Source organism: Centruroides vittatus, unplaced genomic scaffold (genome assembly GCF_030686945.1).
Source record: "Centruroides vittatus isolate TY-2023 unplaced genomic scaffold, ASM3068694v2 contig_885, whole genome shotgun sequence".
Classification (NCBI taxonomy): domain Eukaryota; kingdom Metazoa; phylum Arthropoda; class Arachnida; order Scorpiones; family Buthidae; genus Centruroides; species Centruroides vittatus.
Window position 1 is genome coordinate 87,418 of NW_027122577.1, and position 115,512 is coordinate 202,929.

General features: G+C 31.9%; 6 protein-coding genes across 9 annotated transcripts; 3 read left to right on the plus strand and 3 right to left on the minus strand.

Annotated features, from left to right (window-relative positions):
* The first annotated feature begins 2,552 nt into the window (after positions 1 to 2,552).
* LOC136983728 (transmembrane protein 11-A, mitochondrial-like) lies at positions 2,553 to 27,988 on the plus strand. Its single transcript, XM_067280552.1, has 5 exons — positions 2,553 to 2,693; positions 10,014 to 10,142; positions 13,388 to 13,488; positions 27,313 to 27,368; positions 27,438 to 27,988. Exons 1-5 carry the CDS (start codon positions 2,639 to 2,641, stop codon positions 27,952 to 27,954), a joined length of 858 nt encoding a protein of 285 aa, XP_067136653.1. The 5' UTR covers positions 2,553 to 2,638; the 3' UTR covers positions 27,955 to 27,988.
* Positions 27,989 to 40,534: 12,546 nt separating this feature from the next.
* Positions 40,535 to 42,557, minus strand: LOC136983777 (uncharacterized). The gene is made up of 3 exons (XM_067280624.1): positions 42,317 to 42,557; positions 41,528 to 41,728; positions 40,535 to 41,457 (listed from the first exon to the last, which is right to left on the minus strand). Exons 1-3 carry the CDS (start codon positions 42,555 to 42,557, stop codon positions 40,535 to 40,537), a joined length of 1,365 nt encoding a protein of 454 aa, XP_067136725.1.
* Positions 42,558 to 42,991: 434 nt separating this feature from the next.
* On the minus strand, positions 42,992 to 44,789 carry LOC136983731 (jerky protein homolog-like). The gene has a single exon (XM_067280554.1). It carries the CDS (start codon positions 44,679 to 44,681, stop codon positions 43,062 to 43,064), a length of 1,620 nt encoding a protein of 539 aa, XP_067136655.1. The 5' UTR covers positions 44,682 to 44,789; the 3' UTR covers positions 42,992 to 43,061.
* Positions 44,790 to 45,021: 232 nt separating this feature from the next.
* LOC136983732 (dehydrogenase/reductase SDR family protein 7-like) lies at positions 45,022 to 70,176 on the plus strand. 4 transcript variants are annotated; one of them, XM_067280556.1, is made up of 7 exons: positions 45,022 to 45,091; positions 49,057 to 49,243; positions 58,297 to 58,400; positions 67,333 to 67,549; positions 67,619 to 67,711; positions 69,471 to 69,623; positions 69,731 to 70,176. In XM_067280556.1, the coding sequence occupies exons 1-7, from the start codon at positions 45,074 to 45,076 to the stop codon at positions 69,937 to 69,939; spliced, it is 981 nt and encodes a 326-aa protein (XP_067136657.1). In that variant the 5' UTR covers positions 45,022 to 45,073; the 3' UTR covers positions 69,940 to 70,176. The 4 variants fall into 4 exon arrangements, with proteins under 4 accessions (XP_067136657.1, XP_067136659.1, XP_067136658.1 ...); XM_067280558.1 differs by lacking the exon at positions 45,022 to 45,091 and adding an exon at positions 45,110 to 45,161; XM_067280557.1 differs by lacking the exon at positions 45,022 to 45,091 and adding an exon at positions 45,474 to 45,510.
* Positions 70,177 to 74,031: 3,855 nt separating this feature from the next.
* LOC136983733 (uncharacterized) lies at positions 74,032 to 85,282 on the plus strand. The gene is made up of 4 exons (XM_067280559.1): positions 74,032 to 74,734; positions 84,062 to 84,197; positions 84,276 to 84,405; positions 84,479 to 85,282. Exons 1-4 carry the CDS (start codon positions 74,112 to 74,114, stop codon positions 84,562 to 84,564), a joined length of 975 nt encoding a protein of 324 aa, XP_067136660.1. The 5' UTR covers positions 74,032 to 74,111; the 3' UTR covers positions 84,565 to 85,282.
* Positions 85,273 to 111,973, minus strand: Srp68 (signal recognition particle 68). Its single transcript, XM_067280553.1, has 11 exons — positions 111,861 to 111,973; positions 97,401 to 97,467; positions 97,013 to 97,322; positions 94,148 to 94,230; positions 93,867 to 94,062; positions 93,556 to 93,795; positions 92,441 to 92,659; positions 86,457 to 86,551; positions 86,272 to 86,389; positions 86,068 to 86,196; positions 85,273 to 85,990 (listed from the first exon to the last, which is right to left on the minus strand). The coding sequence occupies exons 1-11, from the start codon at positions 111,946 to 111,948 to the stop codon at positions 85,763 to 85,765; spliced, it is 1,773 nt and encodes a 590-aa protein (XP_067136654.1). The 5' UTR covers positions 111,949 to 111,973; the 3' UTR covers positions 85,273 to 85,762.
* Positions 111,974 to 115,512: the final 3,539 nt, after the last annotated feature.

A 115,512-nucleotide genomic window follows, 5' to 3' on the forward strand; every position in this document is an offset into this window, starting at 1 on the left:
TTTCAATTCTTTGTAATTTTCGAAAACGATAAGAGAAATAAATGTAATAATTAACTTTTTATTTATTTATTTCATATTTGCAGACTAAAAAAATTACGAGTCACAAGAAGGCGTCAATTAACTACTACGGCGCGGAAAAAAACGTAAAATTTATTCTGGCCCATGTTATAAAAAGGGTTGCCCACCCTAGACTAGATTTATAACAACCCAACCGATAGGAGTTTACTGGCACGTTTTTATGATAGTTCTGTATAGTTGACAGGAGTTTAAAAAAACTCCATTAAAATATTTGATATATTTATTCTGCGTTTATTCCGCTCTCCCATCTTATATTACTTACGGATTTCGATGTTAAACCGGTGATATTACGATTTAGTATGTCCCATCTGTAAGGGGATGCAGAAAAAACGTGTACAATTCTAGTACAGTGTTAAAAATTAACTGTTACTTTGGCAGCATCATTTACAACCAAATTTAATGAATGAGACATACAATGGTACAAAAAAAAGCTCTAGAATTTATTTTCCTTAAATTTACGATTTATATATCCGTTGTCATAAAAATTTGTCTTTCCACTGTTTTCCCAAGACTACAGATATTCAGGTACAAAGTAACTGGTTTCGACTTATTTCTACTTAAGAAGTGACTAAATAATTAAGAGATTAGGGAATGGGGACATAAATAAAACCCTGTTGAAAGAGCCAGAATTTTACTTCAACAAAAGCTTAACAGAACCAATCACTCGCTCAGTACAGTGGGAAACTGATTTCCGTGTACACCTGGTATTAAAACGAATTAGTTAGAAAACGAATGACTATTAAGTTTAACATAGTTAGATTTTTACAGCTACGGTGAGAAACGTTTAAAATTTACAACAGCCCTGTGGCGTCCTTTGAGATATACTAGTGATGCGACAAAAGAGACATTTGACATTGACCGGTATCGGCACCCTCGGGATTTGGCACGCACACACTCACTACACACCTATCTGGACCGTCACTAGTTCCATCCATTAGCTACTCGTATCAAGATATTTGACTAAGTGGATTGTTTTAAGATTTAAAAAGTAAAGAATATTTTATGTTATTTTTATGTACGTTTCTTTACAAAGCTATATTTTAATTATAATTTTCTTTAAAAGTATATTAATACAATCGAACAATACATTGTACCAGGTATGTATATCCATCGCACATTTTATTTCACCGAGTAAGTTTTTATAATTTATTTTTAATTTTAGCCCTTATATTGTGGCTAGCGATTCAGAATGTAATTGTGATATTAAAAATACATTTAGAGAAGTCTACAGTTTTTACTGGCTTATCGAACAAATGAATACGAATGGACCCTAGACCAGTGATTCGTAACAGGGGGCCGCGGTCCCTGGGGGTCCATAAGAAGTTTGCCGGGGCCGCCAAATTATGCAAAATTTCCTTCAGAATATAATAAAAAGAAAATTGATGTATAATCCGAATATCGTATTGAAAAGTGAAATAAGAAAGATAAAGTTTTCCTATTTAGTTTTTATTTATTTATTTTGTATTTCTTCCTACATACAACTTTGTTAGTACAGAAGAAATAAATGTAAATATGTTACTTACACCGCAGTATTTACTTCTTTTATTCCAAAGCAATTTTAAGAAACTATTAATGCTTGGAATTTTAAAAATAATTAGGAAAAATAGTAGGCTTTGAAAATTTAAATATTTTTGCAAAAGTTATGCAAAATCCTTACGACAAGTGGGCGTTTTATTTTTAGTTTAGTTTTAGCATCGACATTGGATCGATTTATCGACATGTTTCTTATTTTATTTTCTGTTAAAAATTAATGAGTTTTCATGTTTAATTGTGAAGTTTGAATGTTATTTAAATAGATAATGAAATAATAAAGTTATGATTTACATTTATTATATAAAAAATAAAGCAATAATAAAAAATCAATTTATTATAGATAAATTATCAAATTATCAAATATAAATTATTATTAAAAAATGGGGGTCACAAAAAATTATGAAATATTTAGTGGACCGCGAGTATAAAAAGGTTAAGAACCACTGCCCTAGACCATCACTGACGAGCAATTAACTGATTGCCCCTGGAAGTCGGCTTCTTACAGGAACACAGCTTCCCTGTCATCAAATGTCACGGCACGCCACTGATCTGTATCATAAAATTTTAATGAAGCCGGATGACCGAAGCAGTTAAGACGATAGCTTGCCACTTTGGGGATTCCAGGATCAAATCTGGAGAAGCGGGAATTTTTCAGCTTCAGTCTGTTGAGCTCCGTCCCTCATCACCCGCCGCCCCATTTTTGGACTTTATTTTTACGTAATATATGCAAAATTCGTAACAAATGATTTTTTAAAATATTTGTTACAAATTATAGATCTTTCTTTTGAGCACAACGAGATTCTACCATCTAGTTTTCTTGAGAAATTGTTAAAAATGTATTATAATAATTACGATAAAATGTTTCGTGCATATTTTAATACTATATAAATAATATAGTATATTTTTATTGCTAATGACATATTATATAATAAAATAAAGTATAAATAAGATTTTTACATAAAATCAATTGATATTAAATCTTATTGAAGAACTTCTAATAACTAGAGGGCGTAAGTGGCGTTAAAATATGTCGTCTTCGTTAGTGAAGAGGTCTTTAGATTTATTTCGAGATCCGAAAAGTGGTAATTATCTTTGATATTCATTTAGTGTGGTATATATATTATTAAAATTTTAACTCTGACGAATGGGTATGACGAATGTCGATAGTTGTTAGCCTGTTGAGGATATTGAGTTTGATTTTTCTTTTTTTCTTTTGTGTGCTGGTTCATATGGAGACTAGCCTGTTGGCTTTTTCTCCGATGCGCTCCGCCTAGTGGTTATATTGAGTGTGATTGTACACTGAAGATATAAAAAGCATGGATGTGACACGTGTTTCTGAGATTGAACTTTTAAATCTACTAAAAATAACTGGGGGGACCGTTAAGGGTACCTCTCTATAGTCGAAGTCGGCTAGATCGGTCAATCCGATCGCATCCACGAACAGGGTCGTCGTGGCGTTGAGTGGTGTATTCTCGAATTGAAGAAAAAGTGTAAATGCTGTTATCACGTGTTTATTTACAGCTAAGTACAACTATATATACAGAAGGTATAACAGTGTCGATCGTGGAGACAAGAGTCAGAGCACACGAGGCGGACGTCCGAACCGAAGCATGTCGAGCCGAAAAGTGGTTAGCCTCAACCCTGACGTCATACTGGTTAGGGATGGTGGTCAATTGCAGTGTTGCCGATCGCCGCAGTACCCCTTCCTAGTGTAACGATCATGTGGCTAACGAAAACGTGCCGGAAATCGGACGAGTCTTTCGGAGCGCATCGTAGTTTTGGTTTCGGCTTCTTGCTTCGAATGCGTGGTGCTTGATGATTTAGGCTCTTGTACTTCTGTTGAACTGGGAACTTGTTCCGTGTCTGTCTCTTGCTTGTCGTCTGTTGGTGGTCTCTCGCTTGGTGAAAGGTGTTCTGCCAGACAGTAAGCTGGCTTAAGTCTGTCTATAGAGATAACTGTCTCTTTTTGCCGTACGCAGACTTTGAAGAATTTATCTGCACGCTGCAGTAGTGGAAATGGTCTGTCGTACGGCGGCTGCAGAGGTGGCCATACGGCGTCGTGCCATACGAAAACGTGGGTGCAGCACTGTAGGTCCTGAGGGACGAATATCTTCTTGGTTCCGTGACATCTTGTTGGAGTTGGTGTCAGTTGGTGCATTTGCTCCTTGAGCTGTTGTACGAAAACTGCTGCATTTGAGTCTGATAGTGTAGGGGCAAGAAACTCGCCGGGTAGACATAAGGTCGTCCCGTAGACGAGTTCGGCGGTTGTTGCCTTGATGTCTTCTTTAAAGGCAGCTCGCATCCCTAGCAGCACTGATGGTAAGACCTCTGTCCAGCGGTCGGTCAAGCAAGCCTTGAGAGCCGATTTAAGTCTGCGGTGGCTGTTCTCCACCAGGCCATTTGCCATTGGGTGAAAGGCTGCTACCCAACAATTTAGTCAGAGCTCAGAACAGGTGCGATTCGAATTTCCTACCCTGGTCGGTAGTGACCGTCTTCGGTACACTGTAACGCGCGACCCACTGACCATAGAAAACCTTTGCCACCGTCTCTGCCGTACAATCGGCGATTGGGAAAGCCTCCACCCAACAGGTGAACCTGTCGATGAGCGTGAGACAATACATGTTACCTTGCGAAGGCAGAAGGGGACCTACAATATCCATATGCACGTGTTCAAAACAGGCGTTAGGGACCTGAAGATTTTGGACAGGGCTCCACGTGTGTCTATGAATTTTCACTCGTTGGCATGGAATGCAGGTTTTGGCCCACATACGGGAGTCCTTTCTAATGGAAGGCCAAACAAAACGACTAGTTATTAATTTGGCAGTAGCTCTTATCCCAGGATGAGCCAGATTGTGTACGGCATCGAAGACTTGCCTGCGGAAATTAACTGGGATATATGGACGAATTTTGTTTGTAGATATATCACAGAATAATTTGGGGCCTGCATTCGTTAAGGGCATTTTCTTCAGCTGCAAGGCTGTACTTGAAGACAGTAATTGTTGTAATTCGGGGTCGCTGATCTGGGCTTGCATGATGCTCGTGTAGTCTATTGCGTTTGGCACTTCGATAGTTTCGATCCGTGACAATACGTCCGCCGGTGTGTTGTCGCTGCCTTTGATGTAGCGGATGTCTGTGCTGAATTGTCCTATAAGGTCAAGATGCCTTAATTGCCTAGGGGTGCACTTCTCTGGCTTCTGACTAAAAGCATAAGTCAGTGGGCGATGGTTTGTGAAAACCGTAAACTCCCTGCCTTCGAGCATGTGCTTGAAGTGCCTTATTGATGCGTATATGGCATAAAGCTCTCTATCGAAAACTGACCATTTTCGTTGTGGCTCTGTTAATTTGGCAGAGAAGAAAGCTAGTGGCTGCATCTTCGGCCGCTGTTGGAGGAGTCAACTTGATTTAGTGAGCCGCCAAAAGCTATGTCGCTTGCGTCGGTAAAAAGTACCAGTTGCGCATTTGGATTCAGGTGTGTCAATAGTGTCGCGTTGGCTAATTCCTCCTTGCAATGGTGGAAGGTGTTGGTTGTCTTCTCGGTCCACTGGATTTTGCTGTTGGGTTTAAGGTTTGGTCCTTTTAGTAACTCGTTTAGTGGGGCTTGTGCATGGGCTGTGTTTGGGACATTCCTACGATAGTAATTAAGTAGCCCCAGAAAACGCCTGAGCTCGCAAACCATTGTTGGAATTTTATACGCCAGTATGGGGTTTATGCATTCGGGTAGAGGTTTAATGCCTTCCTTGCTGACTAAGTACCCCAAAAATGGTAGCTCTGGTGCCCCCAATATACATTTGCTCAGATTTACCTTGACGCTGTACTCGGAGAGGTGAGGGAAAACCGCCTCTAGGTGAATCTCATGCTGCTCCCTCGATTCACTAGCAATTAAAATGTCATCAAGGTATGCGAAGGTAAAGTTGAGCGCTTGGAGTACCTTATTTATGAACTGTTGGAAGGTCTGCCGGGCATTGGACAACCTGAAAGGCATGAACCTGAATTCGAAGAGGCCAAAAGGGGTTGTGATTGCCGTCTTTGGAATGTCGTCGGGATGTACAGGAACCTGATTATACGTGCGGACTAAATTGACCTTGGAGAATATAATTTTGCCAAATAGGGAAGAGGAGAAATCTTGCAGATGTGGTAACGGGTAGCGGTCAGGAATCGTAAGTTGATTCAATGCTCGATAATTGCCCGTTGGTCTGAAATCGCCGTTTGACTTGGGCACCATGTGCAAGGGGCTGGTCCAGTTGGAGGTGCTGGGTCTGCAAATTCCTTGCTCCATCATATATTGGAACTCTTTCCGAGCTGCCGCGAGTTTGGCTGGGTGCAGTCGGCGGGGTTTTGCGAATACCGACTGTCCCTTTGTTATAATGCGATGCACAGTGTGGTGTTTGGGTGCCCTGGCCGTCCCTGCGGGTAAGGATGGAAAATGTCGGGATACTTCTCCAGAATACTGTGGTATGTCGACGAGCTGGCTATCAGCGTTACTTGAGTAATATCTGTTTCGATCTTTTTACCTGTGGTGGCTAGATTGGTAATTGAGTCTGAGATGAGCGCCCTTTAGGTCGATTAACAATCCGTATTGCCGCAGAAAGTCGGCACCTATGATTGGCTTACTGATGTCGGCTAGTACAAATGGCCACTGAAAACGGCGGTGGAGGTTGAGTCCAAGCGTAACTAACTTGGTGCCGTACGTTCGTATCGGTGTACCATTTGCCACGTAGAGCTTTACAGCGTGGGGGTCACCCCGTGAGCCGTTTCCTGAGAAGGGTAAAACACACACGTCGCTTCCGCTATTCACCAGGTACTAGCGGTTAGAAATGGGGTCAAAAATGAATAAATGGCTCTTGTTATTGGGTCTGAAATCGCAGCGGGCCGTTTCGTGTGATTTCCTTAAGAGTTTCCCGACTGGTGGAAAGAGCATGGGGAGCGGCAGCGTTTTGCCTCGCTCCTGTATTTCTGGTGATACCAGCAAGGGTGGCTAGGCAAGGAAGATCACAAGGGTGCTAGCATCCCCCAAGGGCGATGCTAGCCACCCTTGTGATCTTCCTTGCCTAGACCTGTCTCGGGGTCGAGCTAATCGTTCGATTCTCTGACTCAGGGATTCTTTTTGCATCTGGAGCTCGCTTAGCTGAATTTGAGTGTTATCGGGGACTTTTTGGACTTCGTTTACATTTGCGTGCGTTACTTCGCCTATTTTGTCGGCCATGGTGGCCAAGTTTTCTAATTTGTCATCGGAGGCTGCCAGGATCGCCTGGGTCTGTTGCGGCAGTCATTGTGACCACAAGGTTTTAAGAAAATCTTCCCCTAATTTATTGTTAGTTAACTGCTTCATTTTACTTAGTAAATGTGAAGGCTTTTCATCTCCCAACGCAATATCAGAGAGTAGCGCTTTGATTCGCCTTTGTTCCGAGTCTGAAAAATTGGCGAGCAGTCTGGCCTTAAGAGTATTATAACGGTTTTCAGCTGGTGGGTTGAGGACGATGTCGCTTACATAGTTGAAAATGTCAGAGTTGAGAGCGGAAACGACAGAGTAGTACTTGGTTCTGTCTTTTGTGATGCCTGAAATGGCAAACTGGGCCTCTATATTGGCGAACCACAACTCTGGAGTCTTGTCCCAAAATGGAGGTAGTTTGAGAGCCACTCTGTTCACTTCTGTGGTGGGTTCAGGCTTCGTCATCTTTGTTCGGCTGCTTGACCAGCGTGGAAGGGAAAAAAAGAGGCCTACCTGAATTTCCGTAAATGGCGTCCGGGCTTTGGGCTTGGGAATGTTTGGTGTTGCTCCCACGTTGTTGGATCACGTTCAGGTCACCAGTGGGGGGACCGTTAAGAGTACCTCTTTATAGTTTTTTGAAGTACGTCAGATGTTAAATTTTTGTTTAATAAATTAAGACATGGTCGCTCTGGAAACATTTTTTACTTCCCTAGACGATCTCCATTTTTTTCCCTTTTTGTTCTAGAACAATTTTTCTTTTAGATGACCGGACCTTTCTTTAGAGGCTACTCAGCCATCCAATATTAAAAAAACAGGGTTAATCCAATTAAAATTATAAAAAATTTCTTAAAAATTGGAAAATGGGATCTTACGACGTCTTTTCTTACATCCATGTCCATTCGGGAGTTCGGGCCTTTATCCACTCAAAAAAATGCACTGGAAAATGTAGATTTTGTTGACTCGGTCCCTCTGGCGACGATTTTTCATTTAAAGTTTTTTGAAGTACGTCGGATGTTAAATTTTTGTTTAATAAATTAAGACATAGTCGCTCTGGAAACATTTTTTCCTCTTTATAGTCAAAGTCGGCAAGATCGGTCAATCCGATCGCATCCACGAACAGGGTCGTCGTGGCGTTGAGTGGTGTATTCTCGAATTGAAGAAAAAGTCTAAATGCTGTTATCACGTGTTTATTTACAGCTAAGTACAACTATATGTACAGAAGGTATAACAATGTTGATCGTGGAGACAAGGGTTGGAGCGCACGAGGCGGACATCCGAACTGAAGCACGTCGAGCCGAAAAGTGGTTAGCCTCGACCCTGACATCACGCCGGTTGGGGACAGTGGTCAGTCGCAGTGTTGCCGACCACCGCATAACAATAGGATATAAATTACATGGAACAAATATTTGTTTTGTAAGATTTCAGATGTGAATGACGCTGTTGGGACCTTAACATAGCTGTAGAGCATGCCTATAGGAACAAAACAGTCAAAGAAACCATACCTTTAAATGAGACCCTTTGCCAGATATAGCCCTCCAAAGTCAGCCTAAAGCCTACTTCCAGGCACTGTATGGAGTCACATTGCATGCTCTGTTAAGCCTATCATGTGTTTAAGGGTCGAATTATAAACTCCATAACACAACCGTATCCGTATTTGTAAATGTTTGCTACACTGGATATCTATAGCAATAGTTATAAACTACCGTAAGTCCTTTTCCGTATCCGTAAAGGGACAAACTTTCTTACGGTTTAGAAACTAGTCCATCGTGAGCATGCGCAAAATCATCGGTAGTTACTGCCAGATCTAACACTATAATAATTTATTCATTTTATTATTATTCTATTTTTTTTTTTTTTTATGACTAAATTAATTCGTATCTTAAAATTTTATATTATTCAGAAACAGCATTGTCGGGCAAAAGTTACGTTTTAACCAATTTGTGAAAGTTTCGTCTGTTGCTTCTGGCACAACTTCTGATTGTATATCGACTGACGGTGACCTAGCGCATGCACAGTTGGTCAGTTCTCCGTATCCCTACTGTAAAAGTTTGATCGATCCAAACTTTTCTTATGGAATGTGGTACGGCCATACGGATAAGATACAGAGTTTATACCCACGCTATACGGATACGCTTACAGCTACGGATATGGTTACGTTACGGAGTTTATAACTCGACCCTAACAGTCAGTACAGCATGGTGATCAGACATTTTAATGATATGTATTGACAAAGAATAAGGAAAAGTCTGACATTGACCTTTTGCAAGATAATAGGTTGGAGAAAACGTTGAGTATATCATCCCGGTGTATTAGAAGTGGAGAATATCCTTTGCAAGATGTTTACCTCCAAATGTGGAACCCGACAGCAGGCGATTGGAATCGCCGCGATTCCGATTGCCATCTTGCTTGCAGATGTTACAGCTTGCAAGCAAGTTATGTTATAGGCATTGAGATCAGTGTCTATAACAAATAATAAATGCGTTAACTTCTAATGACCGAAAACAATTTTTACCTTGAAGCAGTACTGCTGCCTATTCTCCGTGCTCTGTGTCGTCAAGCTTTGCTGTTGCTCGTCTTGTTGACACGCTGCATGAAATCATGTGCTTTGGTGCTCATTATCGCTTGCACCTCTGTGCCAGGTGGGGCAAGACCCCACATCCTCTAAAAGTACATAACATCAAATACTCCATGAACAGTCGAGTGGGCTACTCGAAGCTGGCATAGTCGCATGAGCTAAAATGTTAAACACTATAGTCTTAGTGGAGCATATGGCATGACTCAGAATTGTGTGCAACTGATTTCGAGGGCTATATCTTGCAAAAGGTTATATAAACATGAAAATTTAATGATTTTGAAATTCATTGGATGAGATTTTTGATTCTTGGAGATGTTTAATTAAAGTTTTATCATATTCCTCAACAGATTACTATGGGTGATTCATAGTTTGTAGACTGAGTTAGGATTGGCTGATTCATTTTGGAGAACTAATGTTACTGGTCTATCTGATACATTTATATTTTTATTTTTTGTTTGTGTTTGAGAGATTATTTTATTCTCAGAGTCACATACTTAGTTTTCAATTTTTTTTAGAAACAAAAACAGTTGTAGAAAGTATTATAAAATTCTTTGTGCCTAATAAAATGAAAAAATGCTTGTTGACATTATGTTAACATTAGTATTTTAATTTTTTCAGACACTGTCAAAGAGAATACGATTACCAGTACAAAAAAATACGGTTTGAAAAAGGAACGTAGAAAACATCAAAAGAAAAAAATCTGTAATAAATTAAATTTAAAAGATAAGAAAATTCATTCAGTTGTTGGTAAGTCATATGATTATTTCATAATTTGTTTTTTAAATATGACACTTTTCTCTTTATTGAAATTGTATCTTTAAGGCATGAAAATTTGAAAGATTAACTTGACCTTAAGATCATCTAAGTTCCAGTGATAAAATTTCTAATTAAACAGCATTCAGATTGATATAATGATTGATTAAGTTCTTATTGTTATAGATAATGATGTTCAAGTTTTTTTGTTGTTTAGAATGTCTGTTATTTATTGTAAGATAATTACTAATATGTCACTTAGTAAGTTTGCACCTTTTTTTTTTTAACTAAGTACCTATTAAATTCTAAATTATTTTTTGAACCTGATATTGAAAATAAATTATCCATGCTGTAATTATTTCTTTAGGAAAGGAACATCAATCTACACCAGTGCTTGCCAGGCCATCTTTATTTCATCAATGTCTTATTTGCACTTCCTGGGATACATTATTTTTCTGCTTTTTTTAATACAGATTTTTATTTGTATAATGAAGTTGTCTTTTTACTTATATTTGTCTTTATTTTTTTGTTTACAAGACATCTCTGTAGTAAGTTTGTGTGAAACAGTAGTAAATTTAAATTCTTATTTCAAGAATCTAATAATGCTGTTTTTTCCCAAACTTATTACAGAAGTCATTGTGATAAGCTTGCGTAAAAAACATCACTATTAGGTTGCTGAAATAATAATTTAATACAAATTCAAATAAGAAGCTAAATGAGTAGTAGTAAATTTGTTAAAAATTTGTGTATTCTTTCTTCTGGATTATTAAATTAAAGGAATTACTTATTTGAAAATATTGTTTCAGAATCATTGAGTGACTAAATTTCCCACTTTACTCACATCCTGCCAAACTTGTGTTACTTATTTTTTCCCTTCCTTCTCTTGGTGAATGCAGAGATGTCTTGTTTACAAAATTTCTTTTCAGCTATTGTTTATTTCTATGCTGTTATTATTATTTAAGTTATTAGGGTAGATGTACCAGTTTTGGCCAGTGTACCAGTTCTGGCCAGAAAACAAATTTAACTTAAAAATATAATCACCATATATTCAAATCTGTCTAATGAAACAAACTTTTATTGTTAACTGTTCACACAGTTAACAATGAAAGTTTGTTTCATTTGTGATTATATTTTCAAGTTAAATTTATTTTCTGGCCAGAACTGGTACATCTACCCTACTAGTTTTTGATATGCATACACTTTTTAAAATTTTCTAATGTATATGTCTTCTTCGTGATCAAGGATTTTTACGTTATTTTTATCTATTTTACAGTTATTGACATTAGTGTTCATAAAATATGGAATTTTTGTTTGTTTGTATTTTAATTCAGCCTCATGTTCTTTAAATTACATTAGTAATTTTCTTTTTATTTCATCTGTATATGGACCAAATACAATATACAGTATCTGTTACATGTGCAACAGATACCATATACTATATTTGGTCTTTCTCAAAATGTATTAAAAAAAATAGATAAATAATATATCCCAGGAAGTGCCATACTGAAGAAGAGAAGAAAGTTCCTAAAATATGTATATGGCATTGACAAAATAAAGATGGTTTGACAAGGTAAAGCATTGGTGTGAATTAATGTTTCTTCCCTAAGAAATAATTTACAGCATCTGTAATAAAACAATTAGGGTGGCTGGCAACTTTTCAACTTTTATTGGTAACTTGCATATTCATTAACAGAATCGTAAGCAGTTATTAATTCTGGTGTGAATTTTTTAATAACTAATGTGTTTTGACCTTATTTAAAAGCCTTCATTGGATTACATTACTTTGAATGTCTAAGGCACTTACAGAATGTCTATGTATTGATATCTGAAATTGATTGATTTGATTTGCTAAATCAAACTATAAATAACATTCAAAAATTTTTTGACAAAACAGTAATTTTGCAAAACAGACTACTGTTGAAATTTTGTCTTTGGTGTACTTTCCTAAAATATCTAAAATTTTGAGTAAATGTTCTTGTCTTTGTAAGTTGTTGCAAATTTTATAACATTGTATGTTGAAATAAAGATTGTAAATGACAATCTCTGTTTTATGACTACTTTTGATTTTCCCCTAGAGTGTTCACAAATTAGAGGTTTTTACTATTATTTTATAGTAAACCAAATTATCTAATAATCAAATGATAACATCTTACACTCTCCTCAAGGACACTGGTGTTCCTGAGGAATGTATAAGGGAATGAGGTATGAAGATACTTTTATTTTTGAGTTTCAGTGTGAATATATCATTGCTTTAGTTTCATATAAACTAATTACTCTGTAAACATGGTTCCAAAAATAAGGATAATGATAGTGTAGATCTGATAAGTCAAAGAAAAGTCATGAATACTTACTTTAAAGGAAAAAATTAAAATTTTAAATTTAATCAGAAAAGTTTGCTTCCAAAAATTTTTGATTTATGGCATCATGCTATTTATTATTAATATGGTATTTATTTGCCTCATTTATAACAAAAATTTGTATAATAGGTATGTTAGTATAGGAAATACAGGTAGGCCTCCTATAACGTGGTAGATACGTTCCTTGAAAATACCGCATTGTGGGAAATCACGTTATAGGAGACACCAACTTAATACAAAAACTGGGATTCAGTTCTAAAAAGAGAAAAACTGCCTTTTATGGTGTAACATTTTCATCATTTTTTAAATTTATGTACATAAAAAGCTTAAATAAAATCCAACATCATATAAAAACTAAAAAGATTATGATTTCAAGTCAAAAAGAAACATAATGTTATGCTCGCAAATTTAGTCCACGTCATCACTTATTATAGTTGTTTGAGAATGTTTGACTGGCCTTATTTCAAGATCTGAGCTTGTTTTGTCAAGTTCCACTGCATTTATGTGATCTGTTGCGATTTTTCTGTTATGTGAAAGATAATTCGTATCTAAATACCCTAAACTGTCTTGTAAAAGTACCGCACTGTAAGAAAATTTCCGTGTTTTTCCAACCGCATTAGAGCGAAAACGCGTTGTAAAGGTACCACGTTGTAGGAGGCCTACTTGTATTTAATTATTAATGGGGTTTGCTATTTTACATGAATTTTGCTTACACAAGAGGTTTTGGAATGTATTAGTCATGTATGGCAGGGCCCAGCTGTGAATAGTCTATTTAGTATTATTTGATATTTTAACTGAAACCTTTCAGGTATATCAGTTTTGATGGTTTTTTTTTTTTTTATTAAGTTAAAATTCTTAATAATCATGTAATTTTATTTATAGATGAATTCAAGAAGAAGAAAATACAAGACCAAACAGAAAATAATTTATACATTATAGAAAGATTTTCAAATAAAAAAATCAGTTCAAAAGTAGTTGAGAAAGTGAGTTTTATTTCTAATTTCTTTTCATAAGAAAAAATTTATAAATATTACTTTATTTATTTGAATAAAATAAATTTTTATACTTTCATTAAACATATTTTGAGTCATTTTTCTGACATGGAATATTAGCTTTATACATAAATTGATTTTTGCTTTTTATTTTGTCTTTGTTTTTCTCGTCTGTGTATACTTTAATGATAAAATTAAAGCATAAATTAGGCACATCAATATAACAAATTTTACTAGCCAGTCTGTTTATTATTATTACTGTTTATACATACAGGTAAGAATTAAATAGTATCTGGATGTTGGAAAATCACCTGGAAAGAAAAATACAGGCATAATAAAACAGTTTTTACTTTTTAAGAGAGATTTTTAATGTAAATTCCTTATCATCATCATCCATAAAATTTGTTGTTATTTCTTTTTTCTCCTTTACATATGATTATCTTTGTCAAGAAAAATCTTCCTATAGATTTGTGTGTAATATTTTATGTGAGGGTAACTTTCAAGAAATTATTCCAAACACTTAAAGAAATGAGTATATGATTGATTAAATTGACACATTAAATCAGGCAAGTATATTCTGTCCAGTTTTTGTTACAACTTCAAAACATATTTTCAGTTTCTTGTTTCAGTAATTTTTTCTTCTTTTTCTTATATTAAATGCACCATCTGCTGTAGTTGGTGGAGAGTGATTTTCTTTGATAGTATCCTAATAGCATCCTTTGCAATGGAAGGATACTATCAAAGAAAATCAGTATCTTCTCTCTTCTTTATTAGTAACGAGAAGTGCTATTTCACATAATGAGGTCCTTTTTGTTTACTTATATAAAAGATTTTTGAGTTACTATAGCACATCTTTAAAAACAACTTAGGCCACGACTCCACTAGCCATAAAATGGCCGTAAAACCCCTCGTTGTAAAAGCTTTTAATCATGTGACCAAGATATTTTACACCTGAGCAGGTCGTAAAACCAACGTAAAAGCAAGTTGAGCAGTGTTCAACTTTTGATGCGAATACAACCGTAAAACGGTACCATCCACCAATCAGAATTCAGTGAAATCTAGGTCATTGTGACATGTGTGAAAATGGCGAAAAACAAGCTTTTGTGTACGTTCTCTCGTGGCTACTTGGAAAGATTTATTGAAGACATCGAAAAGTATTCATATATCTACGACAAGAGGTATTCCGATTATTATAATGGATGCCTAAAATACGAGATATAGACGGCCAAAGGAAAATCCTTCATTTAGAGGAGTATATAATAATAAAGCTAAGCTTATAAGTGCTGTATATAATCTTAGTAATACAATAATAAATGTTAATATATAAAAGTAAAGATATTATTTTTACTACATTTGTAATTATAGTACAGAAAAAACTCATAGAATATAATCATTGTCTTTGTATCGATATATCACGTATACAACTGTAATAGTACCGTCGCCATAAAAACTTCGCTAGCCGGACCTCCACCGCAATCCGAGCGCGAACGCAAATAGGTCACGTGATTAAAAGCTTTTACGGCCGTTTTTGCACTAGTGGAGTCGCGGCCTTACTTCCAGTAGAACTTACATAAAATTAAAATTTTTTAAATTGTAACACTAATTTCTGAATTTAAACAACCTAGACTTTCAAATTTTAAATTTCAGTAAAAGTATTAAGCTTTACATAAAGTTTAATTCTTGTTAAACTTAACAGTGTTCCATATTATTTCTATTTTTGGCCCTTATTCAGCTTTTTCAATAATTTTGGCTTCCTTCCACTGTGGTATTGACACTCCTATTTATGGAGTCATACTTTTCTATTTATATTGTACCCTTATTTTTTGGGGGGTTTGCTGACAGAAAATTGAATTTTTCATGATACTCTAATTTTTCTTTGCTGTTTATTCCTCTTAAATGCCATGTTTCAACCTTTAGAGAATCAATTCTAATCCAGTGTACTGCTTCCTTTCCCATACCTTAATTGTTTTCAAATTATCAATCTAGGATCAATATCTTGACTCTCTGGGCAATCTGATTTATCATCTTAAAAAATTTGCCAGGATGAATTTACTTAGTCTTAAGAAATGTATTTTTTCTAAAAGACTATACATACTAGACGAGTCAATTTCATTCTGTCTCTTCACACGCTGTTGAGGCAATAACAATTCCACGGCGAAGTCGACCTTTTATTAGGCTACTCGTCTGCCATACAATGCAAAAAAGTTAAAAATAGTCCTCTAGTGGTGGCATACAAATAAAATCAATAAATACATTTTTTAAAATAATTTATAAAAAATATTTTTTCTAAAATAAATTCGTCCCAGCAAATTTTTTAAAATGTATTTATTGATTTTATTTTAGGCCACTGCTAGAGGACTATTTTTAACTTTTTTGCATTGTATGGCAGACGAGTAGCCTGCAATAAAAGGTCGACTTTGCCGTGGAATTGTTATTACCTCAACAGCGTGTGAAGGGACAGAACAAAATTGACTCGTCTAGTATGTATAGTCTTATAGTCTTGAGAAATGTATTTTTTCTAAAAATGATTTATCATCGCTTGGTGAGTTGATAGGTGTTACAATGCTGCATTCATGTCTTGAGATAACCTTCTGGAAGATTGTTCTGGCATATTTTGACCACATCACATATTCATCCCCTCACTAATGTTGATGTGCAGGTGGGATTGGGGGACTAAGTTTTTATAACTATTTAAAGGATCTGCTGGATTTAAATGTGCTGATATTCTTTCACTTATTAATTTTTCAGTATTGAAAATAAAAGTAATTTTATGTAATGAGTATTTTTGGGCTGCAATTTGAAAAAATTGTAGACATATAAATTCCCACTGTTGCCTGTCCATCAGTCTTTCCTTAATCTCGAGAATGGAGTTAGATAGATGAAAGACGAAACCAGATATGGAAACTTTGGGGGAGGAGGCCCAATTAACTATATATGAACTTCCAATGCAAACTGGAAGTCATGTTATTTCAATTCAAAAATTTTCCGCTGAAAGGTGTTAGATAGATGACCTGTACTACTCTATTGTTAAAGGAAAGGTAATGTACAGGGGCAAATCCCTACTAATTTGAAGTGGAGAGCATATATTTTAAATTAAATAAATTAAAAATGTGATTAAAAATTGCAGCCCAGCATTGTGGTGATGTCACAATAAATAATTGCTCATAAGATGTATAATTTGATATACAGTATAAAATTTCTTTATAATAATTAAACCATGATTGTTGCAAATTATGTTCCTAAAATTGATTTTATTTATTTTGTTTATCAACATTTCCAATATATATATTTAATTATAATACACAAAATAGTATGAGTGGTATTTTTGATATTAACATTTAGCTGCAATTAAAATTCACATAAATACATTAATAACGTTTCCCACTATTTACATTTTCTTTATTTTTAATTGCAAACCTGCTACTTTAACTAATCTGAAATATGTATATACAGTATTTGCAGTTTAAATATTGTAAAAAAAATTATTTGAGGAACTTTTTCATCAAAATGTGAACTCTTAAGTTTTACAATTTTTATTTGTTTACTTTTTTTATTTAAATGCTAAATAATTTGCCCTAGAGATAAGCATTAGGTGCCATCACTTGCTAAATTTAATAATTATAATTAATTATACTCTCCTATTCACACTCAGATTCTTTAACTTTATAAAGTTAACACATCTTAATACTGAGAGAGCTCATTTATTCAGCTAAACAAACGTTTGTTTAGCTGAATAAATGAGCTTTCTCAGTATTAAGGTGTGTTAACTTTATAAAATTAATTATACATTTAAAAAAATAAAAATAAAAATTTTGGTGTACAAAGGGACAAAGAAATAAAGGACACTTAAAATTTGTTCATGGAAAATTTTTTCGTAAATTTTCTAAGTTTATAATTATAATTAAAAATATTTTAATAATTAATTTAGAAGGTTCTAGAAGAAAAGAATGTTTAATCTTATGTACATTTGTAGGCATATAAAATAAAAATCTGGAGTAACTTTATTTTTTTCTACACGTGCATGTGAAAAGAAATTCAACATGTAAATTTCCTGTTGCATTTGAGTTGCTTATTTAATACTAAATGTTCTTTTTTGAAAATAATTTGACTTTTAAAAATGGAAGACAAACATAGAAAACTCATTGGAAATCTTTATATTTGAAATTTGATGAAAGAAAAACTGTTTACTCTGAAACATTTAAGTACAGGCATTTGAAAAAGTTTGATATATGCTACAATTAAGAGATTAGAAGAGAAGAAAACACTATTTAGAGATGAAGCAAGTGGATGAAAAAAGGTTAAAATGACTGAAGTGAAGCATAAGCATTTAACTGATGCTGCTGTTGGTAAGCTTGTGCCAAAAGTTCAAAATATCTCAAATATATGCATGAGATATTAAAGGAACAGAACATGGGTGCAGAAATTATTTTCTTGAAAACAAAGTATACTGAAACAGTTAGAAAATCAAACAAGGTTAGTCCAACAGCTGACCAAAGAGAATCTACATCCTGAAAAAATTCTGCATGTTCTTATAGATGATAGGTCTTATTTTATACTAGATAACTCAACATACAGGAAATAAAAGTTTTTACTTTGAAAAAGGAAAAGACATTATGCTAGTAGTAAAATGAAGTGCACACGAAGTTCTGGCATTAGTTCTGATGTGTGTAGCCATAAGCTCTTGCAGGCTGTCTTGGGCCCTCATCACACCATCTAAACTGCATCAACACGGAAGTATATAGTATTGTGTACGTCAAGAAGAAACTAGTTCCATTTTTAAAGAAGCACTATCTGAATGGAGATTTTATTTTGACTAGATATGGCAAAATTCCACTATGCTCAAAACACAGTTGTTGATTTTGATCAACATGGGATATAATACATCCTTGTGAAATCAATGTGTCTAATGCAGCGTTTCTCAACCTGGGGTCGCGAGACAATAATGAAATCATTTTATGAGAAAAAATCATTTATTATAAACTTATAAATGTTTTACTTACAATAAGTACACATGTAAAGAAAAGAAATTAATGTGATGGTTACATTTGTTTTTCATTTAAAATTTTCTCCATACGTGGATCAAATTACAAAGAGCTTGTACACATCAAGTTGGAACTTGTAAATTGCTCATGTATGTACACATCATACATGCATGTTCATACTCGTTGCTATAAATGCAGTGACATAAAATAATAAGAATAGTTGTATTACATTTTTTATACTATCGGTATTTTCTTAATGTATAAAATTAGTGCAATGTGATTATATAATAATTTAAAAAATTTACATTTATAATTTACTGGTCTTTCTCTGTTTTTAAACTCTGTCGAAATCAGAATTAAAAAAGTGAATTTCACTTGTAGTTCTTAGGATTTTTTTAAAGAAAATTTCTTGGAATTTATTAATTTTAATATTTGAGTAACTGATCCCATTGTTTTATTATTTATTTATCATTTTATAATTACAGTCAAAATTCAATTAGCAACAGTAAGGCTTACTGTTATTATTCCTTTGGGTGGGGGTTGTGAAATATTAATTTTATTTATATTTTCTATTTGGGGGTCGCAGAGCTAAGAAGATTGAGAATCGCTGGTCTAATGTATCCCCAACCGAAACCGATTAAATGGTTTGATACCACCTAAAGCAAAATTATATGGTTATTTAGGAGGCCAATTCCACTAAGAGAACTACATAAAAAAATTCAGAATAAGCTTCAGACTACAACTAAAGACTTCCAGAATCGTTTGAAACGTGAAAACAAAAGTTGAAAGGCAGCAAACTGTAGAGTAGATTTGATTTTGTTAAACTGACAGATTGCTGAAATATATTTTCTTTATTTGCATTCCTCATATTTGTAATCCCACAACATCCAACAAGAATAAATTAGTTTTCATATTTCAGATTATTTCAGATTTTTAGTTTACACATCCTTAAATATTCTATTGAAAAGTTTTCTTTAAGTTAACTTAGTTTAAAACTTTTCTTATTGCCTTTGTATTCCACTCAAAAATGTCTTAATTGAATTTTTTCCTTTCTTAAGCAAATATAATTATTATTTTGATTTAAATTAAAAATGCTGATTGTTCTTAAACAATTATTTATGAAATTATCATAAATAATTGACTGATTAATATTTAATATTATATGTAATTTAAATATATTGAGTTTATTTTCAGTCGAGCTGTTATTTCATTGTGTTGGTTTTTTATATATGTTTACAGCTATTGAAAAAGAAATCTAAAAATTCAACAGATAGTCAACAAGACACTGTAGAACAATCAACTGTATTTACTGATGAAGATTTTGAAAACTTTGAAAGAGAGTATAATTTAAAATAATTGAATTTATCATGGTAATAAAATTTATAAAAAATTAATCTTTTTTTGTTATTTCCAAAATTTATATTTTAATATGTAATTAAATGTATCATAATTTTAAAATTGTTATAAAAGAAATTAAATTTTTAAATACAGTAGAACATCAGTTATCTGAAAACCATTTAATTGAAACACGGTTAACCGAAGTGTTCCAGTCTGCAAATTCAAATTTCTGAAAATATCACATTTGGCCACACAGCTAGTGCTGTGGCACTGCAGCACTTTCCTTTTCCTTCCAACCAGCCTATGTAACCAAACTTGTCACTTGTGACAAATCTGTATGTACTGTAGTTGTTGTTTCGTTCACAATGGCAACTAAACGTAAACGCGTTGTTCTCAGTGTTTTTGATAAAATTAAAATAATAGACCGGTTGAAGAGTGGTGCTAGTGGATCAAGCTTAGCTCGGGAATATGGAGTTGGAAATGCCACAATATCGGACATTAAAAAGAATAGCGATGTCATTAAAAAGTTTGCAAGTATACTTGACAGTGAAGATGGAAGCTTGCACAGAAAAACAATGAAAATGGCAGAAAACCAGGATTTAGACACTGCAGTTTACACATGGTTCATTCAGGCACGTAGCCAAGGACAACCAATAAGTGGCCCTATGATTTGTGAAAAAGCTCTTGAAATGAACAAGAAACTAGGGGGTAATGCTGATTTTAAAGCGACTACTGGCTGGCTTAATGCGTTTCAAATCTAGGCATGGAATTAGGCAATCGGACAAGCGGGCTGAAAAACTGTTGGATGATACTGAAGCAACTGAATATTTGAAAGAGTGTTTTAAAAACATGATTGATAAGGAGGGCTACAAAAAAACCAATGTCTACAATGCAGATGAAACTGGTTTGTACTGGAAGAAAATGCCAACAAAAACTGTAATTTCTAAGAATGAAATGTCAGCACCTGGTTTTAAGGCAAGCAAATCACGCGTCACTGTTATGGTATGCACAAATGTTACAGGAACACACAGGCTACCTTTGCTAATCATAGGAAAGTCTAAAAATCCGCGGTGCTTTAAGGGAATAAAAAACTTGCCGGTTACCTACAAGAATCAAAAGAATTCATGGATGGATACAAGGATTTTTAAAGAATGGTATGAAACTGTATTTATCCCTGAAGTCAAAATGCATCAGCTTACAACCGGGAATTCTGGAAATGTTTTGTTGTTGATTGATAATGCCCCATGTCATCCCTCAGACATTTCACTGGAAAGAGAAAACGGAAAGTTCAAAGTTGTTTTCTTGCCTTCCAATCTTACTTCACTCCTCCAACCGATGGGCCAGGGGGTCATTGAAAGCTTCAAATGTTATTACAGAAAGGCATTGCTGCATATGGTACTGATTGGGGAAGAATATGGAAAAACAATTAAGCAAATGTATGCTGAAATTAACTTGAAGGATGCTGTGTACATGGCAGCAGAAGCTTGGGCTACTGTCAACCAAACTACACTAGCAACAGCTTGGAATAAGCTCCTACCATCAAATGAGTCTATCACTGCACCTGAAGAGCCACCAAACAGCCACTTTGTATCACAACTGTTTGGACTGATTAAAGAATATTCTGGTTTTGAAGAATGTGATGAGGAAAACATTCAAGACTGGCTCAAATGTGATGTCGATGACCCTGGCTATCAAGTATTGTCGGATGATGAAATCATTGCCGGTGTCATCGACGACCAAGACCCTTGCGACGATGAAGAAGAGCCTAGTGATGATGATCGTGCTGAAAAAGTTCCATCCAGCGAGGAAGCTTTTCACTGCCTTGAGACAGCTATGAAGTGGTTAGAACAACAAGAAGAATGTGATGCTGTCCAATTGCTGTTTTTAAAACGTGTACAAGATTTAGCAGCAAAAAAACGAGTCTCAGAGGCAAAAAAAACAGTTTCAGTTATGAAGCAAAAGACAATTTTGGACTTCTTTTCCTAAACTGTAAGCCTACTTTATGTATTTGTAAGACATGTAATACAAAATATATACAATGCAGTTTTGTGTTTAATATATTTTTTTGTAAATGATCAGTTGTCCGAACAACTGCAGTTTCAAATTGTTTCAGATGATCGTTGCTCTACTAGAGTTATTTTTTAAGGTGGTACATTATAACATAGTATATCAAACATTGTGAAGCTCAATATGTATGTAGAAACATAACCAAACAATTGCCTTAAGTAATTGGGCTATAACTCTGCTAATTTAAGGATTAATACTAAATAATTTGCTATTAGGGGCAGTTTTAATAAGTTAATAAATAATGGCACCAGTAAAATTCAAATAAAGGTTCTTATATCGATGTCTGCTTCTGGTCCGTTGATAAGCACACCATAAAGTTCAAGTACTTCAGGTCTTCCACTCTCTGGTTCATCAGAAAGACACCTTAAGACTTCACAAGCTGCGTTCAGTGGCAACCACTTCCACAACAGTCATAGCTTCAGCTTGCAAGACAGTTGTAGCAACCCTTTTTCCTGCCACAGCATCTCCTTATATACTATTTGTTGTAAGTCCGACGGTTGGCCAATCATGAGCCGCACTGGATCTAGCTCTTCACGTTCGCTCCAGCTAATAGCCCATCTCAACTTGGTCCAAATGTCAACCGTCTCTTTCCTGGATGCATGTGTCAATATTTCAAAATTTGAATTATTGTGTTGCACACAACAACTTATTGACAGCACCTGACATCTACCTCTAGTAGCAATTACTTAGTATTAATCATTAAATTAGCAGAGTTATAGCCCCGATTGTTTAAGGCAATCATTTAGTTATTTTTCTACATAATTATAACTTTTTAAAGTAAAATATAGTTTGTTTGAATCTGTCAGATGTCATTGGAATTTCTTTGTTCTCTGTTTTTGAAACCACAGTTATTTAATGTGACAATGAGATGGTAGGGTTTTGAAAAACATTAATTGGAAACAAATAAGTTGATTCCTTGTGTTTTATAATAATGTTTGAATTCATTATAAAGAAAAATTAGTATATTGAATTTTTGTTTGTATACCAGTTTTCCATGGAAATCTATACTGGTATCATAATTAAAGTTAATAAAATAATGTTTAAAGTTGAAATATATTGAAAATAGATTAATTTACAAGTATTTTTATTATTTTATGATGAACTTCATCATAAAAAGAATGATTTTTTTGTTCTGATGAAGTTCACAAGTTATATTGTGAACATCTATTTATAAATTAGAATATGCAAACAAATTTTGAATGAAAGTGTTTATATTTTACAAAATAAATTTTTAACATAACAATAAAAGATTTTTATATTTGTTTACATTGTGTTATCAATTCATTTTTTGGTTAATGTTACCTATGGTAGTGAACATGGCGGCTTGTCTCTGAAACAGTGGGGACGCACGTTCTAACCTAACCTATTCTAATTAATTACCCCCTATTCTAATAATTTGGTTGGTAATAATTCTGGTAATTTATTAGAATAGGTTAGGTTAGAATGTGTGTCCTCACTGTTTCATAGTTGAGCCACCATGTTTGCTACCATAGGTAACATTAACCCATTTTTTAAATATAGCAGATAATTATGAATAGAAATAGAATTAGTCTTTATTTCTTCATAAGAAAAAATATTGCAGATCTTCTCTTCATTAGCCATTCTTAGAATTCTGTTATCTTCAATACAGTGGGTGATCAGTTTATGAACAGTTCGGATAGTGAACAAATCAGATAACGAACACTTTCGCGAAAGATTTTTATGATTGGAGAACGAACACATGTTCGGATAACAAACACTTCACTAAACAAACATAAGAAGAAGCGATGGAAAATAACAAATACCAATTGATTTTCCCTTGTCTTCATATAACAATTCAAAACCATTTGGAGCACAGGAGACGTCAACATTGATGCTCAACCTGATACCGATCGGATAGTGTTTCCCCAAACTTTGAAACTTCATTATAATTCCAGTTTTTTGTTTACTTTTCTGACAAATAATTTTTTATAGTCTTCACGAGACTGTCAGGCACTCGTTAAGTTTTGCCTCGGTTTTTATTTTCTAAAGGTGAGAGTTTAACTCCTATTGGATATTCATTAATGTTTTAACACCAAAATTTTGAATTTCATTCGGGCATCACATTTACATAATTCTTTTGTATTGCTAGTTGATTTCTGTTCTCCAAATTTTTGTGAGTGCTTTGCTGAACTTTTTATTTCAAAAAGAAATTGATAATATTATGGAACCCAAAAAGAGTGGTGTGTCAAGAACTGTGCTCACCATAGAAACCAAGAAAAAGATAATATCCAAAGTAGAGAGTGGGAAGATGTCTGATGTTGCTAGGCAGTATGGTTTGAGCAGGTCTACAGTAGGCACAATCTTAACTAAGAAAGATATAATCAAGAAGAGTTAAGAAGCTGAAGGAATAACGAAAACTCCATCTGAGAAACAAAGATGTTCCATCCATGAGAAAATGGAGATATTTCTTTTAATTTGGATAAAAGAAAGGGAAATGAAAAAAAATGTAACTAGTATGACTATCATTCAAGAGAAAGCTAGAGAAATTTTTGAAGAACTGAAGAAACAAACTCTATATTTTTGTCACATGAGGAGATAGAATTCAAGGTGTTTTGAAGCATGACAGTTCTTCTGAATGATGACTTTAAAAGTTTTGGAGAATGATAAACATGTAATTCAAGGTGAGTCTGCTAATGCAGATGAAGAAGCTGAGTTCCGTCTCAAATTTGAAGAATTCATTAAAAAGGATATTGTCTACAACAAATTTTCAATTTTGATGAAATTGGTTTATTTTGGAAGTACATGCCGAACCATGTACTGTACCTACATCACAAAAGACAAAAAAATATTCTTGGGCATAAACCCATGTAAGACCAATTGACGTTACTTTTGGGAACTAATGCTAGCAAGTGATACATAGCTTATCCCACTTCTTCTCTATCACTCTGAGAACCCTAGAGCGTTCAAAAAAATTCCATAATTAAAGAAAGACTGCCAGTGATGTGGAGATTGAATAAAAGGGCATGGGTCATGCAGGCTCTTTTCAAAGAATGGCTGTTTGAAGTTTGTGTTCCAAGCATCAAGAATTACCTTCAGACCAATGAATTTCCATTAAAAGCACTATTTCTATTGGACAATGCACCAGGACACCCAAAATACCTTGAAGATAATTTGCTGGAAGACTCCCTGGCTGACAGTTCAGTTTCTGCCTCTGAATACCAATTCGTTGATTCAACTAATGGATCAAGAGGTTATTGCAGGTTTCAAAAAATTGTACATTCGAGCACTGTTTTGTCAGTGTTTTGAAGCATAACAGTTCTCAGCAATGACATTAAAAACGTTTCGGAAAGAAAAATTTGATATTCTATACAGCTCATTCAAAAGGTATGGTCAGAAGTCTCTCAAAGACAGTTGAATTCTGCTTGGCAAAAGCTGTGTCCCTCTTGCATTCAGGGAGACAGAGATGATCCCTGAAATTATGGATGAAATTGTGACAACTGCTAGAGATATGGAATTGGAGATGAATAAAGATGACATTGAAGAGCTCATAATGGAATCTGAAACTGATCAGATGACAACTCTTAAATGAAGAGCACACAGAAACTTAACGAGATGTGTTTTCTTCTGAAAAAGAGGATCATTGCTGACATCTGCTGTTAAAGATCTTTTGAAGAAGTAGGAGGATGTGAGAACAACGGTCTTAGAATGGTATCCAAACCACGTTGAGGTTAATAGGCTTGGAAATCTCTACAATTACAATGCTATTAGGGTGCGACTATGCAGACGCGAGCGGGCGAGATGCGATAAATATCAAAACCTGTCAGATATGTGTGAGAACCAGAAATTCGCTTTTGCCAGCATTATTTCTCGCTTGTGCATGGTTTCCTTTGAGAAAACCAAATTGCTCGCTCCAAATTCGCGTCTCCATAGTCACATCGATTATCCGAATACCGATCAACCGAAACATTGGTTAACCGAAAGCATTCCAGTCGGCAAATTCAAGTTTCCGACGGTGCTGTGGCGATAAAATATTTGGCTATGTCTTGGGCTACTCCAATATCATTTTTGTTGGTGTGCGTATTTTAGCTGGAAGCACTAACGCAACCATGATACGAGATAAAATAACTCGTTCTATGGGTACGTTCGTAAAGTCAAATCAGTTAAGGGTCAATTTACACACAACAGTGATGTGCCGTCACAGTGACCGTTTGGTGCATAAACATCGATAAATATCACACACAGCCAATCAGAGTTTCATCTACGACACGTGATCTGTATTCTGTCAATCGTACAGTATCGTACATGAAATTCTGATTGGCTATGTATGATATTTATCGATGCTTACTGCACTGTGCCGGCACGTCACTGTTGTGTGTAAATCGACCCTAAACGTGTTAGTAACGAATCGGTCAAAAAGTAGTAGCCTCGCTCAGTGTGCATGCTCTGCGGTGATGACATTTCGGACGAAACTCTAACGAAGTTCACGAAGTAAAAAGTTAGTTCACTTCGTTAAGAAAATGGCGCCCGACGATATCGATGTTTCTAAATCTACTCGAGTGTTTAAATTGTGAATTAAAAGGTGAAATGATAGAAATAACTGTTCACCCGAAGCAATCTAAGAAAAATATTAAGGATAAGGCTGCACTAGTAACATTCATATCTTCGATTTTACAACAGCCATTTATAAACGAATCGGTCGAAAAGTCTAAGGAAATAAACGAGAATGACGTCATCGTTATTCTTAACTCGGACTACGAACGTACCCTGTTTCGTTGATCGGAATGTTTTTGATACTAGATTAACTTCCGAAATATAATTTTTTTGTTTTTATATTTTTCAATATATTTATTTTGTTTGTGCAAAATAAAGAAATAATTTTTAACGATACAATAGCCACGATTATTACATTTTAAAAAATTTTCGTTAGGCTGAACATCGACGAAAATTCAACGCGAAGCGACACGCAACGGAGAAAAATTTCAATATGGGATAGGTTAATATATTTTTTGTACATGATCGGTTATCCGAATAATCGATGCTCTACTGTATTTGTGTATTTTATCTGTTGTTTTCATGTTTTAATTATTATTATTTAGGGCATTTAATTGTATTATTTTTGCCTTAAATTTTGTGTATTTGCTGTTTAATTTTTTTGATATGGGGGTTGTTCAAGATCTGGGGTTTAAGGAAATGGATTAATTCATTTTCCATTATTTCTAACAGGGAAAATTGATTCGGACTTTTAACAATTCAGAATTTGAATGGCATCTTCTGTATAGTCAGTCACTTTAGTCTACTGAATTGGTTATATAAAAAATTATAAATGGATAATATATCACTAAAAAGATTGTGATATCTATTGAATGTTATTTTGTGTTAACTTTTTGGTTCATAGAATTAAAATTTTAATTATATTACTGTTTTATTTATCATAAAAACAGAAACATTAATAATAATTTTTTTTAAGATTCCATTAAATATAGATGATCCTAGGAGTACACTTTCAGGTTGCACAGACCTCAAGTGAGTTCAATTACTTTTATTCTGAACTTTTTAATTTTAAAAGCATTCTGATTTTGTCATTTAAATTAGGGAACAACTTAAACAACAAGGAATTGTCATTATTCATCAACATCCAAAAGATGAAAAAGTGTTGCAAACTGAGGATATTGAATTTCAGAAGGCAATGGAGACAGGAAAACATATTATTGTTATAGAACCGGAAGGACTTGGTGAAATGGCATCTATGTGGATTACCTTTGGAAATTTTTTTCATAAAATGAATATAATTATGAGTTTAGGAACCATTACATCTGCATATATTTTCAAAAAACCATATGTTTGTTGCAGTTTGTGTGCATTTACCGTCTTAAGTTCCATTGTATACACTTTAACGTGGCAGTTTGATCCATGTACTAATTATAGGGTGGAAAAAAATCCAAAAAAGATAGCAAGATTTGCAATGTTAGTTTCTAACCAAAATCCAACAGTTCTTATTTTAAAAAAAGATAGACTTAAAAGTTTTGCTCGTCTTACCATGACAATCTCGGCAACTAGTATTTGTCTATGGAACTTTTATAAATTTTATTCGGGAAAAATGAAAATTTAAATAAATAAGAAAAATAAAAGATTTGAAAGTGCAATTCATTTTATAACCAAATTTAATTTCAATTTATTTTGTAAATTTAAAATAAAGATAAAAGTGATCAGTTTTTATTAGATAAAAGATAATATATAAAATCATCTATAAACTTTAATTATTGTGATTCGTGTAATGAGTGAACAAGACTTATAATACATGCAAAATATTCTGATTATACCTTATTTAAAATTAGTGTTTTGTTTATGATTTATATCATCACAACGTAAACACTGAAAATCATCATTCTATCACATCATAAATAAAGAACAAATAATTATTACAATAATAAAATAATTAGTAATAAATAACTATGAACCCATTGGCCTTATTATGATTTCAGACTCATCACACACCTTTCTGATTAATGATTTCAAATTAATATCTTAGAATAATGAATAAAACTTGGAAAATTGTGTGATAAGTCTGAAATCATAACAACAAGGCCAGCAGGCTCATAGTTATTTATTACTAATTGATAGATAATAACAGACTAAAAGTTTATATTGAATAATAAAATGAATTTATTTTGTAATATATTAAGCTTTTATAAATGTAGAAGATAAAATCAGGGAAGAATGCAAATTAACTATAAACTAATGCAAAGTTAAAACAAATGTTTAATGTTGCATTAATTTCTAGTTAATTGTATTTATAAAGAGTAATTTAAGGAATCATAAATTTTGAGGGAAAGTATTTAATAAAAGAAATATGAAAATATAAGCTTACATCACATTATAAAGATTAATTAAATCAATAGTTTTCCTTATCCAACAACAATTTTTTTGTTAATATGTGATACACAATTTATAATCCATTTAAAATAAATGGAAGATGAATAACTATTGTATTATAAAAATTCATAAGTTGTTACGGTATCTTAGTTATGAAACATTTATCCTTAAAATTGATAATAGTTAAAGTAACTGGAATTTAAATGGCATGTTAATTTTAATAATAAAATCTTATTTCACTGTTTTATTTTTAATAATTTTATAGATAGATTTTGTTATCAATATTAAAGTATTAATTAGAAGTACAGATCCATTTATGACTATAGTATGGCTACAAATCAATTGAATGTGTTAATCTTCAGTGGCCAAACAGCTGGAGCTACAAGTGACTCTTCTAGACTTACTGTGGCTCCTGCACAATCTTCTTATACAATTTTTTTTATATAAACTTAAACTTTATATAAATAATACTATTTTAATGGAGAAAACAACTCTTGCTTATTTCTGATAAGCAATATATTGCTCCTGATTTGGCCTCCCTGGTGTAAACATCACATTTTGTTCACGACGCGTTTTAGGAACTTAATAGCCAATTATTTCTAACACCACCGGATTTCAACAAATTAACCAAACTTGAACCAAAGGTTATACATATAACAGGAAAGACGGATGGAAGGCCGACAAAGTCTCGCTTGGAACGACTCAGGGCCGGTTTTGGTGGTATGCAGTGCGTGCAGCGCCGGATTAAGCCTCTTGCGGGCCCTAGACAAAATTTAAATTGGGGCCCCATTTAAATAAGTTGCTTCTAAACAAATCTTATAGAATGTGACATTAGCGTAGCTAGCATGGATGACACCCGGTGCGGATATCGTGGTGTCACCCTTTTTAACTCTTTTATAAAACACTATTGAATTGTAATATCTTCGCACACGAGCAACTTGAACACTATATCGAATATGCGATGTCGCGACGTATAAGTTTAGATTTAGAAAATAAATCATAACCATACATTAGTACTACCACGAGAGGCGGCCCTAAGAATATTTCAAGATGGGGAGAGATCTCGTGGCGTACATTACTTCTGACGCACGGATGGCTGTTGACCTTTTTTTTTTTTAGGCAATGACTAGTCGAGCGGAGCTTAGTAGGAATTGTTAAATACAGCCTTTTCTGTCCTATCGAATTTCTTACATAATTTTTAACTCGTTTTGAAACAGAGAAATCTTCTGCACTGAAGCCGGGCCCCTTCGAATTACGGGCCCTAGACATTTGCCTACTTTGCCTATTCGATAATCCGGCCATGAGTGCGTGCATGCACGCTGGCGGCCGATAGTGCTCTAAAAAATGTAATTTTTCATACTGTAAATATAATAGTCAACTGGCTCCTGCCGGTCGTTATCTAACTCCTTTCGGGGAGACCTTTTTGAATGATGTATAGTTAATCGGGATATGCCACCCCTAAGCTTTCTATATTTGATCTTGACAAACTCACATCACAAACAAACAAAATCGCATAACAGATGGCGCCACACACGATTGTATTTATTATATCGTAGTTAAAAACGAAAGTTATTTTCTAAATAAAATCTCACAACAGCCGAGAAAGTTGCGCAACTCGTTGCCGGGTTTTTTGACTATAAAAGAAAATTAAATCGTTCGTTTCGAGCAGTAGGCCCGTCATTTTTCTCCATTTCCGCACAAGAACAATAATAATATTTTGATTCCTTGGTGTAGAATACGTACACGATATTTTCTTTGTGGCAGGTAAACTCATAAAATTCGCTTATTTAATTAATATATAAGTTACTTTAACGTTTACGTAACTAAACTATAACACGCATATTTCATATAACCAACGTCAGGTAACCGCTTTTAAAATGGCGTCGGATAAACGAAATATTACGAAATTTAGTAAAAATTGCGCTGTCGGTCAATCGGAGAATACTGGACGAACGAGAGGAATGATTTGTTTTAGTTTTGGAGGTGGCGAGGTAAAGATGACGTTCGATTATAGAAAACCTTGCTTCTAACCCCTTGTGGAGAATGGAAACGGAGAGTGGTAGGGAATCTCTCGACCCCAATCCGTCGTCATTCGGGGGATAGAAGCGTAAAAAAATGCAGATATTTAGCCTTAAAATTCAAAAAGAATCCATTACGTCAATCGCATTCGAATTCGTTACGCGCTTTCTAATCTCCATAGATTAGAAAATTACAGCCAGTTTTTGTTATGTGTCATAAACATGTCTTATGTTTACGATTCGTAAAGATCATTTTGTATCACACCCATCAGTACTAAGGTGTGCGTGAGCATCGGAAATAAATAAAGCTGCGCCAACAAAACCCTTTGTGTTCGTGGCAAAGATCTACAGAAAATGGTTTGGGACGCACAGCTGCCGCAACGGAATAGTGCGTGTTCACAGGCTGTCCAAACAAGCGAACTGTGGTCTGAAGACCACGTGTTCTGTTGCCTAACCGGCTCGTAACCAACCCCTTGGGTGGTTCACGGTGTAAAGGAGGGAAAGGCCCTCATAGCGTAAAAGCTTCCTGTTGTAAAAGTTAATGGGAGGAGGGGAGATATGTGGTCCTAAGATCACGTGTTTTATTGCGTGATCCTTGGGTAAAGAAAGGATGGGCCGCGTTTTCGGAAGAAAAAAAGAGAGAGAAAGGGAGATCGCGCATGCTCAATGGAAGAAGAGAGACTTTTTTCGGAAGAATGGAGAGAGGACGTGTAGACGATAGAGTCGCGAGATTGTTTTTTTTGTGTGTGTTGTTTCTTGTGTTTTAGTGTCTGTTATAGCGAAGGGACAGAGTAGTGATTGGAAGGACTAAAATAAACTTTAAGTTCCTTGCATTGGAGTCATAGAGTGTGTGATTTATTTCTTTGAAGTTTCTTTTTGTTTTGTTCCTGCACGGGGAATACTCTAAAGATCGAGGCCCATTTTTGTTTCGACAGTATTATATAATAATAATGTGACACTAAAGGCAAATTCAGAGGAAAAGTAATACAAATTAGTATTATTATTATTTAGAAAGAAATACAGAATAATTAAAATAATTGTTAAAGTATAGGCCTAGTTAACCATCTGTAATAGTATGTCAGTTAAGAACAAGGTGCAATAAATCGCGCAGATTTCATGAATCACGTCAAAATGTTCTATAGTAACTGCTTAGATTATTTAGAAGAGTGGACGGTCCATTACAATGATATTGAACATTTTCATTGGGTTATATTAAAACAAGAACTTAATTGGGAAGATGTGCAAAAATCATTTGATCACATTAGCCAACATTTTCCAGATTGTAATATTTCCGAGAATGAACTTTTTAATGAAGTATCATTATTAAAACATATATATTGATAAGGAAAAGGTTAAATCTTGGGCATCATCAAAAATCTCAACAGAAAACAAATGGTTAGAAATATTTCATCATTTTGAAAGAAACTGTGTTCCATACAATAATGCATTAAAAATTGTGGAATACGTGCTGCCCTTACCAGGAACTAATGCCGCGACTGAATGCATTTTTTCTACCTTAAAATTAAGTGTTGAGACTTTGAAAGCCATATTATATGTGAAATATAATTTAACAAATTCTTGCAAAAAATTTCATGACATTTTTTTTTTTAAAGACAGCAATCTAAGAAAAAAAAATTCACTCAACTGAGAAATACGCGAAAGAATAGAGTTTTTAAAGATTTATAATAGTATATATATTTATTATATTTATAAATTTTACATGTTAAAATTAAAAAAAAATATATATAATATAATACAATTTTTGCGTTCTTTGATGATAAAATTTTGTTGCTCTAGAACAATTTTTTTTTTCAACAAGACAACCACTCCCTCAGTTAATTTTGTCCCGCTTCTCCAATGTTAAAATCTGGTCACCTTAGGTTTATTTTTTTTTTTTTTTTTTAACTCTTTCCACCCTGTGGGCACTAAGAGGGCCTCTTTTAGTAGGCCCATTATGGGTTCGGCCAGGCCCACAATGGGGCGACCGGGTGGTGAGGGACGGGGCCCGACATATCCAAACGGACCACCCCCCGAAAAATTCCTGGGATTATTCTACCCGTTCGGATTCGATCCCAGGTCCCCAAGACAGCAGCTGCCCTCGTTAATTTGCCCGCTTCTCCAATGTTAAAATCTGGTCACCTTAGGTTAATTAATGGAATGAATTATTAAGAAACATTATCAATACATAGAAATAAACATTGAATACTAGATCCTAATTTATTACGTGAAATATATTAGTAACAATTATCAATAACTATTCTAAAAAATTTATTGGACTGCAATTTGAAAAATAGACAAATTCCCACTGTTGCCCTTCCATTTATCAGTCTTTCTTTAAACTCGAGTATGGAGTTAGATAGATGAAAGACGGGACCAGATATGGAAACCTTGAGGCAGGAGCCCCGAGTAACTTATATACGAACTTACGATATAAATCGGAACTCATGTTATTTCCCTGAAAGCAGTTAATGCCCGGCACGACTATATTGTTAAAGGAAAAGTATGATGTGTAGGGGTAAGATACTACAATACTAATTTAAATTAATCATAAAATATATGATTATTTTAAATTAAATAAATTAAAAATTGTTGCCCGGCATTTGACAATGTCACAATAAATAGTTGCTCGTTCGAGTTATATTCTGTATATAAGTTAATCCTTCAAGGAGAGAAAATATGTCTTTAAAGGAAAAATATAATAATGAGATCTCGCGAAAGAAGCAAAAATAATAAGCCAATTAAATTTTTCGTAATAATCCAAAAGTCAGATTCGGTGAAATGCTGACCCAATTTAATAAGATGGCCGGGACAGTTAAGGCATCAGCCTACTGCTCCGGAGAACCCGGAGTAAGTCTCGGTAGTCGAGAAATCCCAAACATTTTTCGGGGATAGGCTGACCCACATATATCGGACTCTGTCCCTCATCATCCGGTTTCACTCATTGTGGACCTGCCGAACTTATGATGGATATTAGGAGGGCTTAGTGCTCACAGGGGAAGTCAAAAATGAAAAAGACCCGGTTTTATATAATTTATTATATACCGTAGTAATATAAATAATATATACAATGGCATTTTTCCCGCTCTATAAATAAAAAAATATGAGAGCGATTACATTTATCGGGGAACTAAAGATCATCCTTCTAGAACATAAACTACGAATGGCAAATATTTAACTGTTTATATCGATTTATCTAATTTTTTTTATTATTATGGTTATGTTCATTTCATTATATTATCATCCTTTTTTTCCCCAATTAGTTTTTAAGAATTTATTCTGATTAATTGAAATTTTTCATTTCTTTAATTCAGTTAATTTTTAAAAAAATAGTTTTTCGAAGTCTATAACATCGGCACACACAAATTGTTTTGAAGATAATAATGCCTAAATATAGGCTTATAACGCAGACTCAAGAAAGTTCATCTCTGACATAGATTGACAAGGCCTACCACAGGCTAGCTAACATTCATCTAACTCATAATTATTTATTATAATTTCCATTCGAAATTCAAAAATAAAATTGATTTCTTATATATTAATGTAATTTCATCTTTGATTATAAATAATGCCAGAATAACACGCCACAAAACAATTATAATCAGGGCTATGGAGTCGGTAGACAAACCTTCGGCTCCGACTCCGATTCAGAATTTTAGATGATCTGATTCCGATCCTGCCTCTAAATAGAAATTTAAAATATATTTGATTACATTAACTTATTGATAGAACGGTATTCCATCGTTACAAAATGAATCATCAATCTACTTTTTAAACATTTAATTAAACGAATCATCAGGCATTTTTATCGAAATTGAAAGTACGCCTTTTTTCATAGTTTTTCATTATCACTGCTATCATCATCATCATCATCAACCACACATTGACACAATATGTTTCCCCTCTGTGGTTATAGTAAAGTATTCAAAAACACTAAATTTAACCTGAGTCTTCGTAGCCATTTTATATGAGTCTTGTATTGTATGACAATAAAAATTTAGAATTAGCTAGCAAAAGGCATTAGAATATAAATTTCTGAAAGAAAAATCAATAGTAATTAGTGATATACAAAGATCGTGAAGTAGAAGAATCATCATAAGAGCTTGCATTACAAGAGGTTCTTATAAGTTAGATAAACACTCCTTTTAGGAACTTCATATAAAGTACAGTACGTACTGTACAGTACATTTAATTAAAAAACGGAGTCAGTCCATATTTACAGACTCCTCCACAGTCCTGATTATAACAGAAGTTTTCTATATTTTCTGTATACCAGGTAGTAAGAAAATCATACTTACTGTATGTTTGAACATACAGTAACCATTCTTTAATCGTTACTTTTGTTTAATGAATAAGTACAGATTCTGATACGTTCTATAATTATTACCCGCTTAAAGACTGGCGCATACTAGCAGCTATAATAGTGTATTGTATAGCACTATAACGCTATACTATATAGTAAACTCAATGTATCATTGAACAAATGAAGCCACGCGCACTGTAAATAAATTATAGTGAGCTATATAAGCTGTGTGCTGGGCTTTTGTAAAGCGCTATACTAGCGTACGTCATGCAAGTTTAACCCAAGGTCCTGACGGCCGGATGGCCGAGCGGTAAAGGAGGCAGCCTACCGCTCTGGGGGACCCGGGATCGAATCCGAACGGGTCGAATAATCCCCAGGAATTTTTCGGGGGGTGGTCCGTTCGGATATGTCGGGCCCCGTCCCTCACCACCCGGTCGCCCCATTGTGGGCCTGGCCGAACCCATAATGGGCCTACTAAAAGAGGCCCTCTTAGTGCCCACAGGGCGGAAAGAGTTAAAAAAAAAAAAAAAAAAAAAAAAAAAAAAAAAAAAAAAACCAAGTTTAACCCAAGGTCCTAGAATACTTGGGGTTTAACCGAACCAGCGGTCTCATTGTATTCCAGGGCAGAGTTTTTTAAAAAAGGGAGGAATGTCTATATAATTTATTATGATTCGCTTATATATTGTACTTTATATAGCCAATAAATGATATATGATTATAATGTAAAGTTCCCATTCAACGTCGCTACAGATTCTTAGAAATCGCGACGTTAATTAAACAAATTCACAATCCATTTCTATTGGTTGCACGAGATTTTATAAAAATGCAAATTAATAGAGAGAAGTACTGTATTTGTATAAAAATTAATTTTCAAAAATCATAAATGCATTAAAAGTGAATAATTCTAAAAATAATAAATAAATGAGAAGTTAAAATTCAAATTTCATCTGTAGAAATAAAAACTAACAACTAAGTACAGTAGAGAACCGAAAATCGGAATCAATTGGGGACTGGGGTTGTTCAGATTAGTGATTTGTTCCGATTACCGATTATGTACGAAAAAATCTATTAACCTGTCCGATGTTCAAATTTTTCTCCGTTGCGTGTCGCTTCGCGTTGAATTTTCGTCGATGTTAAGCCTAACGTAAATTTTTAATAATAATAATCGTGTAATAACCATTTAATAAAACATTTAATAAACATTCAAAATAATAATAATAATAATAATCAAAAATAATAAACATTTAAAAATCATAATTGTATCGTTAAAAATTATTTCTTTATTCTGTACAAACAAAATATATTGAAAATAATAATAATACTGTAATATTTTGGAATTTAATCTAATATTAAAAACGTACGAATGCAGAAATGAGTTACATACCTTTTTTTGTCCTTTTTTTTTTAACTCTTTCCGCCCTGTGGGCACTAAGAGGCCTCTTTTAGAATGCCCATTATGGGTTCGGCCAGGCCCACAATGGGGCGACCGGGTGGTGAGGGACGGGGCCCGACATATCTGAACAGACCACCCCCCGAAAAATTCCTGGGGATTTTCGACCCGTTCGGATTCGATCCCGGGTCCCCCAGAGCGGTAGGCTGCCACCTTCACCGCTCGGCCATCCGGCCGTCGAGTTACATACCTTAAAGTAGGCCTACAGTTTAAGAAAAAAAGTCCAAAATTGTCTTTTGCTTCACAGCTGAGAGTCGCTTTTTTGCCGCTAAATCACGCACACGTCTTAAAGACAGCAATTGGATAGCATCACATTCTTCTTGCTGTTCTATCCATTTCATAGCTGTCTCAAGGCCGTGAAAAGCTTCCTCGCTGGATGGAACTTTTTCAGCACGATCATCATCACTAGGCTCTTCTTCATCGTCGCAAGGGTCTTGGTCGTCGATGACACTGGCAATAATTTCATCGTCCGACAATATTTGATAGCCAGGGTCATCGACATAACACTTGAGCCAGTCTTGAATGTTTTCCTTGTCGCATTCTTCAAATCCAGGGCATTCTTTAGTCAGGTCAAACAGTTGAGATACAAATTGGCTCTTTGGTGGCTCTTCAGGTGCAATGATAGACTCATTTGATGGTAGGAGCTTATTCTAAGCTGTTGCTAGTGTAGTTTGATTGACAGTAGCCGAAGCTTCTGCTGCCATGTACACAGCATCCTTCAAGTTAATTTCAGCGTACATTTGCTTAATTGTTTTTCCATATTCTTCCCCAATCAGTACCATATGCAGCAATGCCTTTCTGTAATAACATTTGAAGCTTTCAATGACCCCCTGGCCCATCGGTTTGAGGAGTGAAGTAAGATTGGAAGGTAGATGTTAGGTGAAGTAAGATTGCTACTAGAGGTAGATGTTAGGTGCTGTCAATAAGGTGTTGTGTGCAACACAATAATTCAAATTTTGAAATATTGACACATGCATCCAGGAAAGAGACGGTTGACATTTGGACCAAGTTGAGATGGGCTATTGGCTGGAGCGAACGTGAAGAGCTAGATCCAGTGCGGCTCATGATTGGCCAACCGTCGGACTTACAACAAATAGTATATAAGGAGATGCTGTGGCAGAAAAAAGGGTTGCTACAACTGTCTTGCAAGCTGAAGCTGTGACTGTTGTGGAAGTGGTTGCCACTGAATGCAGCTTGTGAAGTCTTAAGGTGTCTTTCTGATGAACCAGAGAGTGGAAGACCTGAAGTACTCGAACTTTATGGTGTGCTTATCAACGGACCAGAAGCAGACATCGATATAAGAACCTTTATTTGAATTTTACTGGTGCCATTATTTATTAACTTATTAAAACACGTGCGACTAGAGATCCCAACGCTCTGATTGGTCAGCTGAATGACGTCAACCCACTGAAATGGGAAATGCTGATCGATTATATTTTGTGGTCCTCAGAACGAAGTCATGCTGGAATAGATTGTTTTCCTTTAGTTGTAGTATGGAGCGAGTATAATACAGTACATATAACATTAATAACGTGCATTATAAAAATACAAAAGAAATCTTTTGTTCACATTTAAAATATATCAGAATCAATAGATTTTCTTTAAAGTAATAATATATTTGTACTTTTATTAAAGTGTTGACTTATAAGTTGGCAAACTACATTAAATTATTATTTTTTAACTATATGATTAATAAAACATGCAAGCTAAATTTACAAATTTACAGGAATGTTTTTAAAATGGCTTACTTTTACTTAAAAAAATTACTAAGGTTTATTTATTTCTGTTTGAACGAATTTTAACTTCACACTTGATCTTTATGCACCTCTCAACCAAATTATACATAATAGATCATTTTAATAGTGTGATTACTTTTATAAATTTAAATACCTCGTATGCGTGCACAGATAATAAATAACAGAAAAGTTATACTTTGTGACAGTTATTATTCATTAAAAGTTCAAAACAAGATGGAATTTATAATTAAGACGAGCCATTTTTTGAATTTGTCATATGCACTCGATTTAATTAGTTGAAACAATAAAATTAACTAGTTTTGTATACCTCTGAAGAAGGAAATTTTCACAAATCTTGCTTAACAAATTATAAAGTTTAAATGTAAAAGTTATTGAAGAATTTTGAATAAAGACTATTCTTCATATATAACTCATATCAAAGAAAATTTTTGAAATGCTTCAGTTAGGATTGAGTTCTTTTGTCAATAGATATTTTTGTGCTTTTGAATGTCAGTTCAAAATCAGTGGGTTAAGAAAACACATTTTAAATTCACAGAAAGTTCATATATCTAGTTCCATAATATCTGTAAATATGTTTTAATTTGAAAAATGGTCATACAAATTTGACTAAAGTATAGTATTCCTGTATAAATTGTTGAACAATCAATAATACTGTATTTAAATTTCTTTGAATATAATAGTTATATGTTCTAAATAAGAATTTCCATAAAATACTTCATATTTAAATTATCATGATAATATTTATTTTACATTTCCATATTTCATATCAATATGAATGTCAGGAAAAAATAATGTTGCATTTGTACTGTAATATTTTCATAGTAAGCTATGTTTTAACCCTTTTTTTTGTTAAAATAATATTACCATACTAATGAATAACTATTTCTAGATGCCTCATATGTGCTGTATACCTGGTTGCTAGGAACATATAAAGTGAAGTGATATCCAGTGTCTATATTTGTTTCCACAGGATTTGATTTGAAAAGCAAACCAATGGATTACAGAATTTGTACAAAAAATAAAACATTTTAAATATTAAGTTAACAATTATGCATTAAAAAGAATGAATTATGTTTAGGTGAAAATATATATATATTAAATTGTTAACTAATCTGCCTTTCCAGTCAGGACATTCTGTTGTAATATTTTTTAAAATATTACATAAAAGTTTTCTGTAAGGTTAAAAATATATATTGTCTAATGAAATATGTACAAAACACTTAATTTGCAATTTAAATTTGTTGTTTTTGATGATTTTATTACAGTAAATGTACAAAAATGCTTTATTAAAATATGATTGAGTGAAAAGGTCTACCATCTTTAAAACTACTTGATAAAATAAATCAAATACGGTAGTAAATCCAATTAAATGTGTTCAATTTAATATCTGTAAATACAAGCAAAATGTAAATGTGCTAGTATACATGATCATTATCAGTATGGATCTCTAAAACACTTTCTCCTTTATTCTGCATCATTTTCTGAATGTTTTCCTTTTGTGCTTCGCTAGGTTTTTTTCATGGAATATGCTGAATCTCTCTTCTTGGATTTCTGTTTAGTTGATTTGTATCTAGTTTGCTTTGTAATATTTTTATTTGCAGGTATATTGTTGCAGGTAGTGCTTGAATTAATGTTAAATGAGGATTCCACTGAAATTTTTCTCAACCAATCATTAAGGAAAGTGTTTAGCTCACACATTTGTATTTTATTGAGTTTTCTTTTTTTCACTATTGCATGAACTGCATTTAAATTTTTTTCCAATTCACAATATTCAGACGATTGATCAATAGTTTTAGTTTCTTTACTTATGCATACACGATAATTTTCTACACTCTTAAAAAGTGTATTCGGATCATCAGCGAAAATGTCACAAGATAATTCATTTGTTGCATTCCTGTTAGAAGTTTCTCTTTCTATTTTGATTACAGCATGAATGTGCTTACACATGTTTAAACTCACTTCGTAATCCAGACATGTACATGAATACACATGTATGCACACATTACATTTGTTACATAACAACTTGCATTGAGTATGGTCTTCAATGTTCTCATTTTTTTTCTCCACCACATATATAGAATTTGTTATGCTTTGTGATTTTACTTGCCATTGTATACTGTCAATGACTTTGGTAATATCACAAAATGCTATTGCTTCACTTTCTTTGTGACTTTTATGTATTTTTGCTTGCCTGTGTGAAATAGTCCCCTTGCACATCTTTATGATGCGTTCAAACAATTTGTCACGAGTCATCTTTAACAACACATCAATACAATGGTCCACCCTCTTGTTCACTTTACCTTCCAAATAACAAGTTTTAAAACTCTATGCATGGCCTCCAAATACATGTTTGTGTTTATGCCAAGACCTTTTCTATAACAGTATGCCCACACTTTAGGACGAGAAGCATAAGTATGAACAAAATACTTTTGAAATTCTTTAGTTTCTTTTTGGTTTAATGATTGAATGAATTCCTTTATCAGATTTTCAAATTTTTCTGGATTTGGTTCTTCAAGAAGAACTCTTAGCATCTTGTACATAAGAGCTTGTGTAACCTTATCAGGGAAAGATGAGAGAACTTTTTTACGCCAGGCCCTATCTACATGCCATGTGCACAATAACTGATGTGTAGCAGGACCCATAATATCTTTCCACGCATTGTAAATCGCAGAGGCATCATCAGACATAAAAACAGTGGTTTCCAGTTTTCCAAGCTTTTCTCTGACGGCAGCAAAAAACAAAGAATATGAAGTTGTGTCTATTCGATTGCTTAAGCAGTATGCACATGGTAGACCACTTCCAAACTCATCAACTGTTAATATAGTACTAAGATAAAAATCATATGCAGTAGTGCCATGAGTGGAGTCCACACAGATCATCTGCTGTCCTAGCATCTTTAATAATTCTTGTTGAATAGGTAACATGATTATCAATATAAAATCTTCATTACCAAGTTTCTGTTGAGCATCAACTTCCCCTTGCTGTTTAAAATATAAAACTGGAGACTGTTCTAACGATTTCATTTTATCCACCCATAACTGCACACTGATCTTATCTTCAGGATGATATTTCTTCTTTTCCTGAAGGTTATATGCACACTTAATGTTTTGCAAATCTTTTCTTGTCACAAGATGAATGCGAGAAAGTTCATTACTTGCAGAATCTCGAATATCATCTAAGATTCTCTGCAGGGTGACTCCATTAGCAAGTTTTCCTAAAAAGTAAAGTATTGATAATTAATCATTTATTACTTTTTGCAAATCAACCAGTAAAATACACTTTACCTGCAATAACTGCTTTTTCACTATCAGACAAATGGATGTGTGCAAGACTGAGATCATGTCCACAGTGATTTTTATGGTATTTAACTATTATTGAATTTGATGTGATGAAAACCTCAATAGAAGCAAGACATATCTTTCCACTTTTGCAAGATTCCGGTGATTTTATTTGATGTTTCCCACATCCTTTTGGAACATAATTTCCTGATCAATGACATGTATAGATTTTTTTAATTCTGCCATCGGAAAGTGTTGTTGGACCATTACGTGATATAAAAGATGATTTTACCAACTTCTCTTCTTTATCTTTCCAGACAAAAAATTCTAGTGAGAGAAAGTACAATATTAATTAGTTTCTCAGATGAGTAACTTTTATACATTTCTTTTTTGTAACTTAAGCAGCTTATTGTAACTTATAAAATTAAAATTGTATTATTATTTACTCCAATTAAACAAAGACACTCCACAAAAAGTTCACTTTTAGGAAAACAAGTAAGAACTGTAATTTATAGTAAGTCTTGCAGCTACACATAAAACACAACTTATAAAAATCCAAACCGGCTAAAAACTAAAAAGTAGGTATAAATTAACTAAAAGTAACTTCTACCAAAAAGTAGTATTCTATTCACTGTTATACAGTGTTTAATCTTAATACTTGTCATACTACAAAACTTTATCTGTTAAATACACTTTTAACATTACATGTTTCAGATATACCATTAATTTAAGAATCGCCTATACTGAGAACTACTTTAAAAACACTCAAATTATGGTTTGACACTTAAAACTTACCTGACATATCATTAAACGTTAGCTGTTCTTCACATTCTTCATAGCCGTGTTTTTCAATACAGTGCTGTCTTAAACTTTCAATTGAGACACATGCCAGGTTCAAACATTCCTCACTTAAAGAAAATAAACAAGGCAAATTTTTTCCTAACTGACATGTCACAACATTGTGTAAAAGACGTTGATGTCTAATTAAGCTTTTCTTTGCCTTGTACTCTTTTTCACAAATGTTGAAAGGAAACATTTCGAATGCACGTTTATTTATATGTATACTTGAAAAGAAAAATCACAAATGAAAAATCAATTTAAAAATAGCTGTTCCCTCTCAGGACAATATGAGGACTAGACTAATCGACCAGCATTTCCTATTTCAGTGGGTTGATGTCATTCAGCTGACCAATCAGCGCGTTGTGCCATCCGGATCTCAAGTCGCACGTATTAAAACTGCCCCTAGTAGCAAATTACTTAGTATTAATCATTAAATTAGCAGAGTTATAGCCCAATTACTTAAGGCAATTGTTTGGTTATGTTTCTATATACATATTGGGCTTCACAATGTTTGATATACTAATATGTTATAATGTACCACCTTAAAAAATAACTCCAGTAGAGCAACGATCATCTGAAACAATTTGGGACTGCAGTTGTTCGGACAACTGATCATTTACAAAAAATATATTAAACACAAAACTGCAATGTATATATTTTCTATTACATGTCTTACAAATACATAAAGTAGGCCTACAGTTTAGGAAAAGAAGTCCAAAATTGTCTTTTGCTTCATAACCGAGACTGTTTTTTTTGCCTCTGAGACTCGTTTTTTTGCTGCTAAATCTTGCACACGTTTTAAAGACAGCAATTGGACAGCATCACATTCTTCTTGTTGTTTTAACCACTTCATAGCTGTCTCAAGGCCGTGAAAAGCTTCCTCGCTGGATGGAACTTTTTCAGCACAATCATCATCACTAGGCTCTTCTTCATCGTCGCAAGGGTCTTGGTCGTCGATGACACCGGCAATGATTTCATCATCCGACAATACTTGATAGCCAGGGTCATCGACATCACATTTGAGCCAGTCTTGAATGTTTTCCTCATCACATTCTTCAAATCCAGAACATTCTTTAATCAGTCCAAACAGTTGTGATACAAATTGGCTGTTTGGTGGCTCTTCAGGTGCAGTGATAGACTCATCTGATGGTAGGAGCTTATTCCAAGCTGTTGCTAGTGTAGTGTCCTTGACAGTAGCCCAAGCTTCTGCTGCCATGTACACAGCATCCTTCAAGTTAATTTCAGTGTACATTTGCTTAATTGTTTTTCCATATTCTTCCCCAATCAGTACCATATGCAGCAATGCCTTTCTGTAATAACATTTGAAGCTTTCAATCACCCCCTGGCACATCGGTTGGAGGAGTGAAGTAAGATTGGGAGGCAAGAAAACAACTTTGAACTTTCCGTTTTCTCTTTCCAGTGAAACATCTGAAAGATGACATGGGGCATTATCAATCAACAACAAAACATTTCCAGAATTCCCGGTTGTAAGCTGATGCATTTTGACTTCAGGGATAAATACAGTTTCATACCATTCTTTAAAAATCCTTGTATCCATCCATGAATTCTTTTGATTCTTGTAGGTAACTGGCAAGTTTTTTATTCCCTTAAAGCACCGCGGATTTTTAGACTTTCCTATGATTAGCAAAGGTAGCCTGTGTGTTCCTGTAACATTTGTGCATACCATAACAGTGACGCGTGATTTGCTTGCCTTAAAACCAGGTGCTGACATTTCATTCTCAGAAATTACAGTTTTTGTTGGCATTTTCTTCCAGTACAAACCAGTTTCATCTGCGTTGTAGACATTGGTTTTTTTGTAGCCCTCCTTATCAATCATGTTTTTAAAACACACTTTCAAATATTCAGTTGCTTCAGTATCGGCCAACAGTTTTTCAGCCCGCTTGTCCGATTGCCTAATTCCATGCCTAGATTTGAAACGCTTAAGCCAGCCATTAGTCGCTTTAAAATCAGCATTACCCCCTAGTTTCTTGTTCATTTCAAGAGCTTTTTCACAAATCATAGGGCCACTTATTGGTTGTCCTTGGCTACGTACCTGAATGAACCATGTGTAAACTGCAGTGTCTAAATCCTGGTTTTCTGCCATTCTCATCGTTTTTCTGTGCAAGCTTCCGCCTTCACTGTCAAATACACTAGCAAATTTTTTAATGGCATCACTGTTCTTTTTAATCCTCGATATTGTGGCCTTTCCAACTCCATATTCCCGAGCTAAGGTTTCTCCACTACTACCACACTTCAACTGCTCTATTATTTTAAGTTTATCAGAAACACTGAGAAAAACGACTTTACGTTTAGTTGCCATTTCGAACTCTTTAACAACTACAGAACGATCTGTTACAAATATAAAATTCACGGATCCAAAATTAATGTCCCCAATGAAAACGGATTTCGATTAACCACGACACACGTCCTGAAACAGAGTCTTCCAAAAAACACTACACAAAAATGCCAGTGCTGCCAGCTAAAACAGACACACCAACAAAAAAAGTATTGGAGTAGCCCAAAACATAGGCAAAGATTGCAGCGCCACAGCACTAGCAAAAATTTAAATTTGCCGACTGAAAATCGTTCCGATTACCGGAGTTCCGATTAACGAGTCTCTACTGTATTTTTTTTTTTTTTTTTTTTTATTGTTCGAAGCATCAAAGTATTAAATTGAAATACAATAAATTATTTTTCTGAAAACGAAACAAGATGGACGAAGATATTCAGGTGAAATAGACATTTTTCAAATTTATTAATATTCAAGCGGTCACGTGGAGACGTGGAAACTATTACTAATGTGAATTATGAATTTTCCTTGATTTTCATTTAATATTTCGTATTTTAATTTGATATATTTGAATAATTTTAGTTTATATTGCAGTAAAGATTTATTTTAATCAATTAATTAATTATCTTAAACTTTCTAAGGCCATTTCTTTTGAAATTAAACTTCGTCCTTAGCAAGAAATCAAAATTATTTGAATAACTGTCGCTTACGTGTTTTCGAAACAATAGTAGTATAATAGAACAAACAATAGAAACAAAAGTAAATTATATACAGTAGATATTATATAGTGTATACTTCTTCAAATTTCGAACTTTAAAACAATTTTTAAAAATTCGGAATTTAAATGTATTAATTTATGGTGAATGATTGATTTTTACATTTATCGTTAAAGAATATTGAACGAAACTAAATTAAATAAAAAGTTGGTTTTAATGACTATTAGACAAAATTGATTACTATTATTATGTTGTTATTAACAGAAATGTTTCATAATCAGTTCCAATTGTCTTGTTTACTAAAAGTTTCCTAACTAGGCTGTTTTCTTTTTATGAATTGCAACATACAAATTTTGGTTTGTGAAATAAAATTTTTAATAGAAGTTACCTTTAATTATTTGTATAGATGTTTATGTAGAAAGTAACTTGTACCGAAATGTTTGTATGCTGATAAATTACTGAGGAAATTTCTTCTATTCTTTCTATGATAGAAGCAGATAAATTTCTCATCAGTTACATGTTCTTCTGATATCTTTTAAATATTTTTTATATTATTATTTAGCAATTTTTTATTTAACAATTTAACAGTTGCGTGAGAAAGGACGTCTAGATAAAAAGACACATTTTATATGTATTGTCTGTAAGAGAAATATATTTTTTCTTCTTTAATTGTATTTTTTTATATTAGTTTATATATTTTTTAGTATATAAAACTTGGTGCTGTTATTGGCATCTTTCAAAAATTACAGATATGTTTGCAAATATATTATGTTTATGTAATATAAAAATAATTTTCTTAATGAAGCTGAAGAATTTAAGTTTCTTTTATAAAATAATTATTAAATTGGATTAGATTAAATATTTCAAAATATACAAAAACAACATAAAATATTTTTTCAAATTACATACTGCAAATTTATAAATAAATCCTTGTTATGTGCTAAAATACTGTAAACTGTTAATTTCAACTACAGTTTAGTATAACAGTATATTTAAATATTGTCACAGTGTAATGTTATCTAACAATTTTATCTTGGAAGAATCAATCTTTTAAAAAAGAGACTTACTCAACTTGTCTTCTCTTATTCAACCTTTTTTCTTTTTGTCTGTCTGCTGCCTATAATTCTTATGTAAAGGAATAGTGTTAGGCAATAGATTATTAATCCATTGATATACTTGACATTTTCATATGCTTATCTGTTTAGGATGATAGCAAGCATGCAAGATGTATGCTGCCTGTTTGCTATCATCCTGAAAGAATTGTATGCAATATTATTTTGTCCACAGTTAATGTTACTGCATTCGTGAAAAGAGTATTGACAATTTAACCATATTACTATGCATTTTATTATTTATAATAAAAATAAGTTCTTAAAACAGTATTTTAACAAACTGAATCTCATTTTGAATATAAGCATGAAAACTTTATATTTAGAAATGTAAACTACTTTCTTATTTATGTTTATGTAAATTGTTTTAGTTTGTCGTTTTTATATTAAACATTCATATTTTAAGTTTTTAGCTCTATTAGTAATGATTAATAAATATCATAAATATAATTATTACATAACTTATGACATCTATTATAATATGAATTATGATCAATGATATATTCACACAGTAAAAAAAGCACCAAACAGGAGACATATAGATTTCAAAGGCTAAAATTAAATGGAATTGATTAGCCTACATATAAAGTTTGAATTGTTTTTAGTCACTATTAAATTGAAAGTTATTTTGTTATGTAAATACAATTCATTTTCATTCTGGAATAAGCCAGTAAGCAAGACAAGAGGGTGAAAAAGAGACACTGAAGAAAAGAAAATTTCCAAAAAACTTTCAAGATATATTAAAAATTATCATACAAATGCTGATGAATTTGTTGCAGCTGCTAATAAACTTTTATCTATATGTTTAATGTAACTTATATTTAATCTCCCTGGTAAGAGTGCTAATTTCTGTTTTGTAGGAGAGTGCTACTCTTGAACTGGCCTTGTTGATAATAGTTTTAGTTTTAAATCCAGCAACAATGCAGATGTGGAAAAAACAAATTTTAAGTTTTAATAACTGATTGATGATATGAAGAAAATTTTGACAATTTGAATATTTTCTTTCAGCAATTAAAGTTAATAAATTGTACATTTATGTCTGGTATGAATAGAAAAAACTTCAAATTTAAAAAAAAAATTTTAAATCAGATGATTGATTTTCTTAACTTATTAGTTAATATCACAAAAATAAATGTAGAAAAAATAAATCTAAAACACTTCTTTGCCTTGCAGCAAGTTTATAAGCATGTCTCAACTATGTTGCCAGTAATTGCTGTTTGTCTGCTTCATGTGTTGAGAATGCTATCTATCCACTGTCTTTCTATGAAGGCTATATATGATAACTTGTCAATTGTCATTCCTAACAAGTGACCAAATTTATTTTATCTGTTGTCTTTCTATATAGTTTAATATCAGTTCAATTCTTAACCTTGCTCTTATTTCATCATTCCTTAATTTTTCCTTGATTGAGACTCCAAGAATTCTTCTTGGACATCTCATTTCTGTTGGCATTTTCCTGCAATGGTGAAATGATGTAGTTTGAGTCTGACATTGATAACAGTGTGTGGGTCAGAAGATGGTCTAGTATGATATAAACAATTCCAACAATATCCAAAATTAATAAGTTAGTAATTGTAAAGCTGACCAAGTATTTTATATACCTGTAAGCATTTTAATTTGTCAAAACTGTCATCTTAAGTGAAATATCTCTAATTATTTAAAAGTCTTTGACCCAGTTTTAAGATGTGGCCTTTCAGAGTTACATTTGATGATTTGAGATTCTTCCTATAGATAGGAGTTCAGTTATACTTCTTGCATATTGTGTGTAAAGAATCCAAATATGCCTGTAACTATTTATCATTCATTGCAAAACAGGCCTGGTCATCAGCAAATGACAGTTCAATTATTCCCTCTTCTATTTTATTAGCTTTCTTCAGCTGACTTTTTACAATTGTAACATATTTTCTTTTTATAATTGTAAAAGTTGTAAAAAGTCATATTTTGGATCTGTTAAATGGATTTGTAAAATGCCAACTTAGGAGGGATGAAGAGTCCAAAATACATTTTGGCACTAAAAAATGAGGAGAAAAGGCTGTATACATACGATAAGTCTAAAGAATTGTGAGATCATTAATGGTATGATTGTAAAATTGTAACATTAATTGTAATCTAAACTGAAAATAAGGATGATATTTATTGGCTAAAAGCAATAAAGAAGACTGAAAAAAATTCAATTAGATTACAACAACCAATAATCTCTTCTGTGTAGTATGCTGTGCTTATATTTATAATTTTCAAACCTTTTTCAGGATCCATATCACAAAATGCATATTAACATTTCATATAGGAGCTGTGAAATCAAGTCAATTACAAATAAAATTACATATTCAATAAAATTTTATAAATTTTTATGCTTATTAATCAATTGTTATTGAATTTATTTCTGTATGTAAACAATAGTAACAAGATGTTTGAGGATGACTGGGTTAGCTTAGTCATCATCTCACCTTGTCACTTAATTTTTACTATATGCTATTAGGCACAAAAATATCATACTCTTAATAAATAAGTTTTTTTATTTTAAACTCATTTATTTATTCATATAAATATAAGTTAGTAAACATAAATTTATTTATTTAGGCTGAAATGATATCAAACATAAAGTATTGGTTTAGATTAGTCATTGGAGGAATATGTCTACCTGTTGTATTTCCTTGGCTAGTTTATCAGCTCTATAATTCCCGATTGAAGAACAAAATTCGTAGAAATCGATATCTGGAAGATAAAGTTGTTTTAATAACAGGTGCTAGCTCAGGTTTAGGAGAAAGTAAGTGTATTTTTTATGTATTTAATAAAATAAACATAATTTTACTACATAACTTCCCTTTACTCAACACCGGATGATAGTCAATTACGTACCTCTAAAAATCTGTTACCGGTGAGTATTTAATCATCCAAAGAACAAAAAAAAATTAGATTTGACGAACGTTTTCGAACCTTGGAAGGTTCATCAAAGGTTTTTAGAGGTATGTAATTTTACTACATTTTTCCTCTTAATTATATACATAATTTAGAGTATTTTTAAAGCTTTTTTTTTTTAGGTAAGAAATTTATGATTTAAATAAACATGTACTAATTTACTTAAGTTTTTTTTACTAGCTAATAATGCTTATTGTCCAATATTTATTTAAGGTGATTTTGGCTGATCTCATATTTAGAGTTAAAAAAATAATTATCTACTGAAAGTAAATTTGAAAAACTTTTTCAATTTTTTTTAATTAAATATTTAAATGATTAACATTTTATTATTTTATAATTGAATTATTCAAATTTTAAATAATTTAATAAAATAACATTTTTGAATTTAAATTTATATACCACAAATGGCTGTTCAATATCATTTAGTATTGGCACTGATTAATATACCAGAATATACAACATAAATATTTACAAAAAACATTTTAAGAAATAAAATCTTAATTAATGTATTTTGTCTGTTGGAATTTTTAGACAGTTTTAAAGAAAATACAAAATGAATAAACAGCTCATATAATGATGCAGTAAATAAACAAACAAGTACCAATAACTCAGCAGTAAAGGAATATAAATAAATAACAACTAACCCGTTAGAAAGCTATACATCCACAAGAGCCGAATTATCGGGCTAGAGTTGGCTATAATAAATAAATAATTAATAAGACAATTTGGCACTAGAGCTTGGCGTTAGGCGCCATCTCTTACTAAACTTAATAATTAAATTAAATAAATAATTTTAATAATTTGGAACTGGAGGAAAAGAAATCGGCCCGAAGCGGGACTCGAACCCGCAACTTCTGCTATCCGTGCAGACACGTTACCAGTTACGCTACCCGGACCTTCTGGAGGAGGCGATCGGACTGAAGGTCCGGGTAGCGTAACTGGTAACGTGTCTGCACGGATAGCAGAAGTTGCGGGTTTGAGTCCCGCTTCGGGCCGATTTCTTTTCCTCCAGTTCCAAATTATTAAAATTATTTATTTAATTTAATTATTAAGTTTAGTAAGAGATGGCGCCTAACGCCAAGCTCTAGTGCCAAATTGTCTTATTAATTATTTATTTTATTATAGCCAACTCTAGCCCGATAATTCGGCTCTTGTGGATATATAGTAAAGGAATATTTAATTAGTAAAAAAATATTATTGACCATCTGAAACAGTCATCTGTGGATTTTAAATGTAATAAATTTGATAGGAGATTGTAATTAGAACATAATTTGTAAAAAATCCAGCAATAGGTTTCTTACTTTCTTGGCAACATTTGATGGCACTAGGGTTTCTCAAATGGGATGGCTGTTTTTTAACCCGGGAACTTCTAATTTCGGGAAATCCCGCAAATTTCTGAAGTTCACTTTTTTTTATTTTGTGTGAAAGTTGTGAAAATTTTGCAGATAGAAAGTATAATTAACTCATAAACTGTTGGAATACATTTCTATTTATTAATCTTAAACCTGATTATTAGTTTTTTTAATTTTTCCTTGTTATGGTATGTCATAAATAGTCAATAATCAATATGTAGCTTATTTGTGGCAGGACTCTGAAAATTCTTTGCTTGTCAGAATATGTAATATCTGGAATAATCGTGTTTATGCTGTCTTAATTTTTAATCATGCCCAGTAGCTTCGATAACTGCGTAATGCCAGGTTGTACAAATTGGGCAAGAATACAAATGAGTATGAAGTTTTTCCTGATTATTAAAGCCAAACGATCTGCTGAATTATCGGGCTATACAATTGATGCTGCTATTAAAGCAGCCGAGGTAGAAAAATCAAGAATACTAGATGGCAAAAGAATGCATCTCAAAAACACATCTCGAAAACAAATTAGAAATCTTCCAGGCTATGGGTGAAAAAACACAACATCTGTCTTCTCTTAAATGCATTAAAGACAATTCCATCCACATCAATTAAATTGAAAAGGGCATTCTCAGTAGCAGGACTTTTCATTACTAAAATAAGAATCAGATTGAGTGATCGAAGTATTGACCATCTTTGCTTTTTATAATAAGACTTTTATTTTATTATAAAAATTTAAGATTATGTTTTATTTAAAAAACGAAAATTACCCTTTAAGTTAGAAGTTTGATCTAAGTTCTTTTTTTTTTTTTTTTTTTAAATTTTCAACTCAATTTAAAGCATTTTTTGTTGTTGTTGTTGTTTGTTGTTGTTATATGCAGTTTCCAGCAAACTTTAATAAATTTTTTCTATTTGTGAAAATTTCTATGTACTTCAAAGGTAATTTTTAATATATCTTACACAGCATTGTTAATATGATTTTGGAGGTTGCAGAACATATTAAATTACTTTAAAAAATAAAAAATAATTATATCATTTGATTTCAAGATATATAAAATATCTTAAAAATAATTATTTCTGTCCCAGGATTTCCCAGGATCCTGGGAAACAGTTCACTTTTATCCCGGAATCCCGGAATAAGCAAAAGATCAGGAAATGAGAAACCCTGGATGGCACCATCTGCTATATTTTAGTTTTAAAATATTTTTGTATTTTTAATTATTATAAAATGGCCAAAAACTTAATTTTGAGGGTAGGGATGGATTTTATAAAAAATTGTAAATGTTAATAACGAGTAAAATCCTCATTAAGTCAGACCCTATTTGAGATATGACATGATCTCCTTTATCTCTCCACCCCCTCAACTTTTTAGTCACTAAAATTTAATAGCATCAATCCCCTTAATAAACAAACCTCCATGCAAAATTTCAGAAATTTTTCCCAGAAAGCACAGGAATTATTAAGCTTTAAAGTGGGTGAACAAAATCATGCCCCCCACACACACACACATACTAACATCCATACATCCAAAAAATACTTTGAATTTGTTTTTTGCATTTCTTGACATTTCTAGGTCCCAAGTCCAGAATTGTAAAAATCTGGGAGATCATTTTTGACTGATTGCCATACTTTCCCTCTGTTATATATAACAGCCGAGAAAGTGAAAACGGAACATTATTTTATTGGGTTTGACTGCATGTGTTATTTCAAATAAACCAATGACCATGTTTTTGGAGATAAAATAGCCTCCATTACTGTACTTTGGAAAAAAAAAGACTGCCATGTCAGAGAAATTATTTTTGTCTTGTAATTGATGGCTGTTGATCTTTTCAGTTGCTTTGCATATCTAGTTTTTCTAGCTGTTTAAGTTGGGCCACATCCCAAATTGGGTTCTTTAAAGATGATCTGAACATCATTTTTTCAACATTGCAAAATTATTAAAGAAATTCCTAAAGTAAAGGAATGAAATAATGTGTGTTATAAATATTTTTAATATTTGTACTGTCAATAAATAATTTATATTATTGTTTATTTAATTTAATAATGACATATTTATACTAAAAAAGATAAATCTGAATATAATTCAAATGCTACAATGATGAAAAAGCTTAAATTCAATATAAAATCAGTTTTCAAAAGAGAGTAAATTTGAATTACTTGTAAAATATATTATTGAAAAAAAGAATTTACCAAATTGAGTTGTATATTATTCTATTTATTTTTATGCTTGAATGAACAGATAATGTTTTATGAATTTGTCTATTAATTTTTGAATTAAATTTATTCAATAACCAAAGGAATACTCTCATATAAAACACCATAAAAAAGTTTTTATTTGTCTGTTATTATTATAGATCTAATATCAACAAAGAACACATTTAATGTCATAAAAACATTTGTTAACACCATGTAAGTTCTAAAACCACAATTCTATTATGGTTGATATATTTGTTATTGACTATCTTACACATTTTTGGCTTTATATTATTCTGTTTTATCTTCTATCTATATTTCTTCACTTAGGCAGAGATCACATTGCATTAACACTGGCCTTTGGCCATTGCAATGCTTTGTTCTAATTACAGTTGGATTCCCTTGGTCCATACCAGTTCTGAGTTGGCTGTTAGTTCTATCTATATATATTTATAAAGGGATAAGCATAAAAAAATGTCACATACAGCAAATCAGAATTTTATGATATATGAAGTATCTTCTGCCAATCAAGTAAATATAACATCACACTCAAGCAAACTGGAAGTGCCATCATTATTTCTCTCTCACTTTGAACATTTAATTGAGGATTTCAAGTATTTTATATCATATTTTGATTAAAAACTTTATCTTAATCTTTATAACTGCTATAAAAATTTTTAAGATTTTGATAGCAGTTATAAATTTATTGGTTACTTTTGTGTTTATAGTTGTTTTGAGATGAAAATAATTCCTATTCCAGATGATGATAATGGCAGCACATCCAGTAGTGCAGTTTTATTTTTAAAACATTATTTACTTTGATTTTTTGAAGTAATTTTCTAATTAAAACTTAACTATTATAAAATTACACTACCCAGACTGAAGGTCTGGGTAGTGTAATTTTATAATAGTTAAGTTACACTACCCAGTGTAGTGTAGTGTAACTGGCAAGACGTCCGCACAGTAAGCGGGAGTTGCGGGTTTGAGTCCTGCTTTGGGCCAGTTCTATTCTTCCAGTTTATTCTAAATTAATTAATTAAATATTATAATTATTAAATTTAATATAAGATGGCACCTAATGCCTTTCTCTAGCACCAAATTTATTTGTAATTTATAATTATTATTTCCAAATTATAGCCCGATTATTTATGGCAATCGTGGGTGTCCATTTTATAAATTTATATTCATAAAAATTTCTCACATACAACCAAAAAATGTAATTAATTTAAAATCTATCTATATTAGGTTTATGGTGTCTGATGTTGCATTCTGACCTCCAGGAAACCTCTCCAACTCTCTCTATCCATACACCATTCCTCTTTAATCCCATTTTTACTACATGCTAACTTTACTTTGTTGTACCATGTTTGCCTAGGTCTTCCTCTTTTTCTTTTTTTGTGGAATGTATTCCATTGACATTTTTGGGAGTCTCTCATCACTCATTCTTTTCACATGTCCAAACCAATTAATTTAAAATGATTCTTTATTTTATTAACTTTGTTTTTATTGTTGTTGAATAACCTGATAAGTATTTAACTGTAATGAAAACAAATATAATGTACTTTTTTTTCTTTTTCATTCTAAGAGGGCATTTTATCAAGCCCATCATGAGTTCAGTCAGGCTATGCAAGTTCATAACTGACCATCATCTCAAATTTCCAGAGATTTTCAACCTACCCAGATTCATTCCTGGATCCTTGGAATGGTAGGCTTACTTAACTACTTGGACACTTTAACTACTTGGCCATCTAGCAATCATATGATCTGCCATTGATAATAGTACAGACCAAAGTCTATTAAATTCTGGGAATGAATCTGGTTGGGTTGAAAATCCTAGGAATTTTTGAGGTGGTAGTAGTCAGTCCTGGACATGTCAAGCTTGGCTAAACCTGTAATGGACTTGATAAAAGGCTTACTTTAGAGTGAAATAAAAAAAAATTACATATATATCAGTGGTGTAATTGCATCACATGCTTTCTAGTTACAGTGAAGTTATTACTACTTGTTGACTATGAACACAATATAGTGCTTACGACGATCACTTGGCTTTTCTTCTCCCTGTTATTTAGTTGAGACAAGCATACGCACGTAATGCTTGTCTCAACTAAATAACAGGGAGAAGAAAAGCCAAGTGACTGTCGTAAGCACTATATTGTGTTCATAGTCAACAAGAATCAAGCACGACACAGTTTCAAGTCATTAATATTACTACTTGTATATTTTTGGGTTTATAGATTAACTTTTTTTTATTCAAATACAGTAGTCCCTCGTTATAGGTCAGATTCGGATATATCATGCTTTTTTTTGGTCCCCCAAATTTTAAAAGCACTTGAGTCAATAAATTTTAAATTATCAATTGCCATTGAATTTCTTTTTGTAATGAAATATGGTATTTTATTCCTACCATTGTCCTTGAAACTACCACAGCAGGTGAAACAATAAATTCTGAAGATCTAAATAAGCAAAACAGATGGACAGATCAATTATCATTTATGTTTCCTTTTGCTATTAAAAGTTATTTATTTATTTACTGGCTTCAAGTACTGTCTCCTCATTTACAAGTTTCTGTGAATTCAAATTTCACACCTTTATATGAATTGAAGGTATTGTGTCAATTCACATAAAGGTGTGAAAGTTCTAATTCACAGGAAATGTGTAAGGAAAAGATTTCTTTATTTCTGAACAGAAAGTTCTAAAATTTTTATACATTAGTAACTTTATTTTGCTTTTTAGAGAATTTTTACTCTGTAATTTTGTAAGCTTTGATGATCTATTATATTTTTAATATATTTTTTAAATTTTCAATTACTCTATTTATAATTTTTATTGAAAAATATAAATCACATGCATTTTCAATAAGCAATTTATTATGAAATGTACTATTGTACAATAAAATTGCAACTCAAATATTTTATTTTTATATCAACAGTGTCTTTAAATGTCATTCTTAAAGAAACAATAATGCTAAATGGGCATTTGTGGTATCAATGTTTACGTAAACATCAATTAATACAGTATAACCACAAATAAAATTCAAATTGTAAAACTAATCTTATTTTATATCAGAAACACTTGCTGATGAAAAAATGGAGGGTAGAGATTCCATAGCAGGTATAATCTGTTTAGTATAAACCCAGAATTTTTAGTATTGTTATATCATACTGTTGGATATATTGTGCTTTTTCTTTGTCTTCCAACAAGCACCATATAACAAAGAGTTACTGTATAAAATAAAATATAATGTCTTCATCAATATTTTACCTAAACCTTTACTCATATATAAAAACTGTTAATTCATTATAGAGGTCCTTTTTTTTTAATTTAAATGTATTAAACATTTTATTTATTTATTTATTTCACAATTTCGTGTAATGATGTCGTAATGACAATAATGGCTGACCCCCTGAATAAGAAACATATAACAATCTCAGAGTAAAATTAAATGCGTAAAACAAATTAAAAGAACATTTTCATGAATGGCATGAAAATTAGTGATTAGATCAAACATAAAGGAGTTTTTTACAGATGGATTTAAACTTATGAAGATGCAGAAAGTAAAGTTCTTCAATAATTGTAACAGACTTTTGGTACATGAAGAAGAAAGACTTTTTTTGAGTTTAACTCAACTTATCTTTGCTAGATTTTTTAATTATGTATATAATGAGTTGCATAACTTTTCCGAATGTTATGAGATTTTATTTTAAAAATAACTTTTATGTTATTAATCATAATAAATAAAATTTTGTGACACCATTTGCTATGATGATATGTTATAAAAACTTTTATTATATTATTAATTGTTATAAAGTGACAAAAATCTTAATTTTCATGGTAGTGACAAGTTTTATAAAAAAAAAATTGTAAATGCTAATAACAAGTAAAATCTTCATTAAGTCCAACCCCTGTCAAGATAAGTTATGACACCCTTGTATCTCCCCACCCCCTTCATCTTTAACCACCAAAATTTAACAGCATAAATACTCCTTTATATACAAGCTATCGTGCCAAATTTTGTTTCTTAATCTTTACCCCATCCTGAGATATTAAACAAAATATACACCAACATACACATCCACTGAATTTTTGTTTTTTGTTCAGGGGTCTCAAAACATAGAGTTGCAAAAACTTGAACGGTCAAATTTGACACGATTTCAATACTTTTCCTTGTTATGTATACATAACAACTGGGAAAGTAAAAGACCTCTATAATTTATTAATTATTTTTTTATGTGACTATTTTATTTTACATTTGTGTTATAGTTTCCACAAATGTAAAAGAAACAATCATTAATTTTCTTTGTAAAGTGTTGGATGTTATCATCCCTTACATATGAATTTTATGGGGAGCCAGTGACTTTATTGTTTTCCATCTCCCATAGGCTTGTAAAATACTACCTAAGAATTGCATTATCTTTTTGCTATACTGTTCCACTACAGTCTGGTAGTGAAATGATTTATTTTTGTATTTTCAACTATTAGTTGCTCTCTTAATAGCTCTGAGAAATATATAAGCTATTATGTATTTCTCAGAGTTACTAACATAAAACAAATATATTTGAATAAAATTTCTTTTTGTTACTAATTCCACATATATTAAGGAAACAGGCATATTTCTTTGTAAGTGACAGATGTTACCATCTCTTGTAAATAAGTTTTTTCTCTGATTAACCTTGTTTGCTCAGTACTCTAGTGGAATTTTTTTTCCTTCTCTTTCTCATCTTTTCTCTCATCCTGTCTTTTCTGTTCCTTCAGCCTCTAGACCAGTAGTGTGCAAACTATTTTCATTTCCGACCCCCCCATTTTGTGTAAAATTTTGTTGCAACCCGTGCATAGACAGCAGATGTTTTTTAAACCGTCAACGTAGTTAAAGTAAAATTCATTCTGGGATTTGCACTTGTGTTTCTGCCTTATTAGAAATCTGAATAAAACACATAATTTTATGAAACAATTGTTTTATTTATGCATATGGGTATAAATATTTATTTTATGAAAAATAATTTTAAAAAGACTTCACATTGAATTTGAATTTTTATAACGTAAAGTATGCTATTCAATTTTTATAAATAATATAATTTCATTTCACTATTTTACTGGTACCTGATACTTGTTGAAGAAAAGCCTTATATTTTGTATTGTGAAATAAATTTCTTTGGATTTGGCGACTCCAAAAAAATTTTCTTGCAACTCTCAGAGGGGCACAAGAAATTTTTTGCACATTGCTGTGCTAGACTTTTGAGTAGTCACAATAATAATCATAATTAAAGAATACAAATGATGATTTATAATCAAATTTTTAATGTTGAATAATTTGTTAATAAAATAATTTTAGTCTAATATATTCATAAAATTTTAATTTTAGGTCTTGCCCATAAATTCTATACAGCAGGAAGTAAAGTAATTTTATCAGCAAGAAGAAAAGAAGAGTTAGAAAGAGTTAAAAACGATTTATTAAACTTAAAAGTTGTAAGTCAAACTTTAATGCATAAACATTTTTTTCCGGTATTAAAAAAAATATTGTGAAAAAAAAATTTTTTCTAAATGTTTTTGAACAGCTAAGTTAATTCTTTAGAACTTTAATTTCTACAGATTAAACTTTATGTTTATACTTACTATTATGAATCTTGTTTAACAGTGAATATAAAACATGTAAACAACTAGCTGTTTACTTTACTTTCACAGTTACTTTTGGTATAATTTTTAAAAGTTTCAACTAGTCCCTTTAATACATTTTTATTATTGAATAATAATGAATAAAGTTTTATACCAAGAAATTAATTACCCATTAAGTTAATGTTTATAAATTTTAATTAGTTCTAGAAATCAAAGTAAATCTTTTTATTTTTATTTTTAGTAAAATATAGAATGGATTCTAAGGATAAAAAAATAATAATGATTGTTCCTTCTTTAATTTAAATATTTGATAATGTAGTTAATTAGTTTAACTGGTTAAAACAAAAAAAATGGCATTGTTGTAATACTTTTTAGGTACAGGCTATTCAAGAATTCTGTGACATTGTATACATCCAGATTTGTTAGTCACTAATAACTTGATTGTTTTGTTACTAGTAAAACTTTATTCAAAGAATGCCTTCCATAGAAAACTCGCAATTTGATTTCAGCTGCTTTAGCAAGTTACATTAAAATCTATTAATTATACTCATGAGTAAAATGTTTTTTACCACTTGGTTTCTGATCTGCCATACCCATAGTTTAGAAGAGGTTTTCTAATATGGAATGACAAACTTCATTATGCAGATTTTATTAAACCTTAACACATTTTTGTCCATGTTAAAATTTTAACTCCAAAGAATCAAGTGCACAGCATGTCAGACTGGACTACAGGTCTGGTTTCCATTGTATTTAGTCTTGCTTCTCCACTATTTCAGAAGTTGTTTCAGTATTGATGTGTAGGTCCATAACTCTAGATATCTTTACCCAAAAGATATTAGGATGATATAACACTTTGCTGTGCATCCTGTAAATAGCTCTTTGATTTGCAGTTTTGTTGAAATTGATAGAAGCTTAATTATTAGCAAAAAGTTCCTCATGGATGTTATACTATTGATCTTGGTATATTTGAACTTCAAAAAAGATGTCAGATATTTTCTTTTGATATAATATAGGAAATCCTCATTAATTCAAAATTCAAGGGACGAAATAATTGTGACTTTAAATTATTGAGTTTCAAATTACAAGAGATTTACATAATATACCAAATGCGACATAACTGATGTACTTTATTAAGCAAACAGAATATGGCTACATATACAGAATGCTATTTTCGTTAATTAATAATAGTAATGTAAATAAACTGCAGGTAAACAGCACATTTGGTGAGGACCTCACAAGTTGCCAGATAGGTTCTATAAAAAGTAAAGCAGAATTCTTTGAAATATAGCCCAAATTATTTTTAAAGTGGCCAAAAAGTTAAGTTGCCCAAATGTAATAGCCTAGAGCCCTACAAATATCTCAATCTGCTATTTGTAGCTCAATCTTACAATCTTCAGAACCCAGCCATATTTTATGGAATAAGAGAAAAAAGGTAAGGTGACATCCAAAAATGTGTTACTGTAAAAGCAGAGCCATATTGACCAAATTAGCATTGTTCATGGTCTATTGTTGTCTTATAGTATGGAGGCACTTTGATCTAATTTATTAAGCAAACAAGTTGACTTATGTATATCACAGTTTGGACAGAATTTTCACTTTGAATTTTGAAGCAGCCATATTTTGAACTAACCGAATTTTTTTAACATTAAATCTGTATATCCATGACTAACAAATAGTTTAAAGTACAATTACGAACTAATGGGATTTTGAATTATCTGAGTTCAAATTAATGAGGATTTCCTGTATCTAGATTGAGAGTTCTTGCAAGCTAATGCAGAACGTTCACATTATTGATCTGAAAATACCAGATGGCTTGCTAACTTTATGTATTAATGCATTATTCTGCTGCTATATCCATTTTATTTATGACCAAATTGATACTCAATCCATATACTTAAGATAAGATTCAATCAGAAGTACAAGGTTCTATAAGCTTTTCCTCCTGGGCTATAACTAGTTTATTAATTGATGAAAATGAAAGATGTCCCCTTTTTGAGGAGTACTTCATTTTTCAATATAGTTTTCACTGGCATCGATGCACTTCCACCATCCCTGCACTAGTTTCTGCATGTCATCAGAGAAGAATGAGGCCAGCTGTTGACAACACCAACGCACTTCATTGGTAACCTCTTTGTTGGATGCAAAGTGCAGAACCTTCAGATGTTCCTCCAGCTTCAGGAAGAGCCAGAATTCACATGGCACTAGTTTTGGGCTATAAAGTGGATGAGGAAAAACATCCCAGAACTGCAGCTTTTCCAATATGGCAGTTGTCTCTGACTTGTGTGAGGCCAAGCATTGTGTTGAATGATTGCATTTTTCTGCGGACTAACTCTATTTAGATGTGTTCACAATTTCTTCAGCATCTGACGTAGCACACTGAGTTGACAGTTGTGCCATGTTCCAGAAATTCAACCAGCATACTTATCACAGTCCTAAAAGATGGTGACCATGACTTTTCCAGCTGATGGCTCTGCCTTGAACTCCTTGGACAAGGAGAGGTTGTATGGCTGTACTCCATAAACTAGCATTTAGTTTCTGGGTTGTAGTGATGAGCCTATGACTCATCCCTAGTGACAATACGTTGGGGAAAAACATCTCCCTCAGCTCCATAACATGCCAAATTTTTCTGACACACATGCAATTGGGCTTGTTTCATGACGACTGTCAACTGACAAAGCATCCACCTGGAACATACTTTCTTGAACCCAAGTTTATTGTTTTTGATATGATTCACTATTCCAAGCGATATACCAAGAATGCCTGTAATCACCCTCAATTATCACAAGTCTGTTCATCAACACATGTCACTTGCTTTGGAATGGACACAAACATAGGGCAACCACTACAGTCCTTGTTTTTCAAAGAAAATCGCTTTTTATTCCATTTGATAAATTGCTATATTAAAATCAGTACACTTGTAGAAATGGTGCTGGATGAATTCCAGATGTTCTTGCTTGTGCCTTGGGGTCAGAAGCAGTTGTCAATTCCCCCATTGCATAATTTGGTAGATAACATATCAAGATACATTTTAGATCTGATGATTCCTTGAGGCAATGACTTGCAATAAGCTGATTTTGTTTGATCATTGTCTTTGCTTTCTGAAATAAATTTCTCCTATTCTGATTTTTTAGGGCAGATGATAATTTAAGTTTTTTTCTTGTGTACTTTTGCAGTTATGGATGCTATTAATGATAGTTTGCTAAACGAAATGACAGGCATTTCTAAAAAAACTTCGGTTCTGCTTATATTATGTTTTTACTTGTCAGCAAACTTCCTCACAGAATCAAAGCTATATTATTTCAACAAATGTTACATAATAAGCGGAATGTGATATTAAGGTTACAACATCTAGGCACTAAAAATCATATAAATAGGCATTATAGGTATTAATACTGAAAATAAGTTTTTAAAGTCTCTCTCTCTCCCCATCTTGTGGACAGTAAGAGGAAGTATTTTTTATTAAGTCAGTAATGGGCAACCAAGTGCTGAGGGATAAATCACATCCAAAAAAATTCCTTTAGGGTTTTTCAACACATTCAGATTCAGTCTCAGGTTTCCAGAGCAATAGACTTCCACCTTAACTGCTCAGGTATCTGGTCATCAAGGCTCAATATAAATCAAACTGATTCAAAGAATAGTGTGCTACAGGTTGTATACTGACATTTAGTGTAAACAATAGTAATTTGTTTTACATATTCAACTATAGAATTTTCATTATATTGTTTAATTTTAAAAATAACAATAAAAAAATAGGAAGAAGAAACAATGAAAAAATCTATATGTATTTTATTGTATGTATTTCAAAATCATTTTTGAAGTGCATTATTATTGTGCACTTTTCCAAATTACTCTGTAGAAAAGACATTCTTTTATTACCTAAAATATTTTTAAAATGAGAAATTTCTCTCTACATTATAATATCTGATTTGGTACAAAGTTGGATGCATCAATTTCACTTGGAGAATATTTAAAGTTTCCTGTAAATGTACAAATTTCAGATAGAATTTCTGCAATTTTACTTATGAAAAGAAATCCAGATTGGCTAACAATAATTTTTTCATATATGGCTACACTTGTTGCTGCAACTCTGTCAGAAGTTGCAAGGAGACTGTTCTTGGTTTCGTAGATGATATTGTGGAGATTTGTGGCGAGGTGTAATGGGTTCCACAAACAGACCGACACACAAAATAATCGAATCAAGTTACTTTTAACAAAAAGTATGATTTTTGTTCTCACCAGAAAGAACAAACAGGTTCTTTATGGATCCCAACTTTACAAAGTTAATCCTTTGTACAGGCATTCTGTCTTTAAGTACAAAAAAAAAGGACGTGCGCGAAACAGAACCCGACAATCAGACTCGTGTAGGCCTTAAAACTAAAACTTATTCTACTTATAACTAGAGGAAAAGAACAAGGGTAGATATATATAGAGATAGATATAGAAGAGGGGGGATTTCCTTTTCTTTGTGTAGATTCTTGGGTGGGACACCACTCTTGAGTCCTTCTCGATTTTTGTGAATTTCCCGTCTTTTCAGTGAATCTCGTTTTCCAGTAGTTCTCTCGTTAGCTCTCACATTAGCCTAGAAGATCTCTCTTCTCTCTCATGTCTGATTTTAGACTCCTATCTTTTCTTTTGCTTCCTCTACTAACCTATTCACCCCATTCGAGAGCGATTCTTTCTCACACCTTCTCTCTCTGCTGTCCAGTCACAAAGTGAGTCTCTTTCTCCCTTCAAGACTTCTGGGGTCTTACTCTTCTATTGTTCTCATTGTTTATTTCTTTGAATCGGTAATCTCACCCAAAGGGTATAAGAAGTGGAAGGGAAAGTTTTAGAGCAGGGGTGGCCAACTTTTGTATACATAAGATCTACTTTTTATCTTAAAAATGCGTCGCGATCGACTTGTTGTCATATGCATAGTGTAAGTGGGGAGGGGGAGGTGTGAAATACATACTATGTTTATACACTGTGTTTCAGTACGTGGTGCACTGCTTATGAGTCGAGTCATAACTGCATGCATACTGTTGTGTTCGGTTACAAATATAATACATTAAGTCAAGACATCGCGAGTGATCGACCAAAATTGGCTTGGCGATCGACCGGTCGATCGCGATCGACTTGTTGGCCACCCCTGTTTTAGAGGATAGATGAGACAAAGAAACAAAGGAATTGCTAAAACTAACTTATAAATACGCGAATAATATGGCTGACGTCCACGATAGATAGATAGATTTCACTAGTAGCAGTCCTTTGCTCTCCAGTTCAGCAACATGATTTGGAATATCTCCAAAAGCATTTTAGATGTATGCCAAGTCTTTTTTAATTGAGCAGCAAGACATTGCAACTTGCATCCCCAATTGTTTAAAATTGAACTAAAGGAACAAAATAGGCATTTAGGATAATGTCCTAGTTTTAGTGATGATGAACCCATGTAAGATCACTCTTCCTAGTGGTGATGGAACTTCTGGCTATGCTTTCTATAGGAATCTTACAGAAAGATCTGAAAATTTTAAGAATCTTTCCAAACATCATGACCAATCCACTTGTTAGCTGTGTGACCGAAGTAGAAATAACTCAGACACATTTATCTCTTATCAACTCTCATTTCTAAATGGTGTCCAATATTGTGTCCAGGATAATAGATAATCATTTTCTATTATCATAATGCAATATATCTTAATCTCCTGTGGTTTTTGAAAAAAAACACAAGATATAAAATTTGCATCTTAAAATATGTTCCAGCAATAAATTTTAATGAAAAAAAAACATTTTTAACCTAAGTTTATAGGTCTTCATCAGTTGAATATTCAAAAACACAAGAACATTGCTCACACCAAAAATTGCCCACAGAAAATTGTGCACACAGAAATACATACATAAAGTAATTTTCACGTAAAGGTGAAGTTGCTGTGCAATTTCAATTAACATAGATATTTATAATTGTAGATAACCATTCAGCTCCCATTTGTGAAGAATGAATAGGTATTACCTGTATTTTAGATTATTATTGATATCTTATGATTAAAATGTTTCATATTCATATGCAACAATTTACATTGTGATTTTATTGCATATAATTTTTGCTATGTTGTGAGCATATAAATTTATTGCTATACAAAAATGGTCAGTATGGAGAGGGCTTGACTGCTCTTGAGTGTAAAGGAAAAATACAATAAATGAAAGTGAATCCCTTTTTTTTTAACAAACTTTATTCAGAAGGAAAAACAACAATAGTGTAAACAAAATAAATAACTTTAAACAATAAACATCTAATATCAATTATAGTTACTCTATTGAGGAGTCTGAATTAGAATGCATAAACCTATATTCAGTCCTGTACTACTGTGAATCTAGTCAATAGTGCTGTGGATGAAGAGTAAATTGTTAAATGCACTTAAAGATGTGTACATATAATATCTGTTACATTCAAATCATTTTTCTGTACTTATTTATTTTTATCTATATTTCATTTGTTTATTTACAAAGCTAAGGGATCTGAGTCTTCTGGACCGCTTTCTGGTTATGCTATTGAATTAATGTCAGATTGAAAGATATATCTGATTGCTTAAAATTATCAATGAGTAGCTGATGTATGTTTTTTAAAATTTAGAATTATAATTACACAATTTATTTTTTCTTTAGATAAATTTTTATAACAATAATTTTGTAATCATTATTATTCCTGAATAATAATAAAATTTGGACATGTTAAAATGTCATCAAATAAACTTGGAGAAATCTTTATAAAAACATCCTATTAATTTACTTTTTTCAATTTCTTCCTAAATAATTTTTTCAAAATAAATAAATAAATACTTCTGAGATGTTTATTGTAACATATATGTTATAAAATATCCATATATATATATATACACAGGGTGCGGTGCCAAAATCCGGACAAATTACACATTTTTTTCAAACATATTTCTTATTGAAAAAACGAAAAGGTTTACAAATTTTTTTAAATCACATTGTTTGCAATGTCATACAGAATACATTTATTCAATATAGCTCCCTCCTGTTTGAATGACAGCCTTTATTCTCGGTCTGAATCGTGCGCATGCGCGCTTTAATGTCTCACAATCGATATTGGTGAATGCCGCATCAATAGCGGCTCTCAACGATGTGATGTTTGCATGTCTGGTCTTGTTTGTGACCCTTTCAACTACGCTCCATACGTAGAAGTCCAGAGGATTTAAATCTGGGCTGTTGGGAGGCCAGAATTCTTTTGACCAAAACATGTCGACGTTATCCGACAACCAATTTTGCACCAAATGACTTGTGTGGGCGGGCGCACCATCCTGCTGGAAAACATACGGCTTTCCAGATGACACAGTTTTCATCCATGGCTTCACTACATTTGACAGAGCATGCAAATAAACATCTTTTGTGACATTTTTTCCTTTGTTAAAGAAATACGATGGCATGACATCACCCTCACTGGACACAACACCTAGCACATGAACATTCGCCGGAAATTTCGTTTTTGCAATAACAGGGACATCTTCTGGGTCGTGGGCAAGCCATCGATCATTTTTTCGATTGATTTTCGCATCAACAGTAAAAATTTTCTCGTCAGAAAAAAATCTGAGTCGTCCGGCAGCATTGTTTTTTAAGGAACACAAAAGCAGGTTACAGTGTTCAACTCGCTTTGTCCTGGCAGCTTCAGAAAGCATCTGTCTCACTTTAATTGTGTAAGACTTGTAGCGGAGGTCCTCCTCAACGATTCTACGCATAGTTTTCTCGCTCACACCAACAACCGACGACAATTTTCGGATCAACTGACCTGGATCCTCAAAAATCAGCTCCTGAGCCCGTTGAATGATTTCAGGGGTTCTGACAATGCGCTCCTTCGAGTGAATTTTCCTTGTTGCAAAACCTTCATTTGACTTCTCCGACTGATTGTATTTTGCAACGACATCATAAACAGTCGATCTCGGGTATCTGAAGAACCGAATAATTTCTGTCGCCGAGCGCCCAGCGCGAATACTTTCGATAATCGCAGCTCTTCGGTTATACTCAGCACTTTGTTTCAACATGGCGACTGTTTCGCGGTTAAAATGGTTTAATACACATGTCAAGCTATTTGAATGCCAAACACGACATCTACCAGTGGTACAGAATGGCAGGAATTTGAAATTGAATTTTGTCCAGATTTTGGTGCCGCACCCTGTATATATATCATGTGTACTTTTATGACAGTGCAGTTGTTTTCTGTGTGCAATTTTCATGTGTAGTTTTTTTATTGATTAAGATCTCCTACACAAGGGCGTCGCCAGAGGGGGGGCAGAGGAGCAGTTGCCCCTCCCTAGACATGCAAAAAAATTATTTAAATGCTAAGTCATTTATTGCCCGATTTATAATTCCCGCGCGAAAAACCCAAGAAGATTATGTTTTAATTAAAATAATCTTCTTAAGCTTCTTAAAATTTATGAATCGTTTTTATTTTACCTACATACAATTCATATCCTCTATCAATTTATATCATCTTGCCCCCCCTTGGCCCATTGGCTGGCGACGCCCTTGCTCCTACATATAACCTGAAAAAATTACTAGATTGCACAATCTGCACCTGGTTTCAAGTTTATTATTATATAATAATTACCATAATCTCCTGTGAATTGTGTATTTTAAAATAATTTTGCATGTGAACTTCTGTCTTGTAAACATATAAATGTTTTTATATTGTAAAAAATACTGGTGAACAAGATTTTTAAAATATTCAGTTATAATAAAGTGTTTCTTATTCATAATATATTTAATTTCTTTTTAAATTTTTAATATTTAGGAAAAAGCCCATGAACCTGCAATTTTAATATTAGATTTAAATGAATTAAGAGAGATTCCATTTAAAGCTAATGAAGCTTTGGATATATTTGGCAAAATAGATATTCTTGTTAATAATGGTGGAATAAGTTACAGAGGAGAGATTATATCTACATCAGTTGATGTTGATCTCAGAATTTTAGTGGTAAATTATCTTGGGCATGTTACTCTTACAAAAGGTAAGAAAAATTTCACCTAAAAGTTTATTTAATTACAGTTTTAATCTTTTGATAATTTATTATTTATAGCTTTATTGCCATCTATGATAAAGCAAAATAATGGACACATCATTGCCATTAGCAGTATCCAAGGGAAAATAGCTATTCCTTTCCGTTCAGCATGTAAATAATTTTTTTACTTATAAAATAAGGTGCATTGCAAAAAATTTAAGGCCAACACAACTTTTTAGAATAATAAATTTCTAAAAAAACTAATGACAGGAATAAATGTAGATGTAAAAACACTACTTATTGTATTTACCATCAAAAATAATGGTATTGCAAAAATATAAGGCCAGTTGCATATTTGAATGATTTACTATAAAAAAAAAATCACTGTTACTTATAATTTAATAATTATAAAGAAATGGCAGAACACCATAAATGCAAATAGAGGCATAATTGAATTTATATCACCATTAATTGTTGTGATATTTCTACCCATTTCTAAAATTACTTAAGTCCTAAACTGCCTTTCGAGTGGGCTGTATTAGGGCACTACATCAGGCTGGAAGTTCTGCTAGAACTATTGCAAACCAGCTGAAGAGATCTTGTCATGTTGTAGCCAATTATATTAAATTTAGTGTGCAATATAAAAAAAATAATAAATAGGATGGCCTAAGTTGACAAGAAATCAGCAATTATCTGAGAAATAACTGTGAAAATGAAGAGATTCTGTATAATGATACACTGTTTGACTGTAAACTATGTTTAATTGAACAAAGAAATACAAAAAACAGTCGACCAGCACAAGCCTTCTGTGCTAGTTTGTAACATGGTGGAACTTGGTACAAAAAAGGTGCGGGACGATCTTACGCTCCCTGGCAGTTGAGAATAACAGTACAAAATTCGCATTCCTTAACAATAACGACAACAAGAACAACATTTGGTGAAATAGCACAAAGGCCTGATGCTAAAGTTCCCAAATCCACACTTTCCCAGATGGTAAAATCAACAAAACATATAGTGCTGCTTTTCTGTTTTTATACACTATATGTAAAACAATAACAACAACAAAAAAGACTGATATGGGCCAAAGATAAAATGTCATGGACTTCAACATGGTGTAAAGTTATTTGGACTGATAAAAAAAAAGATCAATTTCAATGGTCCTGACGGTTGGCAATTTTATTGGCACAATCTTGGGAGAGAGGAGTGTTTGTTTACTAAGCGTCAGCAAGGAGGGACTCGGTCATAATCTGGGCAGGGTTTGGATTGTCTGGAAAATCAATTTAGCATTCATAAATGGCTAAATGAAGGCTGTTTGGTATCAAAATCTCTTTGATATATATCTTCTGCCATTTGGAGAAAAAAAGGTGGTCCATTCTCACAATTGCAACAAGATAATGCACCAATCCATACTGCAAACTTTATTTATCAATGATTACTGGATAATGGCATTCAGGTCATGGATTGGCCTCTTTATTCCTGTGATTTGAATCCCATAGAAAATCTATGGAGTCTAATAGCTAAGAATATGTATGCAGGAGAAAACAATACCACAGTATTGAACAACTCAAAGTTGCAATTGTAATTGCATAAGAAAAAATCAATTTAAATATGCTACAGAATCATACTCTACATACGATAGGGTTAACAAGGTTATTTTGAAAAATAGTAATTACATTTGGTATTAAATGCCACTGGCATTATATTTTTGCAACACCATAATTTTTGAATAAAAAAATTTATATTTTCATTTTTATTTTCAATTGTAAATAGAATAGGTAATTCTTTTACATCTATATTTATTCCTGTTGCTAATTTTTTGTTTAAGTGTAATAAAACTATTATTCCAAAAAACTTGGGGTTGCCTTATTTTTTAAATGCATCTTAATAATATCTATGTGTGTTACTTTAATTTTTTAAAAATTTTATTTAGATTCTGCTTCAAAGCATGCACTCCAAGCATTTTTTGATGTACTCAGATCAGAACTTGGTGAAACCAACATACATACTTGTATTGTTAGCCCAGGTTACATTAAAACTAACTTATCCATAAATGCCCTCACTGATACTGGATCAACTTATGGAGGTAGTAAATATGACTATATTGAAAAATGTCAGATTACAGTATTTTAAAAATATTTTATAAAATGTCATTAGTTAAAAGAGAACTTATTTCTTTTTTTTATTTTATAGTTATGGATAAAACTACAAGTACAGGAATGGATCCAAATGATGTTGCAGATGCCATTATAGATGCAGTGCTTCTTAGAAAAAATGAATTAATTCTCTCAACACTATTGCCTCAATTAGCATTACTGCTAAGAATAATGTGGCCATCATTGTACTTTTACTTGATGCAAAAGAGAGCATATCGTCTTCGTAATGAAAAGAAATTTGACTAGAATGGCAATTTCTTGCAAATAAAGCCACTTCACTTTGGTTAGAAAAATGTAAAAAAAAATAAAATATGGGGCCATTTGTTCTATGCATAAGGAATTATTAATCATAATGGTTATGTTAAAATAAAACTGTATTGTTGTTAATAATGATTTCACTATATATTCACCATTGTAATAAGTGAACTTGAATCATAACTGTTAAAATTTATTTTTAAATAAATGAAAAACTGTTTATATATATATATATATATATATTGAAACAAAGAAAAAAATATAAAATTATTAATAAAACAAAAAAATCCCTTTAAAAGGTAGACCTACAAATAAATAGGTATCATCGGGTATTAAAAAAATATAAAAGAAAATATATTTTTCATGATAGTAATCTAAATATCATTTTATTAATTACAATCAATATTTAGCACATTAATATGAATTTTTTATTTTTATACATTTTACTTACTTCTTTTTTCAGTAAGTTTTAATTGTCAATAATTTATTAAAATATTTAACAAAATTATTATATTATATCTAGAAAAATAGTTCCCAATATTTCAGCCCTATACTCTATAGAGCTTTTTAAAATTATTTCAGGGTTAATAAATATCAGTGACTTACACTTGTAAGATAGGAAAAGAATTTTTATATTGATTTGTCATTACACTTGCCAATTATTTTAGTGTGTTATAAATGCCACACTGCAGATATCAAACTGGAGTCCAATTTATTCTAGATTGCTGTAGCATGTTACTTGATGGCTTGGATGGCATTGATAATGCATATCTTCAGTTTGTCATTGGTCTGATGTTAGAGGAGAAACAAACTTCATCCTTCACATAGCCCCAAAGAAAAAAATCAGTATAAGGTCAGGAAAATGAGCTGGCTACAGCAGAGATTCATATCAGCATCATTTTTACACCCAATTCACTGCTGCAACAGGTAGTTCAAGAACAATTGCACTTCTTTTGAAAATGGGATGGGGACCCCATCCAACTACACTGTTCTCATTTAGCTGAGGAATAACCTATTACACACATTCACTTTTCAACAATTTCACATGGGTTTTCTATGGACATGGTGTGATCTTTACCTAAGACCATCACTCATCATCAGGTCTTGAATTCAATGCTGAAAGGTTCTTTCATCATTGAACTGCTTCAGACCCTTAATGCCTTGCAGTCACCAGGTTTAGGATCCCGAAGGTAATAAATTCATTTTGTTATTTACACTTGTCTTTGTTTTATGGACCATTGGAGCTTGAAAAAAATAACTGTTTTTGTAAATATGTTGTTTGGTTCCACTGCATTACATATTGTTTTTTTTTTTTTTTTTTATAAACTCTTTTTGCCCTGTGTGCCCTAAGAGGGCCTCTTTAAGCATGCCCATTATGGGTTTGGCCATGCCCACAATGGGGCAGCCAGGTGGTGAGGGACGGGGGCTGATGTATCCAGTTGGACCACCCCCAAAAAATTCCTGGGGATTTATCTACCCATTTGGATACGATCCCAGGTCTCCAGAACGGTAGTCTGCCATCTTGACTGCTCGTCCATTCAGACTAACCAGTCTGAATGGACGAGCACAGAATGGTACCCCAGCATTACATATTCTTTTGATATCACAGAAGTGCATGACTACATGTCTGACAAAGTATGGAGAACAGACAGTAGTACTGGTTCAAGGTAAAAATTGTTTTCAGTCAGTAAATGTTAATACATTTATTATTCATTATAGGGCACCGGTTGCCATTATGGTGCCATGTCACGTGGAAACATGACATCTGCAAGCAAGAAGGCGACCAGAATTGCCACCGTTGGGGTTCCACATTTGGAGGTTGTAGCCGAGTAATAAATAACAGAATCCCGAGAATCGTTCGGCTTTGATAAAAATTTAAAAAAGTTTATTAATTACAGTTAACACCGATAGTTTCCAAAGAAACAATTGTACACACTTACTAAGAAAATACAAAGATACTTGGGACCACCGTAACAATATCACCAATTGGTCCCCACGTACCGACAAAACAAAGGACTTATTCTAACTTATGTCTAGCTTAACTATAGTTTAACTAAATTTACAAAGTAAAGGGCCCTAGAGCAAGATAAGGTTGATAAGAATTATACAGGAATTGTCAGAATGAAAAAGTTCAAAGGGGTGACTGGCAATAATAAAAAATACCTTGGATCCATTCCTTAATAATTGTCTTTGTTACGTGCTCGTCCTGCTTTTCTCTCTCCCCAAAAGTGTCTTCCTTCCTTTCGTTCCAACCTCCCTCTCTCCTCTGCCAGTAACCCCTCAACCGATCGGATGTCAACCCCTTTTTCTCTATAACATTGGGAGACCACATGGATCAACCAACTCGCTACCCTGTGGTTAAGTAAACAGAAGCTGGAAGTACAGTTTTTACCACAGGAAGATAGTATAAGGAAAGAAAAGTAAATAGCAAGGCTTAGTAAAGCTACATAAGGATAATAAATAACAAGGCTTAATAAAGCCACAAGGTGAATATTATACAAAGGGTCAATGTAGAGGTATAGTTTCTTCAAACTTTTATACTTATGTGAATATGGTCTAAAGCTCTGTTAATTAAGATCTCAACCATGTCATTCAGAGCTGCAATTTTATCCATAGAGCAGTAGTGTTAGGATTAGTTATTTCATATTAAGTTGAAAAGATAAATACTTTCATTAGGATTGGCAACTTGCTAAAAGACTTCTGGGATTTGGAAAAAACATTGTCTCAATTTGAGAATTTGTTCTTCCCGTATTTACTCGACTATAATCAACTTTTGGGTCATACGTTAAAACAGACTAAAGGAGAGGCGACAGTGTTTATGATATTGCTGAAAGTAGAAAATGTCAAATCTCCCGATACTTTTTTTTACTGCTTAAATTTGAACTCTTGAAGTTTGTTAATGACATCACACGTTAATTAGTTAAATATTTGCTCAATGTACCTTTTAAGACGTCAAAATCTGTTTTATTGTGGACATGATTTATTTAAATTACTTGAGTTACAACGAAGTGCGATTATCAAGTTTATTTTCATAATTTCATAAAGACAAAATAATTGCTTCCAGTGATGTAAGAAACTTATCGGGCTATTGTGGTACTAATGTTTGCATTTTCTAGTACGTATTTTAAAATATAAATCATATGTTAACCCCTGAAGCAAAGCCGCGCAGAAATTTTTTCTTCGGGGAAGCAAAACGATTTAGATCAACTATCGGATCGATTCTCTTACATAGATTTATTTGTATTGAGCGCGTTGCCCAGTGAAGATTACTCAATTTGCCAACCATATATACTACATTTTCCCTAATTATCAACTAAAACCTCTAAAATTAATTGTTTTTGTTGCTTTTTAAACTTTTGTAAAGACAAAATACGCATGAAAAAGCCCGTATATTTTTGAAGTACGATTGTACTAGAGGTAGGTATTTCTGGTCGGAATTACTAACGCGTTCTTCTTTCTATACTTTTACGAATACATTTTCTACGGAACGGTGAATTCTTTATCTGGATTTAAGCTTGAACTAAAAACGTTCCACGGGTTTTAAGGAATAATCAAATTAGTTTAAAGTGTTTTAAATTTACAAAAATATTTTAAAAATTTATATTTTTATTAGAGCTCGTAATTATTTGTTTTATTAGTAGCCAATAGATGGCCGAGCTGTTAATGTGGCAACCCACCGCTCTGGGGACCCGGGTTCGAATCCTGACTGGTCGATAAATTCCACGAATTTTTCAGGGGGTGATCCGTCCGAATATGTCGGGCCCCGTTCCTCATCACCCATTGCGAGCCTGGCCGACTTCATAATGGGCTTGCTAAAAGAAACCCTCTAGTGCCCACAGGGCGGAAAGATTTAAAAAAAAAAAAAAACCCTAAAATGTTTTCGTGAGAGTGAATAATCAACACGTAAATATACGAAAACTCTAATTATTGAATAAAACGTGTAATATATTGTAATGTTTTATAAAATGATTCGAAAAAAATAATTCTTTCCGATACTTGCTACAAATATGTTGTCATGAGGAATTTTTCAAATAAAATCCCTGGATTTTGGGGAAATTTTAGGGCATTGTCCCTACTGGCAAGTGTGGCAACACTGCTGGTAGATGGCGGTATGTATGGGACATGTAGGCGTCTGTGTTTGCTAAAGGTCTTCCTCTCAGAAAATGGAAAGTTTCCTAGATAAACAAGATCAAAGCGATATTTCATCCTATAGAGAAAAACTAATACTTTTAAAATATAGCGCTGTGAAAAATGGGCTGAGTCCAGAACTGATGTGTAAGGTGATCAAAGAAAGTATGGATGCGCAGCGTGGAAAAAAGAAAGAAAACAAGCTGCAAAGGCATCTTCTAGTTGTAATATGTGTATGTTGTATTCTTCTAGGTGTAATACTTCAAAGTGATTTATTTAAATCCAGATGTGCAGTGCCTAATAACTATTTAGTGATGGAAATCACTCGACCTCTTACAGACTGCAAAATCTGCAGAGACGTGGACAGAGTAATTGTTTTTGAAAATGTGACCAAAGCTACTTTTGCCAAATATGCTTATTCGGGAAAGCCCATGTTAGTTCGAGGTGCCACTACCAATTGGACGGCTCTGAATTATTTTAATTTTAGTTTTTTTAAGCAATTATACGAAAATGTAGACGATGCTTATCAAAGTGTGGAAGAAGAGTGCCAGTTTTTTCCTTACAAGACAGATTTTCTATCTTTAGAAGCTGTCTTTGATATGCCTGAAGAACAAGCTTATATGACAGGTCCTAATGCCAAAACTTGGTATATTGGATGGTGAGTTATTTATAAAGTATACATTTATTACAGTAGTTACACTTTATTAACTATTATTACTTGTCTTTGATATTATAGAGCTTATTGTTGAATCATTTTTTTTGTATTTTCATAAATTACCAAATTTTGCAATGCAAATTGCAGTCTACAGTGTAACTCGCGAGATCAAACGAGCTGCAATAGTTACGGGCGGGACGAGGTTAACAATTTCCGAAGGCAGCGAATATGGACGTAATTAAGAGAAGCATCTATCTTTAGATAAATAAATTTTCGTCTTACGAAATGAGCCGAAATTAAAAATCAACAAAACTGTTGTTTTGATTGGTGGATTGGAATTTATTTTGTACAAGACATTTTGCTAGCTAATTATCTTTATATATAAGTGGTTAAAAATGAATGTCACATTAACACTTTATAATATTAAAATAATACTTTAGGGAGAAAAACTGATGTTGCACTTTGATTTGTATCAATAGATTTTTTCAAATGTATGCAGAAGCTGAATTTGTTAAAAATTTTTAATTTAGTTATTTTTATAACTTCTCTGCACTCAAAGCTAGAACTACTTAAAATAAGTAAGACAGAAACCTTTCACACTTTGTTTGAAAGGTTTTTGTCTTACTTATTTTTATAACTATTTTTTAAGGTAAAATATGACTAGTATAAAAGATAAATTGATTCAAATTCAAAGTTCAAGTGATAAATTTAATTTTAATGAAAGGATTGAAGAGAAATATTTAGAAAAATTTCTTTTGTACAAAATCCAAAAACATTCATTAAGCAGACAACTATTACATGTACCTTTGTAAATCAATATTGAACAGAATTTATTAGTCATTAACTGCTAAAACACATTATTACAAGGAAAAAAATAGAATATAAGCTACAATAAAAATATCTTATATGATCAATATGTTGTTAATGTAAAATAATTATTCCAATATAATTTTTTAGTTTTATATCCTTTGATATTAGATTATTATTAACATTAAAAATTTATGTAAAAAATAATTTTAATACTAGGACTGTTGACTATTATTGCTAGATCATTTTGACTGGTTCTGAAACATTCTGTAAAATTTACTAATTTTAATAACTCCTCAAAAAACACTGGATTACAAAAAAACTTTCTAGTCAAAACCTAATAACCGGTGCAAACCAATTATATTTGTATGGCAAACGTTTTCGGACACTCCACTGTGACCTTCCTCACGCCTACGCACGTCTTCTTAACCGAACAAATCGAAAAATCCGATTTTTCGATTTGTTCGGTTGGCACGTGCGTAGCGGAAATAAGAGTTCGATTATTCGAAAATCGTTTTAGAAGACATGAAGGCTTGAGGAAGGTCACAGTGGAGTGTCCGAAAACGTTTGCCATACAAATATAATTGGTTTGCACCGGTTATTAGGTTTTGACTGGAAGTTTTATTTATTAATTTTTACGAAGGTAATTTTTATATATTTGAAATACAGTAATGCGATTTTATAACAAAATAGTATAACTTAATCTGAACATTTGAAAATTTAAATAAAATATATGCACTATAAGATATGAAAACAATTTAAGTTGAGATGACTTTCTATACACATTTTTTACATTGATTATATATATATATATATACCGTATTTTACGGACTATAAGACGCACCTTAATTTTTAAGCAATTTTTAAAAAAAATACCTATAAGACGCACCTGAATTTTGGAAGCAATTTTTCAAAGAAAAAAGTGCGTCTTATAGTCCGTAAAATACGGTATATATATCAGAACAGTTTCGTATGAAAATAATACTGATGCACGTCAAAAGCTTGAATCCATGTTTTCAGATTCATAAAACACTTTATATATTGGTATTTTTGTTTGTTGACAGTACTAACTGTTAATCTTTTTTGAAATCTGTTTTACCGAATATTTTTGGCTATTTGAAAACAAGAAATCGGCTCTTCTGTTTTTTAAAATGTTATAATACTATTTTAGGCTTAGGCTTGTTAGCAGTGGAAATATATTGCAAGATCTCAACAAATCTCTGAATGGTTAATGTTACCTTAGGTAGCCAAGATGGCGGCTCATCTCTAATTCCAGCAAGGAAACAGCGGGATGCACGTTCTAACCTAACCTAACCTAACCTATTCTAATAATTTGGTTGCTAATAATTATGGTAATTTATTAGAATAGGTTAGGTTAAGTTAGGTTAGAACGTGCGTCCCACTGTTTCCTTGCTGGAATTAGAGACGAGCCGCCATCTTGGCTACCTAAGGTAACATTAACTCTCCGAATTAAATAACAGGTATATATTAATGATCACATAGAATCCACTATTAACAATTAATAGTTTCTATAATGTTTGTTTTTTTAAGAACTTGATAAGGATTTTATGCACTTACTAATAACAAAAATTCCAATTAATTACAAAGTACAACCTAGTAAGAACCTAGCAAACAAAAATCTCTTAATCAACAGTTCTAAAATTTCACACGCATCTAAATGCTGCTTTGTCAGCTTTACAATTATCTTTTATGCACATTAGTGACTTTGTACTACTTTACATAAACTTTTAAAAATTCGTAAAATTTTTAAATTATTACTTTGAATTCACAAATAATTTTCGCATATAAATATTGATATTAATTTACTTATTCGAACCATTGTTTATAATTAATATTTTTGAGAGATGTAATTCCAATACATATGTATTTATGCAAATTAGTTAATAAACTGGCATGCAGCAGGATAAGTATTGAGATCCAAAACAATTCTCAAAACTTAGGATAATGTAAATAAAAAGAAGAATGACATCAATAACAAATGTAGCTAAAAATAAAAAATTCTCATGTCATCTCATAAATTAGAAGAATAACAATTTTTTTTTTTTTATTTCTCAAGCAGATAATATATGTTCATTATGTTTCAAAATAGTTTTTTTTCCCCACATAATTTAATTTAAACATTTAAATTATTTTTTACTAAAAATTTAAATTAATTTTAACTATTAATTTAAATTTTTATTTTTTTCTGTGACATGTCCACAGTTTCTTTTCTAGATTATTTATGGATAGTAATATTACTGTCTAATTGTTTAGCTGTTCACCAATGGCCAATTGAGTAAAACCACTGAAAACTGGCATAAACAGTCATGGTTTTGCTCCACATACCATCTCATCACTGAGCTGGTATGTGGAGTTTTCTTGAAGGATTTAACACCTAAAAAGGGCTGCTTTCCTGTAAAAAGTCTTCCCTGGAGGCATGGCCTCCTCTTGGCAGATTGCCAGCTGTTATGTTGTCTTATTCCATTCATTAATAAAATCTAATCCTAATCTTTATACCAAAATTAAGACAAGGAAAAAAAAATTCTGTTAGTACATATTAGTATATTGTTGATTTGCATGGTACTAGGATATTGTTGATAGGATTTTGAAGTTAAATTTTAAGATTTTCATGGAGAGAAAGATTTTTAAATAATTAATTTTATTGTGTTGTTAAGTAAAACGTATTAGAAAAGAATACAAATGATTTGAAGTAGGTATTCAGTAGTCCTATTTATATATAATCTTCAGCATAGACAATAACTTTTTATTTCACTGGTGCATTTCACTAATGTTACCTTGAAGACATTTTAAGCATTAAAAAAGAGATTAACTTAAATACTTGTTATCAGCAAAGGTCATTTAAACTGATGTGACTGTTTAGAAGCATAGCTGAAAATGTCTATTATTGGTGCATATGCATAACATGTTATGCAGTTTACTTATGATGACTGCTGATTATTGTTTTGGATAACAAAATGAAAGAGGCTCTTGGTTCTGTTTGTTAAGACAAAGTGCCAACTTGGACACAAAACAGATTGTGTTTACACTTTGAGTGCATTCATTCATTTCATTGAGTGTTTCGAACTTTAAAGCATTGTTTGAACTCCATGGCAAAATTTTTTGCAAATTTTGCATTCAAATTCTGAAATGTTTGAACTGAGGTAAGTACCACCGTATTTGTAATTTTTAATCTGAAATAGCCATGGATGTCTGTTTTATCCAAATTTTTGGTTATCCAAGTTAGCATTGGTCCATATTAACTTAGTTAATCAAGGTTCTGCTGTACTTGTTAACACAAAACAAAAGCCAGAAAATTAAAGGTAAATTTTTTATGGTAAATATTTCTGTTAATTTATTAATTGTATTGAAGAAGTGAGTGTAAAGATGATAGAACCTAAGAAATTAATTGTTTCTTCTAGCATTGCTTTTAGATGCTCTGATACAAGAATGACCTTTATTTTCCGATCTTAACTTTGATTAAAGCAAGAACTATCTTCGGTTCAAACCCAATAGAATTATCAATAGCTTCTGATTTTTAAGATAAATCAAAAAAGCTTTTATTTTTTTCTTATATAATAAATAACACAGTTTGATCCAATTGATATTGCATATCTAATGTTCAGTGATATCTGTATATTTCCCATTTTCATTGCTTTGAATTAGTTATAATATCTTTCAAATTTAGTATCCAATGTAAATTTATTTTTTAATACAGTAGAGCATCGATTATCCGACCGCGTTCTAGTCGGCAAATTTGAATGTCTGCTAGTGATGTGGCGCTACAATATTTGGTTATGTCTTGGCTACTTTAATATTATTTTTGTTATATTTGCATGTTTTAGCTGGCAGCACTGGCTCGACCATGAAAGGGAGGCTAGTATTTAAACCTGGCCTAATACACTATACTAATAATGTATTTTTTCATACTTTTCGGTTATCCGACCAACCCCAGTCCCCAATTAAGTCGGATAATCGATGCTCTACTGTACATATAAATGTCCTAATAAAAATTTAGCTTATATGTAATAATTTCAGTCTACTAGAGTTCAATTTAAGATATATACCAAGATGTTATTGTTAAAATACTTTCTTCTCCATTTCATTCTTTTAAAAATATTGTTTTTATTACAGCACCAGTACCTTCATGTTCATCATGTTTATTACACATGTCCTTAAATACAGTAAATCCTTGCTAACTCAGACTAATAGGGGTTAAAGTTTGTCAAAATTTATGAAAATCTGAATTAGTGGACTGCTTTCTCTAACGGCATGGAAAACGAGAAGGTGGATATACAGTATTTATTATGATCAGTTCTATATGGAAAGTTTACAGAGCTTTAGTAAGTTATACTGCAAAATTTATTACAGGAAATGAGCTCAAAAATTCACGATCACGGTCTCTAGCAATGTACAATTTTTAGTAACTTACCGACTATATTAATATAATGCATACCATAAAGATTTCCAGATATCGAAAACACTCAATAGAAAAATTATAATTAAGAAATTTAAATTACTTTACAATTTTTCAAATAAACTTGTTAGCTGGGGTTTACCATATTTGTATTTAAGATTAAGGATGCATGCTTTCAAAGTATTCCTGTTAGTTCGGTGATTTTAAGATAAATGAAAATAGTTTCTTTATTTAACTGATAGAAATGTTTTTGGTTTATGAATCTAAGATTATTTCATTGTTCAATTTTCATTGAAACTTTATTTGCATTTTTCCTCTACAATTGAAAACAGGAAATACACATCACAGCAGTTTAAAAAAAAAAAAAAATTGTGTGTACTTTCATTCGTCATTAAATTTAATAATTAACATTCGTCGTTATACCTAATACTTAATGTTTGCATTAACACCCACTAAATGTTGTATATAATATTGGATTAATCGAAACCATTCAAACTCTTGTTGTAATAGTGTTTTATGAGAATCGTATTTAATAAATTTTATATGCAACTCATTCTATTATTAAAATCTCTTATTTTTATTTCATTTCTCTACATAAAACTGAAAATAAGCATATAAACCGATTGTTCTTATAATCAATTTGTACTTTTGTTTTTAACATTTACCATTAAATTTCTTTAATTTTGCTGATATTAATAGTTAATCCTTGACATTTTGTTTGGAATTCTTTTAGATGCATATACTGTATATTCTATAATAATAATAATGAAATATTTTAATTAATTTCTTGAACAAAAACCAATTTTAAAATATGTTTGACTTGTATATCTGAACATCATTATTTCATAGTTTTTTCCTCTTTGAATTTTCATTTATTATATTTACAGTATTTTTTTACAATGATTCAAAAAAGATTATTGTAAAAAAATTCCATTTACTTAATAAAATGCTAGACTCGATTTAAATTATAGTTATTGATATTTGTCAACTTGCATACAGGTAATACAAAACGTAATAAATAATAATATTTTACTTTATTTTCTTCAAATCCTGGTTAACATTTTTAAAAAAATACATAATTTATCATCATCACATTTAACTTGTTTAGTTTTTCTGATTATAGATTAAAGAGACATTAAAGTGTAATTTCGATTAAAATGGCCGAGGATATTTTTAAAAAATTAAAAATTTGAAGAAACAAGTCGTCTTCCTTTTCATCGTGTCCAATCGTCGGGAACTAAATTAGTCCTCCTTTGCAGAGACGATCTTTTATCGGAGGCTACACCTCTACAAAATTACGTAAAGCAGTTAAGATTTTCACTGATGATAAGCTAATTGAAAATATTGTATATACAATTTCAGCCAGTTGTCTCTGCAAAGAAACTGTTTTTGTTCCCGGTGATCGGACATGACGGAAAAGAAGACGACTTAAGTTTCTTTGGGTTTATAATTTTTCGGTTCAAGAACAGTTCAATAAATTTAAGAAACCATTTACAGGTGAATTAGTATTAGAATTAATAATAATTTCTATAATTCAATTAATTTTTCCATAATAATTCATTTATAGTACGTCGTAACATAGATGCTGCGATATAAACTGTTTATTTTTAATGCTTATTCAGATTCGAAGGCAATGACCTAATCGATATTTGGAAGACTTGCCTGAAATTCTGGTTTAACTGAGAAACTTAATTTTTTTGTTATGTATAGTTTTAAGATTATAAAATAAACTTTTGAAATTTTTCTATAAAGCAATTTAGATATATCAAGTTAAAAACAGAATTATTTTGCAAACATTAAATCTTTAAAAATCTAAAATGCTTTCTTTTTTTGTTTCTCTAGTTTATGACTATTTCTATAAAAGTAATTATATAGTATAAAATATACTTTAATAGTGTATTGTGTATGTATGTATGTGTATATATATATACACATACATACATGAAAGGCAGTATATACAAAAATTTTCTGCATCCAAATAAATATCTTTTCAGACATTCTCTTCAAAATATCAAATTACCTACTATTTATAACTCATCAGTAAGCAGACAGATGACACATTTTCTATTTGTAATACTTCACAGGATGTAGTTCAGTATCCTGTGATCTAGGATGTGAATGTCCCTGACATTGAAACGTCAGGAAGTGTAGACAACTTCCCGAGTTGGGACGATATAAATGAATGAGTTTCGTTCTTTTGATCCGATTGTATCTAACTTGCCGTAAGCACCGCTATTTTACTCAAATTCCTTTATAAAAGTCGAAAACTGGATCTTGAATAATTAGTTTTATTATAGTATTATGGAATCCGGGATTTGTCACGAATTATTATGCAAATATTCTACATCCTATTTGCTAAATCTAACTCCTGATGTAACATATAAATAAAAACTTTTTAATTGTTTATTTTCAAATTTTTTATTTTTAAAAAATATATATATTTAATACATACATTTGAAATTTGAAGGTCTTCGTAATATATCATTCTTATTAAATGTGATATGTAATCATGCTGTAAATACCAAGGATTAAAATTTATCTGCATTTTTAATTATGGAAATACAATCATATGAAGCGTGCAATGCCATAATGTTGTAAATGCCAAAAAACAAACTTTTCAAAAGAGAGAAAAAACCCTTTTAATTAAAGTTTGTTCATTAGAAAATGCTATAAAAATTATTTTAACAATTTACACTTTGGAATAAAACATTGGGTTTAATTTCAAACACCTAAGTATGATGGTAAGGAAACAAAAAAGTTTAAAAACAGGGTTAGAGCCATAACGTTGTAAATGCCAAAAACAATTGCAATCATAAAATTAATGTTTCTACAGCTGAAAAACAGTTTTGAATACCAAAAACTTACATTTAAATTATTAAACACAATTTACAAATTCAATATCAATTTTAACATTAAAAACTGGCAATAATCTATTAGTGACTGCTTCCTGGCTTCAGCAATGTTGGGCCTACAGTTTTGGTACTTGAACTGGACTGTAATTTTTATTTATCATAATTATATTACAATTAATAAAGGAAAATATAAACAATAAGGTATTAATTTAGTGTAATAAAAGTTAAAATGTATTTAAAAACTTCAAATTTGAAAGATTAATGGAAGTCCGAATATCATTTTGAAATATCAAATAATAAGGTGGTACAGGTTAGCTATTAATAAACTGGGATTCAGTTATCCGGTTCTGCGTAAAAAACTCACTGCGTTACAAATTGGAATAACAAAATGATGTAAATGTAAACTGTAACATTTTACGCGCCAAAAGTCACGTGGCTTACACTTTGGCACTTGAATTTATGCGCAAGCCATAACGTTTTATCTTCAAAATATAGCCACTTAGAGCGCCACTATCGCCACAAAAACATTGCATTTAAAAATTCATTTCTTCAATAAAACGTATTTTGAGAAAAATGGCATTTACAACCTTATGGCATTGCACGCTTCAAATGTGTTATCAAGAGATTAGAAGTACTTAAAAATGGATTTTTCTATTATAAATAACAGAAACACACTAAATTTAACACATTAAAGTGAAATAAACAATAAGAGGTCTAGTGTTTTTAAAGCCAAAGTACTTTTTTTGATTGTAAATTTGAAGACACAGTATCTGAACACAATAGTTTTAAGAAAAAAAAAATAATAATAATAATTACAGTAACTGCAATAGGTTACAAATTTGGTTTTGATATAACACAAATTAGCATAATTACATCATTTTTAACTTAGCTTAGCAACTTTTGTGGAGACTAAGAAGGCATTTTTAGCAAGCTCATTGTGAATCTGGCCAGACCTGCAGTGGCGAGGGACAGGGCCTAACATATCCAGACAGACCATCCCTAAAAAATTCCTGGAGTCAAAAAACCCAGAGATAAATCTGAAAATTTTCTCGGATGGACCGATCCCAGCCATCTGGCCATCAAACTTACAAAGTTGTTTTAAGTTTAGACGGCGACTATTTTTAAAATCCGAGCGTCTGTTACTATAGAATAAGTAACATTTTTTGAAAGACTCGTCTTGTTAACAATTTAGTGTGTTTCTACTGTTTATTGTCAAGAAATTTTGTCACAATATTTTCTATTTATTCTGAATGCCAGGAGCAATTGTAACCCCGAAGTAGCGGCCGTACTTCGACAACATTACTCCAGGCCGTTTTTCTTGCCGGACGATTCCGAATCGAGTGCAATCGACTGGATATTCATGGGATATTCCGGACAAGGAGCGAGTATGCACGTAAGTGAAACCAAAATTCGTGCAAAACGTACTTAAAAAAGTTTCTCTCTTAATTTCTAGACTTTTCGTATTTAACAGTTAGATTATGTTCAAAGACCTTCTTGGCAAGCCCAGATTTCGGGAACCAAGTCTTGGCATTTGTTACCGCCACCGGAATGCGAAGCGGAATGCAAGGCAATAGAGATCACCGTTAGGAAAGGTGATATAAGTGAGTATTCATTATAATAGATAAAAGAAGAAAAAAATTTTATAATCTATTTCATTACTAATTATTTTTACAGTATTAATAGACACCAATCAGTGGTATCACGAGACTTTCATCCATCCTGGCGAAATCAGTATAACTATCGGTTCAGAATATGATTGATTATCAAAACCTATCAAGGAGAAAATTATTCATGCCACAAAATGTTTTTAATCATGCCAAGATGCAAATCTAGTTGATATTCTGTTGTAAATATTGTATATATGAAAGTTGTCTTTAAGTGTTTTTAGATTTTATACATATTCAAAACTGCAATTGAGATCTGTTGAGAGTTATTTCTATTGTAAGATTTTTATATGCAAAATCAAATTTTACATTATATGAGATAAATTAGTTCCTTATTTTATAAAGTATTTATATTTAAAAAGAAACTTTCTCAGATAATTTGCAAATGGGAAACATTGCATATATATAATAATCTATGAGATATCCTCAAGATACAATAATAATGTATGTTTTTTAATCTCATAGGATAAACTTTTTTATAAAAAGAAATATATTTTTATTGCATAGAAGAATTGCAATCATTGTCGTCAAAATTTTAGTAAAATGTGATTCGAGATATTCTATTTTCACATAAAGTGCAATTTTTTACATTGTGAATACATTACGGCATCAATATATTTAGTATTTATTTTATGTATGTAAAATTGTCAAAGGTGCTATAGAGGCATTGTATGAATTAGTCTTCAAAGTACAAGAATAAATCTCAGGCTAGACAAAATATTTTATATTTTACCATTCAATTTTGAATAACTTAATCGTGTGATTTTCAATTAGTAACACTTGTAAATTGAATAATAAAAAAAGTTGTCCAACATTTTTTTCTGCTTTTATTATTCCAATAAATCTTATCTCAATATTTCCTTACAGAGTAACAAGTAGCAAAAAAGTAATCGTCATCAGTAATTATTACTGATATATCGCTATTTTGTATAATTTACAAATACGTCGGGTTTTTTAGTAATATTCCTCTCACGAGATGTGTAAAAAGACTAATAAAGTTTTATGTTCAACAATGGAAGGTATTGATATATTTTAAGAACAAGTTTTTTTTTTTGTTTCTTTTTATATAACAAATTATAAAGAAATTAAAACGGTTATACCTGAAGCCCAGAAGCAAAAGAAATTAAAGCAGCATCTAAAAACTGCTTCTGCAAATACCAAACTGCATCGATCGCAGTCAAACATAGGACGTACGTACGTAACTCTGGTGTGTGTCGAAGGAATTCTTACGATACGGCGTAAAACAAATTTTAAAAGACTAAAAAATTTCCTAAACCATAAATTAAAAGTAAGATTATTTTTTCCAGCCTAGCCATCCTTTTACAAAACCCGTAATTCCTCCGCCTTTCTTCTGTTCCAGTCGGTCGTCTAAGGAAGGAAATTCCACGTGGTTCAAAGCAAGATCAAAGAATAGAGGTTTACAGGGAATTGGTTTGAAATCTGGTGGAAATCTAGCTATGTTAGGTTGTCGCGATAGTAACGATTGATCTTCGCAGTATATATCTAACCGTTCCATGAGAGTCTAAAAATACATATTGAAATTTTAGAACCATGTCTCATTTTATTACATAGCAATTAAAGTATCAAAAATCAACATACCTTTTTATCAATTAATGCTTGATTTGATTGGTCTGCTTGTTGATCTTTTCCCAAAATACTTAACGCGTGTGCGGAGTATTTACATCCTTCTATTAATCCTTCCAATTCTTTTAGCGAAGTAGATAATTTCTGAAATTAGATAAAGGACGAATTTATTGTAAATATTTAAAGTATATTTTTGAGACTAACAAAATTGAAAATTACTTTGTCTAATGTATCACTTTTCAAGGCACGCTGAGAGTAATCCAAAGCCCGCTGATATAAGGCCATTGCTTCTACCCATTTATTAACTGAGGAATAGGCTTGAGCAATATAGTAACACCTAAAAAATTAAGTTACATAAATAAAAAAAATTAATTTATGATCAAAAACATTTTTAAAAAACTTGCCTATGAGCTTTGTAAGCTAATATCTGATTATTTACTTCTTCAATAAAGTTTGAATTGGAGTCTATTCCTGGAAGTTGTGTCATTTCGGAAAGATTCTAAAATTAGATAAAAATTAAATCAAAAGAATAATTTTACATAAATTATCTTTTCACGAACCATTAAGTGTTTACTGCAGTATTTTTTTTAAACAAAATATCTAATAATAGAATCCTGCAAACGCGACTTAATGTGGACTGAGAAGGGATGAGTTTTAGGAACTCCTATGTTAACAGTAAAGTGAGAGAAATGAGATTGTGTCGAGATGCGGTTAAATTTGATCATATTTTCATTGGTGGGAGCGTCCTGCCAACTAATGGAATGCCACTAAATTAATGAATTTGTTTAACATATAGTAGCATAGCAATGATGCTAGTCTAAACAGAATTTTTGTAAAGGCATTTATATGTGCAAATTCATATACTTAATGGTGCATAATAAATGTGACTATTTCTATCTGTAGTTAAATTTTAATTTTAAAAAATATTGGCTATTTGGTAGCTACATTCAAGTTAGTGAAATTCACATCATGGTATTTTGCACTGGCACCCTGGAAAAAGGGTTATACAGTCAAACCTGTTTTTATGCGGGGGATAGGGACCGCATTAAAAAAAATCTCACGAAACTTCACGAATGGCTGTAAATAATAGTTTTCGCAACACAATTAAAAAAATAATTTTTTTATGCGGTCAACAGGGACCGCATAAAAAGTCTCACATAGAAAATAACTCAAAACCGTACGAAATAGAATTTATTGACAACAGATGTCAGCACTTGACTGCATCGTCTGGTCTATCGTCTGTTTTACATATTTTTGTCCAGGTGGTGTTTTGTTGACTTAAAAAGTAAATTATTTCATTTTTCGCATATTCATGCAATAATATTACTATAATAAGTGCATTTATGCTATAATAAGTTTATTTAGCTATAATAAGTCTATTTAGCTATAATAAGTCAACGTGAGACATGACGAATCGCACGAGACTAGTCGCCAACTATACCGCACAAAAAAAACCGCACAAATTAAAAATGCGCGTAAAAAAATCACACAAATAAAAATCGCACATAAAAAGAGCGCATAAAAACAGGTTTGACTGTATTCTTTGTTAACATGTGGAATTGATAACAGGGAACTGTTTCTAGAGATTTCCAAGAAAATAGACCATGGATTTGGGAGATATGGTCCCACCCCTTAAAATCTCTTGAACCAATCTGAAAACTTAAAAGATAACAGTAAATAAAGAATTCTGGGAAATTATCGTCATTCTTCACTGGTAACACTTGATAACTTATCTGATCCTAAGGTTAAGTTATAGACTTAATTAATTACATGTATTTTGTTTTTGAACAGCACATCAAGTTTTACAGAATGTCAAGTTTCTGGGACTCTGTAATTTAATAATCTTTAAGATTTATAAAATAGTATTCCAATGCGTATTATCTTCAATAATGAACTAAAATATAGATGTTTAGGCAATCATTTGGTGATGTTTCTATATAAATGTTAACTTCACATCATAAATAAGTAAATGACTGTATTTAAAATTAAACATATTTTTATTGATTTATTTTGTAATTTTAAAAATTTTGATTAATAAACATTAAAGACTTAAGTTTGTCAGATAAAAATAGTGCTATTAAAAAGGAGAACTTATATGTGGTAACGTTAATACGTGTTAGTCTTCCAAAGTTAAAAAATGAATAGATCAACAGTTTGGGATTCAAAAGAAATACATAAATATAAAGCTAGCGTGTGAAAAAAGTATATGCATTAAAAGCTCTGATATCATTTTGTTACATAGATCAAGTATAATGTTAATCTTGGATACCATCATTTGACACTGTTATTCCTGAAAAGTTTGATTTGATCAATATATATTCAATAAAAGCACATCTACAGTTCAATATGAGATGGTTTGAATTTAGACAGTATGTAGATGTGTATCTGTTGGGAATATGAAACTAAAGTGAGTATCGATGTTGTAAACTGTATGTGGACTTGCAACACCCCGCAAAGACTGCAGGAGCCAGGAGCCAGGAAGAAACCTGTTCTGTTGGCACCAAATTATGGATGTATCGACAAATATACATAGAACTGAACTTTATTTTAATCTGAGACTAAGTTAAAGGACTGCCTCATCATTGTCCCAACAGTATCCTAAAATTACATGAATTTCAATAATGTTTTCCAGTAATTTTGAATAATTGCACATGTGCACAATACAACATATATATATATATATATATATATACAGTAGAGAGTCGTTAATCGGAACACTGGTAATCGGCACGATTTTCAGTCGGACTGTGTCGTGCTGAATCGAACGTTTCTGATACTAAATTTACTTCTAAAGTATAATTTTCATGTTTTTATATTCTTCAATATATTTATTTTGTTTGTACAAAATACAAAAACAATTTTTAACGATACGATAGCCTCGATTATTATTATAAAAATTTTCGTTAGGCTTAAAATTGACAAAAATTCAACACGAAGCAACACGCAACGGAGAAAAATTTGAACATCGGACAGGTTAATGTATTTTTTCGTACATAATGGGTAATCGGAACAAATGACTAATCAGAACAACCCCAGTCCCCAACTGATTCCGATTTTCGACTCTCTACTGTATATATATTTTTTAGAATGTTCTCAACTCTATCTATGTAAACAATTTTGATAAATAATGTTTCAGTTTAAAAATAGAAAGCTTAAATTAATTTGATTGAATAAATGTAAGTAGCAGATTTTATTCTGAAAATCATGAAAATGGGAAATCTTACACAGTTAAACATTTTTTTTGCAATTGGAGTTTCACACCACACACTATATAGCATCATTTCAAGGATAGAGCAAGGAAAACTAGCAGAAAGAAACAGAAAATGGTTGAAAGTGGAGGAAAATGACAAAGGAAGAGTAAAAAGCCTCAGGAAAGTTTGAACAAACACTTAGAACATTAGGAAGAAAGTTCAAAATTTCACATGGACATGCTTACTGGATTCTGAAGGAAGTTTTAAATGACTTAAGAAATGAGTCTGCTTCAAAATACACAATGAGGCAACTTATTACTTAAAAAAACTCTTCTACAGAAGCTACATAAGAAGCCTTAGAAGCATCAAATAATCTTGATATGGTTATGAATTAATCCTATTTCACTTTTGATGGAAGTGAATATGCTGGTAACAATCACTATTTCACCAAAGAAAGGCTAGATGTGGATCCTGAAGTCAACATTCCAAGTTTTCACTGAAGCTTCTGGTTTGGCTAGTAATCAGTCCAAAGGGGGCATTTCACAGCTCTCCATCACCAAAGTGTGTGGCAAAGAATGCATTCAGAAGAACCTAGCATCCTTCCAAAAGAAATACTAACCTGACCAAGGATATGTCTTCTGGCCAGACACGACCAAGTTCATTATGCTCGCAAGTTGCCAAGTTGGACCATTATGGAATTGATACATCTCCCATGAAGCCAACATTCCAAACATTCTGCAATGTTGGACAATTTTGGAACCAACCAAAGCAAAAAGTTTATGAAAACAGTTGAGAAACTGAATCTGTGAAGGTGATGGAGGACAGGATCGAGGCCAAACTAAACCACTTCAAATCTGATCAATACTGGAGGCTAATGGAATGAATTAACTTTAAAGTTCAAATTTCAGTCAATCACAGTCCTGATTTATTCATCTTAATGTTAAACAACCTATCTATACCCAAAAAACTTTGTTTTAAAATAAATAATAAATTTTAAACAACTGAAATTTGTGTAGATTTTTACAATAGAACTTATGGTTCAAGAGGAGTTTGAAATAATTAATTGGAAAGGTTAACACTCAACAGAGTATTCAAAATTTTTTTAATGTAGCAGTTCCAAATTAATTAATTTAATAATTTTACTTAGAATAAATAAACAATTTTGAAGCTTTTTTAAAATACTTTTAAAACCTGTTGTGAGCAATAAATGAAGATGTCCACAAAAGTGGAGAAAGAACTTTTATTTGTAAATGGTTGAATGAGAAATGGAGATAAAGATTTAAAAAAAAAAGCTCCAATAAACCACAAGTGACTCAAATAAACAAAGGCCGAGAACATGAATAACCAAATAAAAACTGTCAGTATATATTTAAATAAAACTATAAACTAAAAAAAAATCTTATAGTCCAGGGGTGGCGAACCTTTGGCATGTAAGAGAAATCATCTGACACGTAATGTATCATATGATTTCTGTCCTTTTCAATCATCCTTTCTGTTTATCACCTGATCATCCTTTTTTCAATCAGATTTTTTACATTTATTTGAATTAAAGCGTATTCGTTTAATTTCTTTAAATATCATTATTCGAAGTCTAAGACTTTAGCACGCATTAACATCTTTAAAGCTAAGTATGCTTACAATATGGCACGCGGACTCAAAAAGGTTTGCCATCCCTGTTATAGATCATTATTTTCTATAACAAATAAAAAATCATTAATTAATAATTTCTTAGAGTTGACATAGTGACTTTTGATCAAAATTATCAAAAAACTACTTCCTATTATTGGAATCATAAAATTATATTTCAGTTAAATAGAACAATTCAAATAATAGATTTGCTGAATAGTATTCGTTTTATAATATATAAACTGAAAATGCAACTTTTTTCATATTTGTCCTCAATATATATTTTAAGTTTTATATCATGGTTAAAAACTTTGCATCTGCTGAAAACAAAATTTTTTGTACTTTAATAAAATATGTAATAATTCTTCTGAGTAAAATTCTTTAAGTGTATATATAAAGTAATATTGAAGTAACACACATCAAAACTTAAATTAAGAAATTAAAAAAAAACTTAACTTTTTTTTTTTAATTTCTAAGAATTTTTTGAAGTGACTAATTATTTGTTTTTACTGTTCAAAAATTAGTTGTTCATTTAGAATGTTTTAGAGATTGCTGAAAATGAGAAGTTGAATCTTCTTGAAAACATTTTGAAAATTAGAAGAAACTGGCTTTTTAATTTGAGGTTTGATGTGTTTTGCTTGATATATAAAAACATGGAATCATTCTTCCCTGCACTGAATATTGATATTGAATTTTTATGCATTCATTATATATTAAATAGTAATTATTTGTACATATATATAAATAAATAATTGTTGTTTTTATTCTGAATAGTTTTTGTATGTATGAAATTATATTATAATCAGTCATATGAAATCTTTTTGGAATTTTCTAATAACTTAAAAAATAGTAAGTAGCTTGAAAGTAACATCAAACTATTATTACTCTTTTACATGATTATTTTATATTTAATCTTTAAAAACACTAATAAACATTTCAAAAAGCTTGAACTTCAAATAAACTTGACATTTTCATATAGTTGAACTAACAATGACTATGTTATTTTTACAAATTCAAATATCAAGCTTAAAAAATCCAGCAATGATATAACTTTCCTGCCGAACTTTAAAAGTGTATGTAGCACCATCTGTTATAAGATTTTATTTAAACTTTTTACATTATTAATGAATACTGAAACTTTATAAAATGAATTAAATAAAATGAACATTAATAATGAAACTTTATAAAATGGCAAAACCTTAATTATGAGGGTAGAGATGAATTTTACAAAAAAATTGTACATGCTAATAACAAGTAAAATCTCCATTAAGTTCAATCCCGCTCAAGATATGACACATGACCTCCCTCTATCTCAAACTGTAATTCATTTCAAATCTCTTTGAAATTTGATAATTTACCAGAATTTAATATTGATTAAAGTGATTATTACCCCAAAGAAATTTTTTTTAAAATTTGATACCTATGTTGAATATTATTTTATCAATTATTAAAATTAAGAACTATTTCATACGTATCATCTGTTATATTTAGTTAATAATTGTTACATAAAATACGATGACTGTAAAATAAAAATTTTTATTATTGAATTATATTTATTAAATTAAGCATACCTGTATTATAATTTCATAAGGTCTAATAAGATCTTGTGGTTTAGTTGATTTTTTTCCATCAGAATTGTTATCTATGTTCTGATCCAAATTTTTCTTTAATGACTGAATCAACAATAAATTACGTTCTATTGTTTTGCTGAGTCGAATATAAATCAAATATGAATGAAGATAAGATAAACTATACTGTGTTCCATGGCTCTGAGTCTTTAGTTTATAATTCTATATAAAATCAAATGAAATTAATAATTGATAATAATATACATGGTGTTAAGAAATTTGACTGATAAAATGAAATGGGTGGTAGAGAGTTCAATGCAAGCAATTTTGGTCTTAAGAACTGGATGAACTGGGTTGCTGCAACTTTCCTTGAGATATATCCACCTAAATTTAGACTATTTTTATCTGACTTTTGTATGTATTAGATTATTTGTATAAAACAATGATTTTTATTATTTGTAAACTAAAATAGCCATTTCTGTGTATATACTGTCTACTTGGACCTTGTTTATTAATAGGACTTATAATACTAGTCTAGTTTCTGATTAGCAAAGAGAGGAGATCTTAGTCAAAAGTCAAAACAAGATATTTTTATTTTCACCTGACATGTAACAATCTAAATTGTCTTAGATTTCATTACATGTCAAGTGAAAATAAAGATATTTTGTTTAGACTTTTGACTAAGATCTCCTCTCCTTGCTAATCAGAAACTAGACCAGTATAATAAGTCCTATTAATAAACAATGTTGACAGTATACATACAGAAACAACAAGACATAAAGGTAAAAAGAATTAAAATAGCCATTCGCTGATTTTTTTTCATCCTGCTTGACCACTTAATAGCACTCCACACATAGCTTTAACAAATGTTTAATAGTAATGCCAGTTCTCTCTGTAAAGTATTTGTACATCGCAGAGCAGCAACAACTATCAAACATTTAGGAGACTAACTTGTAAAGGAAGCTGTGTCAACTCTGTTCATAGGACCAAAAATTGTTTATATTTATACCTCCCACCATCCATTTTATTTTGTCTGTCTAATTTCTTAATAACCTGTACAAAATATGATTATACAATTTAGAACATTGTTATAGCATTGTGTTGAACATAATCATTACCTGATCACTTTTTAATTCATCTTTGATAACTTGTAAAGCATCTTTACATTCTAGTAACAAACGTTCATATACAGCAATCTTTGCTTCTAAATCAGGTGCTTTATTTAATTCAACTTCAGATTCTTGAACATTCAGTAAAAACACTCTTACTTTTTCCTGTCGAACAGGAACAGTTCGACCCAACCAAGTAACTTCAGACAAGGTGGCAGCTTGCTTTTCTCTTGTTTGGGCAATAAGATTCTGTAATTTTTGAGCACAAAGTTTTTATTTCATAGTTTAATCAGTTTAAAATAAATATTTATATTACTTACATCTAAATTTGTTGCTAAAATATCTTCACCACCAGTTTTTCCAGACAGTCTCATTTGCATAAGATCATTAATGGCCGATTCATCACCAATATTGTAGGCACAGTAGCGAATATTCGGAGTAAGTTCTTCAACTCGCTGTTTGTACAATGCCCTCTCATCTTCATTAAGTGCTTGTGAGAGTTTTTCATATATTGTCCTTATTAAAACAAAAACAAAAAATCTAAATATAATTTAAGTAACATCACAAATAAATTAATTGTTTTAATTATCTCCTAATTTACTGTGATCGCCGGAAATACTCCATTGCAGGTTGCCATTCTTGTAATTCAAATTTCAGTGACCCTCTTATCCATGCTGCATAGGCCTAATTTTCAAAAGAAATTATGAATAAGTTTATAAAATATTAATAATTAACTAACTGATTAAAACAAAATATGTACACATCAAATTTTATAAAAAAAATTATGGAACTGTCTTTTAGTATTAAGTTCCAAAATAACTAATAATATATAATTTTAATTTTATATATTTTTGTGTATTTTCTAGTATTTTTGACAAAATTCATTTTCAGGCAAAGACAACAAAATGAACAAGAAAATGTCTAATGTATATAAATCTTAATGTTATACATTTTGTGTGCATGTTTTCAATCATTTCAAAAATTAACATCAACAGACATTAATTTTGAAAATAAAATTACAAAACTGTGTTATACAGTCAAATCTCTCTATAGCAATACTTAATGGAACAAGAAAAATTATTATCGTAGAGAGATTTATTATTACAATGAGGAGTTTATTTTAAAAAATGTCATCTTTCTTATTTAAAATTGTCAGACTACAAATATAGTTATTTCTACAGAGTTATACAATGTTAGAATGGAAAAATACCGTATTTTACGGACTATAAGACGCATTTTTTTCTTCGAAAAATTGCCTCCAAAATTCAGGTGCGTCTTATAGTCCATAGTATCTTATATGTATTTTATATGTATTTAAAAAAAAAAAAAATGCTTAAAAATTAAAGTGCATCTTATAGTCTGTAGCATCTTATAGTCCGTAAAATACGGTATATAGTATTCTCCGTTAGTTTCTTTTAGTACAACATTTAAGGGATTTTATCACATATTATTTCTACAGTATCCATATATTAAACATCGAAATCCGTCAGAACCTACATCTTCCTAGGCAAAAATGAACTAAGTAAAACTAAAGCTAAAAAGGTAAAACTATTCTAATTCTAAAGATGTCATGTCCAACCCATGGCACGTCAATGCTTTTGTGTGGCTCTTTTAAAACTGTAATTACCTTGTATAAATTTTTATTACAATGCAACATCACATGTATAGTTAAATACATTAATATGATATATAACACCTTATCACCTACAATCAGAAATTAAAACAGTTATTAAATATTTTTTAACAAAGCTTCAAATGTATTGCATATACTATATATGTATGTACTGTACTGTACATGTATGTATTTATTCAGTATGTTTACAACAACAAAAGTTTTTAAATTGGTGTTTTGGTATAATGAAATCATATTTCTTTAAATTTGACCTATATGTGTAAAAAATATCAAACAATACACACATTCTTAAGTTAGAACGGTCTTTTGTGTTTCCAATAAATGAGATTTTATTGTTTTCTTTGAAAATAAGCCTAATAGAATTTAAATTAGAATTAAACATTTACACGTGCATATAGATTTAAAATTTTAAATCATTCCATGTTTAGACTGTTAATGAGTTTAATTATGTTTAATTTCTTGTGATTCTACTTCAATATTAAAATCATACAATTTGAAAAGACATTACGAATGAAAACATGATAATTTTAAAAAATATACTAGTGACAAACAAAAGGTGAAATTACAAATACTTAAGGCAAGTCTGACTACAAAACAAAGCATATTTCATGAACAAACACTTCAATCAAATGCCATCATTAATGCCAACATGAGAATATCACATATTATTGGGGAAAAAATGAAACTGTTTTCAAATGGTTAATACATCAAAGAATGTATTATTGCTGCAGCTGAAGAAATTGTTCCAGAAGAAATCAAGATTTTCAGTCAAATCAGCCCATTACATCAAACTGTAGCATGAAGAATTGATAACATTTCAAATGAAATTTGTTCAATGCTAAACATGATTTCTAAGAAGTTTGTGAATTTCTCACTAACTTTGGATGAAACAACAGATATTAAAGATATGGCTCAACTTGCCATTTTTATTCAAGGCTTGGATAAAAATGGCAAGTTGAGCCAGATATATCATATGCTGGGCAACTTCCCAGCATATGATATATCATACAACTTTGTGACGTAATATTTTGTGTTCAATGACAGTGTAAAATCTCTAATCAGGTATGATTCAGAAAAAATTTAGGAAATATTAAGTTAAATTAAATCTGAAAATCCAACAAAGTATTTTCTCTCTGTAAGAGCCCAAGGAAAGGATTATGGTCTGTTATTACTGTCAATTAAATATAACAGTAATTGTTTTCACATAGTCCAAGAAACTTTAAGCGTTAGAAAAGAAAATCTTCACTAAACAGATAATTATGTCTGTGGTAAAAATTTTTAAATATATGTATAATAATTTTTAGACCTATAAATTTCCACTGTCCTCTGTCTGTCTTTCAAGACATGAGAATGGAATTAGATGAAATCCGAGACCAGATATGAAAACCTTAGAGGCAGGAGGCACTAATTGACTATATATGAACTACCAGTTTGCACCAGAAGTTATGTTTTTTCCATTCGAAAGTTTTTTCCTGAAAGCAGTTAATAGATGATTAGCACAACTCTATTGTTATTGGAAAAGTATGATATACAGAAGCAAGATACTACTAATTTGAGGTGGAGAGCATATATTTTAAATTAAATAAATTACATATATGATTAAAAATTTGCAGCCTGGGATTGTGACAATCTTACAATAAATAATTGCTCATTCTAATTTGTATTTTTTGCAGTCCTAAGTAAAATATTGTAAAATTTAATTAGGAAACTTACAAGGATTTACTTTCATAATATTTGAAAATAAAAGCAACATTTCAATTCAATTATTTTTTTTTAGCATTATTGATTCATTTAAACAATATTAAATTTATTTAAAGTCATATTAAATCTAACCTGAGCTTCTAATTTGGTCCTAGCATCGCATTTTGTGCTCTCACACAAATTTTCTAATTCTTCAATATGTTTCACAGCTTTCCTCAAACGAGTGATTAGATGAAATCTTTTTCGTGGTTCAGTATTTGCTTCCTGTTTCAATTGCATGGCATGGCCCCAAGCTCTTTCTGCAGTCATCAATGGAATGTACAAATACCTAATATCGGTCAAAATATCTTCAGTAACTTTTTTTGCTTGGAATCGATGTTTCGTACCTTGGACAAAATGGAGAGATTTTCTAAGCCGGCGTAATCGACGACTACAATAACTTCTGTAAAATAAAATAAGTTTTTATAACAAGAAATTAAAATATTTTAATAAACAGATTATTGAAATGTAATACAATTACCTATAACGTTGATAATCTCCATGACGCAGGCCATGTTGTTGTTGAGCATCTTTTATTATATGAAGAACTGACTATTAAGGAAAATCTTTTCTAATTTTTATTATCTATTAAAAATTAAATAGTTGTATAATTAAACAAAAATCAACTACTTACAAATTTTATTTTCATATGATTTTAAAATAGAATACACTAAATGCCCTTTTTTTTTTATTCTTCTCACATAAGTTTTTAAAGAAAATTTATTAGAATTTTCTTAAAAATAATACTGAAATTTTATATTTTATTTGTCATTAAATGTACTAAATTATCTGATAAGTCCATTCAACAGTATTCCATGCTGGTTGCCTACTAGTTAGAAACTTTACTAATAAAGATGACTAATAATATGGTAATATCTATAAGCGATTGATAATTCATTTGGAAAAGACATAGCTTATGATTTTTATTAGAGGCGGAAAACTTAAAAAAAACAGATAATTTCAGTTTAGAAAATCATAAACTGAAAATTTTAAATAAGTATTTATTTTTCTTCACATGGCACATTCTCCTATCATTTAAATAAAAGTTTACTTGCTGCAAGATTTAAAATCTCCAATGTCATCAAATTACTTATTAAAATTAAAGCATCTTCATTAAATAATTATTTTAGATTATTTGATTAAACCAGGTATGTTTTATGGTTTTCCGGTTTCGGGTGGTCTTTTAGTAGATGAATTTGAACCAATACAGTTATTCTACTTTAAGCAGGTGTTCCATATTAACAGATCTGTTTCAGGACCTGTAGTGAGAATGGAATTGGGAAGACCTCCCCTCGCTATTGGATTGTCGATAAAATTGTTTAGATTTTGGAGGAAACTTATTGACCTATTGCAAGATGACTATCAAAAACTGATATATACAAGACTTTCAAAGATAAATAGTAATTCTTTTTTGAAGCCATGGCCTGCTATTGCTGAAGGATTACTAAATAATATTGGATTGTCCTCTAGTTATATGTATTTAACTAAAACTTTGTTCTTTTTGGATTGTGATCAACAACTAAGAAACATATATTGGCTAAAAGATGTTCATTATTTGAGTGAAAGAGATTGAAACAGTGAAATTTTTCTTAATTAATGGAATGTGGAGTCCAGCACCTTATTTATTGTCTAATTTGAGTTATAAAATAAAGTCATTTACTACAAAATTTAGATCAAATAGGTTTTTAATAAACCTAAATGGTAAAATAATTAATGTCTTAGATGACTCTGAATGTTCCTTTTGTGGAACGACAGCGGTGGATATGAGAAAACACCTACTTGAATCTTGCAACACTCTTTTGGATGTTCAAATTGCTACTCCACCATATGATTTTTGTTACCAAATTTTATTTGATGATAGTTTTGCCATGATAACTTTGTATAAATTATATAATTTCTTTGTTCATGTATCAAACTTAAAATAACAAATTTTTTTAACTCCCTTTGTAACAACACTCGTTACATCAAATAACGATTGATTGTAATCTTTATAAGATGATAAAAATAAACAGTTTAGAAGATAAATTATAAATGCTAAAGTAAATATATTGCTAAAATATTTAAACAATTTCTAGTTATGATTAATCAATTATACAGTAGTCACCACTGAACTTAGACCAGGCTGCAGTTAACATGTCATCCGATAAACAGGTTTAAAAAAAAGTAGCTTTGATTCATTGCATGAATGTTCTACATAATTTAAAACAAATATACAATAATTAATCTTTATTTTTGTTAAATATCAACTTGATATCTTGCAAGTTTAACAAAATTGAGCCAGTCAAACTTGAGTCACAGGCATTAAAAAACAGACCGCTGTCTATGTTTTTTGATGCCTATGTCACCCATGTCAATGAACATAGACCAGCCGATGATTTGCATTTAAATAATGTTACAATTGCAGTATTTCTGAAACAACTGATCACTTTCCTGTGAATGATATAAGGTGCTTTTTTAGTTTTATTTACGAACCTTTGCATTTTGTCTGCAATGACCAGTGGAAAAGCTGTTTCAGAAGATTTAAGAAATGCTATCATTGCTAAACAAAGTCATGGCATGAGTGAGAGAGCTATTAGAAAAGAGCTAATGCTAAGCAAGACAACAGTGCGCCAGATTATTGTTCATTACACTAACCATGTCCATGTTATACCTAACAAAGCTGCTGGACATCAGCGAAAAACTTCAAAAGTTGATGATAGGAATTTTAAAAGAATCATAAAAAACAACCGCCGTGCCACAGATATTGAATGTAACTATAATATGGAATGATACAACTGGAAAGAATGTATCTGTTTTGACAACATACAGGAAACTGCAAGAAGTGCATTTCCAGTTCTATGCAGCACGTGAAAAACCTTTGCTAACAGCACATCAAAAGAAGAAACGAGTACAGTGAGACAAAAACATCTTTCCTGGTCTCAACAAAAGTGGCATGAAATTCTGTGGTCTGATAAATCAAACTTTGAATTATCAGCAAGGGGCCGTCCATAAATTACGTAAGAGCGATTTTGGCCATTCTACACCCCCACCCACCCGTATAAGAAACCATAATATTTTCTTTGATCCTTCCCTATCTTACATAATATTTAGGCAAGATTTTATAGAAAGATTTTAACAAAAAAAATTTTTTATATGAAACCCTAAAAACCTTAGGTCCAAAATATATAATTATTAATTAATTAATTGATAGGTACTATTATTTATAAAAGATTTTACATGAACTTTTAAAATTTAATTTAAAATTTTACTAAATTTAAATTAAATAATAGTAAATTTAAAAAATATAAAAGTAATGAATTCGAATGAACAATTTATTTTAAGAAATTTTTTAAAATTATTAACAATCTTTTTATCATCATCATCATTAATCAACGTCATAATATTCATTTTTATATTAATTTTCACAAAAGGATGAAAAAAATTTTGACAGATCGACTAGCTAGTGCACGTGTAAACAGAAACGTCAGATAATAAAACAAGAGAGAATAGAGAGAAACCACATTCCATTGCCATATTGGTTACATCTTGGCTAAAGCCAAAAAAAAAATAAACTACATGCTGCTAAAATGTGCTAGGTGCATCTGGGGACTAAATCATAAAGCTTGTAAAACTCTATATAATGGGGTAATATAACCAATGCTACTTTATGCGGCCTCTAGCTGGAGTCATGTAACTAGTAAAAATTCAGTATCAAGTAAATTACTCTCTCTTCAAAGACAGTTTGCCATCAGAATATCAAAGTGCTGCAGAACTGTTTCTACTAATGACTCTCTGATTCTAGCAGAGCTCCTTCCTTTGCCACTATGTATTGTAGAAAAGGTTCTAAACTACTACATCAGAACTACAAATATCAAGGCTCAACAACAGTCTCTACTCCTATATACAGCTGTTCATATGCACCACATTGCAATTATCCTATCTCTGATCATCACCCTGTAAACAAGGTTATCCTCAGGGTACTGTACATTTGGTGTCATCTGCTTCCTCCATGGATAACCATGCAGACATTAATATCTATACAGATGGGTCCAAAAGTCCCCTTCATGTTGCTGATATATCTATCTTCCTCCAAATTGACATATTTTCCCCAAAGTATGTTAGAAGGTACAGATACCCCCACATACCTCCATCTATCAAGCTGAAGAAGATGCTGTCTACCAAGCTGTTCAGTGGGCCATTTTACCATCAAACAAAACTCTGTCTATCAACATTTACAGTCATTCTTATTTTGTCCTAAAAGCTCTATTAAATCCCAATTGCAATAGCAATAAAATTGCATATATCCAGCACCATATTAAAAATCTTGTAAATAAGATAACTTTTATATTTGTTCCTGGCCACAGTGGCATACTAGGAAATGAAAAAGCTGACTTTGAGGCTAAGTCAGCTGCAAAGGACACTGACTTGACTACACTCGCATCCCTCTCTCACGCAGCAGCCTTAAAAATTATATTTATGACAATGCTATGCAAAAGTGGAATCAACAATAGTTGAGCAGTAAAACTGGTTGAATAACAAGACTCTTTTCCTAGTGTTGAATGCAGATTCTCATCACCACTTAGAGTTTTAACGTTTGCTACTGCTCAACTACTTACTGAGCATGATATTTTTAGAAGCTACCTGGCAATATATAACTGGGCAGAAACTGCTTCTTGCTTTTGCTCTACAGAAAACCTAGACGCCGTCACCCATATGATCTATCATTGTCCAATTTACGATCAAGATAGACTTATTCTGAAATTAGAAATCTTTACACTTGGTATCAGGTGGTCATGTCCATTTGATAAGCTTGTTCAGAAGCCACTGTTTGATGCTTTTTACAATTATGTTCAAAATATATGGAAAAAAAGACTATAATTTCTAATTTCTAGTTTTACATTTTAGTTTTCACTAAAAGCTGAATTCTAATTTTATGTTTACTTTGTATCATGTACTTTGGTTTATGTATTCTTAGTGTTATACACCCATAGGAGTGGTGCACTTATTCTAATATAAAAAAGAGAGAAACCACTACATGGCCTTTCTCTCATGATAAAAAATGTGTAGAGCGTGATTCTGCTAGTGTTATTATTCTATCACATCACATGAGATAGCTTTTGTACAATTAGAGTTCTTAATAGAAACTGCCAAATTCAAAACTCCACCACTCAACGAGATCAAAAAGTAAGAATATTACGTAAGACGAGTCTACTACCCCCCTACCCGAGTAAGAAATCATAAGAAATCCTTGACCCCCCACCCACCCCAAAATACCTTACATAATTTATGGATGGCCTCCAACAGACAAGCAAATGTGTCATTCGATCTGCCAGTCAAGTTAATGAGCCATCGTTGTTATACCACTCAGTGAAGTTTCCTGCCAGCTTCATGGTTTCGAGATGTATGAGCGCCAGTGGTATTTTCAGGTACCAGGGTCAGTTGACATTTGTTGATGGAACACTTGCTTCAGAGCAATACATTAACGTTCTACAACAGTATTTATTTCCATCCATAGCAAAGCTATATCCAAATAGAACCTGCACTTTCCAGCAGGATGGGGCCACGTCATACAAGCAGAAAAACAACAGTGGCTTGCAGAAAAGAACATAGAACTTCTTCCTTGGCCATCCAACTGCCCAGATCTTTCACCAATTGAGAATGTATGGAACATTATGAAGAGACATCTGTAAAAAACATGCCCTCTAACAGTTGGACTAAAAGCTTCCACCTTAACTATCTAGAATTCCATAATGGCAAATGAATGTGAACACCTAGTCAACAGCATGCCAAAATGTATGGAAAGTGTTTTGGCCGCAAAGGTGACGCAACAAAATATTAAACATGCAGTGATCTATGTTTATTGATGGGGGTGATGCAGTGATCTATGTTTTTTGATGCCTGTGACTCAATCTTTTTGACTGGCTCAATCTTGCTAAACCTGCAAGAAATTGAGTTGATATTTAGTATTTTGCAAAAATAAAGATTATTACTGTATATTTGTTCTAAATTATGTAAAACATTCATGCAATAAATCAAAGCTACTTTTTTTTTAAACCTACTTATTGGATGACATGTTAACTGTGGCCTGGTCTAAGTTCAGTGGTGACTACTGTAATAATTATAGCAGGTCTTTGTATAAAATCAAATCACTTTTTGATGAATTCCCCAAAATAAAATTATGTCCATTGTATAATATTTATTTTATCACAAAGGTCATAGTCATTACTTATCATAAATATCTGCTTCATATTGAATGGCTGCAACTGGACATAACACTTACAATGACCAAACAAAAATATAGTCCAAAGGCAAGAAAATTTGGAAACAAAAACAGATTTGGTAGGAAATTACATTTTATCTTTTCCTTTTCAAGAAAGCCATTTTTGTCATCACAAAATTCCAAGTAGATCTTAACCCAGATTTGACCATCAGTTGCATATCTGTGCATTCAAACAAATGAATCCAAGAAGCAATATGATGTACAAATTTTACTCAATTGTCTTCCATGAGGATTTCCAATTTAAAAATCAGCATTCCTAATTCTGACACTTGTTACACTTGCAACTTATTCATTGCACAATATAAGGCAAATCCCACAGAGAAATAGTAGTACCAGAAAAAAACTGGAAATGTATGAAAAGAAGGCTGAGGCCACTGAAAATGATGGAATAAGAGGGAATCAATTTCTAGAATTTGGCATTCAATTACCATTTCAAAGGACTTGTAATAACAAATATTCATTCCAACATTGACAAACAGCCAGATATTTTACTTCTGTTTGTTGTTTCATTACAATTGTTGGTTCATTTCAGCAATACTGGGAGGATGCCTATACATAGATGTAGCCTGAGGAAATTTCAGAAAGAAGAGAAATGAAATTGCATCACATATCTTAAAAGTCATACAAACAACTTTGGTGCCACAGGTACAACAACATTATATACAACAATATTATTGTAGTTACTTTTAAAAAAGCACAAGAAATCTTATCAACATGTTCTGTTCAAAATAATTTAACAAGATTTTTTTCAACAGTGTATTTGTGTTCCTTAATTCTTTGAAGTAGTGTGTCTCTGGTAGCTCATACACATGTTAATTGTGTATTGAAGTGATAGTTTTCAATTGAAATGGCATAAACACATGAGGAGTTGGTATATGTATATGTAAGACAAATAAATACATATTATAATCAAAACTTAAAAACATAAGTACAAGCAAACATAAATGGTACAAAAATAAAATAAAAATAGCAATTAAAATAAACAAATAATTATTGGGGAACTAAGCCCAAGTTAAAGCTTGTATATAGATTTCCACACCATCAATAATGTGTACCACATTATTGATGGTGTGGATCACTATGATTGATACAAATCATAGTGATGCTGTATTTATGTTTGCTTGTACAGTACTTATGTTTTTAAGTTTTGATTATAATATGTATTTATTTATGTCTTACATTTCTTGTACAGTAGAGAGTTGTTTATCCAAACCCCGGTTATCCAAATTGTCGGTTATCCAAACACTTTCCAGTCAGACTGTGTCGTGCTGAATTGAACTTTTTTGATACTAGATTTACTTCGTAAGTATAATTTTTATGTTTTTATTTTTTCAATATGTTTATTTCGTTTGTACAAAATAAAGAAATAATTTTTAACGATACAATAGCCTCGATTATTATTATAAAAATTTTCGTTAGACTTAAAATTGACGAAAATTCAACACAAAGCGTGCCGCTTTGTGTTGAACACCTCCAATAGCATTGCATTTCTCTGTTGCAATATTTTGCAACAGCTCTGTTAACTATACAGTCAATTGTTGTACAAAACTAGCAGTCAAATTCATTTAAACAGCTCTGTTGCAATATTTTGCAACAGAGAAAAATTCAACACAAAGCGACACGCAACAGAGAAAAATTTCAACATCGGACAGGTTAATATATTTTTTCGTACATAATCGGTTATCCGAACAACCCCAGTCCCCAACTGATTCGGATAAACGACTCTCTACTGTACTTCAATTGTACGAATGTTCTATTGATTTAGAATGTTCTTCCCATTCTTTTTAATTTAAATTATTTCTGATGCATTTAATGTTTTTTAAATGTTCTTTTTTCATTTAAGTTTGATGTTCCAACTGAAGAATGCCTATGGAAGTAGGTTGAAAACGTTTCTGATTATTGCTGGAGTTATACAAGGTGTATTGCTTCTTTCATTCACATTCTTTTATTAAAAGGTATAAACTTGACCTTGATGGCATGGAGTGATAACTGTGTTGGCCAAAACAAACTATGATGATCAGTCTCCTTTGTATGTACTGTACACCATTACAGTAGGACTCTTCCACAACATTCATCATACGTTCTGTATCAGAAGTAACTCTTTCATGTCCTGCAACCATAATTTTGGCCTGATAGAAAAAAAAAATAGACAACAAAGTCAATGATTCCAAAACATCTGAAAAAACATTGTCAGCTCCACTTGACAGAAGTGCCCATTCAAAACAATTTTATGGGTTTTCATGTCATGGCAGACAAATTTCTCCAAACAAACAAGCTGGAGATATCTAAAGTCTTTCAGATCTGGATTTCAAAGGACAGTCCTGATTGTCTCTCTAACCATGAAACATTCAACTCCCTGGAAGCCTAAAAAGAAGTTCCAGTTTTAAACAAACAATGAAAAATTTGGCTGATGAGATCCTTCCACAACAGACATCACCCTATTTCTGCATTCCAGTTGTGGAAGAAACCACAGTTAATGAGAAGAAAAAAAATCTGTAATCAATGCTGGAATATCTTCCAGATGAACACCACTGCATATTCTACAATGATTAATAAAGAAATGCAATGCTGTTGGAACGTAGCATTTAAAAACAGTCAATATTATTTTCTAATTCTTTCTGTTTGTTGCTATATACATAATATAGCAACACTAACATTTTAATAAACATATATACTACATAAAGTACAGAATATATTATATGGACCGAACGTTATCCATACCTGTCAAAAATCAAACAATAAAACTAAGGAGAATAGCAGCTATTGTTAGATCTTTGCCTGACAGAATGTGTGGCACATAATCATTGACAATAATGAAAGTCTTATCTTTTTTCTGAGAGGTGTCAAATAAATCTTTTAACTAAACATGTTAAGTCATCCTTCTGTTTAAAACAAGATTTGATCACAAAATCCATGTCTTGGGTTCTCTACAAAAAAACTTGTTTTCTTACATTTCACAACTTGGCATTTAGACCATTGGTTATTTCTAGTCCTCAATTATTAATTAAACAATTTTTCCATTATTCAATAAAGACCTATTTCTATAATGATTTATCTTCAAAAATGACACAATGCAAACTAATGACACTTTGATATTCTGCTTTAACAGTTTATATTATTATTATTGACCTGCAATTTGAAAAAATTGTAGACCTATACATTTTCACTGTCCTTCCTTAATGTTGAGAATGATTATCTGTATCTTCCTTAATGTTAGATAGATGAAATCAGAGAGCAGATATGGAAAGCCTGGACAGGAGACCATGATTGACCGGTTTGCACCAGAAGTCATGTTATTTCAATTCAAGTTTTTCCCTGAAAGCAGTTAACAGATGATTGGAACAACACTATTATTAAAGGAAAGAGGCAAGGTACTACTAATTTGAGGTGGAGAGCATATATTTTAAATTAAATAAATTATATATATGATTAAAAATTGCAGCCTGGCATTGTGACAATAAATACAGTAGAGCATCGATTATCCGACCCCCGATTAACCGACTTATCGGTTAACCGACCACGTCCTAGTTGGCAAATTCAAATGTCCGCTAGTGATGTGGCGCTACAATATTTGGTTATGTCTTGGCTACTTTAATATTATTTTTGTTAAATTCTTGCATGTTTTAGCTGGCAGCACTGGCTCGACCATGAAAGGGAGGCTAGTATTTAAACCAGGTCTAATACACTATACTAATAATGTATTTTTTCATACTTTTTGGTTATCCGACTTTTCAGTTATCCGACCAACCCCAGTCCCCAATTAAGTCAGATAATTGATGCTCTACTGTAATTGCTTGTTTTGATTTCGAAACGACTTATTTGCTATTGTTAGCAAATAGCAAACCTTCATGCTATTTCCAAAGAGACTTACTTCCACTCATGTTTATTCCAAAACATTGTAGTACCTCCTATACACCAATCAGGCAACCTTTTTGAAGTCACATAACAAAAAGATGGAAACTTCCATTCCTGATGTTTCCTCTATAGAAAAATAAAGCAGACATTCATTTTCATCAACTTTTTAATTAAAAATATCTAGAAATGTCAGTTTGTGATGATCCAGTAGAGAGAAAAGGAAATAACAAAAAAAACAATGCATCATTTCAGAAGACTGGAAAAAGAAGGCAGCAAAAAAGCAGAAGTATGCTAGCAAAGACAAGCCAAGAAAAATTGAATGACACACCAATAGAAGATGCCTGGCATCTTTTTTACTACCCAAGATGTATGTTTTATTCAAAACTGATAAACTACAGCAAGATAATTTGTATGCTCTCATATATGAACATAAATTGCTTGGTCACAAACAAAATGTACAAAACTTTTTTTTTTGTGTCTGTCATATATTATACACACTGATATATGATATACAAGAAAGGAGTGGAGATAAAGTGAAAGTTTGCCTACGTTATGCCTAGCCATGTTTTGTAGAATTTTTCTGATTCAACCAAAATATCTACATAGACTTGCTGATTATTTCTTCCAAAATGGAATGTCTTAAAGAGAAAGATGGGGTGAAAAAAAAAGGCAAACTTATGAGCAGGCAGTCTCTGGGAACTTATTTATTATATGAATATTGAATGTATATTATTGTGACAGCATCACAATGCCAAGCTGCAATTTTTAATCATACTTTAATTTGAAAAATCACATGATTTCTGGTCCAGACTAGAAGTTCGTACATAGTTAATTGGGTCCTCCAGCCCTAAGCTTTCCATATCTGGTCTTGATTTTCATCTAACTTCATTTTTGAGATTAATGAGAGACAGATGGACAGATAATAGTGGGAATATATAAGTCTGCAATTTGAATTGCAGTCCAACAAACAAAGTTTCAGATTTGTTTCTTCCCATTATGGCAGAGAAATGATAATTTAATTAAGTAACTTCATTAAACAAAACAATAAAATGGTTAAAATTTAAGGTAATCACTGTTAAACAGGTAGTTAGTAACATTGATTCCATTTATCCTTATAGGCTCTTCATTGAAAGTATCTTCCGAAGACTCTTAAATATAATATGTGAATGTTCTGCAAAAAAAAAAAAAAAATCCCCAGCAGAAAACTGCAAGTATTACCTATGTCTTAAAATGTTTAACAAAACTACAATCTGGGTTTTGGGATTCCTTCAATCAGATGTACTGTACTTTCTGTAAGGAATATGATATGAAGAATGAGATGGAAGTAGACTAGAAAAAGAAAAAGCTTGTATGTGAACTACTTGTTCATAAAGTGTTCTACAACCTCATGAACATAGAAGTAGCTTATAAGATGGCAACTGCATGTTTTGTCATCAATATGCACATGTAGCAATATCAGATGCTTTCTATTTCCATCAGGTTTGGGTAACTTTTTCGGTATAGTGTGTCACTATGGAAAGAAATTAAACCGAGGAGGATATGTCCTTTTGTACACAGAATGAGTGAAAGCCATACTGAAAGCATACTTTAAGATATGGCAGTGGTAAAATATTTATAGTTTATTTCTTTTTATTTTGTCTAAAAAAGTTTTGTCAGTTATTAAGTTATCATACCATTAAATTCATTTAAAATTTTTCTTTAATACTATGATTGCAAAATACTATAATTTCCAGCAAATACAGTCAACTTGTCTTAAACAAGTTGACTGTATTTGCTGAACAAACACCTATAAAGTGAATTCTCACATTAAAGTAAATTTTTCTGTTGCCCTGGCAAAATGCCATTGTCACAACATTAATTTTTATGCAATAAAGCAAAAAAAAAAATTTACCAGAATTCATTAAACTGAACTATAAGTCATCTTCACAACCCTCCAAGAAATAACCGTATTTCCAATAAGGGTTGCTTCTTTTTTTTTAACACTTTTCAAAGTGAACAATTAAAACTATAATAAATGTTCTATTTTGAGTAGAATACATTTTTCTCTCTAGTAAGCAAAGACAGGCTCAACTTCCAATTATAGAGTAATTCAAACATCTGGTTTTAGCAGATATTCTACTGTACTCAGAAAATAGGAGTTAATGCTTAAGTATAGTCACCCTTTTAAGTGGATGTGATCCCATGCAAACACATGCCAGTTTGCATATCAGGGGTGCATATGGTAATGCCAGGTTTGTGTCAAATTTGGCTCCTTTTTAATTTTTTTGATGCCAAAATATATTTTTATTAGATAATACATCAAAGACCTGCTTACAAGTTAGAAGTATAGGTACAGAAATTCTAAGTCTGTCTTTTCTTTGGTTGATCTTGACTTCTCTCTATGCATGGTATAGCACATCAGGCTATTTTAATCAAACTGCAGCAGACATGTGATACATGGGCATCCCATTTTATTCTTCTTTTATGTATTCAATCATTGATTTTTTTGTTACAATGTTCTCAGATATCCTCTTATTTTATTATTATTATTCTATCTTGTCCTATTAATTATCCTTCTTAATGTGTTTATTGTTGTAACATCCATCATTTGTTTACTTGGACATTTTTGGCTCTTGTACTTTGCTACTTTAGTTAATGTCAGACATTAGTTTTTATATATTCTTAACTAAGATTCAATCTTCAGGTATAATATCATTTAAACATCCTTATATGTTAGGTGTACATTACTAATTCATCCAGTATATTCTGTTTATATATTTGATACAGGAAAAAACTATTTAAAAGGAAGGGAAAAAAAAGCCTTTTTAAAATTTAATATTTTACCATGTACAACAGACACAGAACAAACTTCCAGTGCATATAATACAAAAAACAAACACTGCACAAAAGTTTTCCAACTCCTTCAGAGTTCTTCTTCAGGTGCAACTGAACAGTTACTTGATGGAACGTTATTGGAACTAATGCCTATTTGTAAAGCCAGTGTTCGTTTTTTGTATCATATGCACCGGAAGTTGTTTCTGTGTCTATTGTACATATCTCCTGGCATGGAGTGGTGTGTATATTATTTTGTCTATGATAATATTATAAATCTATATAACCATGATTTTTTTAAATGTTTCAATCATGTAATTTTGGTCAGTAAAAATAGTTTCTAAGAAACTATAATAACCTATACATAATATAAATTAATACATTCAGCAGTTTGTAACTAATCTTTGTAATAAAAAAATTACATATATAGGGAACTTTAATAAAAATATCACCAAAATTTCCACTTGACAATATTTTTTATTAAAGTGGCAATAAAAATCTTAGTCTGCCTTATTTCAACATTCAAAGTAAAACTGAATCACAAAGCACACTTCAGAAAAAACAGCAGAATGTCAAGCTCCTGTGTGAGAGTCCCATGCATCACACAGCTGGTGTCGTGACATATGCAACAAGCTTGGACAGGAAGTCAGGAAGTGATGTAGAGAACCAAAGGTGGTTTTCATGCAATGCTGTCCACCATTTTCAGATTTGGGATTTTTTATCAACAAACAGAAGATTTGAAGAATTTTTTGGGGTAACATTTTTTTCACTTTAATCTTTTCTCAGTAGACTAAAGCATAAAAATTTTGACATGACAGAACCTGTGAAATACTGTTTAAGAATTGTGATCAAAAGTGTTATTCAGAATAATTCTTATTTCTAAATGACAGCTTAGCATGTTACTTCTCCTTTTCAGACTACAAACTGATAAAGATACCAGAAACTGCATTAATTAGCAAATAAAACTGGAGGTAATAAATAATTTGAAGTGGCAAAAAAAATTTAATTTGGTGAAATGGTTGGCAATTTTTTAAAACAACCCCTATGTAGAGGAAATATTTGATCTAAAAACATCATTTTAAAATTTAATACTTTGAAAATGACTCTGGTAACAGCAGATTAAAAAAATTATACTAAGTTATATGTTTGATTATGAAATTAAACTATAACTCTTTTCAAGGAGCAGTTAAAAACTCTATTTAATCACAACAGAAAATCAAAATGCAGTCCGAGATTTGTTTTTGCAAATACTTTTCAAACTAAGTTTAGCCTTCACATTTCACTCAAATCAACTCGTTTCTTATTTCTTTCTAAATTAACACAAAGTATATGGCTCGTATTGGCCACAACTCCGAGCGAACACGATACGGATGCACGTGTCCAATTAGCTGGCCACAAGACAGAAAGGCCACACATGCACAGGAAAATAATGCCTTCTGGGAGATTTTTTAAGAAAAACCGGCTTCCATTCGAACATTACAGATGTGGAGAAAATCCAGAAACTCCACGTGGCCGGCCCATCCAAACGAGGTGCAAAACCACGACTGAACTCCTGGCATTCAGGGAACACTTGGCCATCAAATTAACTTATTGCAAGACGACCATTCATTAGTAAATATTCTGTTCTAAAAAAATGGAAAGAAATGATAAACCTATAGATAAATAAAAAATTATAATATTTTCACTTTAATTCTGCTAATGTATTTTCTAATTTATGTAATCAAGCAACAAATGCTTATTTCATCTAATATGCAAATTACTAGTGAAGGTATTTAAATGCTAAAATTCAAATACATTATAAATAGAAAAATTATAAAATTAAATGAAAGTACGGATGGAAATTCTAATATTCAATAAAATATCAAAAGCTATTTTTATTATTAAGACATTAATTATTATAAATGTTTATGGAACATCTGGTAATGTTAGGCTTAAAAGTGTAAAGACTAATTTATCTAAAATAACATTCAGATATAAAGATTATGAAGTAAACAAACCATATACATGCAAGGATACTTTCTAAGGTAAACGTTTGTTTATGTAAATTGGATTTATTTTCTGCTTGTTTGCTTTCGTTGGCTGATGCAGAATCGCCTGTCGCCATGTTGGCTTAGAGCACAGCGCACTCTATAGGTATAAAACTCGTTTCGCTTAACATTACGTTTAATTAATTCATTATATTTTGCCGCTATAATTACTCACATGTTAGATATAAACTTTTAATTTATTTATTTTTCTGGTCTAAATTTCTATATATATATATATATATATATTTTATATCTAACTGCTCATTTAATCTAAAAAAATGTATGCATTTACAGTATATTTATAAATATTGATGCATATATTTTTTAGTTTACATAAATTAGTAAAAATTAAAAAAAATAAATTGAATTTATGTCAAATTTCATAAATTATCATTTACGTTTAAGCATTTTTGAACTTAACTTAAAAAATTTATATTGATACCATTGCTTCAAGCCGGATGGCCGAGCGGTTATGGTGACAGCCTATCCATCCCGACCACTATCTGATCGTCCCATTGTGAGCTTGACCAAAACCACAATGGCTTGCTAAAAAGTGCCTATAGAGCAGAAATAGTTGAAAAGAAAAAACAACATGTAAGGCATTTTTGAATTCGTTACGAAATATTTGAAAAGCATCATTTCAATAAGCTGAAGAGAACGATTTCTCTAAAACTCTTCAGGAATCAACTCTTTCCGCTCTGTAAGCACTAAGAACAACTCTTTAGCGAGCCCATTACAGTCAAACCAGTTTTTATGCGGTGGATAGGGACCGCATAAAAAATCGCACAAAAAAGACCGCATAAAAACAGGTTTGACTGTATAGTTCGGCCACGTCCACAATCGGTCGCTGGGTGGTAAAAAACGAAATTCGACATAACCGGACGGAGCACCACCTGAATAATTCCTGGAGTTTCTCAACCCGTCCGAATTCGTCGTAACGTTCCTCAGAGCAATAGGCTGATGCCTTGACCGCTCGACCAGCCGCCCGTCAAATAAACATTGATAGCTGGTTCCAGGTACACGTCCAGCGACGAGCTGGCGGCTCGGACTTTTTCGATGTTCTTAACATATTTAATACTTTGCAGCCTGAGGAAATTATTTCTCATGTTTCAGTTTTTAGAACATTTATTTAATGTGGAATGAATTTAGTTTTTCACGGTAGCTGTTGTTGAAGCAATTTCTGATAATGGAAAATACTACAATATGTGGGAGGCGGATGTTACTACAAGTAGAATTATTTTTCTTGTCGATGCCACCGGCAGGGCCGGATTTACATAAGGGCATTTGGGGCCTGTGCCCAGGGCCCCCACAAAATAGGGGCCCCCCACAACACTAAAAAAAATTATGTTTAAACATAATTTTTTTTCTATTACCGCGACAGCCTAGTGTGGCCTAATCATGAGAGCCACAGGCAAAGAAAACCAAACCCGGGAAAAAACCTATGAAACATCGGAAAATTTCGGGAAAAAATTTCACATAGGTATTTTTCAGTTAAATTAAAATAATTAGTTTTACACAATAAAATATATGTATGTTTACAATAACCTTATTTTTAAAATGAAATTTACAACTTCATAGTTCAAATTTAATTGAAAGTACAGTATTTTGTGTAAACTTTCTAAATCATCAAATTTGCCTACTCTTAAAGGGGGGCCCCGCCGAATTTGTGCCCAGGGCCCCTGGATTGGTAAATCCGGCCCTGGCCACCGGGACATGTTTTGGACTGTTAGCCGCCTGCGTGCTACATATATTTGACCGTCCCTATCAATGCTGATCGCGAGTAAATTCAAAACCCAAGCCAACCCATGAGAACGTACTATCGATAGTTTCATGTAGTTGACAGGGGGTAAAAAAAAATCCATAAAAATATTTGATATATATTAATTTTAATTTTATTCAAATCAAACCTCCCCGTTGATAATAGGCGCCCTTCATTGGCCGGATGGCCGAGCGGTCAAGGTGGCCAAGCCTACCGCTCTGGGGACCCGGGATCGAATCCGAACGGGTCGAATAATCCCCAGGAATTTTTCGGGGGATGGTCCGTTCGGATATGTCGGGCCCCGTCCCTCACCACCCGGTCGCCCCATTGTGGGTTTGGCCGAACCAATAATGGGCCTTCTAAAAGAGGCCCTCTTAGTGCCCACAGGGCGGAAAGAGTTTAAAAAAAAAAAAATAGGCGCCCTTCTGCGCCGCCATGAAATAGAAGCTGCAAACTAAAATAAAATATTTCTCATTTAGTATATGAATATGTGTATATAAAAGTTTATTTAAATTAACAACGTTGGTGCGCACCTCTTTGTTTATTTAAATTGGGCTACAATTTGAAAAAATTTAAGACCTATAAATTCCCGTTGTCGTCTGTCCGCATGTCTGTCCTTCCTTAATCTCAAGAACGGAGTTCGATACACGAAGCTCAAACCAAATATAGAAAGCTTAGGGGCGGCATGTCCCGATTAACTACACATCATTCTAAAAGATCTCCTCCGAAAGGAGTTAGATAACGACCGGCAGGTACCAGTTGATTATTATATTTACAGTATGAAAAATTATATTTTTTAGTGCACTATAGGCTGCCAGCGTGCATGCACGCACTGCATACCTACCAAAACAGGCCCCGAGTCGTTCCAAGCGAGACTTTGTCGGCCTCCCATCCATCTTTCCTATGTGTTATGTGTTTGGCAAAGTTTGGTTAGATTTGTTGAAATCCGGTCGTGTTAGAAATTGGGCTATTAAGATCCTAAAACGCGTCCTGAACAAAATGGTGTCAATTTCTCACCGAAATAATATATTGTGTAAGAGATATGGTACATTGCAGACCAACTAAAAACAATTTATGTGCAAGTGTCCTGCGTACAATAAGAAACTGTTTATATGGAAGTGTCGCTACTTGTTATACTTTCAACATCTAGTATAACAAGGTGACGGCCGGATGTTTGAGCTGTTAAGTCCAATTTTGAAACGATACGTCTCTAGTGTTGACATCACATTGTTGGCGAAAATCCATTATATTCCAGTCAGAATTTTACTAATCGAACATCCTTAGTTGAGATATTTCAAACGAATAAAGACGGTACCAAGTTATCACTGTCGACTTTAACTGAAGTGGAAGAACACGTCCTTCGTTAGCAATGACGAAGGACATGTATCAATCCAAGTACAGTATCTTGATCAGGAAAAGGAAAACGCCAAACCGCGATAAAAAGTCACATCCGATGAATAAAGTTACGTTCGGTTCATTATGTCATAGCCAGGTAAAAGTCCATTTCCGGGTAAAAAAAAGTCACAACCGGTGAGGAGACCTTAGCGGAGAAAAGATTTATTTCTTCCAGAAGAAGAATATCATCTTCCACCACGGCTTCTTTTTACGCTTTTTCAGAATCGATTTACACTCCTCTTCGAGTCCTTCCTCGCGTGACTGTCTTTGAACCGACCATTCCAGAACTTCGGGATATCTCTGTTCCAGGTAATCGATGACAGACGGGGTGCTCTCATTCTGAGAGACTACAATCGCCCGTTTCTTATCGGGTTCAGGAGATTTCTCCTTTGCCACCCTCCACTTCTTTCGGACGCACGCGAATGACTCGAATTGAAGTGGAAGACGATTCTAATGTCGAAGTGCTTTCTTTTGGACTAAGGTATGC

Coding starts and splice junctions, on each gene's coding strand:
- LOC136983728 (XM_067280552.1), top strand. CDS start 2,639: ATGTCGTCTTCGTTAGTGAAGAGGTCTTTAGATTTATTTCGAGATCCG. Junction 2,694..10,013: donor ATTTCGAGATCCGAAAAGTG/GTAATTATCTTT, acceptor TAATTTTTTCAG/ACACTGTCAAAGAGAATACG. Junction 27,369..27,437: donor TCAGGTTGCACAGACCTCAA/GTGAGTTCAATT, acceptor CATTTAAATTAG/GGAACAACTTAAACAACAAG.
- LOC136983777 (XM_067280624.1), bottom strand. CDS start 42,557: ATGTTTCCTTTCAACATTTGTGAAAAAGAGTACAAGGCAAAGAAAAGC. Junction 41,729..42,316: donor AACGTTTAATGATATGTCAG/GTAAGTTTTAAG, acceptor GTCATTGATCAG/GAAATTATGTTCCAAAAGGA. Junction 41,458..41,527: donor TGAAAAAGCAGTTATTGCAG/GTAAAGTGTATT, acceptor TTTACTTTTTAG/GAAAACTTGCTAATGGAGTC.
- LOC136983731 (XM_067280554.1), bottom strand. CDS start 44,681: ATGGCAACTAAACGTAAAGTCGTTTTTCTCAGTGTTTCTGATAAACTT.
- LOC136983732 (XM_067280555.1), top strand. CDS start 45,700: ATGAATTGCAACATACAAATTTTG. Junction 49,244..58,296: donor TAGCTCAGGTTTAGGAGAAA/GTAAGTGTATTT, acceptor TTTTAATTTTAG/GTCTTGCCCATAAATTCTAT. Junction 67,550..67,618: donor GCATGTTACTCTTACAAAAG/GTAAGAAAAATT, acceptor TATTATTTATAG/CTTTATTGCCATCTATGATA.
- LOC136983733 (XM_067280559.1), top strand. CDS start 74,112: ATGGAAAGTTTCCTAGATAAACAAGATCAAAGCGATATTTCATCCTAT. Junction 74,735..84,061: donor AAAACTTGGTATATTGGATG/GTGAGTTATTTA, acceptor TCTGAATGCCAG/GAGCAATTGTAACCCCGAAG. Junction 84,198..84,275: donor GACAAGGAGCGAGTATGCAC/GTAAGTGAAACC, acceptor CGTATTTAACAG/TTAGATTATGTTCAAAGACC.
- Srp68 (XM_067280553.1), bottom strand. CDS start 111,948: ATGGCGACAGGCGATTCTGCATCAGCCAACGAAAGCAAACAAGCAGAA. Junction 97,323..97,400: donor GGAGATTATCAACGTTATAG/GTAATTGTATTA, acceptor TTTATTTTACAG/AAGTTATTGTAGTCGTCGAT. Junction 86,390..86,456: donor TTAGCTTACAAAGCTCATAG/GCAAGTTTTTTA, acceptor TTAATTTTTTAG/GTGTTACTATATTGCTCAAG.